A 111,852-nucleotide genomic window follows, 5' to 3' on the forward strand; every position below is an offset into this window, starting at 1 on the left:
ACACATATACACATATATATATGTATATATGTAATCTTGATAGAGGGAAACCGAATTCTAAGCAGGCTCCATGCTATCAGCCCAGAGCCTGACATGGGGCTCAAGCTCTCAAACTGCAAGATCATGACCTGAGCTGACATCGAGTCGGACGCTCAACCAACTGAGCTACCAAGGCACCCCAGGGTAGCTTTTTCTTTAACATGCCAGTGCAATCTACTACTTAGGATTTGTATTCATAGCATGCTATCTCTGTCAGGTTTTATTTTATTTTTTTGTTTATTTTTGAGAGAGAGCATAAGCAGGGGAGAGGCAGAGAGAATCTGAAGCAGGCTCCAGGCTGTCAGCACAGAGCCCAACGTGGGGCTCCAATTTACCAACTGTGAGATCATGCCCTGAGCAGAAGTCAGTTGTTAAAGCGACTGAGCCACCCAGGTGCCTCTCTTTGTCAAGTTTTAAACCACTGCTTCCGGATTTGGAGGCTTGTTACATGCTTAAGTTTAACCCTTGTGCTTGTCATAAAGATGTGAGAATAGTTCAACCATGGAAATTCCTGGACCTGTTCTTCTCTAATAATTGGTCTGTCATTTTCTTTCCAACCAGTTTTAAAAAATTTTTTTTTAATGTTTATTTTTGACAGAGCAAGAGCGAGCGTGAGCAGGGGAGGGGCAGAAAGGGAGACACAGAATCCAAAGCAGGCTCCAAGCTGTCAGCACAGAGCCTGACACGGGGCTCGAACTCAGACCGTGAGATCATGACCTGATCGGAGGCTCAACCGACTGAGCCACCCAGACGCCACCCCCTTTTTTTTTTTTTTTATTTTTTTAATGTTTATTTTTTACATAGGGATAGAGCATGAGTGGGGGAAGGTCTTTCCGACCAGTTGTAAGGCTCATGCCATTTTCCTTCATGTTGGTGTATCTTTAATTCTTACAGCGAATTTTTTTGTTTTTAACAATTCTTTCCTAAGTTCCTTAAATTTACTTTCCTATTTGAATTCAGTGTTTAACTCATTTCCCTTTGTCAGTGTGTTTCAGGCTATGACTGCCCACTGAGCCCTGAGACCCTTAACTTCTCTGTGGTCATGCTGTCTCTGCTGTGCACCATGAGGAGTCTCTCCTTTGTAAGGTGGTTATACAATAACTGGACATACTCTTGATCAACTCTGGAAATTTTTACTCTTTTCAGGCTCATGTTAGTAGTACCAAGAGCATAATGGCCTGTGAAACTACATTACCAAATGTTTTCCTTTTCGGTGTTGAGCATGCATAGACCGTCACCTAAACCTTCAGGTACCAGTGGCTCTTTTGCCCAAAACAGATCATGGAAAAAGAGGTAGTAAAATTTCACATCTTGCCCACACCAGCTTACTCTTTCTTCCTAATCCTCTAGGGCTCTACTATCCAATAAGGTTGACATTAGCGACACATCCCAAGTGAGCACTTAAACTGTGGCTGGTCCAAACTGCAAATGGTGTAAGTATAAGGTACCAGATCTTGAAAACGTGGTATTTTTTTTTTTTTTGTACTTATCACTTTTTTGATGTTTATTTTTGAGGGAGAGAGACACAGAATCCGAAGTGGGCTCTGCTGAGAGCTTGCCCGACACAGCGCTCGAACTCACGAACCGTGAGATCATGATCTGAGCCAAAGTCAGATGCTTACCAACTTAGCTGGCGCCCCTGTACTAACATTTTTATACGTTGCCGTTTTAGCCACATCTTGGGCTAAATAACCTATTTCTACTAGCTTCTCTTTACTGTCAAAATGTACAAGTTACACCTATGGCTGCATGGTTGTGCCAGGCGGCGCTGCTCAGGTCATTCCCCCTCCCCCCCCCCCCCCCCCCCCCCCCCCCCCCCGCCGTGGGCTCCCTCCCCTGGCTGTAATCGAGGCCCTGAGAGCACAGACAGCACTGCCTTCCTGTGACCCTTTGAAGACAGTAGCACCACGATGCCAGGTTAGTGTTACATTTATTTTAAAAATACACAAAATATAAATTTTTTACATCAAAGTGTGATAGCCTTATACACCGTTCCATACTTACCTGGTTTTGTTTGCATCCTTATGCAAACAGAATAGATGGATTTGATTCTGATTTTTCCTATGGTTCATGTAAACAGTCGAGACTGCTACATAAAGTAAGTCGTTTTAAAAGGTAAAGTGGCCACAGAAACCCAACAGTAAAACAATTCGATTTGGTTTGTTTAATGAAATTGGCAGAAGTCTTAGCAGATAATCAAAAACTACACACTGGCTTCTAGACATTTTAAATATTTAAAACCTTGAGGTTTTCTTCATCTTGTAAACATAACTTAGACCTCGTTGGCATTAAGTTTGAAAAGTAAAATATTAAACCATGATTTATATCAGCCTGCCTGGGGTCAGTATACACCCTCTTTATTAGGAGAATGAAACCAAATAATAAGCAAAATACATTGGGGATTTCAAATTATACTGTAAAGAAGGTCCCGGCCGCCGTCTTCTGGGAGCGATCTAACTGAAGCTGACCCTGCCACTGGCTGAGGGTGACCCCCGCTGGCCACCAGACAGCACGACACCCCAGCCGCGGGACGGTCAGGTCCTCTTGCTCCGTGGCTTCGGAAGCAGGTGAGGCTGCGTCCACCTCCGCCGGCTCCGCCGTCCTTCCTGGGACTTCGACGCACTGGGTGAGTGGTCTGTGACTACTGTCAAGACTGTACCGTCCCTTTAAGGTACCACATGCCACCGTAGCTCACACAGCAGTCCTGTGACGAGAGAGGGGTGTTCAGCAGGCGAGGCAGCTACTCCGGCCCGTACAGCTCCTCACGACTCGGTTTATGATTAATGGATAGAACACAAACGGGAGATGACGATGCTGTGGTAACTGCCCGGTCTCCTTAGTGCTTGGGGCTCAGGCCCTCTTCCTCTCGGGGAGGGGGGGGGGGGGGCGGGGGGAACCACAAAAGAATATGCTCGGCAAGCACAAGATAAAAAAAACTGTCAATAAGCTGACCCAGAAGAAAGGTGCTTCATAAACAGCACCATAGACGGCCTTGGATGTTTGAGATACTAAATCAAGATGTAAAGAAAGCATCCTCAGCTTTCTGTGTTACAATGTTTCTGCCAATATGGTATCTGCACCATAGTCCATTCATAAAAGCATTATAAGTAGTATATTTAAGGACTTGCATATACTACATGATAAATTATAGATTTCCTTTTAAATTTAAAAATTGATTCTACTGAAAGCCAAGTGGTACAGGATTCAAGAGGGGAGTGGAGTCAGGACTCAGGCCCAGTCACTTAAAGGGATGACCCGGCTGGACGAGCCTTGAGCAGCTGCAGAGACCGCAGCTGGCTGGGGGTGGGGTGGGGGGGTGGGGTGGGCGGGGAGGACTTCCACCCCCTGTCGGCCTCCACCGCAGGCGCTGCTCCCCAGAGCGAGTGTACCTTTAGCACTTTGTCCACCTCCTGTTTACTCAGATCCTCTCCGCACTCTTGAGTCAGCCGCGACTGGATCATGTTCCGGCGGACCCGGTAATTTTTGGAAAAGATTTCAAGCAAAACCTGTCGGTGCTTTAGTAGCAAAAATAAGTTATTGTGGGAAACAGTCACCTAAAAGAGAAACCTCCCCGAACAAGAGATCCAGAGCCGTGGGACTGAACTCCACGCTGCAGTCTGTGTGCGCCAGGACTTCTCTAGACAGGAATACACCCGACCAATCCGTCGTCCCGAGACCCCAAGAAGAAGAAAGGACCAGGCAAGCGCCAGCAGAGGGTCGGCAGTATAGACGTGGTGTTTCGTGACACAAAACAGAAGTGAAAATGGATTTAGGATGCAGGGAAAGTCACCATCTAAGCTACATGAAGACGGGGCTGGAGACTGTTGCCCATAGAGCTTTGTCTCAATGCACTTATCTTCTCATCAGATTGAAGTTAATTGTGAAATTGTTTTCATTTCCTATCCCTTCAGGACTAGAAACTTCAGATGCCACCTATTCTGGCCAAGAGCACACAGGCTGGCTCAGGAAGAGCCCCTGCAGATGCTCTTGCTCCGGGGCCCCGTCACAGCCCTGGGGCACAGAGGCCCACCTGTCTGTCAGCCCCTCTGAGGCAGAAGAGGGATCTCCCTTCCTCCCCACACCTTAGGAACAGGGCCAACTAGTGTTTTAGCAGTTTATTCTGAAATCCTTAAAGTTCAAGCGAGTTCATGACTGAAGGAAAATTTCTGGACGTCAGGGTCCATGCAGCCACTGCTGCTGTTTTAACTCCTAGTTTGTTCACTAGACACTTATGACCCTTCCTGCCAGGGTGTGACAGGAGGCAAAATGGACCAGTTTCTCTAATTTAGAAATCCAGCACCTGAGAAACGTGGACTGTCACTGGTTCACCAGACAGGCTGGGTGGCAGAATCCTCTGGAAAGCTCTGTAGAAGTTTAGATACCTAGGACCCTGCCCCGTTCCTCTGGAACTGAACGAAGTCTCGGGGGTTGGTCCTAGGAGCCTATAGAGATTTTTTAGAAGAGGACTTGGATGCAGCCAGTCCAGAAGGCAGTAGGGGACCAAGGGTTCCGGTCAAATGATTGGCACGTCCGGCCTAACGCGACACAGGGACACGGAGCCAGAATATTTAAACTCGAAAGCGGCTGGAAAACGAGCATGTGTTACCGCACTGGGTCTCCCCGAAGGCCTCACCCCCCCTCCCTGCCCTTGGGGAGACGGTAGCAGAGGTCACCTCACCTGATCGCTCATGTCTCCAGACTCCCAGAGGGCGAACACCTTCTGCTCGTCTGGGGATGCAGCGGTCTGTGGGGGAAACTAACCGAGGCCTAGGCATTAGTAGTTTGTCTTTGCCACGTGGGTCCACGCGCCCCTCACCCCTCCCAGCCCGCACAAGCCCCATTCAGGGATGGAGCCGCCCTTGTGAGACCGTGGGTTCCAGTTCCAGCTCCTGCCACTCACTAGGGCGTCAGTGGGAGGGAGCGGGACAGGCCCAGCCTCAAGTCGCCGGATGCAGTTGACAAGGTGGGGAAGGGAGTTCTGCTGTGTGTCCCGTTAGCCTGGCATTAGCTCCCCGCTCTGCTCCGACACCCAGTGTCCTCCTACCCTAAATATACACGTGCAGATGGGGCCTGAGAAGCACTCCCACCCCCACAGCCCCTAGGAGGATCTGGGGATTCCCTCTCTCGAGGGCCGTGTCCTTGTGGGTTACGGACCCTGCCCAGCTCCCAAGCACCCGTGCCACTTGGTTCAGCAGGGTCTGAAGGGGGACCAAGAAAAGGGTGGCCAGGCTCAGGGCACCTGGTAGACTGGTTTCCAGCCCTGACAACACAACAGGGGTGGCTACCACCACATAAAGCCCCGGGGGGACCCTGACACGTACAATCTCATTTGATCACTGGAAACCAGAGAGGTGGGAGCAGGGAGCTGCTCCAGGGCAGAGGTTTACTCACTGTCCACAGTCGGACGTCTAATAGTAGAAACAGGATTAAACTCAAGCCTGTGAGTCGAGTCTCCTCCTGCTCCCTGGACCTGAGCATCCTTGTGTACACATCTGAGGTCTTTTCCTCCTCAGAGGAGACTATGATATACGGTCCCTATATCAAGATCATGAGGAGGGAGATAGATGGGAGCAGCAGAGGGGCCACGGTCTCCCAGAGATCCCAGCCCCACTAAGAGGGAGAAATAGGGCAAGGGTACCTGACAGTAGCCTACCTCACGTCCCTCTCCCATCCACACAGCACCCAAGACGGCCTGGGGCTACCTAGACCCCTTTGCTGGGGGGGCAAGGGTGCTCCAAATAGGGCAGGGCCCCCAAACCCTGGTACCTTCCAGAGGAAACCACACCAAGGAGGCTCCCGGACACGAGGACCAGATCTCCTGGGACGGCCCCGCCAGCATGGGATCTCAGGCCTCTCATCCTAGTTTCTGTTTCTCGAGTACACAGAGTTGGGCCTTTGCCTCATCACCCAAGGCTGCAGGTGCTTCTGACCTTGGACTGCAAACATCAACGATCTCTTAAGAGGCAGCCGCAGCCCCATGTCACGCGGTCTGGTGCCAAGTCTGGGCAGAGCTTAGGAGGAGAGAATAACCAGCACCACGTCCTGAAGCCACAGCTGACACTCCTCACGCTCAGCTAAGGGAAATGGTCCACAACACACGCTCTGCTCCTACATTTCGTCCACTCCGGGGCCCCTTCCTATGCAGGGACAGGAAGCCCCGGGGTGGGGGGAGGGGATTGTCACACTGCCACCTGCAGGCCTGGCATCAGAAATGCTAACCATGCTGGCCTGGCCAGCTAACCTCTAGCCCGGAAGGCCTGCCAGAACCCACGCACGAGCCAGTACAGCAGAAAAGAGTTCAGCCCTGGGGCACCTGGGTGGTTCAGTCGATCAGGCGCCCGACTATCAATTTTAGCTCAGGTCATGATCCCGTGGTTTGTGGGTTCGAGCCCCACATCAGCCTCGGTGCTGACAGTGCGGAGCCTGCTGGGGATTCTCTCTCCCTCTGTCCCTCCCCCACTCATGTTCTTGTTCTCTCTCTCTCTCAAAAAAAAATAAAATATTTCAGCCCTGCAGCCACTAAACAGGTTCAAATTCCAGCTCTATCACTTCCTGGTATACGAGAAAAGCTCATTTATTTCCCTTCTTTAAAACTCGGTTTCTATACCTACAAATTGCAAAGAAGATCAAAAGATAACAGAAGTGGAGTCAGCTTGGGGCTGGGCCTGCGTGGCTCAGTCGGTTAAGCGTCTGACTCTTGATTTCGGCTCAGGCCACAATCTCACGGTTTGTGGGATGGAGCCCCGCACGGACAGTGCCGAGCCTGCTTGACATTCTCTCACTCTGCCCCCTCCCCAACTCTCTCTCTCTCAAAAAAAAAAAAAAAAAAAGTGAGTCGTCCTGAAAAAACGACAGGAAAAAGATGTGCCGGCAGAGTGGGGCGGGAAACCAGGCCAGGGAACCCGCACGGACAGCCCCCGCTCTAGGCCAAGTAGCGGCCTGGCGCCTTCAGACATCTCAGGGGGCCCTCACCCAAGTCCCAGGAGACCAAAGCCAACATCTGCCCACGTCACACGACGGCGCAGAGGCTAAGAGGCCCAAGGTCACACAAAGCCACCACACGAGAGCCAAAATTCAAAGAAAGGTCAGTGGTCCTCCCGAGTTCCCAGGCAGCCTCCAAACCGACGCCCCCAAGGCAAGCAGGGCGCAGGCCACTCCAGAGTGACGGGACCGGCCTCCTTTCCGCCACGAGCAGCGCTGCCCGCCCAGGAGCCCGCCTGAGGGCAGCCTCGTTCGTACGCCCATCGGGCCGGCGCAGGCTCTACTTACAGGCACCAGTATTTGCTTGCAACCGGCGGCCAGCACCGTGTCCTGCAGCATGCGGTCCGAGATGCCGCTGAACAGCGTGTGACCAGGTGGCAGGCTGGCCAAGTGCAGGTTGAAGAGGCGCTTGAGTTCACTCAGCGTGAGCACAAACTGTCTCTGAAAGGTGGCCTCCACGAAGGCCCTCAGTTCCCGGGCCACAGGGGTGCCGGCACAGCCCGGGGGCGGGTGCCCGTTGAAGCTGTCCCCGCCCGCCGCCCGCCCGCCAGGCAGCCCGTTGGCCAGCCTACTGTGGAGGCCGCCACCGAGAGAGGTGTCCATGGGCTCCTCATCTTCTGCTTCCTGCTCTTCCTCCTCCTCTCCCTCCTCACTCACGGGCTCCTCCTTGATCCGCACGCCGGGCAGGACCGTGGACGCCCGCACCTGCTCCTTCCTCCGCTGCAGCTCCCGTTCCAGCAGCGCGTGGTTCTGCTGGGCCTTGCTTCTGGCCACCTGGACGCGCTGGTCCCCGGAGACCAGCCCGGCAGGCCCTGCAGGCAGAGGCCAGCGCTGCTCAGGGGGGCGTAGAGACGGGGCAGAGAGGGGCCCTCGGCCTGCGGACACCCCCCGGTCCCCCAGAGGGAGGGGATGGAAACAGTGCAGACCAGCCTCTCACTCCCACCTCACCCAGCAGGGACTGAGCTACCCCGGCAGAGAGGAAAGAAAGAGAAGTGGGGAGAGTCAGAATCGCACGTTGGGAGACCCCAACCAGGAGGGGTTCCCGGTCCCTGCCGGCTCCTCCTGTCCCCTCACCACTTCCTGCCGACCCAAGAGGGCCCAGAACCCAGGAGAGCCTCAGAGCGCACAGGCCCTCAGTCCCCGAGGCCAAGCATTTAACGGGGGACAAGCCTTAAGCTGAGGTCTGAGGGGAAGGGAGACGAAAGCACAGAAAGGCCAACCGATGGGGAGAGCCACACACCCCTCTCTGGGCCCGACGAGCCCCAGCAGAGCAGCCCGCCTGGAGCCAGGGGCGGGTTAGGGGCCTGCCCAGTCCGAAGCCCCCCCGCACACCTGATTGTCCATCTGGCTTCTTTGGCAAGGTTTCCTTCACGAGATTATAGACTTTTTCTAATCTGAAAAGAAGAATAAACTTTAAGCCACATCCCGGGTCACCTGCCTCACTACGGCAACGTTCCCTCTTGAGGCCAGGGACATCCTGGTGACCGAGGATGCCGTGTGCACAGAGCCCGGTCGCCCCTCCCCACCGCGCACAGCCATGCGGTGGGCGGCGGTGGCCCAGCCTTCTCTTCCGCGGCCAGTCTCCAGCCCGCTGCCTCGGGCCATGCAAACCCCGGCTCTCCACACGCAGCCCTCCCTTCCTGACCCCTAAGAACACACCTGCCAGCTCTGATCGGCAGGGGTAGCTGTACCAGGCCTGTGCGGGGGGGGGGGGGGGGCGGGGGGGGTTCTGGATCAATCTGCCACATCCACCAGCATGCAGGACGGGGTGCACGCAGCTCCAGTATGCTCTCACCAGCCCACACCCGGCCTAGGGGACGAAGTGGCTGTGGACGGCTCAGTAAGCCCTTACTTGGCCTGGATACCCGACCACAGCATGTGCTGCCGCTGGACCACATCTGGATGTTTCTTGATGAACTCTCCGTCGTAAGGCAGTATGAACTCCCAGCCTTTGTTGATCCTCACTACGGCCATGTGCTCCAGAAAGTCCTTCACATCCTCCGTGCAGAGCTGGGGGAGGGGAAGAAGTGAGGCCCGCAGGCCCGAAAGCCTGCCCCAGCCCCCGTTCCCTGCAGGGCCCGGGCTTCTGAGGGGGAACGTCACTTACTTTAGTCACTGCTGCCACCTCTTTCCGTACCACCCACCGGCTCTGCGTGAACTTCCACATCTGAGGGAGAAAAAGCAGCATGTTTCCAGGGGGCAAACAAAGATAGATCGCTCCTAAGACTGTGCCCCAAACCCACGTAGTTGTCCTGGGGGCCCGAGGGCAGGGAAGACAGTCGCCGACAAGAACTCAGACTTGACCAGACCTTCTCCCAGGCGCCGTCTGACAGCATCTTCACGTGAGAGAAAGGCTGACAGGCAGGGGCGGCTGAGGGCTTTGTGAACAAGCCTGGGAGTGGATCACCCCTGTGCTTCGACCCCGAGACCAAACTAAACTGCACAGGCACCCAGACGCTAACTGTCCAAAGGAGCTGGGACATCCGACCAGGGAAAGGAAAACACAGGCACTCTCTCCAGAGAGAGCAGCCTAAGGGCTGCCCGCGTGAGCAGGCCTGTGCGAGAGCACATCACGGTCCCCGTGCACAAGCTAAGGAGACCGATTTCCCTGAACTCAAAACACAAAGCTGAGGCCAAAGGAGGCAGTGCTGATCCCAACGGCCGGGGTTCAAGCCCTCAGGGAGGCTGTGGCAGGGATTTAAGTTCTGGATAAGGGCAGGGGTGGGACAGGGCAATGGAATAGAGGAGCAAGCCAGCAAAAACCCACAGCAATAGTGCAGGGAACGCGTATGAGAGAAGCAGATGCGCCCAGGACCGTGGAGAATGGGATGGTCAGCCCCACCCAACGCTGGTGCCCTTCAGGTATTTGGGCCCAGTGGTCCCAGACTGTCCAATTATTCTTAAGCTAGAAATCCGGTTTGTACGGTGATTCTGAATTGTAAAAATCAATTTAAGTCAACATAAAAAAAAAAAAAAAAAACAAGACTGCAGACAGCTCAGGCCAAATGAAACCTGTTTCTTAGCCAGAGTCCGCCTATGGGCCTCTGGTTTATAATCCCCAGGCCAGAGGAACTCAGATTTCTTATGAAGCCCCAGACTCCAGGATTCTGAGTTGAAGGAGAAAGAAATAGGGTCCAGAGCCACACCTGCCCTTTTCCCACCACCGGGGCCAAGGTCCTGGAAGCCCTGCATGCCCCTGCCCCCCCCGCCCCCCCCCCCCCTCCGTGATCCCTACCCGACCGACCAGAGGCCAGAGAGCCTGAGCACTTACGACAAAGTCTCGGCCCCTGCAGAGCACCTCGGCAGGCACGCCGCTGTGAGGGCTGGAGGAGTCCTTGGGGTACAGGATGTCGCTGCCAACGAGAGCAGGAGCCACAGGTCAGTCCCATCCCTCAGCCCCTCTACCTGCCACAGCGCCGGCCCCCAGCTCCAAGCACTCTTTCCAACACGGGCTCGGACGGCTTCCCAGGGCCTCCCTTTTACCCTCGGAGCCTGGCTCTGTGAACACGTATGTAGAAAAGAAGCACCCCTGCTACGCACACCCCCTTAAGAGTTCTTCCTCACTGCCCTTCTCGACCTTCCGTGCACACACTGGCCCAGCCCCGAGGCCCACCGCAGTCAGGGGCTCAGAAAGAGGCCAGCCCAGGACTCGGGGAGACAGCGAGTCCTCCACGTGCGGCAGGCGTGAGGCCAAGAGACTGGCTGTGAAACAGCACACGAGGCCTTTACCACCTGCCGGAAGGGGTGGGGTGGGCAGTGTGAGCAGGGGTGAGAGGGGTCAGGGGCTGGGACCCGGCTGGGCCCTGAGGCACGAGTGGGGCTAAAGCCTTTGGAGAGAAGAGAAGAGGACCAGCAGGCAAGCTCAGAGAACTTCAGGGCGCAGGGCGAAAGAGCAGGGTCATGAGGCTCACAAGCATAACTTGACCAAGTTCAGCCACAGACCCCATCACACCCCAGTGGGGTGTCACACACACCTCCCCAGGCCGCCCTGTGCCTGCGGTGCCTCTGCCGGGAGGCCCCTCTCCTCCCCTCCTCCCTCCACCTGGCAACCAACTAATACCCCTCCATCGAGGTCGAGCTCTGTGTCTCCTCTCTACCCAGAATAACTAAGGGAACAGGGACCTGGCTTGTGTTGTTCACCTCTGCCACACAGACAGAAGGGACCCACTAAGTGGGAACTGAACGAGCGGAAGAACATGGTCCATGCCCTGGATCTCTGCACTCGCTGTGCTCAACTGTAATGGAGCCCACCTCCGCCCCACAGATCTCCCGAGGACAGAGACGGTGTGAGGAAGAGAGCGGAGCAGAGGGCACGGCCATATTTACCGAACGATTTATGAATTTTGCATCATTTCCTCGCAAGAACACAAAAGGACAGGGCAAAGAAGGAGCATCGCCCACAGGCCGTGGTGTGGCAGCATGGGCTTGCAGCAGGACCCGAGGCACCGGGGCAGACAGAACACATGGCCCAGCGGGCCCTACCTTCAAGTCACAGGGACACGCCTCAGGCTGAAAGGGCAGAAACATCAGGGCCGGGCAGAGAGCTCAAACCCCAGCTCTGTGGCTGCCTTGCTGCCCGACGTTTGGCAAGTCTCTGCCTCTCCGGGTCAGCGTCCTCTCATTCATTCATGCTGTAAATACACCTGGCTGTCCCATTTAATGGGCGACGTGCCATCCGAAGGCCTTTTATAACCAAACACTTGTGCGGCACAAGACAATGGCCACAATGTACGGACAGAGACCGGGCATTCGTTTCCCAGGGCAAGGGCGCCACCATGTGGCAGTAACATGAATACCTTTACCATTCACTTGACCGACTGAAATGATGGGAGCTGCTGCAATGAAGGACTTAAAAATTGGAACAATTCACATTTCGATAGATTGTTCGCCTTATACCACGCTTCCTAAAAGCGAGGCTGTATGAATTAATTTTATATTACACTATTTAACATTAACATAATTCAGGGAGCCACACTTGGCAAGGGTCTAAGATGTGCCAGACATTGTACCGAGTACCAAGGACATGAGGGAGAGTCCCTATCCCCTTGAAACGGACAGTCTGGTGGAGGAATCACAGAAGAGAAACTACTGACAGGCATCAAGCCACAAATTCAGGACCTCTGAACCCCACAGGATATGTGAAAGGAAATTCAGACTCAGACACATCTTAAGAAACTGTAAAAAGCCAAAACAAGAGAAAATCTTAAAACGAGCCAGAGAGAAGCTAGGGTAAAGACTGGACTTGTCACCAGGAACAATGGGAATGAAAACACAATGAAATTATGTCCGTGTGTGGAAGGAAAGCCATCAACCGCAAATTCTACACTCAGTAAAAATATCCTTTCTATTTCCAACTGTATCAAAACCAAGGAAATCCATCACCTGCAGACCTTCATTAAACACCATAGCACTTTTTAGGAGAAGGAAATCATCCCAGATAGAAACAGATGAAGAAAGGCAGGATGAGCAGAATAAAAAGGTAAATAAATATGTGAGCAGATCTAAAGAATATTGACTAAATACAATAATATCTTGTGGGTTTTAAATACAATTAAGGGGCGCCTGGGTGGCTCAGTCAATTAAGCAACTCTTGGTTTCAGCTCAGGTCATGATCTTGCAATTTCGTGGGTTTGAGCCCCCATGTCAGGCTCTGTGCTAACAGTGTGGAGCTTGCCTGGGATTCTCTCTCTCTCTCTCTCTCTCTCTCTCTCTCTGCCCCTCCTCCACGCACGCTCTCTCAAATAAACTTGAAAAAATAAAAAAAATACAATCAAAATATATAAATACAACGGCATGGGAAATGGGAAGAAAATACATATAAAATATTCTAAGGTCTTTGAATTGTGCTGGATGTGGGTAAAACACAGCAATTAATATTAAACTGTGATCGGGGTGCCTGTGTGGCTCAGTCAGTTGAGCGTCTGACTTGATTTCGGTTCAGGTCATGACCTCACGGTTCATGAGTTGGAGGCCTGCATCAGGCTCCACGCTGACAGTGTGGAGCCTGTTTAGGATTCTCTCTCTCCCTCTCTCTCTGCCCCTTCTCCACGCGCATGCACGCACTCTCTCAAAATAAACAAACTTAAAAAAAAACAAACAACTCATTAAACCATCATCAGTTATGAATGCACACTGAAATCTGTAAGGTCCAGAAAGGAGAACTTCCAAATTAGCAGGGAGAAACAAAATAAAAAAAAAAAAAGAATCCAGTAGAAGGTAAGAATGGATATAAAATGCAGGACAAACAGAAAGCACTAAGGTAGGCTTAAACTCAAAACATTGAATTTGAATGGATCACAAGATCCGTCACAGAGTCACAGAGGGACTGACCTCTTCACCACCCAGTTTCCTTGGACTAACATCGCCACCTTCTGGATGCCACGCAGAACAGCCACAGAGTCGATGGAGGGGCCCAGGAGGCTCATCAAGTTGGCAAAAGGCATGACCTTCACTGAGGAGGACACAGACAACATCAGACAAGGGAAGGGTGCCCGGGCCCGTCCCTCTCCCCTGCCAAATCTACATAGCTTCAGGTTCACTTAACCACCCCGGCATGTAAATAACACTGATGACGTGGGTAATAACAACAGCCAACTTCACTGGCTGCTTGTTATGTGCAGACACCCTGCACCTCACTGAATCCTGCAGGAAAGACCCCAAAAGGTGCTCCTTAAGGGTAGAACTATTACAAGGCACCTGGCTGGTTCAGTGGGTAGAACATGCTACTCTTGATCTCAGGGTCATGAGTTCAAGCCCCATGTCGGGCATGGAGCCTAGTCAAAAAAAAGGGGGGGGGGGGCGGCACCTGGGTGGCTCAGTCAGTTAGGCTTCCCATTTCAGCTCAGGTCATGATCTTATGGTTCATGAGTTCGAGTCCCGCATCGGGCTCTGTGCTGACAGCTCAGAGCCTGGAGCCTGCTTCGGATTCTGTGACTCCCTCTCTCTCTGCCCCTCCCACACTCGTACTCTGTCTCTCTCTCTCAAAAATAAATAAAACATTAAAAAAAAAAATTTAAAAAGGGGGAGGGGGGGAGACTATTACTACTGAGGCCCAGAAAGGCAAGAACCTGGGGATGACCCCATGTCCTTTGCAGGAAAGCCATCGGCCTGGCACCCTGGCAGCCCCAGGCATAGCTGGGAGCTCCCCTCCGCTCAGGCCCCTGGAGACCCCTGAGTTGGTATCTCAGAAGAGGAGCCCAGGTCCTGGGACTTGGCTCTTGAGGTTCAGGGCTCACATCTGCCCTAAGGGTTCTGGCCCTCCAAGTCCTCTGAGAAAGGAGACCAGTCCCTACTGTGTGGAGCCTGGTGAGGACGCCTCAAAACAGTGCAAGCAAATGAATGGAACTCATGTTCATGTGCAAGGCTCTGTATAAGCCACATAGAAACGTCGTCTCTGAATCCTCATCTCAGCCCCCTAGGAGCTTAGTTCCTTTTTACAGATAAACTTAGGCTCAGGAAGGTCAGTGACCTGCCCAGGCTCACACAGGAGGGGAGTGGCCAGGGCGGAACAGGATCCAGAGCCTGGCTGCGGGAGCCCGCTGCAGTACCTTCCTTCCAGACAAGGCTGGAGCTGTAAAGCTGGGCACACTCTGGGTGGTGGGGGCCTCTGGCCTCGCCCCTAAGTCCTTAGTCTCTCCTAGATTGTTTCCCCAGGAAGTGGCAGGGCTGGGGTCCCCCCAGGGGAAAGGGTGTCCACCCACCATTCTTCATCAGGATCTTGATCTGATCGGCCAGGGGCAGGGTACGCAGCTGGGCCATGGACAGGACGTTGCTGGGGGCCACAGGTTTATCTCTGATGAAAACAGAGGTGATGGGTTACAGGACGGGATGTGGGGGAGGTCTGGGGTGGGGGTGGGGAGGATGGCGTGTGGCCCGAATCTACTCACTTCTCCTCCTCTGGGCTGGGTGGCATCAGCATCATGAGGTACTCACTGCAGGGAAGAGGGCAGGGTCAGGGGCTCCCGGGCTCTGTCCCTGCCCCACACCTGCCTGTGAACCCAGACTGCACCTAAGCTGAAGCATCCCCAGGGAAGGGCTGGGGGGTGGAAAAGCAGACAGAAATCCATCCCCATACTCCCTAGCACCCCACCCGCCCCAAACTTGTAGAGAAAGGAGAACCATCTCTTCCCACACCCACTCTCCTGGCCCTCTCCAGAGGACGAAGGACCCCTCCCCATGTCCCTCCTCCACGCTACAGAAGGGACCACAGTCCCTAGGAAGGCCCCACATCGAAGGGACCCTCCTAGTGCCAGTGACAGGCTCAGTAGCCCATAGGGATTAACACCATGGACCGGAGGACCTCACCTGGGTGACTTGACAAGCTCTGTGTTCTCAACCCCGCTGGAACCCTGGCACAGGAGGTACTGGCGCTCGTGCTCAGAGCGGCTGTCCTGTTGGTGGAGGGGCAGGGTGGGAGGACCCTCCGCCACCCCCTACCCAGCCCTTCTGCCCTCCAGTTTTCACCCCTCTATCACCTTCCACTCCAGCCACCTACTGTCTGGCCCCAAAGCCAACCAACACCTGAGCATGGCATCCAAGGCCTCTGTGATGTGGCCTCAACCAACCATTTCCAGCTTTGTGACTGAACAGCCCCAGCACCCATGCCTAGGGGCCCTGTCTGTGACACAGGACCACTAAAAGCAACGATAAAAATAACAGCTAACAGTCAGTGAGCACCTACTATGTGCCAGGGTCTAGTCCAATGGCTGCATATATATCTCAACTTATCTCATTAGGTAATTTGCCTAGAGTCACACACTAGGAAATAGCAGAGCTTCTGAAGTCTGACTCTAAGACTCTGTCAACACGAATCTTTCAGAAGATTCCAGAGAAATCATGAGTTGTTCCTTCCCCAGAAAAATGTTAGGGAGCCCTAGCCTCTGGTGTCTTTGGCTTTGATTCAATTGTTTCCCTTACTCAACAGTTTCAAGGATTGGGCTCAAGGTCAACACACCAGATAAAAAGCAAGTATAGTCAAAAGCACCCTTGGCAAATACATGGTGAACTTGGCCCAGGGAAGAGATGGCCAGTTCTCTATCATGCGCTTCCGTTCAGGACCCGTGATGCATAAAAATACATAACTAAACACCAGCCCCACCCCAGAGCGCGTAAGATGCTCACACTTTGGCAGAGTCTGGGGGGCCGAAACCCCTGACCCAAGAAACAGCAGACTCACTTCTCGGTCTCCTGCTCCCTTGGGGACACTCAGTGGACCAGCTGGATCAAGGGACAAACTGCCCATAGGACTTCATCCTCCCTCCCTGGGCTACCACTCAATGTGAAACCAGTTCACGGTGAGACAGTGAGGCCACACTGGGCACCAGGCTTTGCTCCCAGGACCGCCCTGGGGCCCCCGGCTCACCCTCAGGCCGTAGTAGTGCAGGTGGACCCAGGGCTCCTCGGCGTGCTTCTTCTGCAGGAACTCGTAAGACTGCACACGGCGCTGGCGGGCCTGCTCTGACTCAGGACGGGAGAACCGCACCTGGGAGGGGCGTGGTGGCCTCAGGCCCAGGACACAACCCGGCTGCATTCCGCGCCCACCAGGAGGCTGGAGAACCCCACACCTGGGGCACCTCCCACCCCCGAGCCCCCCCATTTCCTGACACAGGTCTCTTAATACAGCTCCAACCACATCCCTCTCTGTGACTCGCCAACACAGGCCACAGAGCAGCTTTCTCTTGCCTCCGCCTGCCGGCACCCACTCTATTTCCACTCCCGCTGGCAACAGGACCCCCGTTTTCCTTTAGGAAACGCCCAGTTCCCCCTCAGTTTGGGAGAGCAAATATCCCTCCCCCGCCCCCACCCCCACACACGTTCCCAGCCACAGGAGTGGGCACGTGACTCAGACCTGAACAATCCGAGCACCAAATCCTCTTAGCCACAGGGGCTGGTTCAGGGTTGGCCAAGCCAACGAGTCCAGTCTGGGACTTTAGTTAGAAGTAATGAGAAAGAAGTTTCTTTTCCCCTGGGGTCTTGGAAGCTGGGAGGATGTGAGCCTGGAGCTGGGACAACTCTGTACCACTGGGGACAGACACCCTGCCTGAGAAAGAGGCCAAAAGAGGCAGGCAGAACCTGGAGGTGGAGATGGAGAAACCAGGTCTTGATGACAGAGTCTGAGCACCTGAATCCAGCCACACCTGAAGCTACCCCTCAACTTTTCAGTAACAGGGACTAATACATTCCATTTGGGGCTCATGCTAGGTAGATCTGGGTTTCCGTTGCTTAGAGTAGACAGAATGAAGCCCTGACTCACCCCTCCTGTGAAGGGCACCTACACAGAGGCATTGGCTGGATTATCGAATCCTGGGATTCTTTTTTTTTTTTTTAAAGTAAGCCCCATAGCCAACTGGGGCTTGAACTCCTGACCCTGAGATCAAGAGTTGCACGCTCCACTGCCAGCCAGGCACCCCAGGATCCTGGGATTCTGTATGGGTCCTTTAAGGCACATGGGCCTACAAGTGCCTTGTTAAACAAGGGCCAGTGAGTAGAGAAGGGAAGGAGGGTTCTAAGATCACTCACCAAGCTACTGAGAACAGGTGAGCGCCACCCCCCTCCCCGCCCCCTTACATCAGTATCTGCCTGTCCTTCAAAGATGTGCAAATGCTTACAACTTTAGCCACATTTGTCATCCGCATCAATATTTGTGCAGGACTCTTCTCTAAATGCTCATTTTAACCTAACTACGCTTACAGAGAGGAAGCTTCAGAAGCCATAAGTGGAAGGTCAATATTCTTCCGATAATGTTTGATATAGGAATAAGAATTAAGAGAGAACTGTTGCATCTGCACACCCCTGAAAAGACAGAATTACATGGTTAATTAATGCGGCGTTTTCGCTCTGCTAGGACCTGGGCTTCATGGCACAGGCTGAGGGTTCACTGAACCTTCTGGGCCCTGGGTCCCCAACTCTACAGAACCCCAGGGCTGCTATCCTGTTTACAGCTGGGATAAGTCAGGCCGGGCAGAGACCAGCTTATCCCCCCCCAAGTCACCAGCAAAAAGGCTCTGAAGGAAACACGGTTTCGGTATCTGTCTCCCCCCTGGAGCCCGTGTTCCGCAGAGACCCTCCCGGCCCCTGCAGCCTCCGGGCAGCTGAGCTCCGAGGCCAGCCTGCCGCCTCTGCAGGCGGCACCCTCCCTCTTCTCGGGGCTAGAGCTACTCACCGTGATCTGCTTCACATCTTCTTCTGCCTCGTCCTGCGAGGAGTCTCCTGCTGTGAGAAAAAGCGGAGAGAGCGCGGCCCCTGCTTGCAGCCTCCGGTGGCGCCCCTACTCCCTGCTCTCAGCCCCACCGACACGGAAGGCCTCAGGCAGAGGTGTCAGTTCTCCTTCTAGACGGAGGCAGCTGCACAAGTCAGTGGTTCTCACCGGGGACAATTTTGCCCCCGCCCCAGGGACAAGGGGAAACACGGGAAGATGTTTTTGGTTGTTACAGTCGCAGAGGGGAGTGCTAGGGCACCCAGGGGGTAGCGGCAGCCGTGCTGCTCAGTGTCCTAGAAGCCAAACCCCTGGGCTAGTTTTTTCTACACTAACAGCAGGGCTGGGGGGCCAGAGCTCACCCTCATTGGCCGCCTCCCTCTCTCGGTGCTTGGCGTCTGCCTTATCCAGGTAGGAGAAGCTGGGCCGCAGCTGCAGGATGCCGTGTAAAGGAGTCAGGTGAAGCTCACCTGGCAGAAGGGGGGCGTGGACGTGACTCTAGGAACCGGGGTCAGCCCACCGGCTTGGCTCACGGTAGTCCCGAAGGGCCCTGGACCCCTGCAAAGACCTTGACCCACCGCCAAACCACCTCCCACCTCTGCTCTGGCCCCTAGTCCCAGAGCTTTGGGACCACCAGGCCAGCGGCCACTCCCAGCACCCCCGGCCCTGCCGGATGCAGTAAACGCACAACCGCACCAGGACGTGAATCCAGACTCTTCTGCTCGAAGTCACTTCTTTAAGCCTGCCTGCATACGGCCCCCTCCCCACAAGCATCCCACACCTTCCCAGCCCGTCCCCACTCCCTTTCCCCTGGCTGCTTGCTCTGGCCACACCGGGCAACTGCTCCACACCAAACACAGCCTGCTCTTTCCCACCAGGCCTTCGCCGGACACCTTCAATGCCCACCCCCTGCTCCTCACACACTCAGACTGTCTCCGCTCATCCTCCAACTCTGCTCATCAAAATCCCACCCGATCCGCACAGAAGTCAGCTAGTGCAAATGTGGTTGGAGGAACGGCCCCTGGTGCGGCCAGCTGGAGGAGTGTCTACACAGTCTCGGACAAAGATCACTAGGAGGCAGTGCAAAGATAATCCACTTCTATCAAGTCAACGTGCGCTTGAAAGAGAAGACATCAGATGCTAAGGCTCTGGTAAGTGGCTCTGTGAAAGCTCTCTGGGCCCCAGAGGGAGCGGAGTGCTCGCAGTCAGGAGTAAAGAAACAAACGATCCTACAAATACCGTATGATTTCACTCATATGTGGAATTTAAGAAACAAAACAAATGAACAAGAAAAAAGAAGAAACAAACCAGAGGGGGGGAAAGAAAAAGACGGGGCACCTGGGTGGCTCAGTCGGCTGAGCACCCAACTTTGGCTCAGGTCATGATCTCGCAGTTCATGGGTTTGAGCCCCATGTTGGGCTCTGTGCTGACAGCTCGGAGCTTGGGGCCTGCTTCCGATTCTGTGTCTCCCTCTCTCTGTGCCCCTATCCTGCTCATGCTCGGTCTCTGTCTCTCTCAAAAATAAATAAGAACGGTAAAAAATAGAAAAAAAAAAAAAAAAAGCAGAGACTGAACTACAGAGAACACTGATGGTTACCAAAGGGGAGGTGGGGGGGATGGGTGAACTAGGGAAGGGATTAAGCGTACACTCATCGTGATGAGCAGCTAAGTCATATATAAAATTGCTGAATCATTCTGTTGTACACCTGGCTCTAATAGAACACTGGACATTAATTGTACTGAAATGAAAAAAATAAAAAAAGAACCATCCTACCACCCTACATAGAATAATTTTCAGGTATGTTAAAAATTTAGTATAAAATACTATAAATACTAGAAAAACATTTTTAGGAGAACCTCTTAAGATGGCAGAAAGCATCCTAAGAAACACCACAAGAGACACAGGAGGAAAAAGGACAGGTAAGTTTAGCTACAGAAAAACACAATCACGTTGGGAAGATGGCAAAGGTTCTAGAGATGGATGGTGGTGATGGTCGGATGCCAACACGAATGCCCTTAACATCACTGGACTGTACACTTCAAAATGGTTAAAATGGTAGGGGCATCTGGGTGGCTCAGTCGGCTGAGCACCCAACTTTGGCTCAGGTCATGATCTCGCGGTTTGTGAGTTCGAGCCCGGCATCAGGCTGTCTGCTGTCAGCACAGAGCCTTCTTTGAATCCTCTCTCCCTCTCCCTCTTCGCCTCTCCCCAGCATGCGCTCTCTCTCAAAAATAACATTAAAAACAAAAAAATAGGGGCGCCTGGGTGGCTCAGTCGGTTAAGCATCCGACTTCAGCTCAGGTCATGATCTCACAGTCCGTGAGTTCGAGCCCCGCGTCGGGCTCTGTGCTGACAGCTCAGAGCCTGGAGCCTGCTTCTGATTCTGTCTCTCCCTCTCTCTCTGACCCTCCCCCATTCATGCTCTGTCTCTCTCTGTCTCAAAAATAAATAAACGTTAAAAAAATGGAAACATGTTTAAAAAAAATAAATAAACATTTTAATAAATAAAAAATGATTAAAATGGTAAATTTTAGGTTCTGTATATTTTGCCATAATAAGAACTAATTAAAAGAAAGAAATGAATGGTCCCAGCTGCAAGGGTGGGCTTTGAAGAACTATTTCCTTGGGGGCTCCTGAGTGGCTCACTTGGTTGAACATCCAACTTGGGCTCAGGTCATGATCTCATGATTCATGAGTTCAAGTCCCGTGTGGGGTTCTATACTGACACCTCAGAGCCTGGAGCCTGCTTCAGATTCTGTGTCTCCCTCTCTCTCTGTCCTCCCCTGCTCATGCTGTCTGTCTCTCTCTCTGTCTCTCTCTCAAAAATAAACAAACGTGCAGGGGCGCCTGAGTGGCTCAGTCAGTTGGGCGTCCGCCTTTGGCTCAGGTCTCACGGTTCGTGGGTTCGAGCCCCACATGGGGCTCTGTGCTGACAGCCTGGAGCCTAGAGCCTGCTTCGGATTCTGTGTTTCCCTCTCTCTCTCTGCCCCTCCCTTGCTCATGCTCTCTCTCCCTCTTAAAAATAAACATTAAGACAATATAAATAAATAAATAAACATTTAAAAAATTTAAAAAAGACCTATGTCCTTAAGGGGCACTTGGGTGGCTCAGCTGAGTTGGTTAAGTGTCCAACTTTCGGCTCAGGTCATGATCTCACAGTTGTTAAGATCAAGCCTTGCATCGGGCTCTGGGCTGAGCATGGAGCCTGAATAAGATTCTCTCTCTCAGTGGCACAAGAACAGACACTCAGATCAATGGAACAGCATAGAGAACCCAGAAATGGACCCACAAACAGATGGCCAACTAATCTTTGACAAAGCAGGAAAGAATACACAATGGAATAAAGACAGTCTCTTCAGCAAGTGGTGCTGGGAAAACTGGACAGCGACACGCAGAAGAACGAACCTGGACCACTTTCTTACACCAGACACAAAAATAAACTCAAAACGGATGAAAGACCTCAATGTAAGACAGGAAGCCATCAAAATCCTCGAGGAGAAAGTAGGCAAAAACGTCTCTGATCTTGGCTGCAACAACTTCTTACTCAACATGTCTCCAGAGGCAAGGGAAACAAAAGCCAAAATGAACTATTGGGACCTCATCAAAACAAAAAGCTTCTGCACAGCTGGGGCACCTGGGTGGCTCAGTCAGTTAGGTGTCCCACTGTGGCTCAGATCATGATCTCAGGGTTTGCAAGTTCAGGCCTCGCATCAGGCTCTGTGCTGACAGCTCAGAGCCTGGAGCCTGCTTTGGATTCTGGGTCTCCCTCTCTCTCTGCCTCTCCCCCACTTGTGCTCTCTGTCTCTCTCTCTCTCTCTGTCTCTCAGAAATAAATAAAATGTAAAAAGCTCTGCACAGTGAAGGAAACAATCAGCAAAACTAAAAGGCAACCAACGGAATGGGAGAAGATACTTGCAAACGACATATCAGATAAAGGGTTAGTATCCAAAATCTATAAAGAACTTATTAAACTCAACACCCAAAAAACAAATATCCAGTGACGAACGAAATGGGCAAAAGACATGAACAGACACTTCTCCAAAGAAGACATCCAGATGGCCAACTGACACATGAAAAAATGCTCAATATCACTCATTCGTTATCAGGGAGCTACAAATCAAAACCACAATGAGATACCACCTCACACCTGTCAGAATGGCTAACATTAACAACTCAGGCAACAACGAATGTTGGCGAGGATGCGGAGAAAGAGGATCTCTTTTGCATTGTTGGTGGGAACACAAGCAGGTGCAGCCACTCTGGAAAACAGTATGGAGGTTCCTCAAAAAACTAAAAATAGAACTACCCTACGACCTAGCAATTGCACTAGTAGGCATTTATCCAAGGGATACAGGTGTGCTGTTTCGAAGGGACACATGCACCCCCATGTTTATAGCAGCACTATCAACAATAGCCAAAGTATGGAAAGAGCCCAAATGTCCATCCATGGATGAATGGATAAAGAAGATGTGGTGTATATATATATATACAAAGCAGTATCACTCAGCAATCAAAAAAAATGACATCTTGCCATTTGCAACTACGTGGATGGAACTAGAGGGCATTATGCTAAGTGAAATTGGTCAGAAAAAGACAAATATCATATGACTTCACTCATGAGGACTTTAAGATACAAAACAGATGAACATGAGGGAAGGGCAGCAAAAATAACATAAAAACAGGGAGGGGGCAAAACAGAAGAGATTTAAATACGGAGAACAAACAGAGGGTTACAGGAGGGGTGTGGGAGGGGGGATGGGCTAAATGGGGAAGGGGCACTAAAGAATCTACTCCTGAAATCATTGTTGCATATATGTTAACTTGGATGTAAATTAAAAAAATAAATTAAATAAAAATACCCCCCCCAAAAAAATTCTCTCTTACAGGGCACCTGGGTGGCTCAGTTGGTTAAGCATCTGACTTCAGATCAGGTCGTGACCTCACGGCTCACGAGTATGAGCCTCACACCGGTGGTGCAGAGCCTGCTTGGGATCCTCACTCTCTCCTCTCTCTCTGCCCCTCCCCCACTCGTGCTTTCTCTCTTTCAAAATAAATAAACTTTAACTAACAAACAAACAAGCAAACAAACAAGATTGTCTCTGTCTGACCCTCTCTGGCTCACACACATGCCCACTCTCTCCATAAAATAAATATTAAAAAAACAAACAAACTATGTCCTTGAGACACAGGTTCAAAAAAGAAAAGCTGATACAACTTTTGAGTCTATTCTAGTTTGTTTCCTAAGTGTCCAAATTAGTTTTATTGCTTTATGAACTCTAAACATGTACACTACCTTGTACTTTTTAAAGGCTTTATTAGACCATAACAATGGCATACAAAACCCACCCACTTAACGCATACAATTCAATGTATTTCATACATTCCTGGAGTTGTATCACCAGCACCACAATCAATCTAAGAACATCTTCATCTCCCAGAAGGAAAACCTGAGCCCATCCTCAGCCACAACGCATTCTACGGGCAACCGCTCTCTGCTTTGTCTCTACTGACTTGCCTCTTATGGACACTTCACGTGAAGGGACTCATATATGTGGCCCTTTGTGACTGGCTTTTCTCGCTGAGCATCATGTTTTCAAGGCTCGGGCACGCTAGGGCTCCGAAGCACCAGTGTGCCATCTCTCACACAGCTGCAGGACACCGTGCTCCTGGCATCGGCTGACGGACTTCCGGATTGTTTCTGCCTTTTCACTATTATGAATGATATTGCTATGAACATCCACGTACAAGTTTTCTGTGGACATTGCATTTCTCTTGGATAGATGCAGTCTAGGAGTAACACTGCTCGTGCACAAGTACCTTATATTTAAAACCAAATGCTACCACCTGTCTCAAAAGTTATGCCGTGCGTATGTCTGTGTCCCAGGAGGACAATGACCTTGGATGCCCCATCCCTATCAGGTCAGGCAGCATCAGGAGGCAGAAGTCCTCAGTGGTGGCCGACTCCAGCTCCCGCGATCTGTCATTTCTACAACTTGCCTGGCCCCTGCGGGTGTCCAGCTTTAGGGGAGCAACAAGCTGGGTACCAGGCTAAGGACAGCCTCCCCGTCCCGGCCCCCATCCTGCTTCTCTCCCACTCCAGAGACCTCGAGGAGCCACGGCGGCCCGGACGCCCAGTGCGGGTACCTTGCCTGTAGAGTGCAGCGGCGTAACGGGCCGTGTTACTGGTACTCTGGGAGGAGCAGAACGTCTGCTTGTCCATCAGCTTCCTGGGAGCAGAAGGAGAACAGAAGGGAGCAGAAGGAAGCTCTAGACCCAGGGCACGGCAGACAAAGCCCCTCTACCCCAGACGCCTTCTGAAAGCCAACACCAAGGAACAGGGACCGAGGCCCCAACTCAGCATATGGGAGCCTCAGCAGGGAAGCTGGGGATGAGGTTCGTGGCCCAAGGACAGGGGTGGGTACAAGCCCCACTCCCATCACGGGGCCTCTCCACAGAGAAGACACTTGCTGCAGGGCAGGGTTGCTCCAGGCCCAAGCATGTGAAGCTGGGACGCTGGTAGGGAGCCCAGCACAGGGGCACAAGGGCTCAGGCGATCCACAGGCCTTCAAAAGGCTCGTACTGGAGCACACCAAAGCCTGGAGACCGGGCCCAGGGAACTCACGAGGAGTATGTGCTGCTCTCGTCTGCACAGGCGCCATCCACGTTGAGTGCGATCTGCTCCCCTTTGCTGCGGCAATAGTTGGGGTTCAGGGTGTCGATGGCCATCTCAAGCTCTACCTGTAGGCACCAAGCACCCCCACCAGATATGAGGAACACAAGAACATCCCCAACCTGCCCACACCCACCTCCTGACCCCAGTCCCTGCCAGTCCCAGCCCTGCCCAGAAGCAAGCCCCCAGGCTTCAGTCTCCACTGAAGGCCATAAACCCAAATTCTGACAGAAAGGCCAGAGTGCTTTCTGACTCCTCCCTGATTCCCAGGCAGGAACTTTTCTGGTGGGAGTCACGTAGTTTTGTTTGTCCTCCCTATTCTACCCTCCAAAATCTAAACTGGGTGCCAACATTAAAAAACCAACAGATTTTTCTCATAAAAATTCTCATGTCCAATTTCTCTTAAAGAATCTGGGGGTGGGGGGCTGCAGCCACCCGCCAGACAGGGTAGGGCACACCTACAGTTCTCCTGGCCCCTAGCACCCCAGCCCTTCAAGGCACTGGATGATCCCCCTTATCAGAGCTGCTGCATGCTGGCCCCTGCCTTATCCTGTGAACATGAGCCCCCCATTCCCAGTCCCTAACTCCTCTCAAGACTTCTTACTCCCTGGCCTCTCTGGAGCTGCCCACCCTCTTTCCTCCTGGAGACTTTCCTTCCTTGGTGGCCTTCTCAGCTCTGGAAGCGACTGGTTCTCCTCTGAACCCTCCAATCGCCCGTTTTGTGGGCTTCTAGTCCCCAGAGGGCCTGTCTGCTCTTTCATCAGCCCCCACCCATAGCACCCCTCCCCTCCTCCACCTCCATCAGAGGGCAGCCCACCTTTTGCTGCTTGGGCTTGATCTTGGCCGAGAGGTGTGGAATGTCATCATAGGTCATCGAGGCTGGACGCACAGGGTACTGGAGAGTAGAAGGGAGCTGTCTGTCCACTCTGCCCAGCCCAGCCCAGCGCTGGGCTCGAAGACTCCAACCAAGATTCAATGCCAAGCAGAGACCAGAGATCCCCACTGGGCCCTTCACACTGGCTCCACCCAGCTTCCTCCCAAAGGGCCATTTTCGTAGATCTCCAACCTCCGAGGGACAAGCCTAAGCACCAGGAACCCCAACAGGCCCCGGTGCACAGTGCCCTGCAGGTTTTGTCCGGTAAAGCCACAGGACACTGCCGTGGAGGCAAGACTAAGGGTCCACGGTCTAGCTGCCAGTTTACAGGCCATCCAGGTGGAGAAGGACAAGGCAAAGGAGACCACGGGAAGCACAGAAGAAGACCTGACCAGCGACATGCCGTGGGCTGCTCAAGAGGGAATTCGCTACCCCATTCTCTCTCCGGCACCCTGTGAACTTTTCCGTAATAAAAAGCTGCTGATGACTGGCTCAGAGAGCCCCCTCTGGGCCTCAGTGTCACCATGTGTGAAGCTATTTTATGTCACTCTTTAATATACTGTTCTCAAGTCACTTCTTTGCTCTGCACACACTGGGGTCACCTTCCCATGCCCATCCTCACAGGGGCACCTTTCCTTTCCTTTCTCCTGCACCGAACGGATGCTACAGGATGGGCAGATGAGTCACGGTTTGAAGCGCCCTCATGCCCGAACCAGACCACCTCTGGAAGGAGCCTGCTGGGGGCGGGGCAGCATGTAAAGTGAGCCCTCTGCGTGGGGGCCGCTGCAGATCCTGTGTTCCGGCCCAAGGAAATGGTTATTTCCTAAAAGCTCAAACAACACACTGACTCCTCCCTGATTCCCGGGCAGGAACTGAGGGCCGCAGTAGGACGAATAGCTTGCAGCCCAGCTGGCCTGGACTGAGCCCTTGAAAAAGGCCCCGGCTGGGGCAGGCTGGCCCACAACAGCATGGGAGGCCCCTAGTCGGCCGAGGTTCAGGGCGGCCCTGTACCCTCCTGATCTCGGGCTGGGACGGGTGGTGGTGGATGGCACAGGTTCGAGAATCAGGCCCCGGTTCCGCTCCCAACTCTGCCTCTGGCAGCCTATGCGCTTGGGCCGGCTCCTCACTTCACAGGGTGTCCTCACCTCACAGGGCTGCTTGGGGCAGGGAAGGAGGCTGACAGGGGTGGCCACTAGCCCAGGGCCTGGCACACCGCGAACACATATGGGGTCACTGTCACCACTGCCAGTTCCCCCATCATTTTGCAGCCAATCAAGGAAATCGGTTCAGAAGGCCTGAAGGACAGGCCCCCAGCCACATGGCCTGTAAAGGCAGACCCTGCGGGGCTGGTGAGGAAGGACGCTGGGCCCCTTCCCAGCTCACACTTGGGGCACCACCATCGCCGCCCTGCCCTGGGCCCCTTGCAAGTTACTAGCCTCGATGTGCCTTACCTTCTCACAGGCGACAGGAGACAAAATACTTAAAACCATACTTATTGTTGGAAATGTAAACTGGTACAAAGCAGTCTGTCCATTACTCTAAACATTAAACACAGAGTATCCAGTGGACCCAGCAATTCGGCTCCTAGGGATATGCCCAAGAGAAATGAAAATACCTGTACGGGGGCATTCACAGCAGCACCGTTCCTAATGGGCCCAAAGTGAAAACAACCCAAACACCCATCAGTGAACGGATAAACGAAATGTGGTATATATATCCACACAATGGAGTACTATTCATCCATAAAGAGGAATGAAGCACTGATACATGCTATGAGTAAACCTTGAGAACATGATGCTAAGTAAAAGAAGCCCATATGACATGATTCTGTATGTATGAAACATCCAGAACAGGCAAATTCAGCGAGAAAACAGGTTAGTGGTTGCCTAGGGATGTAGGCAGGAAGGGAGACAGGGGACAAAACTGTCCTAAAATAGACTGTGGTGCTGAGGTCCGTGTTGGGCAGTGTTTCGAGCACTTTAGTGTGGATTCACCCCACCCCAAAGGGGACCCTACAGGGCAGGTATAGTGTTACCGCCACCATTTTGCAAACGGGGAAACGGAGGCACAGAGAGCTTAAGGGCCTGGCTCGAGGGCTCACAGCTAAGTCACGATGGAGCTGGGCCTCAATGCAGCTGCCTGTCCCCAGAGCCCAAGCTTTAACCACTACACTGTTCTGCCTCTCACAGCTGCCTTGGTTTTCCCATCTTCAAAATGAGAGACTATTAACCTGCCCGCCCACAAAGGCCAAGAAAACCACCTTATCGCCCACTCTGTGCCCAGAACACCCAGCAAGGCTGAGGTTCCCCCCACTCCAACCCTCGAGTTTCCCTTCACCCTCAGGTCTCATCATTACCTGAAACAGATAGAGCTTCTCCGCCAGACTTTTGGCCAAGTACACATCGATCTGGGAACAAGGGAAGAAGACTTAAGCAGGAGACAGAACCAGTGCCTGGCTTGCCCCGGCATCCCCCGCTCCTCAGATTTCAGGAAGGGATAGTGGCTCCTAGAGGCAGTTTGGGGGAGGAGGGAACAGCTCAGCTACTGCTAGAAACAAAGGGGATGAAGTCTCCAGCTTCCCTCCCTACAGCTCCCAGGGAGACCGGAACAAGAGTTGCTGGCCCCCTCCCAGGGCCACTATTACTCAATAAAAATGTACCTTCCCCAGGGGTGCTCAGATCAGGATGCATCCTGAACCAGGTCAAATGCTTTTCTGATGAGGCTGGGGCAGAGAACAGCCTACCCACTTGGCTGCACTTCCTCCCCTGGCCTCCACCACCTACCCTGGACCACCTGTCACACCCCTCTTAGGGAGGTCCACAAGCCGCTCCAAGAATGATCTGGCCAAACTTGCTTTCTTCTCAACACTGACCACCCTGCCCCACCAAGCAGAGGTTTTACCTCCCTGCTTGCCGGCTCTTCGTATGAACCATGTTCTCTCCCACCACCAGGCCCAAAGGAGGAGTGAAGGGCATCGGCGCAAGGGAGGCCTATGTGAAGGGCATTCTAGGTGGAGGGAACGGCATGTGCAACGGCCCACCTGGAGGCACTAGGATGTGTCCTGATCCGGCCTCTGGAACCTACCTTCCCACCACCTACATCTTGAGACTCCTTTCTTTCAATGTTGCCCACAGATCCTAGGTTTCCTGAGGGCAAGACACTGCCTCCCTCACTGCTGTCATAGCCACCCCACCGCCCCCCCCCCCCCCCCCCGCCCCTGCATACAATGGATCCAGTGAACACTGCTGAATGACTTCTTGGTGGGCCCAGGAAGGGGGAATTGTCAAACCCATTCACACATTCAACGAATAGCCACTGAGTATCTAAGTGACAGGCACTGAACTTGGCTTTGCTGATACAATGGTGAAAGAACAGAAGCCCTCCCTGGTGAAGCCTACATTCTAGCGGAAGGAGATTTATGTCCAGGGGATGGTGAGTATTATAACCAAGCACAAGGCACGGCCATGTTCAGGGGTCTGGTGGGGGCAGGGAAGGCATACAGGAGAAAGCCACACAAAGGCGGCGGGGTGTGTCAGGGAATTCTCTTTGACGAGGAGATGCTAGATCAGAGACTGGGAGGAAGTGTAGGGTTCAGCCAGGCAGGTATCTGGAGGAAGAGGGAATAGCCTGGCTTAGGGGTCCCTGGGATGCCAACAGATGCCAGGCCGGCCTGAGGACAGATGGAAGGGGACTCATCCCTGGGCACTTCTCCCTGGTGGCCCTGGCAGAAGGTGGGAAGCAGCAGTTACCTCCTGTACGACTGGGTCATCCTCTTCATTGGCCATACTAGGGGGGGGCCAGCCGCACGATCCTCAGACTCAACCTGCAAGGGAGAGCAAGAGGCCTGAGTCAGTCGTTCAGCCAACACTCAGGGTTGCCCATGCTGCAACAGGCCCTGCTCTGGGAGGGAAGAGCCTGAGACACAGCAACTGACCCTCTTTCAACATCTTTTCTGGAGTCAACAATGGACGGCCAACGCAAACAAAAAGAGAAACCACCAAACCCAAGGTGCAAACAGGTGGACCCAAGGCAGCACATGTCGTCTGCACCCACAGGGAAGAATAAATGACCAGTTTTTCTTTTTTTTTTTTTTTCAACGTTTATTTTATTTTTGGGACAGAGAGAGACAGAGCATGAACGGGGGAGGGGCAGAGAGAGAGGGAGACACAGAATCAGAAACAGGCTCCAGGCTCTGAGCCATCAGCCCAGAGCCCGACGCGGGGCTCGAACTCACGGACCGCGAGATCGTGACCTGGCTGAAGTCGGACGCTTAACCGACTGCGCCACCCAGGCGCCCCAATGACCAGTTTTAAGGGGTTTTTGACCACTCCCAAAGTAGAGTTCACTGCCAGGCAGGAAGATGGAGGTTGGCTGGTCCACAGCCATGATGAAAACACCCGAGCACTAGTTTGGGGCCACGAGGAAGCATTAAAGACGAGTCTGACGTCCAACAGGAAGAGCAGGCAGTCCCAAGGCTTTCCAGAATGACTCTGAGTCTGATATTTGACTTTTAAGTGAACTTTAAGCCTAACCCCGCGTGAGATGATTTTCCCGTTTTGTGTGACACAAAATGACTCTCTTCACACACTTTAATGTATTCAACACAACAACCCCGCAAAAAAGATGGCTTGATTGTCCCCATTTTCTAATGGGAAACTGGAACTCAGGGACGCTTTGTGTGTATTAGCCAAGCCACAGAACAAGAGGATGCACTGGACTTCAAAGCCAGGCCATGTGACTCCAGGTAACAACTACAGGTAGGGGAGCTCACTCAGAGGGAAGGGAAGGGCCTTCCTGCCGGGGAGAAGGGGGGGGGGGTGGCATTTGGGCTGCGCCCTGAAGGATAGAAGGATTTGGAGGAGGGATTCCAGGTGACCGGAATCACCTCAAGCAACTGGAGAGGAAAGGCTGTAGGTCTCCACGGCAGAGGGGGAGTAATTTGGCTGGGCTAACCCTTCATATTCCCACGTGGGTCCCTTCAGAATCCCAGCGGCCCCCAGCCCCCTAGTTCTGGGTAAGACCATCACCATTTTTGTCTCATCTACTTAACTGAGCTAGTCAATATTTAAAAGGGCATCAGGGAGCCTGGGTGGCTCAGTTGGTTAAGCGTCCGAGTCTTGATTTTGGCTCAGGTCATGATCTCCCAGTGTGTGAGTTCGAGACCTGAGTCACATGGAACCTGCTTGGGATTCTCTCTGCCCTTCCTGCACTTGCTCTCACCTGCTCTCTCTCTCTCAAAATAAACTTAAAAGGGCGTAATACCTTCACCAGGAGTGGGATTCAATGGCTGAGCTGCACCACCTGAAATCATCTCATGCATTCCAGATACACGTTCTAAACTCAGCCTGCGCGGCACCAACACCAGCCTCATCCCTGAGGCCTCTGTTCCCATCACCCCACATCAACAACTCCGGTCAGCTCTACCTTTAAGGTAGGTCTGGGGTCTGGGCACCCCCACTGCTACCTCCCCAGTCCAGACAGCTCCAATGTCTGCCTGCATGACAGCAATGGCCTAAATAAATGCTCTCCCTGCCCCACCTGAGACGCTATGATCTTTGCCCATCCCCACAGCCAGTGCCAGTGATCCTTCTGAAAGTCATGTCGGAGCCTGTCACGCCTCTACCTTGAAGGCCTCCTGTCCCACTCAGGGCAGAAGCTCAAGTCTTTACGACGCACCTGTTGACACCACGGCCCCTTTCCCTCTCAGACCTCGCCTCCCCCGGGCTCCCTTCCTCCCTCTTCCCCAACCTCAGGCCTTGGGAACAGTTCTACCCTGGGAGCCTCATGGCTCCCTCCCTCACCTCTTCCAGGTTTTTGCTCAAATGTCACCTCACCGCTGAGACTTTCTCTGTCCACCCTATCCAAAAGTGCAACACCCCCCTCCAACTCCCGTCCCTGCTCTGATGCACACATCGCCACCTGACAGTTTATAGCTCTGTATTTATCACCTGTCCCCACCCCCACTGCCACTAGGCCGCAAATTACACGAAGGCAGAGGCTCTGCTCTATTCTGTCCCTTGCTGTAGCCCCCTGAGCCCACAGCAGGCACTCCCTACATACCTGCTTTCTGAATAAACGAACCACAGGAAGGCTACTTAATGGGGAGCTACCACAGGTTTCTGAGTGGAGGAAGACTTGAGGGGGCAAGAAGCAGGCCAGGGGAAGCCGGCTACCTCAACAGTTCTGGCTGGAGGCCTAGATGTAAACCAGAAGCCCCAAACCGACAGTTTTAGGTGCCCGCTCCTGCCCATCTGCGCTGGTTGCCAAGTGCCGCCGATGTATGTCAAGCACCTCGCTCCTCTGAGCTGGTTCTGTGGACAACAGAGACTGTGAACTTCCACCTGAGTGGAATGGGTCACAGGTACAAGAGGCGTAGCCTGGGAGGTTCCCCTGACGTAATCATTCCTGAGAAACCGGCTTTCTCGGCTGTTGCTGGGCTCCCTAGCTGTGCTCTGCTGGCCTCTCCCCTGGTCCCTGGGGAGCTCAGGGAGGCTGACCGACCTGGAGCTGGCGCTCCTCCCCCCTCCCACGGTACAGTGACCAGGGCGACACAGGGTTCTCACTTCTTTTCAGCCTCCCAGCCAACAGCATCCAACGTGGTGGCTTTCCAAGTTTTCAGCCTAAAACCTCTAGTAAGAAATCCATTTCATATACATGACCCAGAACATACACAAAATTATGTAACTAAACCAAGGCTTCACACACCCATAACTGCCCCTACTATACGTGGGGCAGTGGTGTTTTCTACCCTCGCCCATTAAAATTAAACATACTGGTAACAATCCTCTAAGGTGATTTTACATCCCCCTAATAAATTTTTTTTTAAAGTAATCTCTATGCCCAACATGGGGCTCCAACTAACCACGAAGAGATCAAAAGCCACATGCTCCACAGACTGAGCCAGCCAGGCGCCATTTACTAATAAATCTTGATCCACGATTTTAAAAGTACCCCTTCTGGGGTGCGTGGCTGGCTCAATTCAGTAAGCATCCCACTTTTGGTTTTGGCGCAGGGCATGATCTCACGGTTTGTAGGTTCGAGCCCTGACCCTGTGGAGCCTGCTTGGGGTTCTCTCTCTCCCTCTCTCTCTGCCCCTCCCCGGCTTGTGTTCTCGTTCGTTCGTTCTCTCTCTCTCTCTCTCGATAAAGTTAAAAAGAAAGAAAGAAAGAAAGAAAGAAAGAAAGAAAGAAAGAAAGAAAGAAAGAAAGAAAGAAAAAAAAGTCCCCCTTCAACAAGTTTCCCTGAGGCTCCTCTTTTCTACCTCCAACCCTCTCAGAGACAGCCAGAGTTGTCCCTGCCGAAAAGTAAAGCACATCATTCTCCTGCTCAAAACGCTTCAACTGCCACATAGAATAAAATCCAAATTCCCTTCCATGGCCCCAAGGCCCTATATGATCTTGGCCTTGCCTTTCTCTCACTAGCTACATGGCCAGGTAGCCACTTGCTGGGCCTCCAAAAGGCCAGGCCCCAGCCTGTCTCAGGACCTTTGCATGCCACCAATTTTCCCCAGGTGTTTTCAAAGCTGGATCTTTTTCATTAGGTATCACTGCCACCCAACCCCCTTCCAGGAGGAGAGGTTCCTTGACCACCCATCTTAAAGAGCTCCTCCACCAACTGGTTCCCAGGCACCACCACGCCCATTTTATTCCCTTCATGGTTCTTATCACAGTCTGAAACTACCTATTCTACGTGCTTATGTGTTGTCCACCTTCTGCACTAGAACAGAAGCTCCACGTGGGTCTCTCAATGCTTCAATTACCTCAACCATAAAGTGGAGATGATTATACGTACTTCATCAAGTTGTTATAAGGATTATTATCTTTCTTTTTTTTTTTTAATTTTATTTATTTTGAGAGAGAGAGAGAGAGAGAGAGAGAGAGAGAGAGAGAGAGATTCCCAAGCAGGCTAGCAGACTCCACACCTTTGGTGCAGAGCCTGATGCGGGGCCGATCCTACCAACCACAAGATCATGACCCGAGCAGAAATCAAGAGTTGGACACTTAACCAAATGAGCCACCCAGGCACCCCAGTATTAGTCTTTTTAAAATTCACGCTGTTCTCCCAGTGCCTAGAACAGTGCCTGGCATGAAGTAGACACTCAATACAGTACAAAGAATAATTAAATGAGTACGTGAAATCAGGTGGTTACAGACCCTTAACCCAGTAAGCCTAACTCAGGCCCAACCAGAGACTGGTGGCCTCACAGTGTGGGCCTCATGGCTACTTGAGAACAGACAGAGGCTATGGCCCAGGCAGAAGCAGGCTTCCCAGCACAAGTCAAGCTTCCCCAACTGCAGTGACTACCAATGACCACCCTGGCCTCAACCGGGCATCTTGCAGCCATAATGGTATTCTGGGGGTGGCTCCATGGCCTTGGGCACACAAAATTTCCCCCAACAGGGAGCTGCCAACAAATGTAAAGGGGACAAGGGTAGCAGGTGGAGCCAAGGGAAATACCTAAATACCACACCTGGGTGTATCCCTGTGTGCCTAGGAATCTAACCTGTCATCCAATCGTAAATGCACAGGCAATTTCAAAGACTCTCCAGCTACTGGGGGGAGAGGACAAAATACAACACAGTTAAGAGGAGAGTGCCCCAAGACAAAGGGTATCAAGGCCAGGATTCTAACTGCCTCTGTGCCTCCAGGGCAAGGCATCTCCCCTCTCTGGGCCACCTCTGTTAAAGAGTTAGCCTTGAGAAAAAGAACTAATTAGCCCTTAATTGAGCATCAGACCCTTCTCTAAAGACTTCACACACGTTCTCATCTTCTCAATAGTCCTTTAAGTCAAGATTCATCATTCCCAATTAAGAAATGAGGAAACGAAGATTCAGAGAGTATAAGTAATTCGTCCAAGGTCACAGTGCTGGAGGAAAGCAGAACCAGAGCAGAAACCTGGGTCCGGCTGATGTCAATGATCCCTTTCTTAACCATTATGCTGCACACCTTTCAAGTAAAAGGCAGTATGGTATAGTGGGTAAGAGCCTGGACTCTCAGAGTAGAACTACCCCGGTTCAAATCCCACCTCAACTACTTCCCAGCCATGGCCCAGCTGGGATTGCTTAATCTTGAAAAGTCTCGCTATTTTCATCCCTAAAATGGGGATAATGAAAGTACAGATCCCCCCAGGACTACAGCGAGGCTTAAAAAAGGTAATGAATGTAACCCGCAGGGAACTTTGTTATTACTTGGCAACATGTTTTCTTCCAACGTAGGAGAATATAACGCCGCCACACATCAAACGCAGCGAGCTGGGGCTTCTCGCGCCTTACCCTATTTAGCCCTCATCAACAGCCCTACGAGGTAGGAAATTTTATTATCCCCATTTTACAGAGGAAGAAACTGTGGCGACTGCTAAGATCTCCTCTATCACCCAACGATTCTAAAGCTAATATAACTGAACGACCTTGTTTATGTACTGGTTTACTTGACGTGCTTGCTGACACCTCCTCCGACCAAATGGTCAGGGCCGTATCCGCCGCACGTTGCTGGCTCTCAGTTAACGCTGAATGGTGGCCTGAATAGATGAATGAAGAATGCCGGGCCTTGCCGGGCGGAGGCTGATCTGGTTCAGCGGCGAGAAAGGGGCCCGGGCGGGCTTTGGGTACCCTCCCCCTGCCCAGCGGGGCGGGTCGCCGGCCCCGGGCCACACTGTCCAATGGGTTTCGCCTCCCTCACGGGTGGTCAGGCCCCCGTCCCTGACCATCCGCACGAGTAGCCGCGCTGGCGGGACACCGGCTGCCTTCGGACAGGTGCTCCCGTAGGATGCCCGCCTGGGCCGGGCGGGGCAAGGTGGCTAGACCCTGAGTCACCGCCGGCAGCCTCGCCCGCGGCGTCCTCGACTACCGGGCAGGACCGAGGTCTGAGGCCGCGGCCGGCCCGGATCAACGGAGGTCAGCCGTCCATCCTTCCCGCCCGAGTCCTGAGAGGCCCCCAGCCCCTGGGCTCGGCGCGGGCCTCCCGGCCTACTCGGCAGCCCAGCCCAGGCCCACCTCGCGAGTGCGGCCCGGCTCAAGCACGGGCGTGCGCTGCCTGCTCGGCACTCACCTCTCCGCGGGGGCCGCGCGCGGGCGGCGGCAACGGCCCAGGTACCCGCGGGCTGCAGAGGCGGCGGCGGCCCTGCTCTTCTCTTAGGCAGCGGCCATGTTGCTGGTGGAGAAACTCCAGCGGACACGTGGGGGGAGCGGGGCCGGGCCTAGCGCTTCCTTTTACCCACAATGCCCCGCCCCGGCGCGCGCGGCCCCGCCCCCTCCGCCTCTCCATTCATGCAGGCCGTCTGCCGGGTCTGGCAGCAGGGGGTGCTGATGAGCCAACAAAAACAGCAGATACAGAGCCCGGCAGGAAGGCGGTAGGGACAAAAAGGGAAAAAGCAGTGCTGGCAGCGGTGGGATTCGAACCCACGCCCCCGAAGAGACTGGAGCCTTAATCCAGCGCCTTAGACCGCTCGGCCACGCTACCCAGTTGTGGTAATGGCGTTCCGAGAAACTACTTAATACTTTTAGAAGCAAATTTTACTGGCATGTTTTGTATTTCAATTTATTCCGGTAGAGCTATTTCAAATATATCAAGCATTTAAAAGAAAATATTTGCTCCAATATTTAGACCCAGATTTGTTTCAAATAGATTTTACAGTAAAAAGCAGTTTAAGAATCCGTGTTCTTAGTCGGCTGTTTAACCTGGTGACCTCAGGCGGAGCCACGTATCACCGGAAGAAATGGTGGATTCGCCAGTAACTCGCACCAGGGGGCTCGGAAGGCTAAACCAGGGGAGCTGGCTTAGGCAGTTTTCTCTGAAAAGTTGTGTGTTTTAATTGTTAGTTACTCAACTAGTAAGTGAAGTATTGCAAAATATGAGAACTATGCAGATAAGGTACAAATGCTCTTTTACCTCTGACCCTCCTCCTAAGTCTCATCCACAGAAATGACTATTGTTCTCAACTTACTATGTGTCTTTCTGGACTTTTTGCTGTGAATTTATGTGGAGATAGATAGATAGATAGATAGATAGATATAGATATGTGGATATATATATATATATATATATACCCATAGGAAATTGATGTTTCGTGTGTGTGTGTGTGTGTGTGTATGGGTTTTTACATAAATATCATCATACTGTTACTATTGATATGCTACCGTTTTTCCACCCAAATATACTTTAAAAATATCTACCCATATTGATGTAAATAGATATTTAAAAATACAGAAAAAGTTCAAAGAAAAAATAATTATCCACATTCCCACCAACCTAATATTGTGGCATTTCACTTCCAATTCTTTTCCTATGTATATACTTTTTATTAAAAGGTACACAGGAAACGGTATGAATATGCTATCCTTTAAAAACTCCAGTTAAAATATACTAGACAATTAAAAAATTAAAAAAATAAAAATATACTAGACAATTACAAATTAAAAATAAAGCCTCCTTCCCAAACATCCTCCCTTGGCTATAACTATTATTATGATTTGATGTGTATTCAATCCATTTCTTATAATTTCATAACTATGTCTATGCCTACATAGATATTTGTGTGTGTATATATCTATGTATGAATCTATATTAATACCTATAGATATAAATATAGATATTTGTATGTGTATATATACATATATATATACACACTCATGGAAAATATATAGAGTCAATATATTGAATGGTCTTCTGTATGTTTTTCATTTACATAAATATTATTATGCCAAGATCATTCTGCACCTTGCTTTTCTACTCCAACATTATGAGGTCTATCACCATGCATGTAGATTTAATTTATTCCATGATGTGAATATAGACATATAGGTTGTTTATATTACATTGTTATATTCAAGTTTCTGGTTAATAAACAGTTGGCACATACCCTAACATTTGGGCATTCGATATTTCTCCTTCTCTTCAATTCTTCCTCAACCCACTTTTTTTCCCCACCTACCTTTAACATAAATATTGATAGGCAAATATTTCATTGCATGAGAAGAGTTTGCTGCTTTTAAAGGAATCCTTTAAAAATACAGAAGCAGCCAGCCGTCTGTTGAGGACACAGGGGATTCAAAGCTAAATGAGGAATAGTTCTTCAGATCAATAGAACATTAATCCAGTCACAGTGTTTTAGTACTAGGAGGGACTCTGTGAGTTGTGTGCTGGGTTTTCCAAAAGGAAATATCCCCATGGTGAAGGATAATTGCTGAAATCTCTGCCTAAGCTCACTTTTCTAAGAATTGCCTGACCAGCCTGGAGAGTAGATTCCTGAGTGTCACCATTGTGCTGTGACCCACTGGCCCTGCCACACCACGGCCAGTGGGTTCTATGGTAGATATAGGACTCAGATTCTCTTTTGAGAATCTGAACTGAAACATGGTGATTTCCTGATTTGTTAACTTGACCATTGTAAGTGTTACAGTGTTAAGCATTAGTGTCCAGGACTGACTAGAACAAGGGAGAAAGGGGCATTTGGGATGGCCATATTTTGTGAAATGGATTGGAGTAGAGAAAGCGAATGCATAGAAAAAGAAAGAATGATACGATGAGAAAAGCAGAGTCATAGAAAAATCCTAAAGGGTTTCTGACTCCCAGCTCAAGACCCTTCCTAGAACCCAGTGGGATTCACATTCTTGGAGACGTCCTTTTATCATTGCAATAAATACCCCTTTTCTGCTAAAGCTAGTGCTACCTGGTAGCTATCCATTGTAAGAAGTAACACACACACACACACACACACACACACCCCTCCTTGTATGGTAGGGGCTCAAATGAAGCTAGAGATATTTCTGACAGAACATTCTGGAGCAATTCACGTCTGTCTCTACTAATACATACTGGATGGGGTATTTAACAGGGAGTCTACACAGATGCAGGTCGATTCCGAAAGGCCGAGCCCAGGGCCTCCGTTTGGGAGTTTCTTGCAGTCTCCCAGCCCTACTACACAGCTGTCTGTGAGAATCAGATGTGAAAGTAATAAGCAGGAAAAGCAAAATGTTGTATCAGAACTCCTGGGCCCACAGGAGGGTCTTGAGGGTCTGTTCCAGCAGGGTCTGTCCTAGCAGCTTTAAGTAGGGAGGTGGAGGGAAGGGCTGAAACCCTGACTATCCCTTGGTATGCCTACTTCTCTGCCCCTGGTTAATGCGGCAGATGGAGGGGAGAAGAACCACAGGTCAGACACTGCCCATTTCTCCCCCGACCCCCAATCTAGGGCCTGTCAGGTGAAGAAGACTGGCTGTCTCTATGTCATAAACCCTCAGCTGCAGGCAGTGAGGATGGGCATGGGGACTCAGTCCTGGATCCCTCCATTCTTCACTCTCTTGCTCCTATAAAAGGAAAATTATCCTAAACCTGGATTGAGACAAACCCTTTCTGCATGAATCTCCTTCTGGAAAGAAATTAGTGTTCCTGATAAAATGCTTAAGCTTCTTCTTATGACATTTGATAGCATTGAGATTTGTGTCGTAAAGCTAGCTTTCTACCCACTCAATTGACTCTCATCTGTCAGTCAAGAGCATAGTGAACTTTTACGGAACATTCTTTTCAATTTAATCATTTCCTATAGAATGTGTCTACCAGGACAGAGGCCAAAAGATTGGTCACTGTGTGGGGGGTGCGGAAGGAGTGGGTGGGGGTATTATTGCTTGGGAAGAGACCCAAAGGAACTTTCTGGGGTGCTGTAAATGCTCAAAGTTCATCAAGTTGTATACTTAAGACTGTGCAATTTACTCTATATAGGTAATACTGTATTAAACAGTACATTTTTTGAACATTTTCCTACCAAATATGAATCTTTGGACCATTCTTGCAGCAAGATTGTAATAAAATTTTGACATAGGCTTGACACAAAACCATCTGAAAATTTTCCTCAACACTCTCCTTTAAACTTCAAGGCCCTTTTCCTCTTCCTCATGAAAGGGAATACTCTTTCTGGGTGGGAATCAGTTGTTTTTTTCCTTCCCAGAATCCTTTTCCCCATTTTCTGGTTCCGATATTGATTTTCCTTTGGGGAAACCTCCCTGTGGTCCTGGAGGAACAGTCCGTCAAAGGGCTAAGGGGGTGGGCACAAGACCCGACTGGACCAATCAGAGGCTTTAGCCTGGGAATCTGAATCTGGATACCACAGGGTTTAGCTCACTAGCAGGGTGATAGACTGAACTTCAGACCATCAGTTACCTTCTCCTTCCTGGATCTGCACACTCACCCTGGTACCTCCCCCTGATTCTTTCATTCTGTAAGCTTCCATTCTGTTAAAAGCTACTTCCCCCCAAATTGCTTCTTTGCTAAAGTTAGCCAGCATAGAGTTACCTACCACCAAGGAACTCAAGTGATCACCCAGCCCTCCCCCAAAGGAAATTTGTTCTTGCAGGAGACACACTTCAGTTGTGTGCAGAGCATACACCCTTAGCATGGTGCCCAGAGCACTGTTTTTTTTTCTGGAACAAATGCTTAATTGGAAGGAAAACTGGGACACGGGAGTGAACTAGGGCTCTCCCTGGTAAATTGGGGCATGCAGTAACCTCACCCCTTGACCACTCAAACACCCATCTGAGTTAAGATGTCCTGCGTTGAGTCACATTATGCTGCAGACTCCGCTGGTGGTGGCACCCTTCCTCAATTCCTTTAAGTTCTAGTTTTGCAAACACACTCCTGGTGTCCCAGGAAGATGCTGGTAGGTCACGGGAATAACACAACAGCAGGTGGCGTTGTTCATGTTGGAACTATGGCCACATCTGATCTTTAAACCTTCAACTTTCCTGTTCTTAAAAAAAATGTTTATTTATTTTGAGAGCGAGAGAGATAAGGGGATGGACAGAGAGAGAGAGAGGAGAGAATCCCATTTTGGGGCTGTATCTCAGGAACCATAAACTCATGACCTAAGCCAAAATCAAGAGTCTGGTGCTCAACTGAGCTACCCAGCCATCTCCAACTTTCTTTCTTGATTAACTAAAACATTCTTGGCAAATGCTTTTGCAAAGGGACCCCTTTAAGCCTCCTTTTTCTCATCTGTGAAATGGTTATGATAATACTGACATTTGTTATAGGGTTAGAGATAACTTTATATGCCCAGTGCAAAGTCTGACATACTGTATATAATTTCTAAGACTTGTCCTTCACATTTTAATGTCTCTACAATTGATCTGCATCCTGTGACCAATGGCAGATGGTTTATTTTCAGTGTTTTTTTCTTATTCATAAATTAATGGTATATCTTAAGATCAATGGTGCCTTAGAGTCAAAACATAGTAGATGCTCAATACATTTAATTACTATAGCGAGTTTTTAACTTAGAAAATTTAATTTAGTATTTTTAACTTTGCGGATATTTTATTTTATTATTTTAATGTTTATTTTTGAGAGAGAGGGAGAGAGACAGAGAGTGTGAGTGTGAGTGTGTGTGTGTGTACAAGTGGGGGAGGAGCAGAGAGAAAGGGAAACAGAAACAGAAACAGGCTCCAGGCTCTGAGCTGTCAGCACAGAGCTCCATGTGGGGCTCGAACTCACACACTGTGAGATCATGACCTGAACAGAAGTCGGACGCTTAACCGACTGAGCCACCCAGGCACCCCTATTTTATTTTAAATGTTTTATTTATTTTAAGAGAGAGAAAGCGAGAGCAGGGGAGGGGCAGAGAGAGAGAGAGAGAGAGAGAGAGAGAGATTGAGAGACTCCCAAGCAGGCTCTTGCTGTCAGCGCAGAGCCCTACTCAGGGCTCGATCCCACAAACCATTTAATCATTATCTGAGCTGATATCAAGAGTCAGATGCTCAACCAACTGAGCCACCCAGGTGCCCCAACTTAGTATATTTTAAATTCTTACTTTAATTGAATCAAAGCCATGCATGTGTATATCGATTCTATAAGGCTTGTTATCAAAATCAGCTGGATGCCTGCCTCCCCCTTCCAACCCAGGCAACCACTTTCAACTTTCAGCTGATTCTTCTGATGTTTATCTCCAAATGTCTAAACAACATACTTACATCGCTTCCCCACTCCCCCACCCCTGTTTTAGGCATTCCTGACTGGTTTCTTACCAAGGAAGGTAAGAATTGAACTCTAACCATCCCTAATTCCACTATCACAAACACTCCCTGATCCCAGCCCTCCAGATATTCATATTGTGATATCGTTTGTGCAGTAATTAGTAAATGCCATGCACTAAGCTCAAGCTTGGCTATACACTCAACTGTTATTTTTCCTTTTCTGGAAAATGTTTATAGTTAACAATCGCCTTATGAAAAAAATGGGTCTCGTTTCTATGGATTCATACCTAACTCAACTTCGGATTGTCCATCCTTGCCACACAGACATAAAAGGCAGTCTATCGCTTCAGCTTCTTGAAGACATTTCTCCCATAGCCCCTCGTCAAGCCTATAAACTTTTTTTTAATTTTTTTTTTTTTTTTTCCCCAGCAAACTCTATTCCCAGCGTGGGGCTGAAACTCAGGACCCCTGACATCACGAGTTGCACGTTCTGGCACGCCTGGGTGGCTCAGTAGCTTGAGCGGCAGACTTCGGCTCAGGTCATGATCTCGCGGTTTGTGGGTTGGAGCCCTGTGTTGGGCTCTGTGCTGACAACTGGGAGCCTGTAGCCTGCTTCGGATACTGTGTCTCCCTCTCTCTCTCTCTCTCTCTGCCCCTCCCCTGCTTGCTCTCTCTCTCTAAAATAAACATTAGAAAAATTAAAAAAAAAAAAAAAAAAAGATTTGCATGTTTTACTGACTGAGCAGGCCACATGCCCCCACAGGGCTGTAAACTCTTTAAGTTTAGGGCAAGCCCACCATGTTGGGATCATCCCATACGCTTCAGGGTGTGATTTCGCCTCAATATAGTGCCGGACCCCATGCATTTCTTGTTATTTCCACACACGCTAGCCTTCCTTTGAGAGAGCAAATCCTCCAGTGTCTTCTGGAGAAAGCGTACATGAAAGATGAATTTTTTGAAAATTTGTAGGTCTGAAAATGTCTTTATTCTACCCTTATACTTGATTGATAGTTGGACATATGAGTGTAGGTTAAGAGCATTTTCCCCAGAATTTAGAAGGCATCATCTTCCAACTTCCAATGTTACTGTTAAGATGATGTTTGATGTCATTCTGATTCTCAATCTTTTGTATGAAACTGATTCTTTCCCTCTGGAAGCTTCCAGGATCCTTTATCCACAGTGTTCTGAAATTTCATGAAGATGAATCTTGGCATAGGTCTAATCTTATCCATTGTGTTAGGTAGTCATGGGCCCTATTATTCTGGAAAACACCCATCCTGCAGTTCTCAGAACTATTCTTGATTTTTTAAAGAGTCTTTCCCCTCTACTTTCTCAAACTCTTAATTGAGGCCCCTAGACTTTTTTTTTTTTTAATTTCTTTTAAGACAATTACACTTCTTTTTTTCCAACAGATACTACTTAAGTGCTCCAATTCTCTAGAATTTAGTTTATAATTGGGAAAAGTAAAAATGCTCATTAAGTCAGAAAGAAGAAGTGTGGAGGAAGAAAAACAAGTGGATGCTTCAAATGGCTTGTAAAAAAACCAAAACCAACCAAACAAACAAAACAACAGACCAGGTCCTAACCAGACTTAATGAGCTCCCTTTGGTGATGTGAAACACCTATAAATACATCAAGGTAGAAGGAAAGAAACCGAACCTCTGGAACCTTCACTGTGTTACAGGAAAAGTATTTGCTTACTGCTGAGTTCACTCCCTTCAATTTTATTTTTTTTTTTTAAGCTTATTTCTTTTGAGAGAGAGAGAGAGAGAGAGAGAGAGAGAGAGAGAGAGAGAGACAAAGAGCACATGCGAGCAGGACAAAGAGAGAGGGAGAAGGTGAGAATCCTAAGCAGGCTCCACACCATCAGCACAGAGCCCAACTGGGGTCAAATTCACAAACAGTGAAATCACGACATGAGCTGAAATCAAGAGTCCAATGCTTAACCAACTGAGCCACCTAGGCACCCCTCACTTCTTTAAATTTTATTTTATTCTTATTATTTTTTAATGTTTATTCACTTTTGAGAGACAGACAGACAGACAGTACGTGAGAGGGGGGGAAGGGCAGAGAGAGAGGAAGACACAGAACCCAAAGCAGGCTCCAGCACAGAGCTCCACACAGAGCTCGAAATCATGGACCATGAGATCATGACCTAAGCCAAAGTTGGATGCTTAACCAACTGAGCCACCCAGGCACCCCGCTTCTTTAAATTTGAATCAACACGTGGCAAATATAATTTAGTAAAAGTGACAACTATATCTAGATGCAAGTTCAATTTCTATTAAAAGCCTATTTGAAAATCTCATCTATGAAATTAAGGTCTTAGAATTCTGATCCCAGGGGCGCCTGGGTGGCGCAGTCGGTTAAGCGTCCGACTTCAGCCAGGTCAAGATCTCGCGGTCCGTGAGTTTGAGCCCCGCGTCAGGCTCTGGGCTGATGGCTCAGAGCCTGGAGCCTGTTTCCGATTCTGTGTCTCCCTCTCTCTCTGCCCCTCCCCCGTTCATGCTCTGTCTCTCTCTGTCCCAAAAATAAATAAACGTTGAAAAAAAAAAATTAAAAAAAAAAAGAATTCTGATCCCAAATTTTAAATGGTCAAGGAAAAGATCATTAAAAAAGTATACACACAGGGGCACCTGGCTGGCTCAGTCAGTAAAGCACGTACACAGGGGCACCTGGCTGGCTCAGTCAGTAAAGCACGTAATTCTAGATCATGGGGTTGTGAGTTTGAGCCCTATGTTGGGTGTAGAGATTACTTAAAAATCTTAAAAAGGAAACAAAAAACTACACACATATAATCTTGGGCTGTCCTTAGCTAATTTCTCCAAAAAGCAAAAGTGATGACAATTTTAAGCATTCCATTGTAAAACAGTTGTACAGCTCACTTTGTTCCTCTGACTTCTCGTATTTTCTCACTTTTTCCATCCTTTTTGTTGTTTTTGTTCCACTTCTTGGGAGATGTCCATTATTTTCCAATTCTTTTATTAAGTTACTAATTTCTGTAAGAGTATACTTAATTTACAAGAGCTCTTTGGTTATGTGAATTCTTATTTTTGTGATGTTTATTCATTTTTGAGAGAGAGACAGAGTACAAGTGGGGGACTGGCAGAGAGAGAGGGAGAACAGAATCCAAAGTAGATTCCAGGCACTGAGCTGTCAGCAGAGCCCCACATGGGGCTTGAACTTGTGAACCATGAGATCATGACCTGAGCTGAAGTCGGATGCTTAACCGACTGAGCCACCCAGGTGCTCCTATTGTATGAATTTTTAGAAGTGCACCTGTTCTTTTTGTGGATGCAATTATCTTTTTCTTTTCAAGATTTTATTTTTAAGTAATCTCTACACCCAACGCAGGCCTCAAACCCACAACCCTGATTAAGAGTCACACGTACTCCACTGACTGAGGCAGCCAGGCGCCCCTGCAATATCTTATCTAAGGAAATGAATAATAGTTTTTTGTTTCTTAAGGTTTCCTACTTCCTGCATGTTGTTTCCTCCAAGATGGTTTCTTCTGTTGGTTTGTTCTGGTGTCTTTTGTATGAAATGCTTATGGATCCTTACATATGGATCTTTGGCTGGCTGAATAGTTTGGGAATTCCTGTGGATGCGGATAGGGCCTGGTGGCTGTGGCCTCTCCCACAAGGTGCTCCCCTCTAGCCTGCTTCATTAGGAGCAAGTACCTAGGAGTAGTTCATCTCAGATTTCGTAGAGATTTCTCCAATGGTCTGCCTTCTGCCAGGAGTGTCAGTCAGGTGGCCAGTGCCTGGGAGCATAGAGGGGGAAAGGTGGCTAGTGAAGCTTCTACCTCCAATATGGAAACTTCCACTTAACCCTCTTTTCTGTAGAGAACCAGACGCTACCACACCTGGCATCCCAGGCCTCTGCAGGGTGACAGACAGGCAGCTGGTTGGCCACACAGGGGAGGTGAGCTGGTCTAGCAGTTTGGTACTTTAAGTCTTTCAACTGACCCTCTATTTTAGCCCCATTTTATTTCCCCTTGCCCCTTCCAGAGGTTCCTGGTGCCAATTTCTCAGCCCTTGGGGGCAGCAGGGTTCTACACGCTAATTCAATTACAGTCCCTTTGCTTTCCAGACTCATTGGCTTATGCCATTAAAAAAAATCCCTTTCCTGGGGTGTCTGGGTGGCTCAGTTGGTTGGACGTCTGACTTTGGCTCAAGTCATGATCTCCCAGTTTGTGGATTCCAGCCCCACATGGGGCTCGCTGCTGTCAGCACGGAGCCTGCTTTGAATCCTCAGTCCTCCTCTCTCTGCCCTCTGCCCCTTCCCCGCTTGCACTCTCAAAATAAATAAAACATTTTTGAAAAATAAAATTAAAAAAAAAAAAAGAAGAAAATCTCTTTCCTGTCATTTTAGTGGGGACTCAGGAACAAATGGACCTAAGTGTGTGACTTCAATCTACTAGGCATGAGTTCAGGGTTTTTAAAATTTTTTTTTTTTAATCTTTATTTATTTTTGAGAGAGAGACAGAGTGTGAGCAGGGGAGGAGCTGAGGGGAGGGAGACACAGAATCAGAAGCAGGCTCCAGGCCCTGAGCTGTCAGCACAGAGCCTGAACTCATGAGCCTGAATTCAGTGCGGGGCCTGAACTCATGAACCGTGAGATCATGAACTGAGCCGAAATGGGACGCTTAACCGACTGAGCCACCCAGGCGCCCCAGTTCAAATTTCTTGAAGTTAAAAACGCATTAGTTTGAAACCAAATGATCCTACCAGTGACCAAGATTTTCTTAAGTTTTGGATCACATAGCATCTTTAACATGCATTATCTCCTCTGAGGCTAATGATCACTCTGAAATGTAAAGATTATTCTTTCTGTTTTATGGATAAGAAAAATCAGGAAAAAAAAAAACAGGTTCACATACTTTAAAGCAAAAGGACAACATATGGGCCAAATCTAAAATCTAGACACATTTTTTTAGAAAATTAGAATTTATTAGAAATATTAAAAATTAGGAGACCTTGCATTAACAAATCCAATTGCAGCAGCCATAGAAAAAAATGGAAAATGGGGCGACATTGGGCCCACACTTCCCATGGTGACCATCATTTGGAGCTGAATCACAGCTGCTCCTTTGAGATGGGGCCTGAGCCCTCCAGGCAGCCACTGCATTCCTTGTTACTAGGAGACATTTGAATTAGAGACCGGAAAGAAAGAAACCACTTTATTTGAACAGACAAAATGGAACTTAATACATATGCAAAAGTAAATTGATGACACAAGCCACTTCTTTGGATCCTACCAAGTGTCTACCTTTGCTAGGTTAAATAGTTACCTTGAGACTAGAAACATGAGTAACAGGGACAAATCCACGCAGAGATTATGCATATTTTGTCTCCTTTCCCCCCACACAAGCTGCATGTACCTTTGTAAACATTTGATTTGTAAATCATGTCTAGTACTGCAGACAAATGTGCTGGGATGAAAGGAAAAGAAATCACTGAAATAGGAACAAAGGTAATTTACCTGGCTGGGTTCCCCAAGTTTGCATTTGATGATAAATTTCCACAGTGCCTCAGGTGAGGGGAAGGGAAGGGATATTCAGATGCACTGGGGTGTGGCATTTTTTTTTTTTTTCCTTCTTACATCCATAAAGCCTGCTTAAAAAAAAACAAACAACCTACAGCAAAACTGAAGGGATATTACATTCTAGTCTAATTTTAAATTTCATTCCCAGGATCCTCTAAATAACAGCAGCTTTCAAATCCTAGCTGCAGCTAGCTACTAATGAGCTGGGTCCACCGTGAGAGCCTACCTTTTGGAACCTTGGTTTCTCCATCTACGGTTAGAGATATGGGATTACATTACAGACTCTGTTAATCTCCTGGACCTTCAACCGCTTCTTGCACTTCAAGATGCTCTCTGATGACTTCCCAATTGGGCTGGAATGTCCTGGGGTTGTCTTTTGTTTTTGTATGCCCAGAATTTGTGAGGGGGGAAAAAAAAGCCCTTAACCAGCTTTAGAAGGCACAAAACCAGGTTTTAAATGTGGAATAAGTCCTCCTACTGGCCCAGAAGGATCTCAGCATCTTGCAGATCATTTTACTCTCCCCAGTCCTTAATAAGCATATGCTTAGCTATACATCCAGCCTTTTGGAAGAGAAGCTGGCTGAGTTAAGGCCATGGAGGTGGGTGGGTGGAAGCGGAGGAGTGACAGTTCAAGCCAATTCAGATGACAAATCATTAACTGGTTGGAAGAATCAGAGCCACAGATCAGGTGCTGTGGCTAGGGATGACTCTCCATTTGCTCACACATTTACTGGGGTCTATTCTGTGCCAACAACCTGTGTTTTTGAGCACTCAAAGTTGGAAAGTTGAGATAGCTTTTACCTTCAGGGCATACTATATAACTCTTAGTCAAGGATTAGCGCCAGAGTTGGCAAACTACTGCCCAGGCAGGCTGTTTTTGTAAATAAAGTTTTCTTGGAACATCAGCCAAGCTCATTCATTTAGGTGCTGCTCATGAGTGTTTCTTCACTACAGCAGGGCTGAGTAGTTACAACAGAGATCATATGACCTACAAAGCCTGAAGTATTTACTATCTGGCTGTTTAACAGAGGTAAGAGACAAGTCACAATAAAGTTGCTTTCCACTTAACATTTACCACATGCAATTTAACTCTACACACTGGTTTAAAACACACAAACAAAAAACCTAACGCAAGCCAACTTCTTGGTCTGGTGCAAATGAAAAAAAGGGTGAATACTCCCAACTTGTAAAGGAAGCTGGTTGTGGTGTATCCATACACATGAGGGATACTGGAATTTACGGGTAGTCTAAAGGATTTTTCCAAGGGTCATCCTGAATCTGCTTGATTTTTTCCCTTAGGGCACACTCTGAACTTTGGAACCCAACAGCTGCAGAGGTTCACAACCCCACAGCACTTAACAGTACTGTGTTGAAAGACTTGTTTCAATGGACAGATAAGAATGGTTTGTATGTCACATTCTGTTTTTTTATTTTTATGTTTCCCTTTTTAAACAAAGGGAGAGAGGCTGCTTTAGCACTTGGGCTTGATCAAAGCAGTGTGTTTTCTTTGCTATTTGATACACCAACTGAAATCATACCGATATTAAATCTTACTCCTTTTAAAGGGAAAGCTCATTAAAGACAGAGAGCCACAGCCTCGCCCTGGGGAAACTACTGGGATTAATGAGTGTTTATAGTTCTTGCCCTTTCATTCTCAAACATCGGAGATAAATCTCAAGGGGCTGCGGCTGAAACAGTACGGCTGCAATTTACAAGAAAATGAGCCCAGTTTCAAGCAGAAAATACCAAAGAGAGGGCCTGGGGAACAGATTCTACATATAAACGTCAGATGCTAAGAAAACACAGAGGAACACTGTACACGGATACTTCAGGTACACTGTGGATGCTGCCACTGAGATGCGGAGTATATATCTGCTTGGAGGAAAGGCTCCAGTTCCAAATTGCTGACCTTACATGTAAAAGGTTTGAGGCGCACCCTCTCCCACACTAGCTGATGGAGAAGTTAGAGGTAGTAAATGTGTGCATACAAAAATCAAACCTGTTATATAAAGCCCACTCTAGAAAGCATGCTGAAAAATGGAATTTGTATTCCAGAAAATCAGTTGCATTCGGGAAGGAAATTAAAAGATAAGCCAACAACCAGCGTGCAGGCCTTCGCCCACAGCAGAAGGGGGCCTGATACTGTGCAATCTTACATCCACAGAACAATGCCATGCATGCATCCAAATGCTCTGAAATAAGGCTTTGCACTAAGTCATGATAAGATACACCCTGGGAAAAGTTAATGTGCAGCTCTACCCTCCCCATCACAACTCAGGAAACAAATTCGGTGGGCCCAAGATTTCATTTCAGTACAGCCTGAAAAAGCTGGTGAGCAAAGCCCAAAGCCCTAACAGTTTTCATTAATGGCAGCAAAAAGCACTTTCTTACATCTCATGACCCAAAAAGAAAAAACAGAAGAAGCAGCTCAAAATGATATGTTGGTTCATTAGGCTGCTTTCTCGATCCCCACTCCCCAAGATGCTGCCCTAAGGGACAGCTGTAGTGTCTCTGCTAATAGCAAAGACACGTTCAAGAGTCAAAAAACTAAATACAAAAGTTGATTTACAATACACTAAAAATACTTGCCCCTTACCCCCGCCAAAAAAAACCATAAATGATAAGTCTTCCCCCTCCCCTCCCTGCGCTTAGCCCTTTGGCTTGGGACTGGAAGGCAGTGATTTTCCTGGCAAGCTATTCCTCCATCTGGGCCCAGGCTTCCTCCGCCTTCTGGTAGTACTGGTTGGCCAGCCGGCCCTTCATGGCTTCCATCGCTGCCTCGGCTGCCTGTGTGTACAAGTCGCCTGAAGGAGAGCAAAGTGGGGCACAAGAGGTGAACCACCTGTTGTTTTTGCCAGCCCTATGACCCAGACCCCTCCCGGGGAACAGTACCCTAAGATTTCTTTAAGAACCCAAATGACTTCTTCCTGACCTGAGTGGGCAGGTGATTCAAACCTAGCCAATCAGAACACTCTCCCAATTCCCACCTGCCTTAGGGACTTAAACATAGCCAATCAGACATCCAGACTTAGGCACAGCCAATCAGAGTACACCATCTCAATGAGGTCAGTGATTGGCTTAAGGGTGAGGGGGTGATTCCATTTGATCCAATGAGAATCAGGGTGAGGATTTTTACAGGCCTAATTAGGGAATGCATGAAAGTGGAAGCAATAAATAGAAGAAATAAAGATTATTAACAGTTTCATGTCAGTTCTGGAGAGGTTTTTGCTTCCAAGACAATTTGTGCAAAGTGTACAAAAACACTTGGTTTTCAGAGTTTTTTGGATTTAGAAATTTCAAATAAGGGATTTTAGAGTTGCATTATTATTTGCTTAGTTTTTTTTTTTTTTAAAGTTTCTTTATTTTGAGAGAGAGAGAGAGAGAGACGGACAGAACAGGAAGGGGCAGAGAGAGAGGGAGAGACAGAACCCCAAGCAGGCTCCATGCTGTCAGAGCAGGGGCCAATGTGGGGCTTGAACCCACAACTGGTGAGATCATGACCTGAGCTGAAATCAAGAGCCAGAGGCCTAACCAGCTGAGCTACCCACGTACCCCTTATTGGCTTCGTTTTTTTTTCACACACCTTAAAAAAACTTTAAACTGTTAAATATAGGCTCATCCTATGAAATCAGGAGTTCAGTATGCTTATTATGTAACAGAAAAAAATATATATATATAGTGTGCACGTCAACTGATGAATGTATAAACACAATGTGGTGTATCTATACAATGGGATATTATTTGGTAATAAAAAGGAATGACGTACTGATACCTGCTACAATATGGATGAACCTTCAAAACAAGATGCTAAGTGAAAGAAGCTAGACACAAAAGACCACATATTGTATGATTACATTGATATGAAACATCCAGAACAGGTAAATCCATAAAGACAGAGAACAGGTTAGTAGTAGCCAGGGACAGAGGAAGGGGGAAATAGGGACTGACTGCTAACCGGTACCAGGTTTCTTTTTGGTGTACTGAAAATGTTCTGGAATTAGATAGTGGTGATGGTTGCACAACATGATGAATATACTAAAAACCACTGACCCATGCACTTAAAAATGGTGACTGCTGTGTAATGAAAATGTCAGTTCAATTTTTAAAATTACAAAAATACCAAACTCCTAATATATAACCATTAAAATAAAAATGTTCATTTGCATCCCAGCTCCATAAAACCCCCTCCTAAACCAGCACCATATGGGTATCCAGCCTGTCACGCAGGGCTGGTATGTCTCTTTCTCCCCTCCAGTGAAAGAAGAGACTGTCTTAGGGCACCTGGTTGGCTCAGTTGGTTAAGCGTCTGATTCTTGATTCCAGCTCAGGTCATGATCTCGGGATCCATGGGATCGAATCCTGAGTCAGGCTCTGCGCTGACAGCTTGGGATTCTCTCTCTCCTTCTCCCTCTGCCCTTCCCCCCTCCCCCCCTCCCCTCACTCTCTTTCTCTCCAAGTAAATAAAAACTGAAAAAAAAAAAAAAAAAAAAAAAAAAAAGAAGAGATTCAGTCTTGCCTTTGCCATAATTCCCACTGAGACAGGAATTATGTCCCTCCCTGTTCCATACCAGGGGCAGGTCAGCCAGGCCCTACCTGATCTCTGCGGGTCCTTCTCCAGCCCACAGCCACCGGTAAACAGCATCTCGGCCTCCCTGGCCAGCAGCGTGTATCGAGGCTCATCTTGCATCCCATCATACTCCCCGCCCTCATCACAGTCTGTCATCTCCAGGGCAGTGTTGTACCAGCGCAGAGCCTCTGGCCAGTCTCGGGACCTTCCAGGAGATACAAAGGAAAAGTTGGAGGTTACCATGGCAATGGGCAGAGGGAGGAGACCCATCAGCAGGAGAGGCAAGTCAGGGATCCCAGTGGGGCCACCACCTATGATTCATGACCCATGGTACCCAGTGCTACCACATCTAAGGGGTGTCATTCACATTGCAGGTTTAGATATTAAGACAGTAGTCAAGTAGCTTTCCCTAGCAAAATTGGTATATTACCCAGGATACCTGGGTGGCTCAGTTGGTTAAGCATCTGACTCTTGATATGGCTCAGGTCATGATCAAGCCCCGAGTTGGGCTCTTTGCTGACAGCAAGGAGCCTGCTTGGGATTCTCTCTCTCTCTCTCTCTCTCTCTCTCTCTCTCTCTGTCTCTGTCTCTGTCTCTGTCTCTCTCTGTCTCTCTCTCAGCCCCTCCCCCACTCACCTCCATGGTATATTCTCTCTCAAAATAAATAAATAAACATTTTAAAAAATTGGCACATGTATTACACAATTTCCAACAGATGATGTAGCGTATTTTGAGGAAGGGGCATTTTTCTAGTTTGTACAGAATCACACTACGGACTAACATTAGCAGCAGCTGGTACCCAGCCAGTCTGCTCTATGACTTGAGTAGGAGAGGCGGTGGGTGGAGGACCCTTTCTCAAGGCCTCCAGAACCATCCAAGCTAACAGCAGTCACTCAGCCGCATCTTATCCTCTGCCTGTGCTGGCCAGCTCTGGCGCTCCTCCAGCACAACCCAGGGCTCTCCCCAGAATAGCCGGCTTTTCTCTGGCTCTGCCCCTCCACCCTCAACTCTTTCTCCCTACTACGAAAGGCCAAGCCACCAAGGGCATACACGGGTTCCAACCAAATCTGAACAACATAAAATACAAAGCAAACAGGGCAGCGGGCTCTTTCGTGGGGTGTACTAACTGCACAATACGAAGCATGTGAGTAACTATTTATAGCATATCAGGAAAGAGCAAAGAGAGACGCAGATAAGAAAGTCTATGGGTCTCGTGAAATGTGCCAGGAATAACAGCTCCAATGACTGGCTGGCCTCTCCTTTGAGGCCCTACCCGACCTGGCTCCACCCCTATCTTAGAGCCCATTAACCTCCCCCAGGCCAGACTGGCTGAGCCACTTTCTCTTTCCAGAACGTGCCAGACTCTGTCTGCTGTTTGGCCTCTGCCCCCGCTGCTCCCTCTGCTTGAGCGCTCTTTCTTCAAGTCTTTCCATGCCTGGCTCCTCATCCCCCCAACCTCAGCTCATACATCACCTCCCAAACACTCTATTTCCTATGATGACCTCGATCATATAATCCCGTAATTCTCCTGTTGACTTATTCAGTTGCTTATTATGGCTTCCCTTGGCTAGAACACAAGCTCCAAGAAGGCAGGGACTTTGTTGTGTCCGCTGCGGCATTCCCAGGGCTCGGCAAATAGCTCAGCCTTCCTAAATGTCTGTTGAATGAATAAACGTAAACAAGTGGCTGGCTGGGATGGCGTTCAGGAGATAACACTGATTCCATTTTATTTCATAAAAAGGGGAAATCATTTGAAAATTCTTGGTGACCTGACAAACTAGGGCTTGAACAGTGGACTGAGGCCACTAAACTACATCATCTCACCCTTCTCAGCTTTGACCCTCCCTGGTCCAGAAGGGCAAAGCAGAACTGCCCCAAAAGCATTAAAAAGGAAAGAGGAGGACAGGCCTAATCTCTCCCTGCCCGCCTCCCACCACACCCTACACCCCAAGGTTAGGGTGCCCACCTTGCCTTGGAATCGCCAATGATTTTCCTTCCCATATTAAATGGCAACTTCTGGGGCGCCTGGGCGGCTCAGTCGGTTAAGTGTCTGACTCTTGATTTCAGATCAGGTCATAATATCACGGTTCATGAGTTTGAGTCCTATGTTGGACTCTGCACTGATAGCATGGAGGCTGAGTGGGATTCTCTCTCTCTCTCCCTCTCTCCACCCCTCCTCCACTCACACTCTCTTGTGCGAGCTCTCTCTCTCCCTCTCAAAATAAACAAACATTAAAAAAAATAAATAAATGGTAACTTCTGAGAAAGTTGAAACCCCTTACATGTAAATGTGGGCCTATATGGGACCCTGCCTTACCCAGAGCTGGCCCTTAATTAATAGTCTCTGAATGGAAGAGGCTGGAACTGCTTGGAATGAGGAGGAAGAATAAGAAAATGACTATGGCAGAAGCTATAAAAGCAAATGTTGACAGATTTAACTACATAAATATTAAAAACCAGTTGCCCCAAACCCAGTAACAATGGTCACACTGTGTGGAACATGTGCCACCTCCCTCCCTCACGCTGATGACAGCCATCTTCAAAAATAATTTTTTTAAAAAAGAAGCATATGCCTCAGAGTTGATAGCCTTAATGTTAAAAAATTCTTACAAATCAGGGACACCTGGGTGGCTCAGTTGGTTAAGTGTCTGACTTCGGCTCAGGTCACAATCTCACACCTCGTGAGTTCGAGCCCCATGTCGGGCTCTGTGTCGACAGTTCAGAGCCTGGATGGAGTCTGTTTCGAATTCTGTGTCTCCTTGTCTCTCTGTCCCTCCCCCATTCCCACTCTGTCTCTGTCCCTCAAAAATTCATAAACATGAAAAAAAAAAGTGTTTTAAATTCTTACAAATCAAAACAACTGTCATCTCAGATAAAAAGTAAATAAAAGGCATGAAGAGAAAACACATAAAGATTTCTTAAGGACCTCAGATACAAATATTCAATGCCCAGCTTGAGCCCCATCCCACCATGCAATCAATGGGCACCATATACATTGGCATCTGGCCTGACATAAGCACGTCTTGTCTTTGCCTTTTTCTTTGTCTTCCCTCCCCTCCCCTCCCCTCCCCTCCCCTCCCTTTTCTTTTCTTTTCTTTTCTTTTCTTTTCTTTTCTTTTCTTTTCTTTTCTTCTTTTCTTTTCTTTTCTTTTCTTTTCTTTCTTTCTTTCTTTCTTTCTCTTTCTTCCTCTTTCTTTCTTTCTTCCTCTTTCCTTCCTTCCTTCCCTTCCCTTCCTTCCTTCTTTTTTCCTTTCTTTCTTTTTCTTCCTTCCTTTCTTCCTCCCTTCCTTCCTCCCTCCCTCTGTTTCTTTCTTTCTTTCCCTTCCTTCCTTCCTTCCTTCCATCCTCCCTTCCTCCCTCCCTTTCCTTCCTTCTTTCTTTCTTTTCTTTTCTTTTCTTTTCTTTCTTTCTTTCTTTCTTTCTTTCTTTCTTTCTTTCTTTCTTTCTTTCTTTCTTTCTTTCTTTCTTTCTTTCTTTCTTTCTTTCTTTCTTTCTTTCTTTCTTCCACCTCTCTCTATGCCAGTATAGTTCTGAATCTGAGAAGCAAGCCAGTACACAGTACATTGGAGGAGAGGGGACAAGACCCAAGATTTGGCTCTGCCACTTACTAGCTACCTGACCTTGGCCAAGTCCCTTCACTTCTCAGAACTACGGTTTACTCATCTGTACAATGGGGCTAAAAACACCTCCCCTGTCTGTGTCCGAGAGAAGTGTGGGTTCGTTTATTCAAACAACTAGTAAGCCAGGCCCTGCGCTAAGCGCTGGGATTATAGAGATGCAGGAGACCCCAGTTCTTGTTCTCAGTGAGATCACAGATCTCAGATCTCTCAAAATCACAGATACGAAGGTACAGTCGAAAAAGAAGGGGACGTGATTGTCACACTAGGTATCTGATAAAATTGTGGATGCATGATATGTAGTAGAGGTGAGATGTCACAAATGGAGACATTTTAGACACTGAGAGCTTGATACAATGCAGCCACAGTTCTGACCTTCCTTAAACCCAGGGAGAAAAGTGAGACCTCGACCCAAAGAGGAAGAAACTTCCAGGCTGCTCCAACCCTGCAGGTTTAGATAATCATAGTGCCCACCCTGCTCCCATCCAGAAAGCCACGGGCCCCTGAGGACAGCAGGAACAGCTGAGATCCAGTGGGAGCCAGAGGCTGAGCAAGGGGTCGCATTATGAGTTGAATTCCTTCAAAGGATCTCCGCCGTTGGGACTTCTGGGACTTCCCACTGGCTAAGCCAAGGAGATGAGATGAAGCGGGGCCACACCTCCTGCCCTCCGCTGCAGAAACCAGTCTTGGCACCGCAGCCGGAGTGACAGCTGGGAAAGTGCTGGCACCTGCAGCGGGGGAGCCTTCAGGAGACTCAGAGCCACTCTGGAAACTCACACCAGGCCTGAATCTCCATGAGATCTTGCTTCCTTCCTTGCTCTCCCTCTCAGAAGTGAAAAATAACATCACAAAAATAAAAGTAGAAAGAGGAAACTAAAGTCACCCATAATCCTAACATCTAGGGACAACCACTCTGGACCTAAAGCAAATCTCTTGGCAGAATGGCTGGGATGTCCCTGCTTTATCTGCCAGGCTCGGGGAGGATTACGGGCATCATGTCAATGAACCCTCACATAACCACCCTGGAATGCAGGTTATATAATTATCCCCATTTCACACAATGAAGACACTGAGATCACTTGTCCACAAGCGAAATAACTTGTCCACAGTAGGGGACTGGGACCGGGGGAGCTGAGCCTGGAACCTGGGTCTGTGCTGATACTGAGGGGGAAGTCCCCGCCTGTGGCCCAGGTTCCCACCAGCTCCACTTGAGCGACAGCCACGGTACCTGTCTGGGCTGAGGTTCTGGCCAGTGTCAAAAGCCCGAGCCACCAGGATCATGGACTGTCTGTCGCCAGCTTCAGCTGCCTTCAGTAAGTAATCAAATCCTTTAGTTTTATTCTCTTCTGTTTCCTGTCAATACAGACCAAAGAGGGGGAGAGAAACGGAAATGAGGCAGGGAGGAATGGAAGCTTAGCCCACTCTTGCTCACTGCTCTGATTCCTCCAGACAGCCACATCATCTCTTGCCTCCAATAGGGTTCCTTGCTTCCATTATTTAAAAAGTTTTTATTCTGGGGCACCTGGGTAGCTGAGTCAGTTAAGCATCCCGACTCCTGATTTTGGCTCAGGTCATGGTTTGTGGGTTCAAGCCTCGCATCAGGCTTTGCACTGACAGTGCATGGTGTCTGCTTGGGATTTTGTCTCTCCCTCTCTCTCTGCCCCTCCCCTGCTCACTCTCCCTCTCTCTCTCTCTCAAAAATAATAAATAAACATTTTTTAAAAGTTTTTATTTTTAAAAAGTTTTTTTAAACTTTTCTTTTTATGTAAAAAGTTTTTAACAGCTTTATTGAGGTATACTTCACATACCATACAATTCATCCATGTAAAGCACTCAATTCAGTGGGTTTTAGTACATTCACAGAACGTGCAGCCATCCCCATTATCAATTTCAGAATATTTTCATCAGCCCAAAAATAAACCAAAATACCATACCCTTTCACTGTCACTTCCCAGTTGCCCCATCCCACCCAGCCCTAAGTAACCACGAGCTTACCCTCTGTCTCTAGAGATTTCTCTATTCTGGACACTTTATAGAAATGCAATCATATAGTACGTGGTCTACTGTGACTCGCTTAACTTCACATAAAGGTTTTAATAGATTGGTGCTTTGTTCTTTTTATGGCAAATAATATTCCATCGTATGGACAGATCACATTTTATTCATCAGTTGGAGAATGTTTGGGTTGTTTCCACCTTTTGGCTGAATAATGCTGCTATGAACATCTGTTACAAGTTTTCACGTGGCTGTGTGTTTTTATTCTTTCGGGTAGATAGCTAGGAGCGGAATTGCGAGTCACATGTAACTCCTACTTAGCCTTTGGAGGGGCTACAGTGGCTGCACCATTTCACATTCCCACCGACAGTGCACCACCTGCTTCCATTCTGTTCCCCCAACATCCATCCCATAGCAGCAGCGGAGGGATGCTTTTAAAGACCAGGTCAGGTCACATTACTTTATCAAAGCTGCCCATGGCTTCTTATCCCCACTCAGAGACAAATCCAAAACCCTCACATCAGCCCATGAGGCCCTTCTCAACCACCAGGCTTCAAGAAGTATGGGAGGGAGGGCACCTCGGGGGCTCAGTTGTTCAAGCATCTGCCTCTTGATCTTGGCTCAGGTCATGATCTCAGGGTTCTTGTGATCAAGCCCCACCGCGGGCTCTGCACTGACAAATCCCTGTTTGGGATTCTTTCTTTCTCTCTCTGCCCCTCCCCTGCTCACACTCTCTTTCAAAATAAATAAAAAACAAAAAAAAAAGCGTGGCAGGGACCACCAGCTGTCTCCATATCCATTGTCCTCCACCATATTTTGGGCGCCACGTGGCTGACTAGTTACAGGCTACGTTTCTCAGCCTCCCCTGGAGCCAGAACTCTGTCCTAATACAAGAAGCCCCTCCGGTCACTCTCAATCACCTTGTCTGGTATTTTCTCCTCAGCACAATAGAACAATGCCTGGCATGGGAGGTGCTCAATAAAGGCTAGTTATTTTTAATTCTGTTGGAAAGATTTTTGTTAATTATGATCTGTACTATATCCTTCTCCATTTGAAAAGTTTACTCCATGAGAGCAGGAACCTAGGACGGTGCCCAGAGGGTTGGAGACTCTCAAAAAGCATGTGCTAAATTCATGCATGTGTTAGTAAGAAAACAAACAAAAGTCCCAAAGGAGGGGGCAGTGGAGAAAGTGGGTGATGGGGTTTCTAGGGCACATAGCGGCTTCTCAGGGTACACACCCATCATTTCTTTTGCTAAGCCATAAGCCTGCTGGGACACAGCTTACTTCCTCCCTGCCTGCCCTGTCCTAACCGTCCACCCACACTCCTGCTAGGGAAAGCTGCCAAAGTCTATCCTCCGGAGAAAGGCCTTTGAGAGGCTTACAGGTGAGAGAGGAATCTGAAATGGCTTGTAAATCCCTTTACAAAGCTGCCAGAGTGTGGTTTGTGTAAACAGCCTGAGGTCACAAGAAGATCTCCCCCCAGTCCTGGTCCCTCACCACTCATGCCGGGCTCTGGGCTTACTTTATTCAGGCCTCAAATCCTTCTGAATGTCCTCTCTGGACACAGAGTGCCAGGCTCTGTGGCAGATGCTGGGGGAACAGGCCAAAGGCAGCAGTATGCTGGAGCCGGCTCTCTGAGCTCAGGAGAACTGACCATGAAATTATCGGGAATTTTGCAAGCCGACTGTAAAACACAGTCATTATTAAAAATTACATAAACTTACAATTAAATGAATTATATTAAAAACAAAGGCGGGGCGCCTGGGTGGCGCAGTCGGTTAAGTGTCCGACTTCAGCCAGGTCACGATCTTGCGGTCCGTGAGTTTGAGCCCCGCGTCAGGCTCTGGGCTGATGGCTCAGAGCCTGGAGCCTGTTTCTGATTCTGTGTCTCCCTCTCTCTCTGCCCCTCCCCCGTTCATGCTCTGTCTCTCTCTGTCCCAAAAATAAATAAAAAACGTTGAAAAAAAATTAAAAAAAAAAAGGCAACAAATACTCAAAACTCATGACTTTTTTTTTTTTAAACTCATGACTTTCTATTTATTTTAGCTATGATGTACTGTTGTCCATATTCTTCAGATTATTTATGTCTATTTCTGGGTTTCTCAACCTTGCACTACTGACATTTTGGACCAAATAATTCTCTGCTGTGGGGGCTGTCCTGTGTATGGTAGGATGTTGAACAGCATCCCTCGCCTCTATGCACTAGACGCCAGTTGCAACCCCAATATTTTGACTATCAAAAGTGTCTCCAGGCATTGTCAAGGGTCCCCTGGAGAAGGAACAGCAGAATGACTGGTTGAGAACCACTGGTCTCTTGAATCTGTACGACAGAAATACCGTACATTTCTTTGTATTGGGGCCTTGAAAATGGCACCGTAGTCACATTTACATCACAGAAAGTGGAAAATAGTACAGATCAGAGGGCTTTTTAAAAAAAAAAAAATTGTTTTAATGTTTATTTAGTTCTTGAGAGACAGAGACAGAGCATGAGAGAGAGAGGGAGACACAGAATCTGAAGCAGGCTCCAGGCTCCAAGCTGTCAGCACAGAGCCCGATGTGGGGCTTGAACTCACCAACTATGAGATCATGACCTGAGCAGAAATTGGATGCTCAACTGACTGAGCCACCCAGGCACCCCTCTTTTTTGTTTTTTTTTTAAGTAGGCTCTACGCTCAACATGGGGCTTTGAATGCCCAATACAGGGCTTGAACTCATGACCCTGAAATCAAGAGTCTCATGCTCTTCTGACTGAGCCAGGCAGGCGCCCACCTACAGATCAGACTTTGATTGTTCTTTTCGATGGTCTTGATGGAAAGCAAGAGTTGGAGAAAACATTCATAATGCAGATTAAACTTACAAGTGTGTCACATCTGTAAACATGACATTGTGACTAGCACAGAAAATTGAAGAAACATTTTTCAGTATTTTTTTAAAGTTTATTTTGAGAGAGGGTGCGCAGGAGAGGGGCAGAGAGAGGGAGGGAGGGAGAGGGAGAGAGGGAGGGAGGGAGGGAGGGAGGGGGGACGAGAGGGAGGGAGAGAGGGAGAGAGAGAGAGAGAGAGAGAGAGAGAGAGAGAGAGAGAGAGAGAGAGAGAGAGAGAGAGAATCCCAAGCAGACTCCACGCTGTCAGTGCAGAGCCCCATGTGGGGCTTGAATCCATGAACCATGAGATCATGACCTGAGCTGAAACCAAGAGTTGGACGCTTAACCAACTAACTAGACCACCCAGGTGCCCCTGTGTTTCAGTAGTTTAAAACCATTATCTGATTCAGCAAAGAAGTTGCTCACATCAGTGGCAAATGAATGAAGTTCCAGTTCTGACCATCCTGTCACCTCTGCCCCCTCTGCCTGGACAGCTCACCTCCCACATTCTGCCTGGCTCACTCCCACTCAGCTTTTAGGCCTAACTCAGAGGTCACCTCATTCATCCGTCCCACAAATGTACACTGAATATGTACTGGGCATCGGGCTCTGTTCTCACCACCAAGGATACAGACGGAACCCGCCATCAGGGGTTTCACCGACCCTGTGAAACCCACTCAGGGCCCTTCCCATCTGCTTCCACCACTACTTTCTGTTTCTCCCATCATGCCATGTCATAATTGCCTGGAATCACGACTGTCACCTTGCACTCGTTCCCCAGTGGCACATCCCAGTCCTACCAGTTTCAGCTAACCTGCAAGTGCCTGACCCCACACTGGGGCTCAGAAGTTTCCGGGGCATGCACAAACCTGCAGGATGGAGAGGACGATGACTGAGCACCCCCTCCCACCCACGACTGGGTCCCTGCCGCCCCTCACCTTCAGAGAGACGTCGGCCAGGATGTGGTGGGGCAGCTGTGAGCACATGAGCCCCAGGGCCACGATGGCCTCCAGCTCGCCCAGGTCGGCCGCATGCTCCAGATGGAAGACGGCCGACTCGCGGTCCCAGTCCTCGTCCTTCTCGCAGAAGCGCCCGCCCTCGTGGTAGCGCACCATGGCCAGATGGACCTACCACACAGACTTGGCTGTTGGCCCAGCTGCCTGGGCAGAAGCACCCAGGGCCGCCCAGCCAGCCTGCGGGAGGAAGCGATTAGCGGAGCAGAGGCGTGAGCTGGGCTCTGGGTCAGCGGAAAAAGGGCTCTGAGGCGGGCACCACCGTACCTTCCCCAGAATGGACTTCCCGATTTTTTTTTCAAGGTCCAGAGCGTTAAGCCTTTGCACTTCCAGGGCCACAGCGGAAGGTCTGGGCAGGTGGAGGCGGGAGGGGTTGAGGAGATTCCACTTGTCCACGCACACCTGAAAGAGGGAACCGGGCACGGAAGTTTACAGGCCAGGGAATGAGGGGCTGGGGACGCAGGCCCCACCACCAGCCGTCAGTTGCTCCTACCGCGTGAGCCTGGCTGGCAAGATGCAGGGGGCGAACCTTAAGGTATCAAATTTTCTTGGACAAACACAGCTCCATTTCTAATCCCTCAAATCCTGCCAATTTACGGGCGCTGAGGGAATATTATAGCACGAGGACACAAAGGCCAGTGGAATGGACTGCAGCAGTTTAAAGTGTTTCCCACTCGTTTATCAAGCAGGATTTGGTTGGGGAGGTTGGACCGTAAGCTGCCTCCTTGGCCAGTGACCCACATGATGGGCCAGAAAAGTCTGACTCGAGACCCTGCAGCAAATCCACTTGGCTTTCCTCTGTGCATCCACAGGAAGCTTCGGGGAATAGGTTTGGAAAACACATCATGTTCCAGCTACAGACATCCTCTTCCAAAGGTCCCTGCAGGACCGAGCCAGGCAGCTGCGTGCATATAATGTGCGCTAAGCATCCTGCAATGCACAGGGCACCCCCCACGACAAAGAAGGGCCCAGCCCAGAATGTCAGAATGTCAATGGCACCTCGGTTAAACAACCCTGCTCTACACTGTGTTGAGACCTTGCACCATCGGTAAACACCACGTGGTAAATGCTCTGTGTTCTGGACGGAGCAAGAGTCATGCCTGCTGAGGCAACTGGGAAAGGCTCCCGCGGGAGGTGCCACAGGGGGCCAGTCTGGGGGAGCAGATGGGCTTTGAGGAGATGTGACCACAGTAGGAGGAAGGACCTGGCAAGTGGGAGACTCACAAAGACTAGAGGGTGAGAGGTTCAACGTGTGTTTCTGGTTCAGCTAAGGAAGGGTTCCCGAGGATTGGTCTTCCCACATCTGCCTGATGATAATGAGCTTCTAAGATGCTTGTTAGAAACACTTGCCGGGTGACCTGGGGAAAGCTGCTTAAGAGCCCCGTTTTCTCGTATGTAAAATGGGGATGAATAACATTAGCCGGTCTCACTGGGTGGTTGATAAGTAAATGAATGAATTCTCTGAGGCACTTATACACAGGCATTACTTTACCATGTGAGCCGTGGCCCTTATAGTCCCCCCTCCAGGATGGGCTATCCTACTTGTGTCTATGCCTCTCCGCAGATCCCCCAGTGTCCCGCCCAGTCCAGAGGCTCAAAAGTATTTGCCAAGGGGACTGGCTCCTTTGCACAATCTTCCTTTAGCTGATGTGTGAGGCACCTGGGCAGGCAGCAGTGACACCAGGGAGGAGAAACAGGGGCTGGAAAAGGCAAGCACGTGGTCACGATAAGGCTGCCTCAGGGAGCATTACCCGTCCGGAGCTGCCCAGGCTGTCTTCGTCAGACTCGTACCTCCGGTTACCGTTTGAGTGGCCCTGAGGGAGGTGAAGGGTAGAGTGAGCCAAAGAGCAGTTCCCAAGAACTGGTCCTGCCCTCCTCCCCAGGGGACCCTCTTCCAGGGGACTCTCCTCCTAGGGGACAGGCTCAGCCCCCTCCAGGAGACCCTGCTCCCAAGGGACAGGCCTGGCCTCTAGGAGGGGCAGCTGGAACTCATGTGCCAAGAAGAGAGAATGCTGGGTAACAGGCAGGACCAATGTGCTGGTGTGCCCACAGCCTTCCTCTCACCCTCCCTGTGTGCACAGATGGAAATGACTCAAAGGCACAGGATCGTGGCGGGTAAGTACCAAGAAAACCTCCTTCCCCTTACCAAAGCTCCCATAATAGGTCTTTACTCGCAGTAACAAAGCTGAGACCAAAGGGCTCTCAGCAAGACTGGTTTGGATGCTCAGATTCAACTCTGGCACACGGGAAAACCTCTAAGTGGCAGACACTGCCTGAGCCACCCGCACCAGTGTCCTCCAGCGCACTCCCCAGGATGGCCAGAACACCAGACATTGAACGGCGTCCTTCCGCCCACACCATTCCAGCCTATTACCCAGCACCCTAGATTCCAGTTTCCTCATAAGAGTTGTCTGCCATTTTCAGTCTTATGTAATCGCCCATACTTGTCCCTTTACTAAACTTTCTGGTCCCCATAACCCTGTTTTATCTTCTGCCCTGCCTTTATTTTTATCTGAAATGATCTTGGGTATCAATTTACCTATTATGTTCTCACAACGCACTCACATTAATCCCCACCCTTCCGTCCCCCTGGACAATGAGGCAACAGAACACTCTGGTCTCATTTCCCTGGGAGGAATTCCTTACATGTTCTCGGGGCTCTGGGTCATCCAGCTCACCCCGCTTCTCACTGGGGTATCCGCTGTCCCCACTGTTCTCAGAGTCCTGTGGAGAGAAGATGGCCCTAGGGTCTCAGTGGTCCTCTGAGTGGTGGTTACTTCTGGACACTCAGCCATTTGCTATCTCTCCTTTGTCCTATCACTTCAAGTAACATCCCCTTCCCTCTGTATTGCTGATTGGGTGACAAGGAAACAGTACAAAGTAGTGGCGAAGACCTTGGGCTCTGAAGCCAGACTGCCTGGGCTCAAGTCTGAGCTTTGTGACTTGCCAGCTGGGACCCTGGACAGCGATTTCCTTATCCATGAGGATTCATGATAGGGCCTACAATGAAGGGCTATGAGCAAGAAGTGAGGTGTTACTCACTGAGAGTATGGACCACAGGAAGACCAATCTATTATTAAGAGGGGCTCGGGGCGCCTGGGTGGCTCAGTCGGTTGAGTGTCCGACCTTGGCTCAGGTCATGATCTCATGGTCTGTGAGTTCGAGCCCCACATCGGGCTCTGTGCTGATAGCTTGGAGCCTGGAGCCTGCTTCAGATTCTGTCTCTCTTTCTCTGACCCTCCCCTGATCATGCTCTGTCTCTGTCTCAAAAATATATAAACATTAAAAAAAATTTTTTTTTAAAAAGAGGGGCTCACAGGCAGAAAAACAAAGGCTGGTTTATGACGTATGACCCATGGACACAAATGTAGCACTGAGTGCAGTATTTACTACAATGGAGCCCTCTGCCAAAACTGGGGCACATTTTTTATTCTTCTGGACAATTCAGAATCTCTAACTTCAGTCATTTGTCTACCAGTGTTCAGTTCTGGCCATCTCTGCATGTCACCTGCATCACTATTCGGCTCACACTTTTGTTTCTTTCTTTGTTCTACTAATTAGTATTTCAAACGTACCTCTAAGAACAGAGAATAATAAAATGAACCCCTATGCACCTGTCACCTGGCTTTGTCCGCTCTTAACATTAGGTCTTAGTTATTTCAGATCTTTTAATTTTTTTTAATTTAAAAATTTAATTTTAGAAAGAGAGAGAGTTGGGGAGAGAGGCAGATGGGGAGAGAAAGAGAACCTTAAGCAGGCTTCACACTCCGTGCAGAGCGCCACACGGGACTTTGATCCCACAACCCTGGGATCATGACCTGAGCCAAAATCAAGAGTCAGACCCTCAATGGACTGAGCCACCCAGGTGTGCCTGGATCTTTTATTTTTTTTAAGTTTTTTTTTTTTTTTAATTTATTTTTGAGAGACAGAGAGTGAGCAGGGGAGGGGCACAGAGAGAGGGAGACACAGAATCTGAAGCAGGCTCCAGGCTCTGAGCGGTCAGCACAGAGCCTGACGCGGGGCTCGAACTCACGAACCGTGAGATCATGACCTGAGCCGAAGTTGGATGCTTAACCGACAGAGCCATCCAGGCGCCCTGAAATTCTAAAATGTATTCTAATTCCAGAATGAAATCTATTATAAATGGAATAAAAAATAATATCTACCTCACGGGTTGTTGAGGCATAGAGTGTCTATCAAACTCTTGAAACAGTCTTACGCTTATTTTTTTCCTTCCACTCAAAAACTCTGAAAAGCAGTCAAGAGTGAACTTTAACCTTTGGAGCGATCCCAGGGTGCGAGTTAAAGTGCACCTGAGGTCTGGGCACAGGTGACACCTCTCAAAGTCTGTTTTTAAAATTCCTGTGAGTTTTTACTTTGACACTGTAATATGTCTGCCTGAATGCAAATGCAGTGCCTTCAGCTTCTGCAGAGTCACCCAGAAGCTGTTGGAAACCTGTCCTGTTTATCCAACCTGAGGGCATCACGCTGGATTGTGCTATAAGTCACTCGTCTGAAACCCAGGACAGCTCCCTCCCCCCAGGACAGCTGTCCACACGCATGTGGCCAAACCACACCAGGGCTGAGCTTGCTCAGCATTTATCAGAAGGTTGCATTGTTGCTAATTTGGATTCCCTCTTCTGCTACCATCTCCGGGAACTGCAATGGATCCAGCTCTTCTCAGAGGGCACCACTGCCCTGGGCAGGAGGCTGAGAGTCATCCGCACTTCCCTGTGGCCCCTGGCAGTGCCCAGAGCAGACCGGGAGATCCCTCTCCAACTTACCCGGTGATTGTCCAGATGGTCATGGTCTCGGGGTACCATGTTGTCAAGGTCACTGAACACAGGCCAATCTGGGCAGGAGAAAACAGAGATAACGCACTGGCTCTACCATTAAAACTGTCTGAAAGACTGACTACAATCTAGGGCTGAACGCACCTGTCACCAGGCCTTTTCAAAAATTTTTTTGAAAATGGTGCAAAAATGGGGGAAGAAAGCTGTCAGTACCTGGAGGGCTACAGTTCTTCCTCAAGAACTTATTCAGTCTGCCACTTGCTGGCTGTGGGGTCCTAAGCACGTAGCTTCACCCCTGTGCCTCCTCAAGGCTGTAATGCAAATAACTTGTGCAACGGGCTTAGAGGCACACGTGCCTGGGCCACAGTTGGCCTTCAGTGAGGTGCAGGTGTGAAAGAAGAACGGCCATTTGTATATCTGGGGCTCAATGAGTTGGAGCAAGTTGGAGAAGCCTCAGATGGCTTAACAACCAACCACCTCCTTCCTGGTGGTTCCCAGTCTCTGTCTCCTCCCCTGAGCTTCCACAGTCAAATCCAGCTTGTTTCCATTTTTATATGGTTTTTAAGAATGGTTTTTTTCCATTTAAAATGGTTGGAAAAATTAAAAGAATAGTAATTTGAGATATGTGAAAATTACACGAAATAGAAAATTTAATGTCTTTCTTGGAACACAGTTACACCTACTCATTTACATACTGTCGATGGCCACATTCATGCTGCTAATGCAGAAGCCATAGGTCCCCAAAGTCTAAAATATTTACTCTCTGGCCTTCTAAGGAGAGCCTGTCAACTCCTGCTTCAAACTATACCCAAGGTCTTCTAGTGGAAATGTCTAAAAGGCTTGACATTTGACACTAAAATCTTCCTCTTCTGTTCCTCTACAGCGTCCCCCAGCTGAATAAATGGCCACCCCACCCTTAGAGTTTTTCAGATCAAAACCCTGGAGTCAGCCGTGCCTCCCCTCCACTTTATCGGCAAACTCTATCACTTTAACTTTGAGGATAATGATTCCGTTTTCCTCCTCTGATCTAGTCATAGGTCGTTCAGATTTCCTGATATTGAACAACTCTCAGATGCTTGCAAAAACACTATCTGATTATGACGGACTATTCTTTCAAAGACACTACCAGCTTTTGTTAATACCTTATTTAGAATGTCTGTATTGCATATTTATAAGTGGGGTTGGAATGCAGTTTTCTTTTTTTGCTGTTTTGTGAAATTTTGGTGTAAAGGTTTTGCTAGTTTCATGAAACACGCTGAAAAAAATGTTATCTAAAACAGGGCCTGTTTTTGAAGCATTTGGAAGACTTGGTCTTGAAAACTTATTAAACAAACTCATACAACCATCTGGGCCATGAATCTTTTTGATTAGCATATCTGATTTCCTAACATAAGCGAAAGCCAGTTTAGTTGTGTTCTTTCTGGTGCCTGTCCCCTCCAATCACAACTACCAGGGACCAAAAACGTCACTCACGGAGGTGGTCCAGTTTCTGGCTGTGTGGTGTGGCCGAAGACGGGGAAGAAGGGAGAGAGTCAAAGGTCACGTCACTCATGTTCTCATCTCCAGAGTTTTCTGAAAGGCGAAGGAGCAGGGGGGGGCGACTCCCAGAGAGGGTCCTTACTCGGGGGCTCCCACACTTCTCCTCTGTCCCCCTCAAGATGGTCTTGGCTGATTGCTGGAGAATTAACGGACACCCATGTCACACAGGAGCCCTCTGGGGAGAGAAGGGCTCTTCCGGGAGCGTGCTGTTTACCCAAACCCTGAGGCCCTTTCAGTCAACGGCCCCCATACATGCCTGTTTAGGGACTGGCAGGAAATCTAAAAATAACCAGTGGGGGATTAACCCAAAGGCTTCTAAGAAGGGGCATCTGGTGCAGGAGCTCAAAGCCAGCCAGCAATCCCAAAGTGTTAACCACACTCTACAGCCCTGAGCTGGGGCATACCTGCGGCCACACATCCAGAATCCCAAGCTGGTCTGTCCTGACAGTCTCTTACATCTGGTCACGGTAAAAGCGGGGGGCCTATCCTGGACACAGCAAGGTGCCCGAAGAGCCAGGTCCAGGTCTAGTCCAGCCATTTATCAACATGCCACACAAATACATGTACCACACACCTCCCTCACTATCTCTACACACTTGGGCTCTTCACTCTGGTCAAAATAGGTCCAATCAAGCAGACCCCAGGTACTGGGTTAGCGGGGACACTCGGAAGGGCTTTGTGCACTGATCCTGGGAGGAATGAGGGCCACGGATGAGGCTGAGATCCTTCTGGCCCTGAAACTCTTCAAGTAAGCATTGCAGGGCCTGGACTGCCATCACAGAGAAGCACGGCTCACTGCCTGGCAGAAGAAGGGCCCGGTCCCCCTGAGCAGGCTCTCACTGGGCACCCACCAGCAGCTTGGTGTTCTGATTCACAGTGTCCCTCTCTCTTGGTGAGAGGTCAAAGGCAGCGAGGCCCATGCTCTTGCAAATCCGGTTGCAGGCATGAGAGTAGAAGAAGAGCGCCATCCCCCGGACACCTGCGGGCAGAGCAGGGGAGTCTGGAGCAGCGCCTTGCTTTGTGACAGGGGCGGGGCAGTGCTGGGCACCAAAACCACAGAAAGGGCAGGCACTGAAGTGGCAGGGCTCAGGCGTCCCAAGCTTCCACCCCCACCATCTTGCAAAGGCCGATCTACCACCTCAGCCAGTTTCCTCGTGTGCAGGGAGAGCTGAGAGATGTGGGGGCACAGGGAGTGTGGTCTCCATGGAAACGGGCTGGCTTTCCCCACCTACCTAGGTTGCCATCTCCAAAGTCAGTGCCTTTCTCGGTGTGGATCTGCGGGTCGGTGTAGAGGTCGCCCACACCCTGGATGTCCACCACAATCAGCTGATGCCCGGAACGCTCAAATGTGAAGTGGCTGAAGGCCTGGGGGTCAGGTGCGGGGGAGACAGGAAGACTAAGGTGACCAACCACAAGAGACCAGGCTGTGGACTACGCATACACACGTCAGCCACCACTGCGGGGCTGCAACACCTCAGCTCTGCCCATGGTGGGGCCTTTCTCTGCAAGAAGAGGTTGCATATGGGGTGCCTGGGTGGCTCAGTCGGTTAAGCGTCCGACTTCGGCTCAGGTCATGATCTCACAGTTCATGGTTGAGCCCCACGTTAGGCTCTGTGGTGACAGCTCAGAGCCTGGAGCCTGCTTCGGATTCTGTGTCTCCCTCCCTCTCTGCCCGCCCCCTGCTCATGCTCTTTCTCTCTCTCAAAAAATAATAAACATTAAAAAAAAAAAAAAAAAAGAAGAAGAGGTTGCATAGAGGAAGAGATAAAGGAGGAGCCCTGTTTAATTCTGCAGGGACAGAAGCTGGCTGGCATGTCTCGTTACAGAATCTACCTCGGGGCACTCCGGGAGGCTTGAGGGCCCCCTCGGGGTGAGACCTCATGCCCACAGGGACCCGCCCCTCCAGGGGCCTCACCTGTGGCGTCAGGCGCATGTTGTCATCACGGACAAAGCCCGAGTTGGAGTTGTACTTGATGTACTTGCCCTCGATATAGTGCTCCAGGTGGAAGAGAGGCTTGCCCGGTCTGTCCTTCAGCTCCACCACGCACATCTGCATGATGTCCACCTGGTGGGAGGGGAGCAGCTCAGGCAGGAGCCAGGTGGCAAGCGCCTCCGACACAGAATGCTTGGGAGGAGCCGCCTGCCTGGGCCCCAATCCTGGCTCCATCAGTCAGCAGCTCTCTGCAGGCCAAGTGTCCCCAGAATCCACTGTCCCCTTTTCTTTTGAGAATGAAAACCCCTGTGATGGCTTAACTGCGTCTCCCCCAAATTCATATGTTCAAGTCCTAACCCTCAAAGGTGATGCTATTCGGCGGGGCCCTTGGGAGGGGATCAGGTCATGAGTGAGAAGCCTTCGTGAACGGGACTGGTGTCCCGATAAAAGTGACCACAGGGCTCCTTCGCTACTTCCGCCATGTGAGGCCACAACAAGAAGGCACCGGCTATGAACCAGGAGAGGGCTTCACCAGAATGTGACCAGGCTGGCACCTTGGTTTTGGACTTCCCAGCCTCCAAAATTGTAAGCAATAAATTTCTGTGATTTGTAAGTTGCCCAGTCCGGGGAAGCCTGGGCGGCTCAGTCAGTCGAGCAACCTCAGTCAGTTTCAGCTCAGGTCATGATCTCGAGGTTTGTGGGATCAAGCCCCATGTCTGGCTCCAAGCTGGCAGTGTGGAGCCTACTTAAGATTCTCTTTCTTCCTCTCTCTCTGCTCCTCCCCCGGCTCATGCTCTCTCAAAATAAATAAACTTAAAACAAAAAAAGTTCTGTTAGAGCAGCACAAAGGGACTAAGATAGCCCCCAACTGAGTTCCAACACAATGCACAGCCACCCAGGAGGAATGACATCACTTGGCTTCCCTTGCAGCTAGGTGTGGCCATGTGACCAAGCTCATCCAATGGGAATTGAGCATCAGTGATGATGTAACCCCAGCCTGCCCCTCCTCCTCTGGCCTTCCTGAGGCTATAGAGTGGACATCTCCCAGTGAGGTCGACCTGGCCATGTGCTCCAGGGCCACACTCTGGGGTAAGGCAGAAAAATAAGACAGAAGGAACCAGGCTTCTGGATGACTTAAAGAAGTGAGGCACCAGCCCACTCTGAGCCCCCCACCAAAATGGGACCATCAGATGAGAGAGAAAGAAACCATTTTGCCTTTCTACACATTTGTGGGTCTGTATGCTAAGCAACTAAGCAGGTGTCTTACACTAATACTGTGAACATGGGCAAGTCAGTTCATCAACTCAGTTTTCTCACCTGTGGAATGGGATCTCACACGTAGCGTGAGAATGAAATCTGCTGATACGTGAAAGAGTCTGTCAACGTTTGCTGATGTTATCATTACCAGTAGACGTAACTCTAGAGCAATAAACACCAAACTATACCCAGTGGTTCTCTCCCTACAATGGGGAATTATACACATTCCTTGCTGAATTTCTTTTAACAAGCACATGTCTAATACTGGGAAGGAAACGTGCAAGTCTTGTGAATTGTTTATAAAGTGAGGTTGGTAAGACCTGAGACACTGACTCCCCATGGCTCCCGTCCCCCACAATGACACCCACCGTAGAAGGATCCAGGTCTGGGTTTCCCAAGGAAACAACCATCCAAAGAACCGTTTGGCTGAGTCGCTAGACAGGCAGACAACAGCTATAGAGGCTGAAGAGGCCCTGAGCTGAGCGTTGCCCTAAACTTGGCCTCAGTTCTGAGAACCAGCCGAAAGGGAAGGAGCAGATGGTTCTCAGAGGTTCTCACCCCAAATGCTGGCTCCATCCCTACAAGGAAGTCTATGGCAACGCCACCTGCTTGGCCAGTGGGCTCACTACGGGGATGCGGCCGGGAGGGAACAGCCTGTTCCTTCTCAAACAACTATGTCCTTCTCCCTTATCATTTCAAACAACCACACTGTTTAGTGACCCCCTAGGGACTGTGATACAGAGTAAATAAGACAGGTAACATCCCTGTCCTTGGGGGAGAGAGGCAACCAAAATATTAACTACAAAAACAAGACTCTTTCAGATGGCGCCAACTGCTCCCAATAAAAGGAACCAAAACAAACAGAATGATGTGAGAGAGGGAGACAGCAGAGGAAGGGCTACTTCATTCAGGATGTCCTGGGGCGGCCTCACTGAGCAGGTGACATATGAGCTGAGACTTGAACTAGAAGGAGCTCATCATGCAAGGATGGAGGGGTGGGGGACACAATGATGCAGGCCGGGGGCACAGTCAGGGCAAAGGTCCTGAGGCAGAAACAAGCTCAGGAAGGAAGAGAAAGGAGGCCAGGATGGCATGCGGTGAGGTGGTCACAGCCCCCGTGGGTGGGGACTGTGGTTTCTTGTGTCTACCCCAAGTGCGCTTAACCAAGGGCCCTGCAAACAGCAGGCACTCAATAAATTCTGCTGGATTCTTGGAAGTGCAGCTCTCCCAAAGCTCCCAGGAGATAGTGTCCTGTGTCTAGGAGGTGTTCAAACAACAGGAGAGCTGAGCTGCGAATTAGGCAGGGCAGAGGCACGGAGCGCTATTTCCTCAAATGCCCATAGGCAACAGGAAATTCTGCTAGGCCTGGGGTCAGTAAACACCCTGGGGGCTCCAGTGAAGGAGCCAAATGGGCAGGGGCTTGGAAAGCCTGGATTTGAGCCCTGGCTCCATTCCTGACCGTTTGCACAGGTCACTTAACCTCTTTGAGCCTGGGGCTCCCCAGGGGCAGACATGCTATCCATTCTCCCCTCCTTCTACTTTTTCTTAGGAGCCGCCAGCCTCAGTCTACATAGTCTAGGGGAAGGACACACACCGCTGCCTCTATGGGTGAGCAGTCTCATGCCTCCCCAATCTGCATATTCCCTCCCCTGACCATTGTGATTGGCTCAGCAATAGGCACCTGACCTAATCAGAGTCAATGAAACCCAGTTCTGAGACTTAGTAGAACTGCAAAAACAAGTGTTGTCATATCCCACCAAGGTTTCTGAGAAGACAGAAAGTGAGCCTGCAGCTGCTAGTGGCTGACACATCAATACAAACAGAAGCTGCCTGTGAGTGATGCCACAAGGAAGAACACCAAGGCTAGAGATGGGGGAGATTCTCAATATCCTATTGGGTCCCGGATCCAGCCGCACCTGTGGCCAGCCCTATTTCTCAGTTACATAAAGCCAAAACTTCCTTTTTTGGATTAAATCCATTTGAGTGGGTTTCTAACACATGCAAACAAAAATCCTGACTAACAGATCCCATTTATAAATGGGATAAAAGCATTTTAATCTCAAATAACCTCCACGCTCTGGTTTTAGAAATAAATGAGTCTGCATACAGTGTACTTGGCCCATCATGCTCAATAAATGATGATCATTATTAGCTACTGTTAAAACCATAAAGGGAGGGGCACCTGAATGGCTCAGTTGGTTGAGCCTCTGACTTCAGCTCAGGTCATGATCTCACAGTTCGTGAGTTTAAGCCCCACGATGGGCTCTGCACTGACAGCTCAGAGCCTGCCTCGGATTTTTTTTTTTTTAATTTTTTTTTTTCAACGTTTTTATTTATTTTTGGGACAGAGAGAGACAGAGCATGAACGGGGGAGGGGCAGACAGGGAGACACAGAATCGGAAACAGGCTCCAGGCTCCGAGCCATCAGCCCAGAGCCTGACGCGGGGCTCGAACTCACGGGCCGCGAGATCGTGACCTGGCTGAAGTCGGACGCTTAACCGACTGCGCCACCCAGGCGCCCCCCTGCCTCGGATTTTGTGTCTCCCTCTCTCTCTGTCCCTACTCATGCTGTCTCTCTCTCTCTCTCTCTCTCTCTCTCTCTCTCAAAAATAAATAAACATTAAAAAAAATTTTTTTAAACAAAACAACACCACCAAAACCATGAAGGGAACCTGTGACTGGTACCACTGTTGCCCTGGTCTCCAGTCACTGTCTCCGGCTGCCTTGTGTGGGAAGGTGGCAGGTAGGGCTGTCACATACCTGCTTGGGGGGCTTGTGCCGATTATACTCCTCTCCCCAGAGCTTGGCCTCCATCTGTAGACGCACATCCTCGAAGTACACGTCCCTGTCCACAGACTCGATGTAGCGCTTTGCCACGTAGTTGGAGGCCCCCTTCCACTGCTGGGTGTGCAGGAAGTTGGAGAGCTTCTTCCTGGGAGGAAAGGCAGCAGAGGACCCACCTGGGCACCTGGGTTCACCAGGGACCCAGCCTGACTCACGGCACCCTTCAAAGAGCTGGGAAGGGGACCAAGGGACATTGTTAAAGGTCTCTTATCCCATATCTTTTGGCCTCCAAACACGAGCAGAGGTTAGTGGGGTATTCCATGTCCTCCCCGAGACCATCCCCATAGCCAGGCCCATCATGTGGTCCAAGGGAGAGCAGAGAGGCTTGGCCTATAAAAAGCAGAGGCCACTGTCTCAGTTTCTCAGCCAGAACTGTTGCATTGCCCCTGCTCTTAGGAGCCTGAGGGAATTCGGGCAGGGCCCCAAGAACCAGGCTGAGTCACTTACGTCCTGAAGCACTCCCTCATAGCTCCGCGGCCAAAGGGCTGAAAGACACCACACAGAGGGTTATCAGTCCCCATGCCCCACCCAAAAGCAATCCTGAGTCAGGAAGAGATTTTCCCCTTGGACATCACCCACCAAATGAATGCCTGGACCTCATCTCAATCCTAAAATCCCTGGGCCCTCCCTCCTTCACCCCAGCACTAACGCCCGACTGAACTTTCAGCCTGGAGGCTTCGGGGGTGACAAGGCCACCCTCCTCCTACCCTCAATGAGGGGAAGAACCCCCAGGGGGTGAAGACGTTATGCGGGAGACAATGCACGTTAAAGAATTTTTTGCAGCCCTGCTTTTCCGTTTTCTGTACCAGGAAAAGAGTGGAAACAACCTAAATGTCCATTAACAGTGTGATGGATAAACCCATCAGGTCTACCCTACTTGGTGGAATACTACCGGCGACGAGAATGAATATATTCTATTGTTCTCTTCTATTCTATGAAACATAGAGCTGGCCAAAACGTGTACGAACATCACAGATGCAATGCTGAGCAGAAGGAGCCACACTCAAAAGAATACACCCTGCGTGGCTCCATTTATAGGAAATACACAAATACGTGAAACGAATCCAGGGAGATAGGTTCGGGATTGGTGCTCACTGTTGGGGTAAAGGAGTAGTGACTGGGGTGCAGGTGGGCTTCAGGGGCTGCTCGTTATGTGCTGTGTTGACTTTGTGAAACTCATCAAGCCATACCCTTTCCTGAGTGTGTAATAGTCTAAAAACAGTTTTGCAAAACCATCCTCCCCCTGACAATGGAGGAAGTGCTCTATTTTCTAGTCTATTCCTTTTTTTTTTTTTACCCCCCCCCCAAAGGATGATTGCAAGCCACTTTTTACAGCTTAGGTTTAGGTGGTGGCCTGTAATTTCTGAAAACTGACATACACATCTACAGTCAACTGATTTTCGACAAGAGTGCCAAGGATCGTCTTTTGATATATGATCAATATATAAAATGTCCAGAATAGGCTAATTCTACAGCGATGAGAGAAGATTAGTGGTTGCCCAGGGCTGGGGGAGCTGAAGAGATGGGGGGCTGGCTGCTGTTGGGTAAGCACAGGGTTTCTTTTAGAGATGGTGAAATGTTCTGGAATCGTGGTGATGGCTGGATAACTCTGTGACTACATTATATAAACCACTGAACCATACACTTTAAAGTGGGTATGCAGCATAGTGTGTGAATTCTATCTCAATAAAACTGTTATAAAAAATGAAATAAGTACACAACAATATAAAGAATGCCCCGAAGTAAAAACAATAGTGAGTGTAAAGGGGAGGGAACAGGGACAGAAGTCCACTCACGAAGAATCCCCACTCAGCCCTGTCGTCACTGGGATGGGGACAGCTCACCTGAGATGCCATCTTGATCAGAACTTCATCTTGTAGCCACTCCCCAGTGACAGCATTGTACCTGCAGAGAGAGCCACCCCAGGGCACAGCGTCTGTCACGTGATCCTATTACTGGTCTTGGGATCAAGACCACTTAACCCATAGGCCCAGCTGACCTCCTAGGTCGGGTCTGTGGACGCCCTCCCTTTGGCCTCCCTGTGGCCTCCTTCCCTTTTCTCTCCAATGTGTTGCTGGGCACTTTTTGTGCTGTGGGTGGGCTCGTTCCCCATCTGGCTCCCCTGCTGGACTGTAACTCCCCAAAGGCAGGTCCATGTCCATTTTCTTTACTGCAGGGCCTGGTGCAGGTGGAGCCTTAATAAATGCATGTTGGATGAACTGACAGAAAAAATAAATATCCTTGTTTTAGCCTGTCTACACAACAAATGGCGTGTTCCAGGACAGGAAGTGCCCTTGATCTTGACGACACCTGTGTGAGGCTCAGCCAGGTAGCTGGGCCTGTGTCCCGGTATAGGCAGGGGTGTGTGTGTGTGTGTGTGTGTGTGTGTGTGTGTGTGTGTGTGTGTGTGTGTGTTGGGGTGGGGAAGCTGCAGGAGGACACCCACGGCAGAGACAGAGAAGATTCTCGAACATTTTCATCTCTCCTTTTTCAGGAATCCTCTTTCCTGCAGCAAACCTGCCTCTGGGCCTGGCTGGGCCTCAAATAGATTTGCCTGGTAGAGAGCTCCTCAGCTCAGTAAACCCCTAAATTCTAAAACCTCCCCTTAGGGCTGAGGTGTTCTTAGCTCTAGCAGAGGCCTCCCTGGCCCACCCTTCATCAGGACAGACTTGGAGGAGAGAACAGGCTTCTCAGAGCCTGAAACCTCCATGGGGAAAGACAAGCCTGGCAGGCAACCTCTCCTGGAGCTGGGGGAAGGGATGCTGGCTAGAGCTGCAACTTACTTGCAACCCGTCTGCGGCAAGTACCGTGCCCAATAAATAACGATTATTACTATTACTGTGTAGAGACCAAGGTAAAGGAAACAGTCTACTCTCACTTCCAAATAAGACTGAAGACTGAGGGTGCCAGGGTGGCTCAGTCGGTTAAGCATCTGACTCTTGATTTCGGCTTTGGTCATGAGCTCACAGCTCGTGAGTTCGAGCCCCGCATGAGGGGGCTGTGTTCAGTGAGGGGCAGGCTTGGGATTCTCTCTCCCTCTCTCTCTGCCCTTCCCTGGCTCATACTCTCTCTTTCTCTCTCTCAAAAATAGATAAGTAGACTTAAAAAAAAAAAAAACAAAAAAACAAAACACTGAAGGCTGAGAGGCACCTAGAAGTTGAGGGAGAGGGGAGATATGGGATGTCAGAAGGATCTCATTTGTTCTTCACAACCATTGACGGCATAAAGGTCAGAGTTGCTCAAAGTTCACTGAGCATTCACTATCTGTGGGGCGTTTAAACAGATCTCTTCAATTAAACTCCACAGCACCTCTGTGAGATTGGCACAATTATTGTGCCCATTTTCCAGGTGGGGAAACCGAGGCTCAGAGAGGTGAGGAACTTGCCAGAGAGCCAGGATCAGACCCAGGTCAGTTTCAGCTGGAACTCTGCTCTTAACCGGCCTTAGTGAACAGGGAATCTGTCCCAATAAAGAGGTAGCCTGCACCAGCACTCTTGAAAAACCAGGAATAGAGGAGGAAGCCTTCCAGTTTAGAAACTGCCCAGAGACTCCAGCCATCAATGCCTGAGCTCCCTCTGCCAGCAGTCACTTCAGTTAGGAAACAAACAGTTTGGCCTGGTCCCTGGTCCCCAAGGAGCTCTGGGACACACAGAGCCGGCCCAGCATGTGCGGCCTGTGTTCCCAGGGGTTTCCCTGGGTCACCTGGTGTCTTCAGCCTGGAGGCTATGTGTCACCAACCAGTCACCACTAGCCTTATAGGCAGGGAGGAACAGAGTCCATACCCTGCCCTACTAGGGTCCCCACAATGCTGACCTTGGCTGCCAGCACAGCCCCCAGTGCCTGATAGGAAGTGGGCCTCCAGTGGTAGGGAGGAAGGGCATGCCAGGCTCAGAGCCATCTCCTCACAGGGTGGGAGCAGGGACACGGTGCAGAAAGACATAAAGGGCTACGTTGTTTCTGCCTGCCTGTGTGGTATGTGATCTAGACATACCAGAATCAGAGCAAAGCTCCCTGGCACAAGACTGGTTCAGAGAAGGCCATATAACCAAAGCCAGGCCAATGGCATTCCATTATGGAACTTTTGTTTAAAAAAATTCACGAAAGAAAAGATGCTCTTCTGTTGGGTAAAATGAAATGTGAGGCTCTCAGGGAATATCTGTTCCACTGATATAAGAAAGTCTATCTGAGGTCAAAGTGCAACGCATCCTTGGAGCATCTGGAACCAGCCATGCCCGAAGTCCACATGCATGAGCCAAACATCCCCTTCCATGCTTAATGCTGTGAATTGGGTTTCTGTCACCTACATTTGAAACAGTGTTCTGACTAACTGAAAGACACTGAACTGAGAGTCAGAAAGTTAGCTTATTAACTACCTAGGTGACCGTGGGCAAACCTCTATTTCCCCCGGGAAAATTATGGGAAGTCAGGGTGTTGGCTTAGAGGATTCAGACTGGAGGGGTCCACAGAGGTCACGGGATGGGGTGGGGTGGGGAGCCGGGCTCCAGGGCAGGTCCAGGGCCCTCTAATATTATGAACAAAATTAGACATATGTGTGCAACTTTCTGAGATGACTCTCATCAGATTTTCAGTGTAGTCCCAAATGCTTGACATGATTCATATTCCAGGCTTTTTTATAAGTAAATACATATAGAGGACTTCAACCAGTGCCTGACACATGGATTTGATACATAAGGGCTACTGTTGTCATAGTTATCTGGTGGTAGTCTGTGGTTTTTGCTATTTTCTTTCTTCTTGATACCCCCAGAAATAACTCTTCTCTCCCCCTGACTTTTCAAATAGGAAATCTATATGCTCATAGCTCTATTTTGTTAATCTTCCTGGGACCAAGTCATCAAAAAGCTGGCATGCTATTTCCATGCATTCTCCTTCCCTTTGGTGGCAACTGTAGGGACCACGTGCTGGGGCAGTGGAACCACAAGACGGGAGTCGCCTGGATCCCTGAGCAGCCCCAGGGTCCCGGAGCTCTCACCCAGTTTTACTCAAGTGAGAAGTACACCTTTGCTGCATTGAGCCCCAAACATATTTGTTACAGCAGCATGTTCAGCCTTGCCTGACGAATACATACATTACAGGACCACACTGAAGATGAGATGAGATAATGCACAGCACCATAAGCACGCATAAATGCTCAAATACTGGCAGATACTATCATTATGTCCTTCTCCTTGACCTCCAAGGGTATGTAGGCCTCACTGATTATGAGCAGAAGCAGGACCCATACCCCCAAGGACTCCTTGAGGCCTGGGGCCATAGAGCACACCCAGATGAGCTGCCAACCTGTGACGTGTGGCACATTCTGTGGCAATATCCTCCAGGTGGAACTCGGCCCAGGGGTCAGGCATGTGCTTGGCCTTCTCAATCGCATGCTTCCAAGCTTCCTGCAAAAGGCAAAGGGAAGTGTTAGACCAGGGCCTTCTGGGGCAGGGCTGTCTAGCCACCTCCCACCCTATGATTTCCTAGATGTCTCCCACCTCTGGGGAGGCAGACAGCATCAGTAGTCTCAGAGAGAGACTGTACTCAGAGAGAGATGTACTCCCAGCTATCATCCTTTGGGAACCAAGTTCCCAAAAGACCCTATTTTTTCTCAAGCGGGCATGGCCTTCCTGTGGGCAGAAGTGACATATCTTTTTTTTTTTTTAATTAAGTTTATTTATTTTGAGAGAGAGAGAGAGAGAGAGAGAGAGAGAGAGAGAGAGAGAGAGAGAATCCTAAGCAGGCACAGAGGCTGACACAGGGCTCAAGCTCATGAACCATGATATCATGACCTGAGCTGAAATCAAGAGTCGGATACTTAACCAACCGAGCCACCCAGGCACCCGAGAAGTAACATATCTTAACCATGAAACCAAAGAAGAAACACAATACAAAGAGGAAAACACACACTGCTTCACCTGCAACCAAAAAGTTGAAAATAAAAATAAGACACCAATCCCCTTCTCCCCCCTTGTTCGGACTGGCAAGCATTTTAATGGCTGCTAATAATTAGTGCGGGCCAGTATGTAGGGGAAACAGGTGCCCTCACATATGGTTAATGGTCTAAACGTCTTCTTAAGGCAACCTGGCAATGTACTGAGATGAAAAACTATGAATTCCTTTATTCTGACCCAGAAATTTTACATCGAGAAATGTGTCCTAGAGAAATACAAACACAAACCTGCAAACGTATATATACAAAGCGTCGCTGTGTGCAAAACCAAATCCAACCCAAATGTCCATCCGTGGGGACTGGTTAAATGTATTTTGGTTTTATCCACTTAAAATGCTTAACAGCCCTTCCAAGTGACTGCACTTACCTACTGGTGGGAATCGTGGACCCTATCAGGGCCAACGTCACCTTTTTATAAATACTGTATAAATCATAAATATGCCCCATTTTACCACCCTAAATGAAAATCATAGACAACATAACCTTCCTAAACTCAGAATATCTCCAACCATGCCAAAGATATGTTGCCTTTATGTAAACACTGTGCTAAGTTCTGGGCTCAGACATTCCAAGGTCCTGGGGATGCAGGAAAATTCATTGCACAGAACTGTTCTACCCATTTCAAACTTTTACCATCCATACCCTCCACCTTTTCAATGCCTTAGTGCCCCTGAATCATTGTGGGGACCAAAAATGTCCCCCCAAACTTTTAAAACCTGTCGAGAAACAGGGCTTTTGGGTACTCACTGGGAAGGATGATATTATGGAGATAAGGCTGATTCTCAACAGTATCATGACACAACCCTGTTTTTTGTTTTATTTTTTTAATTAAAAAAAACCATTTACTTATTTTTTGAGAGAGAGAGAGAGAGAGAGAGAGAGAGAATGCAAGTGGGGGAGGGGCAGAGAGAGAGGGTCACACAGAATCCAAAGCAGGTTCCAGGCTCTGAGTTGTCAGCACAGAGCCTGACATGGGGTTCAAACCCACGAACTGTGAGATCATGACCTGTGCCAAAGTCAGACGCTTAACCAACTGAGCCACTCAGGCACCCCTTGTTTTTTGTTTTAAAAACCTCATTTTATGGGCACCTGGCTGGCTCAGTCAGTACAGCGTGTGAGTCTTGATCTCAGGGGTTGTGGATTTGAGCCCCACACTGGGTGCAGAGATTACTTTAAAAAATAATAGTAAAAAGCTCATTTTATTGCTTTTATAATCCCAAGGTGGAATCCTTTCCTGTCTCTTCCAAACACTCCTCCACCCACACCGGGTAGCAATCCCTTCTCCCTTTCTCTGAAGAAACTGAAGCTCTGCCCTGCAGCCTCTTTACGAATCGGTGAGACCAAAACTCCTTCCCAGGCCAGAGGCTTGAGCCACAGGGAGGGTGCTGGATGGTGGCCTGAACACTGTGTGTGGAACAGCAACTCTAGATTTCCTCACCCACCATCAGTACCCCTCAGCCACTGGGACCAGCTCAGCATCCCATGGACTCAGGCCCAAACAGGACAACACCCCAAGCATGGCCCCTGTCTGAGCCTCATGGCTGGGATCCTGCTCTGAGGAGAAAGGCGCACACGCGCGCGCGCGCGCGCGCGCACACACACACACACACACACACACACACACACACACACATATGGGGGCCGAACAGGCCAGGGCTCCCTCTCTGCAAAGTCCAAAAATCAAGGCCAGAATTTCTTTCTTCCAATTTGGAAGCTAACTCATGCTTAACAAAAACGTTAGAAAACAGAGAAGACAAAATTCCAATCTACCACATGTCGCCCACCCAGAGCAACGATCGTCAATGCTTCAGATGTGTTCTTTTCCAGATCCTTCCCATGCATGTTTTGTAAGACTGGAATCACACTGTAAATACAATTTACAGCCTTTCAGGAGAGTGGGCCAATGAGACATGGTACTTTATCTAGTGATCTGGATTCTCTTCTGGATTCCAAATGTCTGATCTGCTTACTGTAAAAAACCGCAGGGACTACAGAATGTGAAGTAGAAAGTGGAAGTTCTTTCTGACCTGTTGCTCTGAAAACCACAGTTGACAGCTGATGTAGACAGTCTGCAAGTTTGTTCTGACGCATTTGTTAACACATGAATTTAGCATCGGGTCAGGGCCTCCTGTTCCGTTCTGCACCTTACTTTTCTCCACTTACCACAGGGCCTTGGACGTCTTTCCATGCCATTTGTACAGGCAGGCTCGGTTGACCCATTTCCCTTCTATAGTTCTAAGACATATAATGTATAAATGTACCTTAAGATATTTCTCCAACCTCAGTGGATGGATATTTGTAATATTTGTATTCTCTCCAATAATTCCTAGTACAGACAGTCCTGAAGTGAACACCCTCGCATCTAAATCTTTATGCGATTGTGCAAGATCTCGGTAGGACATATTTCTTGGAAGTGTAATTGCTGGATCACATTTAAAACGTACAAGTTTGGAGTTCTCCTCCAAAAAGTTTCTCCAAAATTATACTCTAAGAGGCTGAGGACACATCACTTACATTTAAAAATTTTTTTTTCATGTTTATTTTTTTCTGAGGCAGATAGTAAAAGACAGAGTGTGAGCAGGGGAGGGGCAGAGAGAGACACACACACACACATAGACTCCGAAGCAGGCTCCAGGCTCTGAGCTGTCAGCACAGAGCCTGATGCAGGGCTGGAACTCATGAACCGCAAGATCATGACCTGAGCCAAAGTCCGACGCCCAACCGACTAAGCCACCCAGGCGCCCCCTGCACGTCACTTACATTTTTAAACACAAACGTGACATCATGAATTTACAAGTTAGCTGTAACAGCTAAGTAATCCATTGTATGGGTTTGTCATTATTGACTTAACCATTCACCTGTGGATCTCCACTGTCAGACTTTGAGCTTGTTACTCTTGTTCTTCCCTGTTATAAATAACCCAGCAGCAGACATGTTTGTAATTAAAACAGTTCCTGAATCTCTGTAGTTAACAAAAAAGGGCCACTGTCCCTCTCATATTCCAGCTGCTGTGAATAGAAGAGATAGACTCTGACCCCTGCCTGTCAAGGAACCTACAGTGTTCTGAGCCTGTCTGGACAAGTGCCCCATTCCCTACCTGCGACACATGCCTCTCCAACTGCGCCTCTCTTAACTGGTGACTCAAATGCTCCCCCAATTCTCCATTCAATGAGGAGTATTAACAGAAACTATCTCCTGGGGGCACCTTGGTGGCTCAGTCGGTTTAAACGTCCAGCTTTGGCACTTTGGCTCAGGTCAATGATCTTGTGGTTTGTGAGTTGGAGCCCCACATTGGGCTCTGCACTGATGGCTCAGAGCTGCTTTACATACTCTGTCTCCCTCTCTCTCTGCCCCTCTCGCCGCTCTCAAAAATAAATAAGAATTAAAAAAAATTTCCTCCTGGTTAGAGGCTATGGCTCCAACTGAAAAAATAGTCTAGAAAAAAAGTATTTCAGAATTTGAGGGCACGTTATTTCACAGGATCAAAACGAACTTTTTTTCCAAACCCAGAAAAGAATCACGCCACACCTTGTTGGCAACAGATGGGTTTAGTGCAACTAACTTTTTTTTAAAAGCACAATATAAAAGGTCTTGTACTAAGCTCTATTCCCTGGACTCTGGTTCCTACCCATGGCTGACTAACTGGGGGAACCTCCATTTCCTTGTTTACAAAAGACAGTGAAGAATGTTTTGACTCCTAGTGGCCAACTTTTTTCCTGGGGTAGACACAGTCTCTTCAGAAATAGCAAGTGGCAGGGCGCCTGGGTGGCTCAGTCAGCTGGGCAACCAACTTCACTCAGATCGTGATCTCACAGATCGTGAGTTCGAGCCCCGCATCGGGCTGTGTGCTGACAGCTCAGAGCCTGGAGCCTGCTTCAGATTCTGTGTCTCCCTCCCTCTCTGCCCCTCCCCCACTCACTTTCTCTCTCTCTCTCTCTCTCTCTCTCTCTCTCTCTCTCTCTCTCCTTCAAGAACAAATAAACATTAAAAAAAATTTTTTTTTTAATAAAAAAAAAAGAAATAGCAAGTGGCTCACTGGGGCACCTGGGTGGCTCAGTTGGTTAAGCCTCCAACTCTTGGTTTCGGCTCAGGTCATGATCTCATGGTTCATGCGTTCAAACCCCACATCAGGCTCTCTTCTGTTAACACAGAGCCCGGTTCAGATTCTCTGTTCCCCTCTCCCGCTGCCCCTCCCCCACGCGTGCACAGGCACACTCTCTCTTTCAAAAAAAAAAAATCTTAAAAAAAAGAAAAGAGGGGCGCCTGGGTGGCGCAGTCGGTTAAGCGTCCGAATTCAGCCAGGTCACGATCTCGCGGTCCGTGAGTTCGAGCCCCGCGTCGGGCTCTGGGCTGATGGCTCGGAGCCTGGAGCCTGTTTCCGATTCCGTGTCTCCCTCTCTCTCTGCCCCTCCCCCGTTCATGCTCTGTCTCTCTCTGTCCCAAAAATAAATAAACGTTAAAAAAAAAAAAAGAAAAGAAATAGGGGCTCACTGAGGTTGTCATGCTCATTAAGTTCAACAGCCCTGTAATGAGCTGCAAATCACCGTGTACTATTTTATCCGTCAGGCTAAGAAAAACAGGTGTTTATGGATGCCTGAGGAATGGGTGCTCTCAGGCACTGAGGGGGTGGAAGCAGGTGCTGCCACCTTTGAGAGGCATCTGCCAGTACCTTCACTGACTTGTGACCCAGCCACGTGGATCGCCTACTCTGGTGTGCACAGGTGAGTACCCTGAAGATGGGTCCGTGCTTATAATGCTATGTAATGCTCAGGCATTGCCGACAACCTGCCTGTCCACAGGGGGATGATTCCATACACCTGGCAGACTAGTATGCAGCCATTAGGAAGATCAAGGTATTGGGATTGGCTGGCTCAGTCGGAAAAGCATGCAACTCTTGATCTCAGGGGTCGTGGGTTCAAGCTCCATGTTGGGTATAGGAATTACTAAAAAAAAAAAATAAACTTAAAAAAAAACAGATTAAGATATTGAATGGACAAAATCTACGACTTATTGTTTAGAAGGTAAAAAGCAAGTTGCTGAATAATGCAAGCAGTATGACACCATTTACTGTGGAGGAAACCCACAAATCAGCACTATGGATTTTTTTTTTTAAGTTTATTTACTTATTTTGAGAGAGAGCGTGTGCGTGCAGAGGCGCAGAGAGATGGGGAGAGAGAGAATGTCAAGCAGGCTCAGCACTGTCAGCATAGGGCTCCGTCCCATGAACTGTGAGATCATGACCTGAGCCAAAATCAAGAGTCAGACGCTTAACCAACTGAGCCAACAAGTCTCCCCAGCATTATGGATTTCTAAGGATGTGTGTGTCTGTACATATACACATAAGTGTATCTTTATATATAAGTGCATAAAAGAGGTCTGAAAAGTGTTTTCTACCAAAATGATATAAAATGGTTATCTCTGGGAGATAGGTTTACCTATGTTGTTTGCATTTGTTTACTGCGAGAATATTAACATATTGAATACCCTTCAGGTATTGCACTTACAAGTCAAAGTTAACAAAGATCACTGGGTTAGGTGATTCTTAAGGCCCTGCCAACTCTAGCATTCTCTAGTTCTAAAGATGCAAAAAAAATAAAATTAAAATAAAATAAAAATAAAATAAAATAAAATAAAATAAAATAAAATAAAATATCTGAATTCAGTTGTTGGTGCATGATCTTACACAGAATGGGCAGGCCAAGGGGATTTCCTAAAAAGGAAAATATAACCCTGCCTAGAGATCAGAAAAAACTTTGGTTCCTCAAAGACTGAGAGTACAAAATAAAAATAAATATAATCATAACAAAGTAACAAACAAGAACAACAAATTTCCTGGAATATGCCAGGAGTGGAGCTGGGGTATGTGTTTGCAATTTCTTTGGCACATAGGATGTTATTACTGTTGGTCCTGTTTTTATATTGCTATTCTTATTATCACCAACACAGCAATCAAGGCCTCTGGATCTTACACGAGGAAGCATCTTGAAGCTGCCTAAATCCTCCCTGAAACATCAACTGTTCCCCAAGTGGACATTATAAAATTTCTTTTCCCATGTCCCTTTCTGTAGACTCCAAGAACTGTCTGTAGCTCTGTGTCAGCCTGACTCGCCCCTCCTGGTTGACAGTAAAGGGTTAAACTACACCCAAGGACATATAAAAGAAGCAGGAAGAATTGAGGAAGTTTGCTTGCTTACTAGGGAAGAGGCCACTTCGCTAGGGAAATGTTATGTGCCTGTCCCACTCTGAACCACATGCATTTAGAGGTTTCATGCAATTTCCGTGGATCTCAGCACTGGCTATGGCAGCAAAAAACTGGAAACCGTCTAAGTATCCCACAGGAGGAAATGTTTAAAGGAACTGGGGCACATCCAGGCTGCCATGGAGCCATTAAGAAAAAAAGATGAACTAGATCCACATTTACTAATATGGAAAGATATGCACCATCTCTTGTTTGCCAAGAAAAACTGGTTTCTGAAGACATAGATACATAATGCAATAAAAGTCCCTATTTATTTAGTCAAGTCTATATTTATAGTGAAATGCAGAAAAGACTAAAATACACACTAAGACCTTAACAGCAATTATATCTACACTTTCGCTGTTTTCTGCAAGGAACATGGATTACTTCCATAAGGAATCACACAAGTAACTGCCAAAGAAACATAGCTAAAAGTCCTAAACAAATCTCTCTGTCAAAAGGAATAGTTGCAGCTGGTCTCCCCCGACCAGTAGGATTCAGAGCCAGGGTTAGAGAAGAAAGGATGGGAAGGATGGAAATAATAATCAGCAATGCAGTAACATCCCCGAGGGTGGCATAATGCCCTTGCCCCCTGGAAGCTACCTTCCCAGACAGAATCCCAGCCTGCACCTCATGGCAGTCTTGTGAAGGGCAGCTAGGCAGGTAGGACAGTTCCCTAGTCTACTGGAGAAAAGCCCAAGGCTCCAAGAGCAAGGAGGTAACTTGCCTATAGACCTGCAGCAGCCAGGAACCGGCAGACCCCAAACTCAGACCAAGCCCGTCAAGCCCCAAGTTCCCTGCTCTTTTGTAAAAAGGAGAGCCAAACGTAGAGTATGACCATGTGACCCAGCAATTCACTCCCAGGAGAAATGAACACGCATCCACACAGCAATTCATGTAGCATTATTTGCAAAAGCCAAAAGGGAGAAACCACCCCAAGGCGCGTCAACAGATGAACAAATAAAATGTGGTATGTCCATGCACTGGGTAGTATTCGGCAATAAATAAATTTATTCGGCAATAAATTCACGCTTCTACATGCATGAATCTTGAAAACACTGCAATGAGAAGCCAGACACAAGAGACCCCATGTCACAGAATCCTATTTATATGAAAGGTCCAGAAAAGGCAAATCCATAGAGACTGAAAGCAGATTAGTGGTTGCAGGGGTTGGGTGGGATGGGATGCTTGGGGGTTATGGCTGAGAGATAGATGCGGGGTTTCTTTTCAGGGCTAATGAAAACGGGCTAAAATTGATTGTGGTGATGTGGATGCAAAATTGAATAACTATACTTAAAGCTGCTGAATTGGACATTTTCAATGGTTAAACTGTATGTTATATGAACTATATTTCAATGAAGCTGCTAAAAACATAAAGTAAAATTGAAGAAGGGAGCCCCTGTACCCCAGCACATTTCCATAAAGGATTTGAGCATTTTATATGTGTGTGTATATATATATATATATATATATATTTAATGTTTATTTATTTTCAGAGAGAGAGAGAGCACACAAGCAGGGAGGGGGCAGAGAGAGAGAGAGAGAGAGAGAGAGAGAGAGAGAGAGAGAGAGAATCCCAAGCAGGCTCTACACTGCCAGTGCAGAGCCCAATGCGGGGCTTGAACCCATCAACCATGAGATCATGACCTGAGCTGAAACCAAGAGTCAGACACTTAGCTGACTGAGTCACCCAGGCGCCCTGGATTTGAGCATTTTAGCCCATGCACAGACTTCAGAAAGAGGAGTCCCTGTGGTCAGGCTTGAATCTCCTCAGCCTCATCCTGTTTTTCAGACAGCAGGTCACTGGGTGGCCTCCTGCCCACTGCCAGTGTCACCCTCTTTTTCCTTCATCTGCCTAGCAGGCCCTCATCTTGCTAGTAGTCCAAAGCTTTGTGGACACCGGATGCCTAACCTTCCCTGTCTGATTCTGCATTCTCAAAGCAGTGGGCAGAGCCCCAAAATGTTCATCACCTCTGGGTGTGCACAGAGCTTCCTGTGGTCACTAGTCAGGACAGAAGCCCAAAGCTGCCAGGGTGGGGCTTCCTGGGGCTCAGATGGACAGGGATGCATCTCTTCCCAGTGAGTCATCAAAGGCTGGCATGTCTGTCTCATTCTGGGGTAATCGCTGCCTCTGACCAAGCTGTTAGAGCCACCTTTAGTGGGCTGAAAAGATGTGTAATCACCAAAGTCCACCAACAAGGGCATGGGAAGCAGATGTGCCCATACAGCGTGGGGACAGACATTGGTGCAGACTCTTTGAAGGACAGCCGCCAATGTCCAGCTGTGTTCTTAAACATCCACCTCTGGGGATTTACCTGGCAGATGCACCCTGCTTGGGCACAAGGACATATGCACAAAGATGTTTAAGGAAGAGATGTTTGTAGTAGCAGAAGACTGGAAACGACCTTCCTACCCATCCATGAGGGACTGACTCAGTATATTATGGGGCTTCCAGACATGATATTCAGCCATTACAAAACAACAAAATAAGCTCCACCATGCTGCCGTCACGACGAGCATCAAGTGATTAAGATCTCAGAGCCTCAGGGGCGCCTAGGTACCTCAGTCGGCTGAATGTCCGACTTCGGCTCAAGTCATGATCTCGCAGTTCGTGAGTTCGAGTCCCACGTCAGGCTCTGTGCTGACAGCTCAGAGCCTGGAGCCTGCTTCAGATTCTGTGTTTCCCTCTCTCTCTACCCCTCCCCTGCTCATGCTCTGTCTCTCCCTCTCTCTCAAAAATAAATAAATATAAAAAAAATTTTTTTAATAAAAAAAAAGATCTCAGAGCCTCAAGTTTACTGTCTGCAAAACGCCCATCCTTACAGGACTGCTGTGTAGATTAAATGAATAAAGAGTGCAGGGCAGTGCCTGCCCAGCCCAGAGTGGCTGTTACACAAGTACTAGCTGATGCCAGCTCATATGTGCCAATGTGGGAAGACAGCCACAAGAGCGCAAGACAGGTCTGCAGGCAGCTAACGATTCCATAAAAAACGGGGGGGGGGGGGGGGGGAGGGTCATATACATATAGATGTGTATATAGGCAAGGAACATTTCTGGAAGGACATCCCTAAGGGAAGCAGGTCTGAGGTGGGAGGCTGACTTTTCACTATTCCACTGATACAGTGTGAATTCTCTTTACCTTGTATACATATTATTTACATATTATAAAATATATGCATTTTATAGTAATTATTTTTTTAGTTTACTTATTTATTCTGAGACAGAGAGCACAAGTGAGAGAGGCGCTGAAAGAGAGGAAGAGAGAGAAAGAATCCCAAATCGATGTGCGGCTCAAAATCACAAACTATGAGATCATGACCTGAGCCGAAGTCTGACGCTCAACCTACTGAGCCACCCAGGCACTGCTGAAATATATGCATTTTAAAGTTTGCTTAGCTATACATACAAGGAGACTTATTACAGCACTGTTTGTAAGCAAAAAAAAGAGCGGGGGGCAGGGGCGGATAATGAAAGTGTCCCCAAGAGGCGGAGTGGCTAAATAAATCCATGAACATCATGTGATGGAACATAATTCACTTAAAAAAAAAAAAGAGGTGATCTATATGTGCTGATATAGACTGATCCCCAAGATACTCCCAGACCAGGAGAACAATTTCTTAAAATCAAATTTCCCACTTTACTAAAAAATTAAAAACACATATGCTTATTCTAGAAAGTGGAGAAATGACAGAGCAGTAGAAAGGAAATACAATCACTCCTAGTATCCAAAGGCAATCCCGGCTGGTGTGTTGATATACTTCCTTCCACACTTTTGTTCTGTGTGTGTATGTGTGTGCATGCACGTGCAAGTGTGTTTTAACAAAGCTATAACTGTACTCTATATTCTGCTATTTAAATTTAACTCCAGAGCAGAAGCACTTTCCCATGTTAAACTCTATAAATATCCTTGCTTGGTTGCCTGATATTCTATCAACAGGGTGGCCCCCAGAAAGATTCTGCCACCATCCCCCCCCCCCCACACCCCTCCGGGGAACTAGGCAGAAGGCAGTGACAGAACTGGCCTGTTCACAATACATGCCCGGTACCTGCCAGGGTGGTGCCTCTCTGGAGGAACTCCAGGTGGCCATTTTGGTTGAACAAGCCAGGTTGCCATGTCAACAGTAAACAAAAAACACATTAGCTTTGAGGAGCGCCAGCACGAGTGAAGTTTGGAAAACTGAGCTGCTGTCCCCCTCTGAAGCTGCCACAGACCACAGGAACACCACAGAGCCTGCTTTCAGTTACCTAGGACGGTGGGCAACGAAGGGGCACAGTCTTGTCCATAAATGGTCATTCTACCAAGTATAGGGAATGGGAAGTGCAATGAGACACAGTCCCTAGCCTTGGAGGCAGCAGCTGACTCAGAGGATAACAGACACACACAGAGGTCTCCTATGATCCCCAGGGAATGCACAAGAGATAGCCAGGGCAGGGTGTCTTAAACCACACATCCTGAGGGAGCCAGGACAATCATTTTAACAGACCGGATCACCATCAGTTTAAAGAGGTTTCAGGCCGAGGCGTGAAAAGGGAAGCCTATTCCAGGAGCCGGGAGAGGTGCGGGGTGAACAGAGCCCAGAAGGGTCCCTGGGGACCACAAGCACTCCCATCCTCGGTGAGAAGTTTGAACTATGCCTCGTAGAAGTTTTAAGGAGGGGCTATTTATTACTTTGTTTGTTTGAGGGAGGGGAGGTGACCTGGATGTTTTGCTTTATTTTTCTTCTAAAAACACCTTCTTCTGCACACAATACATACATGTGGTTTAAACATTCCAAGTGTTTGGGGCGCCTGGGTGGCTCAGTTTGTTAAGTTTCTGACTCTTGATTTTGGCTCAGGCAATGATCTTACAGCTCGTAGGTTCAAGCCCCGCATTGGGCTCTGTGCTGACAGCACGGAGCCTGTTGGGGATTCTCTCTCTCTCCTGACTCTCTGCCCCTCCCCCTTGTGCTCGCTCGCTCTCTCTCTCTCTCAAAAATAAATAACCATTAAAAAAAAGTCCCAAATGTTTAAAAATATATATAACATAAAGTCTCCCACAGTGGCATCCTCTCCCCCAGAGAGAATCACCATTAACCGTTGGGTGCAAATTCCTCCAGCAGTTTTTGCGATGCAAATACTAAGATGTGTGTATAGTTTTTTGGATAAATGTGAGATTGTATTATATTTCAGCTTGCTTTTTTACTAACAGTGTATAAAAATAAAAATAGCTAACATTTTTTGTGCTAATTATGGACCCATTACTATCCCTCTGCTTTTCATGGATTTTCCCTCCAAATATATATATATATATACATCTTGGCACAGTTTTCAAGTCAAATTACATATAAACATCATCTTTGTTTTAATGTAAATACACTATTCTCTTAGGACCATGGTTTATCATTTAAATAAGCCCCTCTTGATAGACCTCTGAGCTACGTCCATTTTTTCTTTATTACAAACAATACTGCAACATCTTTGAATATGTAAACTTGAACACTTGTACAAATACTTCTATACTGTTTTTTTTAATTTTTTTATTGTTTGAGAGAGAGAGGCAGACAGACAGAGACAGTGCAAGTGGGGGAAGGGCAGAGAGAGAATCCCAAGCAGGCTCCAAACGGTCAGTGCAGAGCCTGAAGTGGGGCTCAAACTCATGAAACTGAAATCATGATCTGAGCCAAAACCAAGAGTCAGATGCTTCTCTGACTGAGCCACCCAGGCGTCCCTCTTCTATACTGGTTCTAAACTGAAGTGAGTACCCTCCCGTATGGGCTTTGCAAACACATAATGGGAAACATTTTGGATTGTCGTAAGGAACAGGGGGGAAATGCAGCTCTTAGTGGGCAGGGGTCAGACCTGCTGAATAACCTATAATAGAATGGACAGTCCCACCCAACAAAGAATTGTCCTTCCCCCAATGCCAACAGTACCCCAGTGGGAACACTTGGGCTGAGGAAGAGTCTCCAGAGATCGAATTGCCATCTGAGGTATATTTTTTATTTTAAGGACTATTGTCAAGTGGCCCACAGGGGTTTATGTTTTACATAAATACTGTCCTTTATCAAGAGGGCACCCACAGTGAAGTCAGTTGAGTAGTCTCCCACCCGTCCCCCCTGCCCAATTATGAAGCAAGTACTTACTGTGTGCAGAGCATGGCCCCAGGTACTGGGGATGAGTGATAAACGCCCTCATGAGGCTCACATCCTAAAGCCACAGACAGACAGACAAACCTCCCATCTGCGCTTCCTTTATAAAGGCTTTACCATACTACATTTTGTGGTCAGGGACTGGCCGTCTGTGTCTGAGGCCTTTCAGTTCCTGGGTCCTCTCAGTGTCTTCCCAAAAGCCTCAACTGGGCTCATGGGGTCAGCTGCCAGGTCTGCCCCCTAAGGAAGCCACCAGGATCCTCCTTCCCTGAGGCAGTCCCCTCTTGTGCGACACCCCCCCCCCCTCAATCCCATGCACTGGACAGAAATGACTGAGTCAGAGAGAGAGAATGCCTGACCCAGGCTGGGCCAAGCAGATATTTGCCCCTTGCAATTGGGACAGAGAAGGTCAAGTCTGTCTTTGCACATGGCTCCATCTGTAATGAGGGGACACTGGGGCCATAGGGGTCTATCTTCCCACTGTCTAGAATGAGGCAGAGAAGAATAAAGGATAGGGAAAGAGAGACAGGGAGAGACAGTCCTGCTGTCTCCTGGTTCCTAGACCTGTGCCCTGAGAGACCAGACATTACTTCTCTCCCTGGGTCCCCAGAAATACTCCTGGACTGTTATAATGGATACCCTTCCTCCCTTCAGCTGGTTTCTGATTCACAAGCCCTGAGCCCTGCAGCCCCCGCTGGTTCCCGGATTCCCTCACATGTGGTACAGGATTCCTCAGGCATCCGTGTTTCCTCAAGCCTCCGTGACCCACAGTGAACAGACAGGAGTGCCAGACTGCTCTCCTGCCCTCCCTGTGCTGCCCTCCACGGGGCTGGGTCTGAGTTTCAGAGGCTGGCTCTGTACAGGAAAAGCAGGGCAAGCCTCAGTCTGACCCCTCGGGGGCCCCCAACCTCAGAGGGGACCCACAGGGCTATTTCTGGAGCTGCCTGTCCCACAGAGACTTAAGCTAGAACTCTGGCCCCGATAGGAAAAAAAAAATCCAACTGTCCAAGAACTAGAATTATTAATTTTTTTTTTTTAAGAGAGCATGAGCAGGGGAGAGGGGCAGAGGGAGAGAGAGAATCTTAAGCAGGCTCCATGTTCAGTACAGAGCCTGAGGTGGGGCTCAATCCCATGACCCTGGGATCATGACATGAGCCAAAATCAAGAGTCAGATTGTTCAACTGACTGAGCCACCCAGGAGCCCCTAGAATCATTCATTTTCTAAAAACAGATTAATTTTGAAGTTACAGAAGAACTATTCTATTTTTAAAATTTTTTTTTCAACGTTTATTTATTTTTGGGACAGAGAGAGACAGAGCATGAACGGGGGAGGGGCAGAGAGAGAGGGAGACACAGAATCGGAAACAGGCTCCAGGCTCTGAGCCATCAGCCCAGAGCCCGACGCGGGGCTCGAACTCACAGACTGCGAGATCGTGACCTGGCTGAAGTCGGATGCTTAACCGACTGCACCACCCAGGCGCCCCTCCAATTCTAAATCCCAAAGTGGTAATTCGCATTTTGCTTATGGTACTAACAGATAACTTCTGTTGGTGGGCATTAAATTAAATCAGGATAACATTATTGCATTTAAAATTTTTGGGGGGCGCCTGACTGGCTCAGCTGGGAGAGCATGTGACTCTTGATCGCGGGGTCATGAGTTTGAATTTTTTTTTTTTAACGTTTATTCGTTTCTGAAAGACAGAGAGAGAGACAGAGCCCGAGCAGGGGAGGGGCAGAGAGAGAGGGAGACACAGAATCTGAAGCAGGCTCTAGGCCCTGAGGTGTTAGCACAGAGACAGATGAGGGGCTTGAACTCACAAACCACGAGATCATGACCTCAGCTGAAGTGGGACGTTATACCGACAGCCATCCAGGCACCCCCCTGGGTCATGAGTTTGAGCCCCACATTGGGCATAGAGATTACTAAATAATAAAATGAAATTTTTTTCATCACCAGTTATTATACAAAAGCCCGATGATGTTCATCTTTCCCCTACCCCTTTAGACCAGCTTTGCCCTGGCATGAAGAAAAATCCTGAACAAAGTAAGTACGCTTTTCCTCAATCCAGAAGGTTGCCTAACCCCAAGCATGGTTTTTAAAAAAAATTTTATTAAGATTTTTATTTTAATTCCAGTATAGTTAACATACAGTGTTATATTAAGGCAGTGGCATTTTTTTTTACTACAACCAGCATGAAGAACTACATTTTACATCAGGTTCCTGGACCCACATACACACACATCAGGGATGAAATGCAAATATTTACATGATTAGAGCCTGGCCGACAACAACCAACTGGGTCACCACATCTACACATGTGAACGTGTGTGAGCATAGGTACCAAAAAATAAGATCTTTACAATTTGCACTGGTCTCCAGGATGTCCTGGTCTGTTCTCTTCTGTTGCAATTTTTTAAAAGTTGGTCAAGGTTTTCATGACCCAGCAGTGGGTCCGAAGCAGCTATTTGAAAAACACCTCTCTAGGGGCGCCTGGGTGGCTCAGTCGGTTGAGCGTCTGACTTTAGCTCAGGTCATGATCTCACGGTTCGTGAGTTCGAGCCCTGTGTCAGGCTCTGTGCTGACGGCTCAGAGCCTGGAGCCTGCTTCGGATTCTGTGTCTCCCTCTCTCTCTGCCCCTCCCCCACTCATATTCTGTCTCTCTCTCTCTCAAAAATAAATAAACATTAAAAAAAATGGTTTGTTTTTTTTTTTTTTTAGAAAAACACCTCTAAAGTAATGAGACTTGTTTTAAGCCAACAAAAACCTCCCAGCCTTACAGGCGTATCTGCCAATCTCCAGGGCTCAGAGTGCTGCCCAGGGGAGGGAAACAGAGAAGACCCCAGTCAGTGACCCCACTTCCCCATCCCTTGCGGCAGGTGGGCCGGGGTGGAGTGGGCGGTCCACTCACCTTAAAGTGGAAGGAGCCTGCAGGGGACCCACTGGAGCCATACTGCTCGCTCTTCGTTAGGTTGCTGTAGTAGTTATTAACTTTGGAATTGACATTCTGGTGTGACCTAGGGTCATCAGTGATGGGGCAGATGAAGTAACTTTCCTCCTCGTCGCTGTCGGCCTCGGAATCACCGTCGTGACCAGCCCCGGGGGTCTGGCCGCCATCAACACCTTCCAGGCGAAAAATGAGGTCTTCGTCTGCCATCTTCCTGGGATGCCTGTGTTACCCAAGGGGTGGGCGGTACAGCCAGAGTTATAGTGTAAATGCAGCAGTGTGGGTCCTGCAAAGGGAAGCAAGACAATGGGTGCCGGGGTCCAGGGAGTCAGAACTCGCTGTGCACCTTACTGCGAATGCCCCTGGTGACAAAGAGCTGGCACCCTCCGAGTGAAAACTACAGCTATCTTTTGGGGAGGCACCTGGCAGGCGGCATCTAAGAACATTTTTAATGTACAAACCCGTCGACCCAGTAATTCCACTTCGAAGAACTCTGTGTTTGAAATAAGGCAGGGAAAATAAATGCTTCTTAAGCAACTAGAGCGATCGTTTTAGAACATAAAGTAGATTAAATCATTCCCCTGCTTAACACCCTCCGGGAGCTTCTCTCCCCATTATTAATAAAATGTAAATGACTGGGGCGCCTGGGTGGCTCAGTCAGCTGAACGTCTGACTACGGCTCAGGTCATGATCTCATGGTTTGTGAGTTCGAGCACCGCATCGGGCTCTGTGCTGACAGCTCAGAGCCTGGAGCCTACTTCGGATTCTGTGTCTCCCTCTCTCTCTGCCCCTCCCCTGCTCACGCTCTGTCTCTCCCTCTCTAAACAAACAAACAAACAAACAAACATTTTTTAAAAATTGAAAAAAAAACATAAACGGCTTTTAAGGCTACAAGGCCAGCCTTAGTCTGGCCCCTGCCCACTTATCCTCTGGCCTTGGCAGCTCTCCAAGGCCCCCTGGCTTGCTTTCTGTTTGGTGAACACGGGGAGCCCATTTCTACCCCAGGGCCTTTGTACTTGCTATTCCCTGTGCCTGGAACAATCTTCCCAACCTTCCAACAGTGGGTTCTTTCTCATCAGTTGGATCCTAGCTCAATAGTCGCCTCTCTAGAGAAATATTCTCCAGCCCCTCAATTCAAAGAACTCCTCTCATATACATATCCAGTTACTCCTTAGCACATCTGCTTTATTCTCATCACAGAGATATTCCCAAGCTGAAACCTCCTTTACTTTTTTACTGCCTGTATCCCCAGTGCCTCAAAGAGTACCTGGCAGAGAGTGGGGACTCAATACACGCCCCCAGAATGGTTGTGTGCCCTAAACAATGTTCTCTTTATCATAATCAGTAACAGCAAAAAAATGGTAACAGCCCACAATGTCCACCAGTGGAAGCATGTCAAATTAATTAGAGTTTTCTATACCATGAACTGCTGTGTGACTGTTAGAAGAAAGGGGAAACTCTAGATACATGCAGACATGCAAAAACAATAAAAAAAAAAAGTTCAGCAAGACTGTAGGATACAAAAATCAATAGTATTTCTACACATTAGGAATGAAAAATTCAAAAATGAAATTAAGAAAACAAGCTCACCTATCAAGAACTTCAAAAAGAATACTTGAGAATAAATTTAATAAAAGAAGTACATGACTCATACACTGAGAAACACAGCATGTTGAAAGAAATTAAAGACCTAAAAAAATGGGAAGATATTCTGTGTTCACAGATCAGAGGATGATTTAATATTGCTAAGATGCCCATACTCCCCAAATTGATCTACAGACTCAAACCGATCACTATCAAAATCCTAGTGGCTTCTTTGAACAAATTAACAAATGGGTCCTAAAGTTCATATGGAAATTCAAGGGTCCCAAAATAGCCAAAACAGTCTTGAGAAAAGAGGAACAAAGTTGAAGGAGTCACACTTCCTGAGTTCAAACTTGCTACAGTAGCTGCGGTAATCAAGACAGTTGGTATTGGTGTAAGGATAGACACAGATCAATGGAATAGATTTGAGAGTCCGGAAATGAGCGCTCACATTTAGAACCATTGATTTTGACAAGGGAGCCAAGACCATTCAATGCGGAAAGAATAATCTTTTCAACAAAGGGCGCTGGGACAAGTGAATATACGTGGCAAAAGAATGAAATTGACCCCCTTCCTTACACCCATCATAGGAAATAACTAAAAATAGATCAAAGACTTAAATATAAAAGCTACGACATTACTTAACCCTTAGAAAACAATACGGGAGAAAATCTTGTGATGTGGGTTAGGCAAAGCCTTCTTAGATATGACACCAACAGCACGAGCAACAAAAGAACAGATAAATTAGGCACCATCAATACTAAACATTTGTGGGATGCCTGGGTGGCTCAGTCAGTTGAGTGTCCAACTCTTGATTTTGGCTCAGGTTATGATCTCACAGTTCGTGAGATCGAGCCATGCGTCGGGCTCTGCCCTGACAGTATGCAGCCTGCTTGGGATTCTCTCTCCATCTCTCTCTGCTCTTCTCCCACATTCTCTTTCTCTCAAAATAAATATTATACAACTGAACAATAAAATAACAAATAACCCAAGTAAAAAATGGGCAAAGGGCTTGAATGAATTTTAACAGACATTAAACAAGATATACTCGTGACCAGTAAGCCCGTGAAAGATGCTCAACATCATTAGCCATTAGGGAAATGTAAACCCAATAAATAACAAATGTTGGCAAGGGTACGGAGAAAGTGAAACTCTCATACACTGTTGGTAGGAATGTAAAATGGTGCAACCACTCTGGAAAATAGTCTGACAGTTCCTCAAAAAGTTAACCACAGAATTTCCATATGATCCAGCAATTCCACTCCTGGGTACACGTCCAAGGGAAATGAAAACATTCACATAAAAACTTGTACACATATGTTCATAGAAGTGTTATCTGTAATAGCCCAATGGGGAAACAAATCCAAATGCCCATCAGCTAATGAATGGATAAACAAAATGTGGCGTATCCATACAATGGAATGCTATAATAGTCACGAAAAGGAAGGACTGACACAGGGTGAACCTTAAAAGCATTATGCTAAGTGAGAGAATCTAACCACAAAAAACCATGTATTGAATGAATCCATTTACACGAAATACCCAGAGAAGGCAAATCTATACAGATGGAAAGTACATGAGTGATTGCCTATGGATGGGGGAGGGGAGAGTTGCGGGCGCGGGAAATGGGGAACAATTGCTAACGTGTTTCTTTGGAGTTGGTGAAAATGTTCTAAAACTGTGTCTTGATTGCATGACTGCCAATATATTAAAAACCGTTGAATTGTACTTTACATGGATAGATTATAAGGTTTGAGAATTATATTTTAATAAAGCTAAGGTTAAAAAAAAGGCAGAAAAAACTGTGACACTTATGTTTTTTAAGATTTTACTTTCAAGTAATCTTTACACCCAATGTGGGGTTCCAACTCACAACCCCGAGGTCAAGAGTCACACGCTCTACTGACTGAGCCAGCCAGGCACCCCACAAAACTGTCACATTTAAAAAGCAAGTTGAGGGGTGCCTGGGTGGCGCAGTCGGTTAAGCGTCCAATTTCAGCCAGGTCACGATCTCGCGGTCCGTGAGTTCGAGCCCGCGTCAGGCTCTGGGCTGATGGCTCAGAGCCTGGAGCCTGTTTCCGATTCTGTGTCTCCCTCTCTCTCTGCCCCTCCCCCGTTCATGCTCTGTTTCTCTCTGTCCCAAAAATAAAAATAAAAACGTTGAAAAAAAAAAAAAAAAGCAAGTTGAGGGGTGCCTGGGTGGCTCAGTCGGTTGAGCGGCCAACTTCGGCTCAGGTCACGATCTTGCCATCCATGAGCTCGAGCCCCGCGTCGGGCTCTGTGCTGACAGCTCAGAGCCTGGAGCCTGCTTCATATTCTGTGTTTCCCTCTCTCTCTGCCCCTTCCCTGCTCATGCTGTGTCTCTCTCTGTCTCAAAAATAAATAAACATTAAAAAAAAAATTTTTTTTTTAAATAAAAAGCAAGTTGAAGAATATCAGGTCTATTATGGTGAAAAGAAAAAGGACATTTGTAGATGGGTTGAGACTTCCCTCAAGGACCCCTAGGAGCTCTACCAACACAGGGATGGCAGTGATAATGGAAGCTGGAAGGTGGGGGTGGTGGGACTTTGAAGAACTTTGTACAGAGGTGCCTGGGTGGTTCTGTCAGTTTAGTGGTTGACTCTTGATTTTGACTCAGGTCATGATCCCAGGGTTGTGGGATTGAGCCCTACAATGGGCTCTACACTGAGTGTGGAGCCTGCTTGGTTGGGATTCTCCCTCAACCAACCTCTCTCTCTCTCTCTCTCTCTCTCTCTCTCTCTCTCTCTCTCTCTCTCCCCACCCCTCCCCCACTTGTGCACACACACAAACGCTCTCAAAATAAATCTGTAAAAAAAAAAAAAAAGAACTTTGTACACTTCTACACTGTGTTAACTTTTCACAAGCTGAGTCGCTTTCAATATAAAATAATAAATAAACGAAAACACTTTTAAAATTTTTTTAGATCAAGGTAATACTTTTTTAGATCAATCTAATGGCTCCTTCCATCTGCAGGCAGCCTCCTAGATCTGAGGCTCTGGCACTTTCTTAACAGCTATCATATCCTAACTTGGTATCTATCCTAACAGCTATCTATCCTAACTTGGTACACACAAAATGCAAATTAAAATGTGAGGAAACTGTACTTAGCTTCACTTTGTACAACGTGCTCTGCTATGTTCTACTCCACTCATTTTTGTTTTGCTTTACTTCCTTCTCATTCTTTTCCCTTAAGGCACCACCCACAGGGATTTCTTGAAAATCGGCCGCCCAGGTGTCTACTGCAGAGTTGTTTCTTACCCTGTGGGCAGGACGCAGTCACGGTCAGGAGCCAATGCCTGAACCACCTGACCCTGCTGGTTACCAAAACCTGCCCTGGGCCCTGGGCCCACTCTTCCCCCTCTCGGCCGCTCCCAGCCCCAGCGCCTGCTCTGCCCCCGTCAGCCCTTGGCCAGAACCTCTGCTGACCAAGGCAGCGTGGTGTCTGGGGCTGCCAGGGGACCGAGCCCAGTCACTGGCCTCTGGGGGCTGGGATGGTGCTGGGGAGGGGCCAGAACCTCAGCTGCAGCCCACAGGCTTCCAGGCAGTGTAGTCCAGGGGCTAAGAGCCTGCTCGCAGGTACAAATCCCAGCTGTGCTGCTGATGACCTGGACTAAACTAATTCAGCTCGCTGACGTCCCCATTTGTGAGGGGAGCTGAGGGAGGGGAAGTGGCCTGACGTTCCAGAGCCAGTTCACAGGGTAATTATGACCAGAGCCACAGACCCGACATTCTCCTTGACCCTGGGAAACAAAAGGAGCTGCAGACAAGCAGCTGCGACCCTGCCTGGCACAGCGCCTTGCACTCAGCAGGCACGTGATGCGTATTCCAGAACTGAGCGAGGATGTTTTATGGTTTTTCCGTTGTCATAAATTTGCTCTTAAGGCAGCTGTGACAGTGCCTGCGAACTGTCCCCCAACAGCTGTTCTCTCCTTCTTAATAACAACCACTGGCTTTTTGGCTAAACACATGGCCACTCAAAATAAGGTCCTTTGCAGTTAGGTGTGACCATGATTCCTTTGCAGTTTCCTTCCCAGATTCCTTCCCAGATTCCTTTGCAGTTAGGTGTGACCATGTGTCCAAGTTCTGGCCAAGCGGATATAAACAGAAGGGCTGTTTTCAACTTTAGGGAAGAGTTTTTAAAGGGAGGGAGTGTGCCCTTCTGGACTCTTCCTCCTTCCTGCTGGCTGGACTGGAAGTGTGATGGCTGGAACTCAAGCAGCTATATTTAACCAAGAAGAAGAAACCATATGCTGTGGATGGCAGAGCCATGAGACAGAGGGAGCCTGGGGCAGCATTATCTTCCATCATGGGCCAGTATAACAGCCCTGGACTCACAATCTTCAGACTTGACTATCTCAACTTACAATATCTACTATAATCCACCCCCACACTACTTGCTAATTCTATCTAGTCCAGTAACCCCATCTCTCCCCCAAAAAGTCACATCACATCTCTTACGACAAGTCAAGGCCTGGATAGGATCAGCCTGGGAAAACCAAGGCCTTAGTCCAGAGTCCAGACTTGGCAACTACTCCCACATTCGCCCAGGAAGACTGGGCCCTGGAGGCTGCCAGATTCCTCTAGGCAGGCAAGGAGCCCTCAATGGCCCATAACTCAGCCCCACGATGCCTGTTCCAACACCAGCCAGAGCCCCGGCCTCCCAGGAATCTCCATCCGACTTGGACTTCCCTTGGCCCACAGGAGCCTGCTCCTGTTGGCAAAGAGGCTGAGACCAACAGCAGCACCCCAGCTAAGACATCAGGATTCTCTGGAAGGTTTCCTTTGTCCTTGCTCTGGAACCCACATCTTCCCCTCCGAGTCCCTGACACACCCTGGGAAAATATTTGTATAGAGAGGTAGTTGGGTGGAATTCTGAGTCAGACCCAACTTCAAGCCCCCACTCTGCCTCTTACTAGCTGTGTAACATTACCTCTCAAGCCTTAGCTTCCTTGCGATAATGCGGGAGGCAGTATTCTCACCGTTAACCTCACAGCACTCGCACAGAGCAAGCACTAAGATACAGAACTATTATCATCATCATCATCATTTTTATTATCCTAAATAAAGGGGGCTGAACCTTGGGTCCCAGCCATGCTGGTAACCTGGATACCTGGTTAGCAGCCAAGCCAAGCTTCTTCAGGGGTCCTGGGGGAACAGGCTATTTTAGACTCTGGCCAGAGAACCACTGCTCTTACTGAGTCTCTCTTTATAAAAGGTTCCTCTGGCAGTGGCTGGGACAGAAAACAATGTTTGCAATGCCCAGGTCAAGGCCTGTGGGCCAGGCCACAGTGACCTCTGGTCTTCCTTGGGGCTCCCTTCCCGCCCCCCGCCCAGGGCTGCCTCGCTACCTGTAGAAGCGAACTGCCGGCCACTCCCAGGAGTCAGCATCCCAGAGCCGATATTGTCCACGTGATGTGGCCAGCACACACACACTACCACATGCCCAGCACGGCAGAACCCACCGGGTCGTCAATTGCACCACCACGAACAGGGTGACTTGGGGGCCACCTTGGGTCACACACCTGTTTCTGTTCCAGGATCAGCCCCTCCCCCCCCCCCCCCCCCCCCCATGTTCTGTGATTGGAGATGCACCATCAGGGAACAGGGTGTGTCACATGACCCAGGTCTAAGCCAATCACAGCATTCAGGCACCTGGCCACAGTGATTGGCTCACAGGTGAGCATGTGACTCAAGCTAACCAATCTGGCCCAATCCCAGGTAAGCCAGGGGTTTTAGTCTGAGAGACTAGAGAAGGTCATCCATTTGTGTAGGATGTGAATCAGAGACAGGGGCTGAGGCCACCAGAGAACAAAGGTGACGATTGGCAGAAAGCAGAACAAGAGATTTAGAGAAAAACAAATAGTGGTGATATCATTTGAGACCATGAATCCAAACATGCCTGACCCTGCCCCTTTTTAGGGGGTCTGGGGATGACTTAGCTGATTATACACAGGTTTTTCTCACCTGCATTATGAAGAGTCCAAAACCCAGCCAGCACTTAGAGCCACTGTGTATTATTTCTTATAATTAAAAAAGTTTCAGTAAAGCCCATGGTTAAAAATAACGGCATTTTCCTATTGAGTCCATGGTGTATGACCGTATAGGTGGGGTACTGCTCAACTTTAGTTTACAACCTTTGCAAGAGGACAGGGCAGCCCTGCTTCCCACTTCCAGAGGCAACCACTTCCAATTATTCTAGATGTTACTTCAGGTAGATACTGCCACATCCCTAAATAACATGGTTTCTCTGCCATTTCTTACTTTGCCTATTTGGGTCCTTATATATTGATTTCCTGGTGTGATAAATGAGACTTGAGCTTCCCTTGAACTTCCCACTTCCCTTCCACACTCCACCACCCCCAGACCGGCAGGTCCTCTCCTGGTTCCTTTAGATCTCATGCCAAGAATGCTGTCTTATTCCACCAAGCAGAAGGAGCTATGGGTTTCTTACAGGTTAGCATGAGTTCATCTCACCAAGGGAGATAAGCAAAGATGTGGCTTTTGTGCTGCAAATGAGTGGTAAGAAAGAGGAAGATACTTTCGTTCCTATGGAAGATGCGTAATTTTTACTGAAATGAGACAGATAAGTAACACACGTAGACAGCTTCCGGTGTCCCAGGTGCCACGCTATGTACTCGACATGGACTCTTATCTGGCAATGACGGGAACTGCTGGGCAAAGAAGTGACAGCCTGCTTGCGATGGGGTACCTTGGGGAGGAGGGGTGAGCAGGGGCAGGATGCCCTGGGCTGCACCCCCGGCTTGTTCCAAGGGTATCTTGGGCTGCAGCAGGAGTCCTCAGTTTCCTTCAAACCAGAAAGGAAAAACTATCTTGAAGACACATCTGCACTCTCATGTTCACTGCAGCATTATTAACAATAGTCAACGTATGGAAACCACCTAAGAGATGGATGAATGGATAAAGAAAATCTGGTGTACATATACAATGGAATGTTATACAGTCTTAACAAAAGGAAAGCAATCCTGCCATTTGCAAAAACATGAATGAACCTGGAGGACATTATGTTCAGTGAAATATGCCAGACATAGGAAGACAAACGTTTTGTGATCTCACGAAAAAGAAAACAAAACAAAACAAAAACACCCCCAAAGACACCAAAGTCATAAAAACAGAAAGTCAGATGGTAGTTGTCCAGGGCTGGGAGGTGGAGGAAATAGGAAGATGTTGGTCAAAGGGTACAAAGTTTCAGTTGTGCAAGATGAGTAAGTCCTGGGAATGTAATGTACAGCTCGGCGACTATAGTTAGTAATACTCTACTGTATACTGGAAATTCACTGAGAGAATAGATTTTTCTAAAGTTTATGTAAGCATCTCTACACCCAAAGTGGGGCTTGAACTCAAGACCTGGAGATCAAGAGTCCATGCTCTTCAGACTGAGCCAGCCAGGTGCCGGAGAAAAGATCTTAATTATTCTCACACAAACATAAAAAACTTAGGTAACTATGTGAGTCGATAAATATGTTAATTAGGTTCACTGTGGTAATCATTTCACAACGCATATGTATACCAAGCCGTCATGTTGGACACGTTTAATACATACAATTTTTATTTGTCAATTATATCTCGATAAATTTGGTGGAAAAATTTAATAAAAATCAAAGCCAAAATAGGGGCTGAGAAGCTGTGCTCTGCAGCTGCAGGGCCTGGTTTGAATCCCAGCTTCCCCATTAGGAGCCAAAGTGCTGTCCTAAGGGTAAGCTGAGCCTTCCTGGAGTCTGTGTCCCCCACAGCACCTGGCCCTGGCAGGACTCAATGGTGATAATCAAATACCTTTCTGGGCTGGGTTTTATTTATTTACTGAGGGTGGGGATAGTAACGGAGGTGACGAGCTCATGTCAGTGTCTTATTAATGTCTATAACCCCAGCATGTGGTAGGTGCTCATGAAAAAATATTTAAACTATTGTGGAAAAATGAGAGAGTTTATATGAGAATGTCAGGATAAAAGGACTGATTTGCAGATGTCTACACCCACCTGCCCTGCCCTGAAGAACCATTCACACCAAGCTCCCACCTCCCTGCCCCTGGCACCCCACGGGCCCTCTTTCTGAAACGCCTCTCCTATCTGCTGCCAAACCCCTTGGTTCCCTTCAAAATCCAGCTCGAATTTTTACTCCTTCTAGAAAGTCTCCCCTAGGTGGTGTCCTCATCTGTGAAACAGAGGACCAACAGTACCAACCCCTGGAGATGTTTGAGGAGTTAGTGAGATCCGGCATGTGATGCCTGACAGAGAACTGGAGCTGAAAAGTATTGGCTGTTATTGTGACCACCCCCCAAGCCCCACTCCCTAAGTCACTTCGCTCCTGCCAGGCTCTCCAGAAGCATTTCCATTATACCCAGAGGCTGAACATTCTATGTGGTGGGCAGAAACTGGCCCTCCAGGGGCACCTGGGTGGTGCAGTCGGTTAAGCGTCCGACTTCAGCCAGGTCACGATCTCACGGTCCGTGAGTTCGAGCCCCGCGTCAGGCTCTGGGCTGATGGCTCAGAGCCTGGAGCCTGCTTCCGATTCTGTGTCTCCCTCTCTCTCTGCCCCTCCCCCGTTCATGCTCTGTCTCTCTCTGTCTCAAAAATAAATAAAACGTTGGAAAAAAAATAAAAATAAAAATAAAAAAAAGAAACTGGCCCTCCAAAAGATGTCCACATCCTAATCTCCAGTATTTGTGACTATGCTCCCTTACATGGTAAAAGTCACCCTGGGAATGTGATCTTGAGATGGAGAGATTCTCCTGGAAAATCCAATGTACTGTATATAATCACAAGGGTCCTTATAAAAAGGGGGCAGGAGGGTCAGAGCTAAAGAGACATGATAATGGAAGCAGGGGTCCTAGAGAAAGATTTGAAGATGCCATGCAGCTGGCTTTGAACATGGAGAATGGGGCCACAAGCCAAGAAATGCAGTCGGTCCCTAGAAACTGGAAAAGGCAGGGAAATAGATTTCTCCTAGAGTCTCCAGAAGGAACTTAGCCCTGCTGTGCCTCGACTTTTGAACGTGAAAAAAAATTTTTTTTATGTTTATTATTGTTGAGAGAGAGAGACAGACAGACAGACAGACAGAGAGCAAGCAGGGGAGGGGCAGAGAAAGAAGGAGACACAGAATCCAAAGCAGGCTCCAGGCTCCGAGTTGTCAGCACAGAGCCCGAAGCACGGCTTGAACTCATGAACCGCGAGATCATGACCTGAACTGAAGTCGGCCACTTAACCAACTGAGCCACCAGGTGCCCCTTGAACTTTTTTTTAATGTTTTATTTTTATTTTTGAGAGAGAGAGCGTGAGTAGGGCAGGGGCAGAGGGGGAAGCAGAGGATCTGAAGCAGGCTCTGTGCTGACAGCAGCGAGCCCGACGCGGGGCTCAAACTCACAAACCGTGAGATCACGCCCTGAACCAAAGTCAGACACTCAACCGACTGAGTGAGCCACCCAGGTGCCCCTTGACTTTTGAACTTCTGACCTCCAGAACCATAAGAAATTTGTGTTAAGCGTGTGGTGATTTGCTATAGGAGCAATGGAAAACAAATGTAGCCTAGAACAGTGGCCCTAAACACTGGGGCGCTTTTGCCCCTTCAGGAGACATTTTGGCAACGTCTGGAGACGTTTTTGGTTGTCACAACTCTCCGAGTATACCTGGTATCTAGTGAATAGTGTACCGAGTGCACCAGGGATGCTGCTAGACACTCTACAGTGCACAGCACAGGCCCCACAACCCAGAAGTATTCAGCTCAGAATGTTAATAGTTCCGAGAAACCCCACTTTAGAAAGATTCTGGGGGAAGCTCAAGGAGCTTCCCCTGACCCACTCCCCCTCCTCTCCTCTTTAAAAGCAGATCTCCATGCATACCGGTCCTGGTGTTTCTTTTGAACTGAAGAAATAAACTTACTCACTGATGAGAACAGCACCCCGCGGCTAAACCCAAGGAGAGAAGTCAACGTTTGCTCCACTGAGGCTCATAAAAAGATCACTGCGGCACATACACTGTGCTTTGTGCATATAAAACTGTCATGGAGCAAAGGCAATTTTATTGTTTTAAAAATCAGAAAAACACAATTTAGAATACAAAGCACATAATATTGTCATTATAGCTTCGGTTTACAAAATGCACAAGAGAGCTTGAATTTAATTTTTAATCATTTGCTGGGCACCCTTCTCATGTACCCGGGACACTCTGTACTCCTGGCGGGTCAGACCAGGGATCCAACGTGTCTCGCTTCTCAGGGGAACTCTGTGTTTACATAGCCTCTCGGTGGCCAAACCATGTGAACGTTTGGAACAAAAGGGGCTGTGTCTTATTCCTCGCCAGCTCCGAGCCAAGAGCACAATGCCTGGCACACAGCAGGTTCTATGTAAATGCATGTTGCGTGAATGAGTAATTAGAGAAAAGATGGCAAGTTCTATGGACATCATGGGCAGTGCAGGCATGGAGTGGAGGGACTATGCCATTATAATTACAAGGCATCTGGGGCTTAGTTAGCTTGACACATGGCTGAGATCCTGATTAGGAAAACCTGGATCATAGGGAGGCCCTTAAAAAGCACCCAGGACTACGATCTGGACCAACAGGCTTCGAGGACAAATAGACCTGGGTTCAAGTGCTGTCTCTGCCACTACTAGCTGAGTGACATTAGGCAAATTACTTAACCTCTCTGAACCTCAGCTTCCTCATCTGTAAAATTCACTCATCCTACAAAGCGGAGCAGAGTAAGCAGAGAAGGAGAGGTAAGAGAGGTGGCCAAGGGTCATAAAAAGCTGCTGTGGCATAGACAGCTAGCTCTCCACCACAGATTTGTGCTCCCCTGCCCCACCACGGACTACATTTCCCAGCATCCTGTGCATCTAGGTGGGGCCATGTGACTGCATTCGGGCCAATGGAATGTGGGCAGGAGTAACTGGCGCTGCTTCCAGGCAGCCCATTTTCCACAACCTGGTCAACTCTCCCTCAACTGCAATCCTGCCCTGAGACACGTAGCACAGAACAGATTTGCAGCATTTCGGTGTCACTTACAAAGCACTTACACCATAGTTCCTCTCAGTTCCCTGGAGGACACAGGTTCCCCATTCCCTGTGCCCTCTGCCTGGCACACAGCCAGGCCTGCCCTCCCTACCCAACCCCTGGCCAACTGTTCTGCTCATCCTTCAGGTCTCAGTTTAGATGCCGCCTCCTCCAGGGAGCCTCCCCTGAAGCCCAGGAGGTAGGCACTATTAGCTTCATCCTACAGACAAGGAAACTGAGGAACAGAGAGGTTAAGTGACTTCCCCAAAATCACATGGCTAGAAAGTGGGGTAGTTGGGCGTGAAGACAGTGTGGGCTGAATCCAGGGCTTTTACTCGCCATCACTTGCTAAATCAGTCCTTCTAAAAGTGCGGTCATGGGACCACCAGTAGCAGCAGCAGCAGAACATGGTATTTTCCAATTCTCGGGCCTCACTCCAGTCCCACTGAAGTCAACTCTGGAGGTGGGCCCAGCAATCTGTGTTAAAACAAGCTCACCAGGTGGTTCTGATAATGTGCATTTAAGTTCCAGAACCAATGGCCTAGAGAAATTCTCCGCAGCTGACTCCACCTGTGGAGTCCTTGCTAGGGCGAGAAAGTGTCACAGCTGAAGATCTGAACACTTGTCCACCCCTCTGACTTTCCAGCCATTTGAAATGCTTCTCTAGGTGTTCCCAGCCCTAGGGTTTTGGGGACCCAGAGACCGTCATCTCCTATTTTATCATCAGCATGTTAGTAACTCGCTGTTTCCTTTGTTCAGAGCCTTCTACTTGTGCCCATCAGTCTTGTCTACAAGGATTCAATCCAGCAACATTCAAATACCCAAGGCACTTTAGGGGCACCTGGGTGGCTCAGTTGGTTGAGCTTCTGACTCTTGATTCTGGCTCAGGTCATGATCCCAGCGTCGTGGGATCAAGCCCCACATCGGGCTCCATGCTGAGCATGGAGCCTGCTTAAGATTCTCTCTCTCTCTCTCTGTCTCTCTCTCTCTCTTTTAAATTTTTTTTAACGTTTACTTATTTTTGAATGATTTTTTTTTCAACGTTTATTTATTTTTGGGACAGAGAGAGACAGAGCATGAACGGGGGAGGGGCAGAAAGAGAGGGAGACACAGAATCGGCAACAGGCTCCAGGCTCTGAGCCATCAGCCCAGAGCCCGACGCGGGGCTCGAACTCACGGACCGCGAGATTGTGACCTGGCTGAAGTCGGACGCTTAACCGACTGCGCCACCCAGGTGCCCCTCTCTCTCTCTCTCTCTTTCTCTCCCCCCCCCCCACTGTCGCTCTCCCCCACTCACATGCTCTCCTCTCTCTCTCTCAAAAACAAAACAAAAAACGCTTTCATCCTGTGGTGGCCACCATAATCACCTTCTTCTAGAATACTCTCAGTTTACTAAGGCAACAGTCTGCAGCTTCTTGGTCAGCAGAACTGATCTCTCCAACACAAAACTTTTATTTTTTTTTTAATTTTTTTTTCCAACGTTTATTTATTTTTGGGACAGAGAGAGACAGAACATGAACGGGGGAGGGGCAGAGAGAGAGGGAGACACAGAATCGGAAGCAGGCTGCAGGCTCTGAGCCATCAGCCCAGAGCCCGACACGGGGCTCGAACTCACGGACCGCGAGATCGTGACCTGGCTGAAGTCGGACGCTTAACCGACTGCGCCACCCAGGCGCCCCAAAACTTTTATTTTTTAATCAGTCCAGCCAGCCGCCATTACTTTGGATATAGTCCCAACCATCAATTTTTTTTCTGCTTCAGCTTTAAGAACTGGGTCAGAAAGAGTGATTCCTAGAGAAGGAGCTTGAACAAATCCAAGTTTCTGCCGTTGACCTTCCATTTTCTCCCACAATGTTCTCCGTGTCCCGGCAACTGGCTGTCAATCCTGCCAAAGACTGGACAAGACTTCTTTGGGGAATCTGACCAGTGTGAGAAAAAAGGCCTTAAAGACGCCCTTCCCCAGGGAAACAGCCCAGCCAGATCGCCCGGATGCAAAGGCCACAGCCAACAAACCCCACGCACAGCCCCAGACCTTCCAAAGAGCTTACTGGAGCCCCATTCCCTTCAGCAGACATGGACCCCCAAGGGAGGCAGAAAGGGGGGTGGGGCTCTGCTCCACAGTCATTCAGGGGCCCAGACTCCTCCCGTCTGGTAGCTCTGCGCTCTCCTAGGCCCTCAGAGCCCTCCAACTCCACTGGTATATGTGGACAGAGGGGGCGGGAGGTTTTTGGGGTTCAAGCTCAAGAGGGGCACTCGCTAGTTCTGCTCACATCCCATCAGCCAAAATGCAGTCACACAGCCCACCAAACTGTAAGGGAGCCTGGGAAATTCAGCCAGGTGATACTCCCGGAAGAGGGGACTAATCGCCATCTCTGCCATATTATACATTAAAAACGGTTTAAAATAAACCCAGGGCTACATCCTCAATCAGCCAAAAAGCAGTGTGCCGTCACCGAAAGCACAAAAGAGAGAAACTGTACATCACAGAATGTACACAATCGATCCTACACAATCTGAAACCATATTAAGTGATCGTTAGGCTCTGACTTTCTGCCTCCCCTGACCCCTGCAAACCCCTCTTTGAGAAGGGAACTCAAAGGAGGGAGGATGGCCATCCCAACTGTGTCACACCTGAATCCACATCGTCTAGAAGCTTTATCGTATTTGTTGAGTTAATACCTGAACAAAGGAATGAATGTGTGCATACGCTATCTCTAAACCCTACCTCCTTCCACAGGCATCCTTTCCAAATCAGCTCAAACATCACCTCCTCCAGGAAGCCTCCCAGTAACCTCCCCCCTCCACGCACCTCCACACGGCGGGCACGACTGGCTCCCACCTGCTTGCTCTAAGGGTCCGCGCTTAGTCCCTTTTGCGCATTAGTTGGCTGTTAGACAACCCTGGGCTTCGGTTTCCTCCTCTATAAAATCATAGGGCTGGACTATGTCACTCCACTTCCTGGCTGAAACTGTGGCCCCAGGCAAGCAGCGTCCCGGGCCAAGGGCCCAGAAGTCAGGCTCCCAGAGTGTCCCCACAGCACATGTAGCGGCCCCTTCCCATGCGGCCCATCTGTCACACTAGGGGCGCAGCCGGGCTGGCTCCCCTCAGTCCTCCGCCCGGGTGCTGGCCGATCTAGGCCGGGACTTACCCAAGAGGCCTCCACCCCCGCGCCGCCACTCGCCTATCAATGCCCGGCCCTCGGCGCACATGTCGGCGGAGCCTGCCAACACCCAAACTCCCTCCCGCAGTCAACAATACAGCAAGGGCGCGTCTACGCTGTCCTCGGGGTTCCAGGAATTCAGGCCTCTTGTTCAGGGGCCAGGGTAGGGCATGCGGCTCGGGGCCCCCCGCAGGAGACAGGAAGGCAGCACTGCCCCCACCCTCTACGGGCTCTGAGGAGCCCGGGGCGGAGGCCCCCAAACTGCCTCTCCCTGACGACGGCGTGCCAAGTGTTTTCCCAACAGACACTGCCGTTAATCTGCATGACTCCCCGCTTTTACAGAAGCAAACACAGAGTCCCAAAGAGTTGAACCCACAGAAGAAGCGCTTCACACACTCTGCGCCGCCTCCGCCCCACTTCCAGGCTCGGACCCAGCGCGCTCCCGGAGCCGGTGCACCGGGGCGCGCCAGGCCTGCAGCGCCGGATCCCGGCCCCCCATCCGCCTGGCTACACGCGGCCAGCACTTACCTCCTTCGGGCGGACAGGCACCGCAGCCGCTGCCCACGGCCGCGAAGAACCAGAGGAGTTGGCAGAGGCTCGCGGCCCGGTGCTCCAGGGTGCAGGGCGGGCGGGCCCCCCGAAAGTCCCGGGGAGCGGCGAGCAGGGCGCACCGGCAGGCGCTCCTGGGAGGCAGAGAGGGCTGCGCAGGGCGGTTGGATAGATCTCGGGGCGCGGAGACCGCCGGCACGATCCCGGGGCGCGATGGGCCGCTGGAACGATCCCGGGGCGCTGAGGACGCGTGTCGGGGGCGGGAGCGCCGGCGACAGTCAGCGGAGCTGGGGCAGCTGCAGCGCAGGGAAACGGACGTCGGATCCCGGCAGGAGCGGGGCTGGGGCACCAGCCGGCGGGCAGGGGCGGGGCTCTGGCCCGGCGGGCGCACCGCGCAGCACTTACGTGCCCGCCCCCCGGTGGCCGTCACCGCTCCTGCAGCCGCCACGCAAGTCTCCAGGCCCCAGTGCACAACCCGCGCTGAATGCCAGCCTCCCCGCCCGCTGACTACACGGCGTCCGGACCTAATGTGGGGGGCGGTCCTAGCACCCACCCGCGAAAGGGGCGCCCTCCCGGTGGGTAATTCGAG

The 111,852-nt window shown here is 49.0% G+C and overlaps 2 protein-coding genes and 1 non-coding gene across 17 annotated transcripts; all 3 read right to left on the bottom strand.

Moving 5' to 3' along the window:
• Nucleotides 1-1,952: 1,952 nt before the first annotated feature.
• On the bottom strand, nucleotides 1,953-35,955 carry POLR3E (RNA polymerase III subunit E). 15 transcript variants are annotated; one of them, XM_045047525.1, is made up of 23 exons: nucleotides 35,166-35,448; nucleotides 31,933-32,070; nucleotides 29,509-29,582; nucleotides 28,116-28,166; nucleotides 25,703-25,780; nucleotides 24,838-24,953; nucleotides 24,360-24,442; nucleotides 18,577-18,684; nucleotides 18,182-18,231; nucleotides 16,382-16,501; nucleotides 15,325-15,410; nucleotides 14,907-14,951; nucleotides 14,721-14,812; nucleotides 13,351-13,471; nucleotides 10,292-10,373; nucleotides 9,128-9,187; nucleotides 8,873-9,030; nucleotides 8,353-8,414; nucleotides 7,309-7,832; nucleotides 5,431-5,574; nucleotides 4,718-4,795; nucleotides 3,429-3,554; nucleotides 1,953-2,743 (listed from the first exon to the last, which is right to left on the bottom strand). In XM_045047525.1, the coding sequence occupies exons 3-23, from the start codon at nucleotides 29,542-29,544 to the stop codon at nucleotides 2,687-2,689; spliced, it is 2,277 nt and encodes a 758-aa protein (XP_044903460.1). In that variant the 5' UTR covers nucleotides 29,545-29,582; nucleotides 31,933-32,070; nucleotides 35,166-35,448; the 3' UTR covers nucleotides 1,953-2,686. The 15 variants fall into 15 exon arrangements, 12 of the variants coding, with proteins under 12 accessions (XP_044903460.1, XP_023102071.1, XP_023102070.1 ...); XM_023246303.2 differs by lacking the exons at nucleotides 31,933-32,070; nucleotides 35,166-35,448 and adding an exon at nucleotides 35,807-35,955 and having other exon boundaries at nucleotides 18,182-18,228; XM_023246302.2 differs by lacking the exons at nucleotides 31,933-32,070; nucleotides 35,166-35,448 and adding an exon at nucleotides 35,807-35,955.
• A 180-nt stretch (nucleotides 35,956-36,135) lies between these two features.
• TRNAL-AAG lies at nucleotides 36,136-36,217 on the bottom strand. Its single transcript has one exon. It is a non-coding gene; the product is annotated as a tRNA-Leu (tRNA).
• Nucleotides 36,218-46,885: 10,668 nt separating this feature from the next.
• On the bottom strand, nucleotides 46,886-111,381 carry EEF2K (eukaryotic elongation factor 2 kinase). The gene is made up of 18 exons (XM_045047418.1): nucleotides 111,243-111,381; nucleotides 94,911-95,232; nucleotides 78,987-79,087; nucleotides 75,533-75,593; nucleotides 74,136-74,173; nucleotides 73,605-73,776; nucleotides 69,570-69,719; nucleotides 68,887-69,019; nucleotides 68,506-68,633; nucleotides 67,589-67,790; nucleotides 66,107-66,174; nucleotides 63,969-64,046; nucleotides 63,074-63,136; nucleotides 61,590-61,724; nucleotides 61,248-61,436; nucleotides 56,678-56,802; nucleotides 51,859-52,037; nucleotides 46,886-50,069 (listed from the first exon to the last, which is right to left on the bottom strand). The coding sequence occupies exons 2-18, from the start codon at nucleotides 95,154-95,156 to the stop codon at nucleotides 49,960-49,962; spliced, it is 2,178 nt and encodes a 725-aa protein (XP_044903353.1). The 5' UTR covers nucleotides 95,157-95,232; nucleotides 111,243-111,381; the 3' UTR covers nucleotides 46,886-49,959.
• Nucleotides 111,382-111,852: the final 471 nt, after the last annotated feature.

Source organism: Felis catus, chromosome E3 (genome assembly GCF_018350175.1).
Source record: "Felis catus isolate Fca126 chromosome E3, F.catus_Fca126_mat1.0, whole genome shotgun sequence".
Classification (NCBI taxonomy): Eukaryota; Metazoa; Chordata; class Mammalia; order Carnivora; family Felidae; genus Felis; species Felis catus.

What these genes read in the sequence shown, in the direction of transcription:
- POLR3E (XM_023246302.2), bottom strand. Translation starts at nt 29,544, where the DNA reads ATGGCCAATGAAGAGGATGACCCAGTCGTACAGGAG. An exon ending in CGCTGCACTCTACAGGCAAG is followed by an intron (nt 18,685 to 24,359) that starts GTACCCGCACTG and finishes CCCTTCTGCCAG; the next exon opens with GTGAGCTTCACCTGACTCCT. An exon ending in GCAGGGGCCGAGACTTTGTC is followed by an intron (nt 9,188 to 10,291) that starts GTAAGTGCTCAG and finishes TTTCTCCCTCAG; the next exon opens with ATGTGGAAGTTCACGCAGAG.
- EEF2K (XM_045047418.1), bottom strand. Translation starts at nt 95,156, where the DNA reads ATGGCAGACGAAGACCTCATTTTTCGCCTGGAAGGTGTTGATGGCGGC. An exon ending in GGCACAAGCCCCCCAAGCAG is followed by an intron (nt 69,720 to 73,604) that starts GTATGTGACAGC and finishes CCCTCCCACCAG; the next exon opens with GTGGACATCATGCAGATGTG. An exon ending in GAAGGACCCGCAGAGATCAG is followed by an intron (nt 50,070 to 51,858) that starts GTAGGGCCTGGC and finishes GCTCTCCTTCAG; the next exon opens with GCGACTTGTACACACAGGCA.